General features: G+C 45.9%; 2 protein-coding genes across 3 annotated transcripts; both read left to right on the plus strand.

Moving 5' to 3' along the window:
• Positions 1-2,971: 2,971 nt before the first annotated feature.
• LOC108935399 (collagen alpha-1(XV) chain-like) lies at positions 2,972-61,839 on the plus strand. The gene is made up of 42 exons (XM_029254851.1): positions 2,972-3,326; positions 3,471-3,574; positions 28,050-28,597; positions 32,370-32,444; positions 33,499-33,591; positions 36,087-36,234; positions 37,270-37,316; positions 37,410-37,601; positions 38,856-38,946; positions 41,121-41,317; positions 41,735-41,812; positions 42,060-42,122; positions 42,758-42,895; positions 44,850-44,903; positions 45,137-45,172; positions 45,361-45,495; positions 45,581-45,640; positions 45,959-45,994; positions 46,091-46,132; positions 47,000-47,062; positions 47,264-47,299; positions 47,390-47,473; positions 47,866-47,931; positions 48,717-48,770; positions 49,278-49,367; positions 49,457-49,492; positions 49,886-49,939; positions 50,087-50,143; positions 51,791-51,850; positions 51,999-52,040; positions 52,876-52,903; positions 53,718-53,801; positions 53,906-53,931; positions 54,460-54,558; positions 55,156-55,300; positions 55,776-55,849; positions 56,299-56,427; positions 56,589-56,690; positions 57,309-57,371; positions 58,424-58,621; positions 59,199-59,314; positions 60,625-61,839. The coding sequence occupies exons 1-42, from the start codon at positions 3,316-3,318 to the stop codon at positions 60,839-60,841; spliced, it is 4,071 nt and encodes a 1,356-aa protein (XP_029110684.1). The 5' UTR covers positions 2,972-3,315; the 3' UTR covers positions 60,842-61,839.
• A 5,577-nt stretch (positions 61,840-67,416) lies between these two features.
• On the plus strand, positions 67,417-115,942 carry reck (reversion-inducing-cysteine-rich protein with kazal motifs). Of its 2 annotated transcripts, none has more exons than XM_029254630.1 (21): positions 67,417-67,628; positions 85,232-85,290; positions 87,708-87,782; positions 89,204-89,240; positions 89,765-89,850; positions 90,349-90,396; positions 91,588-91,621; positions 93,042-93,239; positions 93,521-93,785; positions 94,588-94,761; positions 98,190-98,402; positions 100,764-100,900; positions 101,232-101,375; positions 101,902-102,090; positions 103,314-103,436; positions 104,190-104,361; positions 106,232-106,427; positions 108,065-108,275; positions 111,016-111,089; positions 112,320-112,475; positions 114,684-115,942. In XM_029254630.1, exons 1-21 carry the CDS (start codon positions 67,559-67,561, stop codon positions 114,897-114,899), a joined length of 2,877 nt encoding a protein of 958 aa, XP_029110463.1. In that variant the 5' UTR covers positions 67,417-67,558; the 3' UTR covers positions 114,900-115,942. The 2 variants fall into 2 exon arrangements, with proteins under 2 accessions (XP_029110463.1, XP_018609631.2); XM_018754115.2 differs by having other exon boundaries at positions 101,235-101,375.
• Positions 115,943-119,244: the final 3,302 nt, after the last annotated feature.

Raw genomic sequence — 119,244 nt, forward strand, 5'->3', positions numbered from 1 at the left:
TTGGAAGTAAGAAATATTGGAACTGGCTTGTAATCCAGCTCCATCCACTTCAACCGATGAACATCGGTGCATCAAGTGGAAGGTGACAAACTAGGTTTACTTGAGAGTCACATGTCTGCAGCCATGTCTCTTTCTCTTAATGTAATGTACAAATTGTATTTTTGCTGAGATGTTTGTTGCTTTGGACAAAAGCATGTGCTAAATGAATAAATATAAATGTAATCTTTTTGTTCTAAGGGCAGAGCACTTACACAGCACCTGAAAGACTTTCCCTAGTTAGTTATATTGCCCTCTGAGGGATGTTCAGATGAACACGGTTTTTTACCACGGGGCTACTGTTGCTGGCCTGCAAGCTGCAGTAAGAATAATAATGTGTTGTAGATGTGATCTAGCAGCAAATGGGAACATTTGCTTGAGATATAAACACTGAAGAAAACTCTATAGTCTTAGTTTTCCCCGAGCTCCTCGGGTAACGAATTCATATATGGCCGCAAAATGAGAGACGGTGGTTTTTGAGCTATGCACAGTACCCAAGGCTCGTGATGTAGGCTATCGATGTCAGAAAACACTGACTGTACGAGATTTACAGTTCTGTTGTTAGTGAAGCGGGCCTCTGCATGTGACGTGTCACCGCAATAAATAAACGCTTTTCAGCATGGCGGTTTTCTGAATGATCGCTGATGCAGCATAATCAACTCTAACAACACCCTGAGGATAACTAACATTTTTATGACTGATAAACATGTCAGCATCAGCTATATCAACACTTCCTTTTCCTTGCAAACACTCTCGATGCTGAGGAAACAATGTCACCACAACAATGTCTTATTAGCCCCCTGGTCTGGGTCATTTTGTCAGGTCGGTCATACGGCACAGAAAAGCAAAAGCAGGTTTTGAATGCAGACCTCCCAGTGCTAGTGTCCTTTCCAGTAAAAGGACCGCAAACATAAAATGACCATAAATATGGTTGTAAAGCATAATCATAAACACAAAGTACTCTGAAACACTAAAACAGCACATAGAATTATAACCTATCTTTTTAAGGGCAGATTAACGGGCGAGAGAACCAGCAAATTGCGTAATTAGATTTTTTTTTTTTCCCACATCCTAAAATGTGTGAATTTTTAATGTTTTAAATATTTCTATAAATTAAATTGAAATAGTATTTTAAAAATACACACACACACATTTTCAGAGCCGCTTGTCCCATATGGGGTCACGGGGAACCAGAGCCTACCCGGTAACACAGGGCGGAAGGCCGGAGGGGGAGGGGACACACCCAGGACAGGACGCCAGTCCGTCGCAAGGCACCCCAAGCGGGACTCGAACCCCAGATCCACTGGACAGCAGGACTGTGGTCCAACCCACTGCGCCACCGCACCCCCCCATTATTTTAAAAATATTTTAAGATTTTACAAAAAATGTTACATAGGAAACGTTTGTTAACATTTAAGAATAAGAAACCATCTTTTTATTGGTCAGCAGCTGGGCATTTGAACTATGCCCCATGTTTAATTTTGCTTGACGGAAAAATATAACAGCTATATCAAGGTCAGCCATAAATAACAGGAAAAGGAACAATAGAGTACAATTTGAACCCATCTGATGCACTCATCTTTGAAGCTTTGTGAAAGAACTCCAATAAGATTTTCACCATGGAAATGAAAAAGAAAAAAAAAACATTTTATACAGACAAAAAAAATGTGGTAGGAATACACTACTGCCAACATTTCAAATCACAGCCAGCTTAAATTTTGGTCAGTTAAGTTTGCTTTTCCTTTCTTCTAAGCATGCATTTATGTGTGTCCAAAACGTGTTAGAGAAAATTGCAACTCACCCACGGTCTTTTAAGACCAGTCATCACGATGTATTACATATAAAATCTATTTTACGTACTATATGTGGAAGTACATTAAATTCACAACACCACCTCAGATACGCTTATGTCACACAACTGCGTGCCACTCAGATGGGGTACATTCAGAGCTTTGACCCTTCATGACCTTCTTGAAGACTTACCTGCCTGGGTCTCTACATCAGCCCTCTATTGTCATTACTGCTGTGGTGAAACTTGCTTCATCTACATTTAAATTTATTCACTTAGCAGATGCTTTTCTCCAAAGCAACTTACAATGGATATTATGTAGGGTTCTAAAATATAAGATCATTTACATATGACAACAAGTCATCCTGGCAAAGCAGAGCTTAAATAAAGTGATACATTTAGACCACCAAACATGAAACATCTGAACAATGTGTGTGGCTATCGGTACTGAGAACTTTGGAGTTATTGTAATTGTGAGGGGTAAGTATAGTGGTGTCCTGTAGCTGCTCATATAAAGTTCAAGGCTCCAGTTATGGCCCACAAGACCATCAATGAACCTACAGGATGCGGTCAATCGCTAAACCCCAACAAGACTGCTACGCTCCTCCACCTCCGACCGCTTAGTGATGCCAGACTCAAGAGGCCCGAAAGCAAACCTCACGGACTCTCGGGTTCAGGCTCCAGCGTAGTGCATCGATTTTCCTCTCTCACTCAGAATTGCTGAATCCCTCTCTAAATTAAAGAAACGTCTTAAAAGAAAGAAAGGTCTCATCTCTTTCAGACCCACTTCTCTCCTGATCTCCTACCTGCACCGTAACCCTTTTCCGCTTATATATAAAGTCTTTTCTTATAGGTATATTTGAAAAATGCACCCCATCACCTTATCATGCGGCTGCGTAACTACGCAGGGGAGGGATAAAGGTTTTTGGACTAAGTTACTGTCTGTATGTCAGTCAAAATGCACTTTAGTTTGGGTTTGGGGTCGCTTTCAAAAAAACGCATGTGCTAAACGAATAAATGTGGATGTAACAAGTGGAGACGTGAACCACTTTCCCAATGAAATACGATTATTGCAGATACTGTTGACGGACCCTCGCGTACCGCAGTGCTTCAAGCGATGACGTCACACGAGCTACAAGACGGTGCGAAGGTACAGTTACGTGCCGTGCGTTAATTACAGGGGGGCATTAGCGCGCGCTCGCCCGTCCGCTCGGCAGCCAGGCGCACTGGGAGGAGTGTGTGTGTGTGTGTGTGTGTGTGTCCTCCGCGCTGCAGAATGGGAAAGGGGGTCGGGTTTCACAGCGCGAAGGTTCACTCGGCGAGGTACTGAAGCTGTCTTTGTTTCACTGGGCCATTTGGAGGGGAAGGAGAAGGAGCGAGTCGGACGAAGTCAGTCGGACGGGGAAGCATTAAGCGCTTCAACTTCAAGCCGCGGCGGTGTGCGTTTCTGTAAGTTGCGGGTTTCCACGGACCACGCACTGCGTTCCGGGATGGAGTCTCGGTAAGTCACGCAACTTTTCCGCCTCGCTTAGACTAGTTTTTTTTTTTTTTTTGCTCTCCTCACTTGAACTTGCAGTGTTTTCACGTGGTTTTCCACAACTGACCCGCCGGCCCCCCTTGTTTGTTCTGTTTCTTAAACTTAAAGTTTAAGCCCCAAGCAGCTCATCATCCAGTGGCCTCTTCTTCTCGCCGTGTTTCTGGCGCTGAGCTCCTGCCGCCTCTCTGCGGTGCAGCTTCTGGAGGAAGAAGGTCAGTGAGTCCCGTCCTCATCATCATCATCATCATCATACCTGCTCACTTGGCACACGACTTGCGCGCACTTTGACTTTGGCTCCGTTTCCGTTTTAAATCACTTCGGCACACTTTCACTTTGCTTTGGTTCACTTTGCATCACGTTGACAAATTTTGGTTCATTTTGCACACATGATTGTTGGCAAAATTTGGGTCTTTTTGGCACCCAGTGAATCAGAGTGTGTGGCACACTTTGGCTCACTTTGAGTCACTTTGAGTACTTTTGGCACCCATGGGTCACTGGCTCACCTTTGGCATTGGGTCTCCATGGTACCGGGGAGGTAACCGATGGCTTTGGTTGCTGCGGTTACCTGCTCGGCGTGTGTGTGCAAAACTCTGCTTTGAACGGTTTAAATACCAAACGTCCTTTTAAAATAATACCTTTCGGTCAGAAATGTTGCGTGTGGAGCCTCTAAAAGTTCTACTGTAGGTACAGTTGTGTCACCTCAGCAGGTATGTGCTCTGCCTTTCAAAGTGTGAACGGCTGTGAGAAAAGACTTGAAACCGGTCAACTTTTAATAAAAAGAACCACATATGTACTTGCGTTTTATATGTGCAGCGTACCGCTTTCCCTCTCTCATATTGGCCAGCAGGTGGCGTAGTGGTTACTGCTGATGCCTTTCGCTGTGTAAAGTCCTGCTTCAGTTCCCTGCCCCTGCTCTAGTATCCTTCATAAATATATTTGCACTGCATTAATCGAATGCAGATATTCAGTTAAATATATTCTAGAACAATTGTGACGATGTTTATATAACATCTTAATTTATCTTTGACAAAGGCATCAGGATAAATCAAGGTAAATAATAATTGTCTGCTATTGTTTGATTGATTGATAAGATATGCATGTAAACCCCGCCCCCCCCCCCCCCCTTAAACCTAATCCAAATCAGTTTTATCCCCATTGATTTCCCAGTGTGTTTTACCAGAGGTGCAACAACTTGTTGCGTCCAAGAAATACTGGCAGCGGTACATAAAGGAGTTATACACAAACATTAGGGCAGCAGACCAGGTTTGCTTGGAGTCCATGCGTGAAAAACAATTATACAGTGCTTGAAACGTGCGGTCTGCACGATCACGTGATTGCATAACCAAGTATCCCTCTGTGGTTCTAAGGATGCATCCTTTCGAAGATCATTTCTCACTATATTAGGTCATGAATGCAAAGTAAGCATTTGTGACTCAGTGGCACTTGAAATAAATCTACAGTAGGATGATTCACCAACTTATAAAACAAGGAGAACAGTGTTTGCCAGCCAGTGCAAAAGGCAGAGAAGAAATTCCACTTCCAGACTCAGAAATATTGTGGAAAGTTAAAAAAACAAATGCAGTTGCTATAGAAACCACTGTTGCTGAGATGGAATATGAATAAGTTCTATATGTTGTCCAATTAGTTATAGCAGCAGATATAGTTTAACTTAGGGCAAATGCAAGCATAGTGGTTAGAGCTTCTGCTTTTGGACCCAAAGGTCAGTAGCTCTAATCACTATGCTACCAGCTGTCCCTCATTGTCTGCACATTGTAAGGTGCTTTGGAGAAAAGTGTACATGTAAATTCTGGTTTTAGTTATGAATAATAATATATTTATCAAGATATGTGTTCAAGTAGTAGTATTTTTCCTTGGTCAGTTTTGAGATTTTCAGAATGAAAGATTTAAAGCTTACATTACTGCTTTAAATTGACTAAATCAGTAAAAAGTCTAAGATGTTCTGCAGATTATTCAGTGTATTTAGCTACACCCTTCTGCCTCATCTGAATGGTTGTCCGCTGCAATTTGGAAAGCTACAAATTACCAGTGCTGACATTTCACTGGGGGGTGTCTGCGAGCACCGACCCCATCCCGAGAGGGAATTAAAGCGGGGGCAAAATGTTTTGGCAATATTTTAAAGTTAATAACTAGAACAGGACACTTTTCAACATGATATCTTTTACCTCTCACCACAGCACACCCCTGCCTTGTCCTCCTGCCTGAGCAGCATTACAACTGCAAAGTAATTACTTTGCCAGAAGGGTCTTTCTTTTCTTCAGTGGTATCATATCATTGTGCAGTGGAGGTAGAAAAGTAAGTTCAGCTCATGCTGGTTATAAACAAAGGGTGTTATATGTATGGGAGAGGTATTTCTCCAAATAAAGGATGCATTGGGAAAGGCATTAAAAGCAGTTGAATTTAAAATGGTAGAGACGTGCACTGATTCAGATTTCATGTAGCGTTTAGCTTGAAGGTGCTCTGCGTCGTGTGTGTCGTGTGTCACTCTGGGTTTGGAGGTTACCGTCTAAAGCAGAGAGCACCCTGCTAGTCCACATAGGTGTGAGATACCAACATGGTGAGGTTGCATGGCTGCCTTGCACCCAGGACCTCCGTTGACGAAGGACCGAGGTGGAAGCTCGGGACAGAAGCCGCACCTTGTTGCCGACGGGCCGCATCTTATGGGGTTCAGCAGCGGTCTCCTGGCGATTGAGCTCTTGCCATCTGGTACCTTGCCCTTTCCGACCCCTGTAAGTTCGTATGAGTCACCACAGCCAGTGTTTATCCAAGTTTTATGCATTTTCCACCCACACAGAGGCCTTTAGGCTTAACTGGGCTGTAGGTCTTAAGGGTTTCTCCAAGTTCTTGGTGATTGATGAGGCATGATTACAAACCTTAATGCTGTCTAAAAGGGCAAGAAATTTGGCTTGTATTAGGATTTTTGTTTCTTCCAACCTTCTCCGCTGCTTTCTGCTTGTAGTTGGTTTCCATTAGACCAACAGTTCTGTATTATTTCTCTCTCCAGCTTCTGTCTGGGTGAGCCAGTATCTAAACTGGAGAAGCTCCAGGCCAAATACAGCACCTCGGTGCAAACTGTTGACTTGTCTGTGTCTAAATCTCCGGCCACCCCATTCTCCCGAGCTGAAAACTTGGCATGAGGTTTTATGAAAATACGTTTTCATAGCATTTTTAACGTCGAAGTTCTGGAAGATATTAAGCAGAAGATACAGTACGTATCCGTTAAAAGAAGAGCTTAAGCGTCTCTGTGGTGTTCAAACACAATCTGTATGAATGAGGGCAGTTCTGCCTGACACCCGCTGTTCAGTGCCAGCGCCAAGGTCTGTATATGTGACGGATTCCGCGGTGGATGAGCTGAGCTCCATCCATTGTGTTCTGGGTGCCCGCTGGACTTCTCTCGCTTGGCAGGCCTTTTGGTGTCATGCGGGCCCGTGTAAACCAGACTGCTTTTCAGATGCTTGCTTTCATCGGGCCTTTTTAGTCCTGCCGTTGCCGTGTCTTCGATGGACCACGGCGGCGTCCTTGTCACCCAGCAGCCCTGCCATATATAATCGGCGAAAGTCCTGCGGTGTTGTAAAGACACAGTCCCCAGCACGCTGTAAATGGGGCTGGGCCTGGCATGTATTTACCTTTTCCTGGCCTCCAACAGCCCGGGCACATTTTTCTGTGGCCTTATTTACAATATCCATGTGAACCACGCGCCTGGGACGTACAGCGGTGGTGTTTGTACAAGGACGGGCAATTCCGGTAACGCCGAAGAACCGTAAAGTCGGGAGCACTTTTTAAAAAGAAATATAAATTGCTCGGATGTCTCCTCCAGAGCAGCCTCAGTAGAAGTGTCTGAACATAAACTAGGGTAACACAAGGCCTCCTAGCTCATGAAGAAATGTTGGCTAACATTCATATTTTTACAGGCAGCGTGCGGCGTGGGCGAGAGCCGCTCCAGTATTATGAAGCGAGGATGATAACAATAACAGGAAAACGGTTGAAATGGTTCCGTGGCGATTATGACTCCCACCAGCTGGTAAATGAACAAACTCGAGCATCTGGTAGCTTTTCCATTTATGACTCTTATCTGTAGAAGCCCTTTACCCAAAAATGGCTATCATTCTTGAACCGATTTAATTACGAATTGCTTGTACGTCTCCTGAAGCATAAACCTTCAAAGAGGAAGTGTACGGCTGGCTTGTTTTTCTGTCCTTTGATCTGGTTTTATTTTTCTAAGTTATTAAAGCCCTTTTATTTAATGCTCCAGTGATCTTTGCAAGCCCAGTTGTGACACTGAGTCATGAGGGGAAAATACTTGTTTGCGCCTTAGGGAAAAGGGTCCAGTATATTTATAAAAAAAAAAAAATAAAAAAAAAAGTAAAATGAACAATAAATAAGTTTAAAAAGGGAAATATTTTCACACCCCTTCTGGGTGTGACCTGGCAGCAGTGACTAACATCGGGAAGAGCGAAAACACACCGTGTCCATGACTGGAAACTGAGCATCACGGTGGAAACCAGTGGTGAAGGAGACAAGGTGATTGTATTATGAAGCCAGCAAATAATCTGCACAAGGATACGATGTATAAACACTTACAGAATAACTTAAATATGATGCTTTGCCTTTCCTTTGTGGGCGCCTCCTGAGGTTGCTTTACTGGGGGTAACAAATCACAGCACCGAACTACAACGGGGGCCTTAGTGGCAAACAAGCTCCTATGTACTGACAGAATTATGAAGCTTGTAAGGAGTCTGGAGAAACTAGGCTTTTGATCACCGACGTGTATCGGTGCCTCCTTGCATGTCCCCTGTTTGAAGAGCCCCTGGTCACATACCGAGGACCTTGGAGATGCTCCAGAAGCGACTGCCTTCCGAGTATGTGGACACGCCGCAGGGTGCTCCATCTGTGGGGTCGACGGGACCGAACTGTGGAATCCAGCCTCCCAGATGCGGGAGGATTGTTGCGCTGCCGGGCCTTGCTCTTGTCCCCCGTGGCCCGGTGCCAGAGTGCCTTTTCGTGACCTTGACGTCTTTCGCTCCGCTCAGAGGAAAAAGCTGCTTCGGACTCATCGCTCTAGCTGTGCGTGCGATGCGGATGTTGTCTTCCTCGTTGTTCCTTTAAAACTCGGAGAATATTTGCTCTCTCAGAAGTCCAGGTCTTCTGTTCAGTACATCTGCCTCTTGTTTCAGCTGGAGATAAAAACTGACAGTTCTTCAAAATACCTGATCTTCACTCATTTAGCTGATGCTTTTCTCCAAAGATATTTACAGTGATTTATCCACTTTTATCAAACTGGTCAATGTTTACTGGAGCAATTCAGGGTAAATACCTTGCTCAAGAGTATTACTGCAGGAGGTCCCGTTTGAACCTGGGGCCTCCGGGTCCAAAGGTAGTGGTTGTAAAGGCTACGCCGCCTGCTGTCGCTGAATTTCACTCAGGACCTCCGCCATCCCAGAGACCGTGCTGTTTTAATGTTCTGATTTGGTGATCTGCTCTCAATTAGGTTCGCATGTTCCCTGCATCCAGCCAGTCGGTAATTGGTCTGAGAATAGTGGGCTTACGCCCCCTCGCAGCTCTGCTGTCTGCTTACAGTATTTATTGCCCAGTGTGTGGCCCTACCTCATCTTTAATTGCTTGTTTAAACTGTTGTGACAGGATGTCCCAGCTGAGACGGTTGAGGACACACATTTCTTTCATTTCTCCACAGACATAGCGATTTGTTGCCATGGTTTGGAGAGAAAGGATCATTAATGCTGGCTTATTATGGAATGACTTCAGTCCTCAATTGCGCACTCTGAAAGGGTCTTTTTTTTAAAAAGGGAACATGTAAACCCACCAGCAGTTGAAAGTAAACATGTTCACTTTAGATATATTACTGTAGTGCAAATACATGTTTATTGCCTCCCAGCAACCATCCAGCCACTTCCGTCCAGTATTTACATTTATTCATTTAGCTGATACCTTTGCCCAAGGCAGCTTATTATACTTGCTATGTTTATTAAGCTACTTGCAGTGTTTTATTAATTCAAACAGCCGGGTAATTTTTACTCTTATCAATTTGTGGTAAGAACCTTTCTCAAGGGTACAACAGCAGGAGCAGGGATTAGTACTAGGCCCTTCAGTTAGAAGGCAAGTACTCTAACCATTACAGAACCTGATGCCATCAGTATAAATAAAGGGACTTGTAAACAGGGCTGCTCTGGTGTGTGCGGTATGTTGTCATATGCTGTCATCTCTTGCTAGGTCAAGAAATCAGCCTCACCTTCTTGATGAGGTTTCAGTGTGAGTCAGTGACTTGCAATTGAGTTGGACATTTAGGCCAACAGGCTGAGACCGAATTTGCGTTTTAAGGGTTTTCGGAGAGGGTGCGGTGGCTCAGCGGTCTCGGGCGGGTCCCGCTTTCTGGTGGGTCTGGGGTTCGAGTCCTGCTTGCGACGGACTGGTGTCCCATCTTGGGTGTGTCCCCTCCCCCTTCAGCCCTGCGTTGCTGGGTTAGGCTCTGATTCGTTGTGGCTTCGATCAATGGTGGGAGGTCCGTGGATCCTTTTTTGAGCTTCGATTAGCGCCAAGTTTTCTTCCGTGTATTCTGGGTTGAGATAATGGATATTTTTCTGCCACAGTACATGACGGACCTGTTTTAAAGAAAGAAAAAGGAAGAGAAACTTTTGAACATTTTGAACGCCCTCCCCCTTTTTGATTCCAGATGAGTTATGGAAATTAATGCTCATGTTCGGTTTTTTGGAAACAAAAATTAAGTTCAGATCCAAATGTTATATGACCTTAACTTAATTTTATGTTTTAAGTCAACAGCTGTAAATGATATAAAATCAGTAGAGTATACTGTGTTAGACACATTTTCATACAGACAATAATTCAGGGGTGGAATTAACGTGTGATCTACTTCTTTTTATTGACCGCACAATGAACCTTTTCAAGCTGTCTTCTTCTGTGCTTCTTTGTCCGTCACCTGTTGCAAATAGGTCTGCGCTTACCATGGGTACTGGAAGTATCTGTTCAGCACCCGTAGTATCAGCATCATTCTACTTCAGCCTTATGCATATTGCTGTAAATTGCACTGAATATTTTGTCTTCCACAAAGTGTGGGGGACGCTTGTTTTGCAATGCGCGGTCAAGTTTCTTCGTTAAAGTTGTGCCGTCCTGGAACTATAGAGGCACGGTGGAATTTTAGTTAGAAACCTCCGGGAACATAATGCAGTTTAATCCACGCACACTGATTATGTGCTTTTTACTGCAAGCATGAAATGACATCTTTAAATAGTTAAGTTGTTATAACAGTATTATAGGTCTGATTAAACGCAGTATAATGAGTGCTAATATGGCTGTGATTTACTGGCTATGAGTTTCCGGTACAGTAAAATTTGAGGTAGTCCCCAGATGTTAAAGTGGAATAGCAGCTGTTTGATTTTGCTTTGTCTGTGTAGTTCAGCTGCTCTGCTGCGTGTATCAGTTGTAAAGAAATGGCCCTGCTCTTTGGTGACGGCACCACTAATTTCACGAAGAAAAGTCAACAGCAGGGCTGAAAGTGCAGGAGCGTGCGTCCTAAACTTGTCAGCGCTTCCCTCCGAGACAACGGAAGCGTGTGATGGAGTGTGGACTTGAGGCTGCGCCCGTCTCGGGCCACGTCCCGTGGAATCTCCCAACGACCGTGGTTTCTTGCGGTACCCCCTGATGCGTGGAAGATACCCAGTCAGCATACAGAGCCGCTGAGTCAGACCTCGCTGCCACTGCGGTGTCAGTATATGTTTTTCTTATTGGAAACATGTGCAAGCAGGAGCTGTAGCCAATTTCAGTTATGCATCCAAACTCAGACAAACGCTTATAGTTTACCATTCATTTCTTTACTCTTGCCGGAAAATACTGTACGTTTATAGAGTAACGGCTGGGGTAAGCATTAATTTTTACAGTGGTTTAAGTATTGAGATGGATGTCCTGGAGGAACACACGTTTTGACAGTGTACACTGATGCTGGCAGCCAGCTCCTTATTGTGTCATTATATCTGAATTACATCTGGAAGCACCTGGAGATTAGAGCAGCTGAAACAATAGCCAGTTTCTTGTCTGGCTAAGATCCCTTGACACAAGGTGACATCCTGCTGTGCAAGGGTAATTTAATTCTAAAATCTTACATGGCTATCAAAATATATTGATTGTAGTGAGCAATTTGGTTGACTACAAACCTGATATGTCATATATCAGCTGTAAGGGTAGGGGGAGGACAGCATGGTGATGCAGCAGGTAGAGGAAGTGGGCTGTGTGACTGCATGTAGCTCCAGTCCCTCTTCAGTTTGTGTGGAGCTTGCATGTTTCATCTATGTTCATGTGGGTTTCCTCCAGGTACTCTGGTTTCCTCCCACAGTCAAAAGACGTGTGTTTGGTGAAATGGTAACCCTAATTTGCCTGTTGTGTGTGAGTGTGATTGCTCTGTGATATATTGGTGTTGCATACATTGTCTATGCTGCCTGACCTAGTGACCCATGCTTTAGTGATAGGCTTCACACCACCAGGACCGTGATATAAACAAATGAGATGGGGAGTAAGGGAGCTGTGAAGAGCTGAGCATTTTTCATAATTCTTCAAATTGGAAATCTATATGCACAAGAATCCAGAGAAAGAAAATAAAGAAAATATGCGTTTAACAAAGTAGGATCACTCACAGAATGAGCGGTATCTATGCAACAGTAGCAAGTGTTGACTATAGAAATAAATCTGGGAAAGCGGTCCAACTGGAGGTACCAAATAGCCAGTCACTGCTGTAAATTTGAAGTGACTAGCAAATTAAAACAGAAATATACCTGTGAAAAGCTGAGTAATAAGTGCATTATGGGCAAGGTCATAGAGTACAATAATTCTACCTTAAGTGACCTTGAATGGTTCTGCTTTAGTGTGTATTACTTCCTGACTTTGCCAATTATACTATACAGAGAGTCCTTGGAGTTTGTTCAAGAACCGCTGACTGGGATTTGGGAGAATAAATATTTGAAACCAGGGAGGTGGCACATCAAGAGAACTGGATGGGAAGGTTGGTGGGTGCTATGGCAACCAGCGGTACACTTCAGAGTGACTGCTGAAAGATGTGGTCTCACATCACTGCTCCTCGTTCAATGGCTAAAATGTATTGCACTCTCTATTATATTATGGTCCACCTCTTCTTGTCTGTTGTTTTATCCATAACTGGGACAGCTATACAAATAAAAATCTTTCCGTACTTGTTATAAATGGCTGGGAAAAAAAAATAGTCCGTTTTTGTGAGCTCCCTGTAAGAGAGAGCCATTGAGCGAGTTCGGACCCAATAAGGCAGTCGTTCGGAAAGCCAGCTGGCCCCAGCAGTCAGAGCAGAAGACTGATGATCTTCTGCTGTCCCCATATTTGTTGCTCCCTCAAACTTCTGTGGAACTGTTTGTTTGACCGTTACACTTTCTAACTACTGAGGAACTGACTGGGATCTGGAGATCATCTAAGGTTTATTGAAAGGGGGCTGTCATGGTATAGCTATTACACTAGTCTTTTAATTGATTTGATTATCATTTTCCAGGTCAACAGCAGCTAGGATTTCCTAATATCACATCATAGTCTTTGTTCAGTCAGGTTTTCACCTCCTTGCTTCGACTTGATTAACAGCAGTGCAGTGTGGGGTTTGGCATCCTCTTGCTTTTCCGTAGCATGATGCAATTCCCGTGCTTTCGCTGTAACTCTGATGTCACCCGAGTACCGCTGCCTTCGATCATCATCGAGTCCCCGGACGCATTTCCGCTTAGTCCTCCGAGGAGTTATCCGCGAGGGTCGGAACCAGCGAGACGGGGGTCCTCCTGCCACGTCGACTTTTCGAACGAGAGCTTTTTTTCTTTTGTAATCCGAGACCTCGAGAGGGAAGGTTAAGTGTTGGTGCGAGAGTCTCGGTGTCCCGTGAGATGCATAATGCAAAAGTCTGGTCTCATCCTGTTGCGCTCCCTGAAACTCTTCTAAGACCAGCGATGCTTTAGATATGTGGTGAGTTCACCCCATAAGGGCCCCACCAAGAATATGAGGATGTTAGAGATTCCTAGTTTCTTGGTGTGCTGTGCTGTCCTGTCGGTTCGGAAAGTGGCCGTGTGCAGCTGTCCAAGCCCTAAACTGAGTACAGGAATCTTCTCTTCACTTGGCTGCCAGCTAATGATACACTTTGCTGTTTAAAGCTATTGAAATGGAGGCCTATAAACTTAATGATAAAAGTAATAATGTTTTTCAAGCTTGCTGCTTTTGTTGGATAAGTGTTTTTTTTTTTTTTTTAAATACGCTTTTCTTTTCTAATTAATGCACCAAGTCAATGTGTTTCATGCTACATAACCTCCATACTACTGGTGGGCTGTTTTAAGGAAACTGTTTTTGTCCGGGGGGGCCTTTGAAATGGCTGTTTTTATATTCTTCACTGTTCCACCTCCTTCCTGCAGCGGGGGATTTCGGGTTCTTTTTTCTCAGAATAAGCTTGGAAGAGCCCCCACTTTTCCCACAAACACGTCCCAGGACAAAATGCACCACTCCCGCAGCCTACATCGAGATCGGCAAGGAACACAATGTGGAGAAGGGCCTCTGTGGTTCAAGCATGTCTTAGTCCTCATTAAATGAAGGTTACATGTTTGGAATCAGATATAGACCAGACACAGAATCCAGATGTGTGCAACACTTTGTTGCTTACGTTTGGGAATTTCAGTCAGGGTCAGCAATCTGGGCTGACGCATCAAGTAATCGAGCAGATTGCTACGGGCGGCACGGTGACACAGCGCCTCGGCGGTGTGAGAGAATGTGGGTTTAATCCCCGCTCAGTCTGTGTGGAGTTTGCATGTTCTTCCCATGTCTGTGTGGGTTTCCTCCGGGTGCTCCGGTTTCCTCCCACACTCCAAAGACATGCTGGTCAGGTTCCCCCATAGTGTGTGAGTGACAGAGAGATTGTGTGTTCCACTGGTGTATGGATGACTGACCCAGTGTAAGTAGTGTATCTAGCAGTGTAAATCACCGCGGTGAATAAGGTGTGTGGGCTGATAATGCTACATAGAGTTCATTGGAAGCTGCTTCGGAGAAAAGTGTCTGCTAAATAAATGAATGTAAATGCTACGTTCTGACAGCGGACATATCGGAATTTGTGTACAATTGCATATCTGTGTCCCAGGTACGGGTGTGTAAAAGCACACGTTTGTTCGATTGGTTTGAATTTATACAAAGAGCCTGTAAAGTTTTAACTGACTTTCTACTGGCAGAGGATGAGTTGGTTAATGAACCCACAAGAGAAGTTCAAAACTCCTCATCCAGCGTTCGTTAGAGGAAAGATTTCAGTGAGTAAAGTTTAGAACGGAACTTATCTTGTTTGTGGTCACCGAGTGACTTGTATCAGAGGAGATATTTATTCCTTCAAATTAACACGGTTCCTTAGTCTTATACAAAGCCCTTTTGATGGAGGAAACGCATATAATAGCCATCCTGACTGGAACAACGTTAAAAAGCACCAACGGGAAGACTGTCCACCATTAATTCTGGTGACACAGACCATGTGCCTCAGCTCCCCTTGAAGGAGAACCTTGAGCAGTTGAAGAAGCCAAGGTAATGAATGGTCTCATCACACATCATTTTGACATCAAGGTTTTTCTTTGAGAGCAACATAGAGAAGTAGCGGGGATTGCAGCAGTTTGGATGAAGCGGTTAGTGCTAACCCAGCTGTTCTGGGCTTTCTAGGATAAATCTTCCAGGATTATTTTGTGTGATTACACCCATCCTTCTGAGAGGATGCTGACTGATGCCAAGAATGAGGGTCTAGCCCACTGGAGCAGGCCAGGGGGACACCCAGGCGAAGGTCTCTCTGGGGTTCTGCAAATAACGCATTAAGCCAACAAGTCGCAAACAGTCCTTACGTACCACAGGCAAATGTTCGCACGTGTTCGGTGAACAAAAGACAGAACGCGAGCCTCTACATCAAGGGTAGAAAACATTTTTCCAAAAAGTGAATTATTTCATTTCAAATATCTTTGTGAAGATGATATGACACGGCGGAAGACGTTATAACCTGGTGATCATCACTGCATTCGTGCACGGACTGTTGCACGTAAGGTTCTCGAGTCAAGGCTCCCTCCCGCTATGGAAGATACAGAATAGGTGGACGGGAGGTTTCGCGCTTGTGCTCGAAAAAGACTTTAGAGGCAAAGGTTACATTTTGGAGCCAAACTGGCAAGGGAGACGCCAATTTGAGAGGCCGTGTCATTTCCGAAACACTTTGTTTCAAGGGTGACCCAGAGCTGGTCAAGCACAGAGCTATGTAATGAGAATGATTTGTCGTGTTCCCGTTAGCCCCGCGGTTTAAAATATACAGCTCCACTGTGGTATCGCTCTTCTAGTGCAGGAGGGTGATGAGCTAATGTTTGTAAGAATGCACAGTTTTATAGTTTTTCTGCTTAGGAAAATCGTAGAAATGCTTAGTTAAATCTGTTGACTGGCGGTCTCGTAAATGGTTACTGCCTTTTCTACTATTTTACTGTTCTGTTAGGTGTTACATTGTAGAGGTTTCCTTGAATATGCTATTTTTCAATACAGTATGATCGCAAGACAAGAAGTCTATTTTGTGCATTCATACATTTGCTGTGCGTTCCATTGTCCATGTTACTCTCTGTCTTTTATTTCAGGACTGATTTTGGCCTCGTTGAGAATATTTTGGAATTCCTTGTGATGTATTTTATACGACCTTAATCTATAGTCCCAGTCTGTTCGGAGGACAATGTGTGGTCTGTTCCCCCAGTATTTTTTAAGGACACAGCTCTCATATTACATAGTGGTACTCCTTTCAGGTCAAGCAAAAAAGGAATTTGAAGAGCAAAATGTGGACCTTACATCTCAGAGAAAGAAGTTATTATTCTACCTTTTGTATATGAAAAAATGGCATGGCCCTAGATTATACCAGTTGAATATTTGCCCCATCCGCAATGGACCCGTATTATGTTTGGACTCACATTTTGTTAAGTGCACTCAGTGTGTTCTGGCAACTGTCTGTATCAATGACACATCATGATGAAATTCTTAGTCATTCCAAGACTCCCAGGCATTAGGAACACAGTGGGAAATCCACACTAATGGTGGTACCTCTTTGCATCTTCCACATTCCCACAAGGCTGTGCAAGAACCATAATCATTGCTCCTTGACTACAGGTCAGTTGCAGGTAACACTTACACTGCTGGCTCTTTTGCACATCTGCTCAGTGTATCCATGTCCAGGAGGAAAATCATGATTGTCTCTGACCACTTTAAACCCAGTGTGGGCTCTGACATCATGCAAAACATGTCATCAGGAGGAAATTAAGTCAACAAGTGGAGCACTAGATGCTCTCCAGCTGCTTTACATAACGTTGTCTTTTTCGCATTCTTATAAACATGCAGTAATGGCTTCATTCTGTTAACCGTGGGAACTTGAAATTGGGCGTTTGAAGTTCTCTAAATTCATGCAGGAGCGTGGAATTCTCTTTCAGGCCTACACAGAAGGTTCACTATTTGAACTCACCTTCACAGCGCAGCAGAATGAGCCAGCACATGGAGCATGCAGGTGGAGATGTGAACTTGAGACTAATTGTTCTGTTGCCAGTGATGTAGACCAGATCCATCATTACACTGTCCTTCTAGGTCGTTAAGAGTGCATCAGTAGCACTCCAGCAGAAAGCCCATTATCACTAAATACATTTTCAGAACCGCTGGTCCCACATTTATTTAGCAGACACTTTTTTCCAAAGTGACTCCCAGCGAACTCTACATATTGCTATCAGCCCACATATCTTATTTACCAAGGTAACTTACGCTGCTAGATACACTGCTTACAGTGGGTCGCTCATCCATACATCAGTGAAACACACTCTGTCTGTGTCACTCACACACTGTGGGGGAACCCGAACAGCATCTCTTTGGAGTGTGGGAGGAAACTGGAGCACCCAGAGGGAACCCACACAGACACGGGGAGAACAAACTCCACGCAGACTGAACGGGGATCGAATCCATGTCTTCTCGCACCATCCAGGCACTGAGACAGCAGCGCTACTCGCTGTTCTTATAGTTTCTGCTCACTGTTAATAATCCACCGTAGAGCTTGGGTGTGTGAGACTGGCATCAGTTGTGGAAAACGACTGCCATTTTCACAGCAGGAGCCAGTGAATGTGACTCTCGCTGACTACACAATCGGTCAAACTGCAGTGATCCTGTTTGGTGCTGTGTGCCTTCTCCAAATGGCAAAGGGTTCACTGGCAGTAACTAAACGAGGTACTGCAGTGGAAGTACTCCTCACTCATGATGATCCTGTATGTTTTCAGCAGCAGGTGGCCCTTCTCAGCAGGACCTGACCTCAAGCCTGGTGATGTCCCTCATGTGCTGTAGTTGTTAACACCCATGGAAGTAGATGAATTATGCTCTATGAAGAAGTAATTTCCAAAGAGTAGATTACAATCGGGGAACAGCACAGTTTGTCAAGGAGTTTTTGAACCTAGGCCAGTCTTTGAGTTGAGTTTGTGAACTCCCTCTATGTTCACGTGAGCTTTCTTCTCGTATGCCGCTACCCCCCCACAATCCAAAAACTGGTGACTCAGGAATGACCGAGTTCAGCTCTGAATACCCAAGTGGCCACATTGGATTGATATCTTATCCCGGTTATCAGTTTTCATGTCCTCTGCTTCCTAGGTCTGGAAAGGCTTGTTGGCTTTATCAAACTCCTAAAGTTGTGTATACCACACACTTAAGTATGCATTGCGGCAAAAGAAGTACAGCTGAAAAATGACTGGCAAATATTTTTCAAACGATACCTAGATGGATGTTAGGTTTCAGAAATGTGTTGGACATTTCACAAGTAGCTCTGGCCTTGTTTCATATTTTGCTTTTCTTCCGTCTAGATAAGCCTGTTATTTACTTTCCCCAAATTTGCTGTAGGATGTGATGCACAGCTGTGCTAGTTTGTTTTATAAATTGCTGGACTGATATTTTGGCATTTGTCATTGTGGTAAGCCGCTTTTGATTACTCTGTCTGGTTACTGCTGAGCAGACCCCCATCGCAGTATTACAGTAATCTCACTGACTCAGGTGAAATATTGAGGTGGAGATGAAAATCTTGGTGGTGGGGGGATGGAAAAGTCTTTGGGAAAAGAGAAGAAAAGTGACCCTTTGGGCCACATGACGCCGATGTGGTAAAGCAGCAGAGGTTTATTAAAAACGTTGAGTCATATGTCAGCACTTCTTCATGATAACATGTAAAGGGCGCACGGCATCCTCAGCGTTGTTGTAGCCCCTCGTCGCTGTGTGTAGGATCTCGAGTACACAGCTGATCCACTGGAGCGGTACAGCTGGAACTGTGTAAACTGTCGGTGCGAGAGGACATGGGTTCAGTCCGTACTCAGTCCGTGTGGGTTTTCTGCGTATGCAAGTGTAAGTAGTGTATCTAGCAGTGTAAGTCACCTTGGTGAATAAGGTGTTGGGGCTGATGATGCTACACAGTATCCGTTGGAAGTTGCTTTGGAGAAAAATGTCTGCTAAATAAATGAGTTGAGTGTGTTTTGCAGTAATACAGTGCAGTATTAACTATATAAGATACAGCACAGTGGTTTATTTTTTAGGAAAGGACTATCATTCAAATATTTGCTTGGGGTAGCTGCTGTTCATATTACCAGACCTGGGTCAATACGGGGGTCCTCAAAAGCAGAGTTTGTCCATCCTCATTACCTTCTTTTAGATGTATTTAGCATCCTTCCACCGTTTGCGAGACTCTTTACTTCTTTCCCCACAGCCCTTCACTCTTTACCCGGTAGCTCATAACCCCATGGTGGTTGACCTCACCGATCACGGGGCATTCACTAAGCAGGCCTTATGTTCCCAAGCGCTAGGGGAGCCTGTGTTGGTGGCCTACTGTCGGGTCAGCCCTTTTCCCCTCAGGTGGTTCGGTGCTTGAATAAAACATTCCAGACATTTTTCCTTCCCCCCCCCATCCCCTTGTCAACGAGCTCGTATCAAATGACAGATTCTCAGTCAGAGCTGAGAATACAGTGAGTCCGTTGTATGGTAAATTTGACTCTAATTTAAATTTGGCTTCATCATGTTGGTATGTTTTGCTAATTATTGGCTAGTGCAGAGCATAATTCCTTGTGGGAATTTTGGCAGGTTATCCCTCAGCAGGATAAGTGGTTTTGAAAATGGACTAATGGATGGATGGTTGAGTATTTGCTGCGATGCTTCAGTATGATTCATGGTCACCATTCTGATTACTCTGTCATTATGTTCCAATACAAATTGCATAGCTCAAAAATTTTATACTCCTTTATTCATGCCGTCCAGCTTCATATATGAAACCTTTCCGATTAAACATCTCATCTAAGAGTCCGATAGTAATTATTTTTTTGGGAATTAAACTTTAATTCTTTCCTGCTGATAGTCTGTATAACAAAATGGCCAGGTGATGTGAAGAGTTAAAGTGATATGCATGGCATGTGTTTCTGTAGAGACAACGGCACAGTCCATTTATGTACAGCATTTGTTCCAGCAGTTTTCCTTTCTAATGTTATTGGAGTCCTTTTATGAAACAAAAAATGTATTTATTTTTCAACATTTTGATTTACAAGTCTTTCCCTCCAATAACGGCAATTATTTCTCAGGTGGCATTTTAGGATTCAAGTCCGATGTGGTCACAGTACACATACTGTACAAGGTAAAACGTTTCTGACTGGATGCATGTTCTGAAATGCTGCCCTCTGGAATATTTAAAAAGGAAAAGAAAAACATCTTATAGAGGATACATTGACTGCTGTTATAGAAAAGCAAACTCGGTGTAAAAGAGCTTAAAGTGTAAAATGGGATGACTGCCATATCTCAAGCTTGGGTCGGTGTTAGGCTCCATGTTGCTCCTTGCACTGAATATCTGAACAGAGTACTGGCAGGTGAGACCTTGTCTGAGGATAGGAGCGTTCACTGGCTTTAGCTGAGACTAAACCAGTTGTTTGTTTCTCGAAACCGGGGCTTTCCGCGTGGGCCGGTGTCCAACCGTTCGTTCGAGCTGTGTCTGGCACCGCCCCATTTAACTAAAGAACTCGGCCAACGAACCGAAGACGCTGCTTCATTAGCCGCATCGTGTGCTGTTGCACATGATTGGAACGAAGTCATGTGCCCCCGAGGTCGATGAATGAGAAATGATTATCTACATCATGACAGCACTGCTGGCATTCTGCAGAGCATGTTGAAAAATTTTCCTTAGCTGTTGAAAGTCTTTACTAGCTGTAACGATAAGAAGATGGGTTCTGCTGAACAAAGACCAGCGACTTCAAGGTTACACGGAACTGCATTGTAGCAGGAGCATTCTGAGTCTCGGTGCTTGATGCAGAAATTCATTTTAAACTATGTGGGGAAAACTCAGTTTATGAGAATACACATGATCAAATGTATGAATTTCTGAGATTTAGTATGTAAATTTGTAAAGACTACCATTTTGATTGTACCACTCTTCACAAGAAAGGCTGCTGCAACAAATGGTTGCTGCATACAAGGCAGTAAGAGCACAAATGCAGCTATAAGGGGAATGGAAAGGTGGTTCAGACATGTACTCATTAACATTTATTAATTTAGCCGATGCTCTTCTCTAAAGCAACTTGCAATGTTAAGGTTGCAATTATTTATCCGTTAATAAATCTGCGTAATTTTACCGGGGCAAATTAGGGTAAGTACTTTGCTCAAGGGTACTGCAGCCAGAGATGAGGATCGGATTTGCGACCTTTGGATCTAAAGCCAGTAGCTCTCGCCACTACACCACCAGCTGTCCCCAACTGTACTCAGAACAAAGTCAAAGGTTTGCTTCTGTATGCTGAGATTGACCTCTTTAATTAGGCTCTTGAATGAGGCAAAGCTGGAGAGCAAGTGAGCGAAAACAGAAGTAATGTTTTTTTGGTACCTGCATTACCAAGCTGCTCTTTTCCTGTCCAGTCTGACCAGCAGGAGATCCTCACTAATTGGCCATATAAATGGTTGGATTGGCGGAATGCCCGTGGCGCTCCCGCCTACCCCGGGGGCTCGGTGAACCGCCCTTTCCCTCCTCCTCTTCCTCTTTGTGCTGCAGAAGCAATTAACACATGTGACTCGCTCTGTTATACGGGGAGTAAAGCACTTATTGTACTTGAACACAATGTTTAAAAATCCATTTCCCCCGCACTGAAAAAGGAGACCTGGAAAAATGGCAGTTAAACATTCATTCGGTAAATGGGCCCAAAAGCCCAAAAAGGGAGAAAAAATGTACGCGCACGATGCAGCGATTTCACAGAAAGCCACGATTTCACAGAAAAGGCGTGATCTTAATTAAACCCTGGTGATGGAGCCTGGAAGCATGGCTGGCATACTGCTTCCTGAATGCCGCTCTGTGGAGTTTGGATCCGTTGTCTGGGGGTTGGGTGGGGAGCGGGGAGTTCTACAGAGCTGCCTTTTCCTCATTACTGAAGGCTTTCGCCTTCTGCTCCCCCAGGACAGTGGTATGAAACTCCTCTCTTCTCAGCTCAGAGGAGAGCAAATCCTTGGGACACAGCCGAACTGCAAAGGTGGGCCCTGGTGGGCTGTGATCCAGAACCCTCCCCGTCAGCTGACTTGATGATGTGCTGTTCTTTAGAGCCTGAATTCACAGGAGTTACAGGTTCACTGGAATCTCTCTCTCTCTCACACCTGCACAGTTCAGCTGGGAATAATGCACATGAACACAATACACACACTGCTTAGGCATGATTGGTCACTTTGAGGGGGGGAAAAAAAAAAAAAAAGAAGGCGTGGGGGGGGACTTATCGCACAGTTCATATTCTCTAAAGTGTAATTATTTGTCTGAACACAGAACCGAACCTGTCGTTTATGAAAGCGGAAGGCAGTGTGTGACATCCAGTGTGTAATCCCTTTCTTTTTATTCAAAGAATGATCAGGACTGCAGACGATACTACGGTCGACTTTGATTTAAACCGCTACAGGATATACGTAGTGTTTGGTTTGACACAAGAATGTTCATGGTGAGATAATGGATCTAAACCATCTGTTTCGTGTTGATTTGCCTTGATAATGTTCCTGTTCTGATGTCTAAGGTAAAGAATGGGCATGACAGGCCTTTAATTTTCTGAGAAGGGGTTACTCTGCGGTATTTGATCTACGCATCTACCACTTGCTGCCTTACAAAATCATGGGTATCACTTTGGTTCTTGCCAGTAAAACTTTTTCTCAGTGGGTTTTTAAGTTATTAAATACAACTAGAATATCACAGCTAACTTAGTGTAGCCTTCTAATACACACACATATTGACTGAAACCGCTTGTCCGAAGCGGGGTCGCGGCGAGCCAGAACCTAACCCGGCAACACAGGGCGCAAGGCTTGAAAGGGAGGGGACACACCCCGGACGGGACGCCAGTCCGCCGCATGGCACCCCAAGTGGGACTCAAGCCTCAGACCCACCGGAGAGCAGGACCCGGCCAAACCCGCTGCGCCACCACACACCCCCCCCCCCCAATATACAGTATCTAAATTTAAGTTCAACAGTTCGAGGGTGCGTGACCTCCGATAAAATCTGTCTTTCTAAAACCATAGGAAGTACAAGGAAAACGATTGAGGTTGACAGTGGTCACAGACTAAAGAGATGAGGTCTTGGTTTTGTGCACTTACTACCGCAATGGTTTCTTTGGCTCTCTTGTTAAGAGTTCTGTGTAAATTGTTGGAGGGTACAGTTTTATGGCAACCGCAGTGAGAGGAATGGCATAAATGTTACTTGCATCCATGCCTCCATCTATTATCGATAACTGCTCGTCCAGTGCAGGGTCACGATGGTCCAGTGCCTGTCGGCATAGGATAAAGTGCAAGGCAGGGTACACCATGGACAGTCTGTCAGCCCATCACAGGGCAGTCACGCACTCATCTGTTTACACATTCACACGCTACCGTCAATTTGGAGCACTCGGTTTACCTGAAACGCACATCTGTAAGTCATGTCCTATTGGCCTTGCTTGTTTGTGATGTCATTGCCTGCAAAAGTGGAATAGTAATTAAAAGTGGTTTCTTCTTTTAAAGCAACATTCTTTGTTTCACTGGATACATTGATAAATTGGAGTGGCATTTAATCTGTGGTTGGAGTCATATTTAGGAAAAGAGCCCTAATAAGTAAATCAGCGTTTCGTGTGTGATGTGTAATGGATGTGGAAGGCCAAACGAAAGAATAGCGCTCCGTCTCCAGTAACCTTCTTCCTGCTGACATTAGCAGGACTCATCAGTCTTTGCGGTTCCTTGTTCGTTTTGCTACGGTTACCAAGTTTTATGGGGAGCTCGTTAAAGCAATCAGGTCTGTTTTTTTCTTTTAGTTTGTAGAAATTTGTTGCTTAGATATCCGTCATTAACACAAACTGCACCCGTGTTTTAGTGCCGCTGCAGTAGAGGGAATCCGACCCCCCGATGGAACTGCAAAACAACGTTGCGCACCAGTACCTTTGACTGATTTGCTGTCCTTTGACAGCACACTGGGACATTTTCTTACAAGAGATGGACTTGTGATCAGGTGAATGTGGTTTCCTCCCTCTGTGTCAGACTGTCAGTGATCCTGCTAAGTACCGTCCAGGAAGGTGAGATGGGTGACGCTAGAACACAGGATAAAGGAAGAAACGCACATTCCCGTTGAGTTTCGAGAGCACAGTAAGCCCGGCAGTACTGATCTAAGTATTTTTAACCCCTTTTTTTTTTGCCCAATGCTTCTAAACCATATAGCAAGACAACATATGGCATCAAATCAAAGTGAATTCAATAAATATTCAGTATTTCTGCACTTTTCTTGCTGTCACTGTGATGTGATTCTACTGTGTAAAGAATGTGACTTGTATAATAATCTTAAATGTAACCGTTAGTGTAATTTAAGAAAATTTGACTGTTGCGAGGCATTATTTAGAACATAGAAGAGAATGAGTGAGGTGGGGTTAGTTGGAAATCGTTTTCATTACAATAAAGAAACAGATGTTGGGAAATGACTTCATGGGTTCTATGATTTGCCTTCACAGAGGATTCCAAGTAAGCCTGTGTTCTTTTGTATTTTACTGTTTACATCTTCCTTCATTTGTCCGTACCAAAGTTGATTTTGTTTTTGGGATTTGACCAACCTCGCCACACCCATAGACCGGTCTCCTGCGTTCATTCCGATGTCTCTGGGGAGCTCCCGGATCTTCCACCTGATCTTTAATACGCTGGATAACTGAGCATGTTTGCTTGGCACGTGCAGTCGTTACCATGTGTGCCGTTTATCGTAACGTAACCCTTGGGCTCCCTTCCCACGCAAATCAGATGTGACGGGTCTGCTAGAAACTCGTCTGCGTGAATGAATGGGAGCATTACTGGCCTGCTAACTCTGTGGAGGGGAGTCCACCTGGGTCTTGCCTCCCTGCTGTCAACAAACGGAGTTTAACCTTCCTGCCGGGCCGTTCTGCGCCCCTTCTTCACCACGGAACCACACAGTGTTAAGCATTGATGACCGCTCCATCGGATCTGCATTCTGGGCAGGTCTGTGTGCACTGGGGATTTTCCTGTAGGTTTTTGAAGAGGGAAGGAACAGAGTCCCCTTTGCACCGCGCTGCCATCTCAAACCACACATGTGAGTTCAGAAGACATGAGGTAGCGTTCCAATCTGGACCACGCAATTAAAGCAATGACTGAGCGCAGGCTGCTGGCGCAAAGCGAGGTTTAATTTCAAAGTAACAGGCCTGCCGCTGATGGTTCGTGGGGATTACCGGGCGGCGCGGCAGCGGCACAGCTGAGAAGAACCCCCTGATGCTCGGCCGGCTCGCTGCCAAACCTGTCTGTGGCTCAGTGATCAGAAGGCGCTCCGACTCATACGCATTAAACACCATTAGAGACTAAATTGGGTTTAATCTAAATCCCTCATATGCCTTGCTCAAAATGTCATCATCCCTCTTCGTTGGCGCTCATTGTTAGCAACAAGCGCACACCTACAGTTGCACTCGGTACAGCCGTGGCTTATTCTTTTTACTATTAATATTAGTATTATTATTATTTCTACATTGACTAAATCACAGTCTCTACCGCTGGCACGTAATGCATGTATGGACTGAACACCTGTACAAAATGAGTCGGTGTTAAAAGGAAGGGTACCCTTGGTTGTCATCTACTGGGCAACATGGTAAATTATGATTTAGATTTTTCCTCTGACATTATGTGGTATTAACATTCATATCTTTATTAAATGCGTGCAGTGTTCCCAGTACTAATGAGGTACTATAGTCGGCGATAAAGGAATATATTGATATCATCTTGAATGGGGGGAGGATTACAAAGGTCAACTTCTGATGGAAGTTCTTGCTTTGAATTTGATCTCAAAACCAGCCAGTGATGGACAGCACAGTGTCTTGTTATGCAATGACACTTGAAAGACACATTATACTGCATTCCAAGCAGCAATTCCAGGGGAAGGGGATTCGCTCGTAACGGAGTAATAAGCATCGCATCATGTGCTCCTGGGGGTGTATATGATGTGCATTTCTGTTTGGAGGTTTGAGGTGTGCAGCAGGTCTCCTGTTCCCCATGTTTTGTTGAGGGACAAGGTGCATGGTCTGCTTCTGGGAGTCCTGTAAACAAAGCCATATGCACAGAGGATGGTGGAGCCACATCAGCAAAGCGCTTTCATCTACATGGTTGACTTGATTTCACAGATTTCTTCTTCTCTTTCATGAGCCCCCCCTCCTTGCCCACACACACACACACACACACACTCCCTCCCTGAACACAAAATCTGAACCTGCTGTATGATCTGGCCACTTTTTGATGAGTCAGACAAAGTGATGTTTTTCTTGAGCACCTCTCGGGGATAGTGTGTCAGTGCCATGTCTGCAAACTACGTAATATTTTAACATACGGGCTGATGTTACCGTCTGGTCTGAATTGTTTTTAAGAATGATTTACAGTAGGAGAACAAAATTGCATCTTGCGAATATTTAAGAACATTGCATCGGAACAGTGTGATCACTGCTTTGCATCACATCTTTGAAACTTACAATCTTAAGCTTCCTACAGTTATTTACCCATTTATACAGCTGGTTAATTTGGAGAATTTTGAGATAAGTACCTTGGTCAAGGGTACTGCAGCAGATGGGATTTGAATTTGTGATCTTCAGATCTGAAGGCAATGGCACAATTCCTTTCACTATTGGAAATGAAACGCTTGAAGGTTACAAATATCTTCCAGTTTGTATTTTTGGTGGCTTTTCAAAACTTTGTGTTCTACACACAGAGACCGAAACCGCTTGTCCCAAGTGGGGTCGCGGCAAACCGGAGCCTAACCCAGCAACACAGCGCGCAAGGCTGACAGGGGAGGGGACACACCACATACAGATGGGATGCCAGCTCACCACAAGGCACCCCAAGCAGGACTCAAACCCCAGACCCGCCAGAGAGCAGGACCCGGCCAAACCCGCTGCACCGCCGCACCCCCCCTTGTGTGCTATAGTGTGTCTTTATTTGCTTCCAGCCTACAACCTGATCATGAATTGCTGAGCTTGATACTCAACCCAGTATCTGCTCAGCCTTGTGGAGAGTCCCAAGTGTGAAGGATAACTGATGGTCCCACATCGGTTTACTCTGTCCAGTCAGGAGGGCGGTTCGATGTAGAACTGAACCTGTGACACCTGGACCTGGAGAGAGACCTTCTGCAGAGTGCTGTGGTCCAGCTAGCTTCGCCACTCTCAGTTGCAGCAGCAGACTCGATGTCATTTGTTCGGTAGTCGAAGTTGATGGAAACCAGATGAGTGCAGGGTTATCCCCCGTACCCTCTGCTGAAGGGCCAATTGTTCTGTGGGTCGCCATTTAACAGAGAACACGTGGACGGCTGGATGGTTGAGGTAGCAGGTTAGGATGTGATGTTGGGGGTGGTTTGGAAACAGATGTTCAAAGCTTCCATTCCCTAATGACTGTTTTTTTTTTTTTTTTTTTTCCTTTTTCCTATGCAAACTTGATGAATCCCAGGCAGACGTCTCCCACTGAAAAAGGTCCTACTGAAATGGTCAGGAAAAGTTTGCAAAAAGGAGCTGATGGCTTGACAGTGGCAGCAAGGGTGGGGTACTCTGCCGCGGGGGAGATGGGAGGCATGGACTGCTTGTGGAGAACGTCGCTCCTCGCTGCTGCCGACTCATCTGAGCCTTTATTAAGACACAACGGACAATGGCACGTGTGTGTAAAAGCAGAACGGGCTCAGCTCCGTGCTTAGTGTGTCGGACAGTCACGCTGTGGCAGTTGTTCATGTGACTGGAGAGGGAAGAGACATGAAGAGCCCTTGTTCTAGATGACTACATCGGTGCTTTTATGTCTGAAGGAGCGTCTATGGTAGAAGAGCGATTAAGAGGAACACGACCACAGTCCAGTCTCCCTGCTTAGATAAACACCTCTTTGTGTAGGAAAGTCAGGCCACCTGCGGAAGCTCAGCTTTTGCCCCCACTAATCAGCAAAGACCTCTTCCAGGGCCAAGGGCACTCAGTGCGATTGACTTGGACTCCAATTTAAAGGCAAATTACTGAAATAAGTTTAAGACCGCTAATTTACTGTAGTTATTCTTCCACTGCTGCTTTGTGTGTTCAGGTGGCACGGGGCTCTTTCTCTGGCGGTGTTTTCTGAACTGTGCTTTTTGTGTTACAGAGCAGGTGTCCAAGGGTCAGCTCGATCTGACGGAGCTCATCGGCGTCCCTCTCCCTCCCTCCGTCTCCTTCACCACTGGCTACGAGGGCTTCCCGGCGTATAGCTTCGGCCCAGAGGCCAACGTCGGCCGGCTGACCCGTACGTTCGTGCCGGATCCTTTCTACCGGGACTTCGCCATCATTGCCACCGTGAAGCCAACCGCCGGCCGCGGCGGGGTGCTCTTCGCCATCACGGACGCCCTCCAGAAGGTCGTATACTTGGGCGTCGCGCTGAGCCCGGTGGAGGATCAAACCCAAAGGATCGTACTGTACTACAGTGAGCCGGGGTCCTCGCGCTCCCAGGAGGCGGCCTCGTTCAAGGTGCCCAACATGTCGGGGAAGTGGAACCGCTTTACGCTGACGATGCAGGACGAGGAGGTGCGGCTGTACATGGACTGCGAGGAGTACCACCGCGTGGCCCTCAACAGGAGCCCCGGGCAGCTTCGCTTCGAGGTCAGCTCGGGAATCTTTGTGGGCAACGCTGGGGGAACCGGCCTGGAGAGGTTTGTGGTAAGTTAGCGGCTTCTTCTGCGTGCGTCCGATTGCGGGTATGCGTTTGTTCGTTTTCTTCCTGCGCATGTTAATGAGCTGAGCACATATGCAGCAAAGTATGTTCACAAATCCGTCTGTTTTAAATATGTTTCCAAGCCGTATAGCTCGAAAAGAGTCCCCATACACCCAGCTTTCACTAGCATTCCTGTTTTGTTTCAGGATTGCATTTCTTCTTTTGTGATGTTCTGCTGTGGTTGGAACTAAAAGAGTCAGTTATTTTATTAATACTTCATAAACGGTGAAAGAGCTGAGCAAAAATATCCATAGTGGATTTTCTCGGAAACTCATCCCTTGTCTAGCAAACATGCTTCAGAATGTGGTCCCAGGGGTTTTTCATTAGAGGCATTTTGTGCTTCATGGGAAAGGAGAAGTGGAATGGCTTAGTGTTGATCTCAGTTTCTGATTCGGATTGGCGTGCTATAAATCACGCAGCATCGCTGCATGGCATCCCAGCTTAGAAGGTCAAATGAAGTCATGACAGAGGTCCCTCTCTCCAAAAGTGGCAGCAGTTGGGTGGTAGGTGTCACTACAGTATATGCGCATGGGCATGGGCTACATATTGGTTCCTCGTGTTGCAAATGGTGCTTTTGAATTTTCAAAGATACAAACGTTTTCAAATTTGTAGATGTATCTTAAACTCTGTTTTTTTTCTTCTTGTTTACTGCCTGAACTTTCTTTATTTACTAAACTTTTGGAGAGCAAACACAACCTGTGTTTACACAGCCAGCTAGTAAAACATCATGGCGCTGGAGATGTTAACAAAATGAATTGTAAACAGACTTCTGTTCCAACTGTGTTCAAAAGCTGAGTCGGTATTTTTAATATTTGTTTAGGGTTTCGACATTTCGATTATTTAAGAATTGCTCTTTGCCTTCTGTCTTACCGCATATTTTATAATGTTCACTTGAGTAAATGCGTTAAAGATTTTAGTAAGGCTTCACACTGTGACGGACTCTAGGGACTTAAGGACTCCATGCTCTCTTGAGAATGACAATGTGTTCAAATGCCTCTCTTTACAATGTAACTCAGTAAGTTTTATTTCACTGCAAACTTTGCTTTTGCATGCATGTTCCTCGTATAGCCCTTATTTCCACGTCCACAGGTCCCCGGTCAAACTCCGTGCGGCCCTAACGGCACCTGTCCTTAATATCTGCTGTTAGCCGGTTAAATTTTTCATCGAAGCGTTTCCCGATTCCCTTCGATTCCGCAAGCGCCCGACTCCGCGGCAGCCTCCGCCGTTCCCACCCCACGTCGTCGAGCCAAGCTCCGAGAGCTCTCAAGGGTTCGGGGAAAACCTCGCGAGCCTGTCCGCGTTCGTATTTCGGACCTCGTCACCGACGCGATTACGTCACGTTGTTCACTGAGCAGGTGTCCCCGTTCAAAGCGGCTTTCGCGGTTAAGAGTCAGAGATTCATACATCGGTATATGTTTTGAAGCAGCTCGTGTTCGGCTCCTTTCTCGGGGCTGCGGTTCCCTTCCTGGGATGTGTACGAGCAACATCGCCATGCTGCCGGAAACCGGACCGACTGCTCTTTATTGATCGCACGTGCACTTCTGCATGCGAGGAAGGTCTACGGCGTGAATATCGAGCCAAGGGTCCGAGAACGGACAGGCACGTAACGTAAAATATGACTCTCGGTGCGCGTTGTGGCACGCCATCGTCTGAGAATTGCTCCTAAAAAAGATCTTTTTGGCTGAGGCCCAGCTCTTGTGATTCTTACTTGGGCGCTGTTCGCTACCAGGAAACGCCAAACACGGAGAGTCTTGAATTTCAACCCCCGAGATTAATTTTTTCCAGATTAGACTGTAAAGTGTCGCACGTTTCACATGCAGCCTTTGGGTCTCAGCGGCGCTGCGAATGACGGATCCAAGAGGCAATAAAGCGCAGCTGTGGCGGGGTGCTGATGCTCCGCGAAGGCTGACGGTGGACCGTCGTGTAGCTGTGCTCCTCCTCTGTTGCCTAATGTCGTTCGAAAGGCTCATGGGTGCCGTCGGCGCTTCCACCCGGTGAAAAAGCTTCCGCTTCATTGTAATGTTGGCCAACGGAACTTGAGCAGAATTTCTTTGTACGGCGTTGCTCAGTCTCCTATAATGGGATTAATATACTGTACGCCTCTGGTTTTGTGTCACTTTAGGAAGCGATGAATAATTCCAGTACTGATGCGATGCCCATGAACATGCAGAGATTTGTCTCTGCACAGACTGGGATCTGTATCATTTCGTGTCACTCTGGTAGCGATTGTTTGCACGTTGCGGCCTCAGTGACCACTTTATAGAGGGCAGCACATCAAGAATCGTCCAGGACATGTTTGGCACTTTCACCTATAACATTTATCCATTTAGCAGGCGCTTTTCTTCAAAGCAGCATGCAACAAAAGTATATTTCGCAGGAAGCGAGGAGTTAAAGATACAGACATGCAATTCGTGAAGGCCGTTGGTCCGATACCACCGCGTTTACCGCTGTACAGCACACGGGTAGTTGCATATTGAATTGACAGGGAACACAGGTGATCATGACAGATGCGGCGCAAGTTTATTCTGCACTTTGGAGATCGGGGGCAAAGTGGTTCAGAAAGGGATTCATTTTGAGACCCTTCTTGATCATTCAAAGGGATTCAGCAGTTCTGAGGGAGGTCATGCACCTGTAAAAGAGTGTGTAGAAGTCACCCTTAATGGGCCTCAAGCGCAGTGGCTGCCTGGATCTTGTCATTGTCGATTGGGTTGGCGACAAAGTGCTTCCTCCTGGGTGTGTGCTGCGTGCCTGGTGTTTAGGGGAGGAATCGATGCTGTGTGGCTGGGCCACAGAGCAGACCTGGAGTCGATTAGCAGGCATCTGCTCGGAGGCTGTGTGGGGGTTTCTTACGGACAAACCCCGCTCTCCCCCACCCTATTCAAGGGAAGCCTTGATCCCTCTCCTGATCCTGCTAAGAAGTGGACACAGATACCCATATTGTGGGAGGTGTGCTGGGGCAGCCATAGCCACGTGGGTAACGAGGGCCTTGCCCCCTCCTCCCCTAGGAAGTGTGTAGAGCATGGGAAGCAACCCAACAGCAACCTGTCGGTACGCAGCTTTCAGAAGCACAACTGGGAAATAGGGTTTGCTGGCCGTTACCGAGGTGCTCCAGGCTGTTACAGTGATGTCATGATGCTCATTGCCCAGCTTTCCTTTTTTTGGCCTTTTCACATGACCCAGCATCTTTTTATTGACTTGTGTTCAGTTATTCCTCTGCAAAACACAAACGCACAGCCAGTGTTCTCCAGAAAATACTGCAAAGCTTGCGCTTCTCCAACAACGGCTTACAAGCCCCGCAGATGTCTTTGATTTGGTACGTGGCAATTTGTACCATGTCTCTCCCTTGGCTTTGCCTCAGTGGAGCTGTCTAAATAAAAACGGGTATTAACGTCATTTGCAGTCGACCTTATTTAGTGAGGCCCCGGCTTGCGGGGAGAGCATCGCTGCCACGGTGTGAAGCTGAACATCCGCTTTGGATGGAGGACGAAGGTTTGGACAGAGTCCCCAAACAAACTCGTCTCGACCTGATAAAACATTCAAAATTAACAGTCCGTACAGGAAACGTGATTGTGCTCCTTCAATCGTTTGCTTCGTGTCCAGATTGCAGACGCTCGGCCTGTCACGGGAGAGGAGTGGACCGTGGGCAGTGCCACGGCCAGGCGGAGCACGTTCCGCCAATGCGCCGACTCACGTCTCTCGCTGTCTCGCTCCACCCAGGGCTCCATCCAGCAGCTGGTGCTCCGCTCGGACCCCGGGGCAGCGGACGATCAGTGCGAGGACGACGACCCCTACGTGAGTGCTCCGGATTGCCCTTGACATCGCACTACAGCTAGGAAGACGGCAGCGTGGCAAGAGCTGCGCGCTCTGCTGGAGGATGCTATACGCGGTGATGTGTTAAACAGTCCCGCCCTCTAGGGGCAACCTGAGAACAGTACAGAGACCAGCCCAGCACTTTGGGCTCACTTCTGGTCTTGTGTAGCTCTACGCTTCTGTTTGATTAACACGTGGAAGACGCTGCTGCTTTGTTGCCGTAGGCTAAGTCAAGTCCGGTAACCGTCTCGCAAGGGCGGCATCGGGCAGCCAGCAGAGTGTGTGAGGCCTGTGTGCGAGATCGCTCGGTGATGCCATTACTCCGACTATGAAAGTGAACGGTGTTCCTCGGAATGCTCGTTAACTTTTGTCAGTCAGCATCAGTGTATGCTCCGCTCTGAAGTGATGGCTGTTGAGAAAAGCACCTCTCTACTGCATGACTTTAGATTATGTTACTGCTATTGAACGTCCAAGGGGGGTGCGGCGGCGCAGCAGGTTCGGCCAGGGCCCGCTCTCTGGCGGGTCTGGGGTTCGAGTCCCGCTTGGGGTGCCTCGCGACGGACTGGCGTCCCGTCCTGGGTGCGTCCCCTCCCCCTCCGGCCTCGCACCGTGTTGCTGGGTTAGGCTCCAGCTTGCCGCAACCCCGCTTGGGACAAGTGGTTTCAGACAAAGTGTGTGTGTGTGTGTGATTGAACATCTACCTCTTAATTTATGGCGGGAGAATATTGTTTTTTGGGGCTCGCACAATTTACTGCTGCAGCTCAGGACAGGAGATGCTGTATGGCAAGAAGCTGTATGAGACAGTTTACAGTGTTTGCAGTAGTCGTTTACAGTGTTGGCGATGGTTTACAATGTTAGTGATTAGTTTAGTGTTACTAGTGGCGGTTTACAGCGTTAGTGACGGTGGTTTAGAATGTTAGTAGGGGTGGTTCAGAATACTAATTAGAGACGGTGGTTTAGCAAGACCTCTGCAGTGGTTAAGTCGAGTCGCACAAAGAAAAGGTTTGTGCTGCAGACTCAATGTTTGTTTTCCTAGGCTTCCGGAGATTCGAGTGGCGATGACACGGCGGACTCCAGGGAGACGCTGGATGAAGTGAAGAAGCAAGTCGAGGAGAAGGAGTACACTTGGGTAAGCACGTCCTGCGAACGGAAAGCTGGAGAACGTTCCGGAAACTTTTCGTGGCATGGAAACTTTGGGGATTTACGAGGCCTTTTTTGGACCGTGAGCCCCGTATCCCAGGCGCAACCAAATCCAGGAGTCTTTCTAGGTCTTCTACCAGCTGGAACCGTGGAAGCGACGGGGTCTGCCTTTATTTTAGAGGTTCCTGATGTTTTTGGACATTGTTTGAAAGTATACATTTCCTGTACTGGAAAGCAGCTGCTGGACTACGCGCTCTCAAATCTTTATTTATGTCTCCAAACAGCATCACAAACGGGTCAACGGCCGTTAATTACCTCTGCTATTTGGCTCTCTTCACGGCCGAATATGATCCCGTTAAATTGGCCGTTCGCGTTCGGCCCTAACGCCCAGCTTACTTTGCCTGTAAAAGTGGCCCTCGCGCTTCCTGCCACCAGGGAGGGCGCATTCCGGCGGCGCTGACGTGGACCGTCTCGGCAGCCGCTCTAAATGCGCCGCCACGTCTCGGCTCGAGTCCCGCGGGGGTCCGAGCTGCTCCCCGCGGACTAACGGAGGAACTGGTGACCCCGGCTGAGAGCATTACTTCAGTGTACCATTCTTCCCCTCGCAGCCCGACTCCCCCCTCGCTGGAATAAATGAATCAGCAAAGTGACGCTTAGCTTCAGGGCGTTTTCCCTCAGATTGAAGGCTCGTGGCTGCCATCACGAACTCGGCAGCTCTTCGACCCGCACGTCCCTCCGCCTGCTGCTTTTTTGCTCCAGAAGCCTGGCTACACTGCATATTCCCTGAAATGGGGGAGAAAAAAAGGAGTTTATATTTGAACGAAAGAGCTGATGTGTTTTAAAGGTCTGCCTTGTATTTTACCCATTTAGCCGTCCTCCCCAGATTTTCCACGGGTCGTGTTTCGGCTCGTGATGCGAGCATCCCGGTTCGAAGATGCTGATTTAAGGTGCGAGGGAGTCTGAAGAAACTATATCTCTGCGGCACGAGTGTCCGAGAACTCCTTCATTTGGCCCGTCCTTTCGTCTGTGCTTTTCACATACGACATCTCACACTTTTTTTTTTTTTTTTTTTTTTTTTAAATTGCAGTGATTGATTTACTGCACGCAGCCCATGAAATGCTGTCATGCAGTCACGCTGAATATCTCCATGATGTTCTCAGTTCACTCAGGCTGTCAGGAACATAGTTTCTTCTGACGATGGTGTGTCGGTCCTGCGATGTTGCTGTTGAAGACGTGCACTTTGCCATTTTTGAGACAGACGAGCTGAGCGAAGCCTAATAAGCAGCCATGTGCCATCGTCAGTCATCTGGGCAGACCCCTATATGAAATTCGAGGAACTACGGATGTCTAATCAAAATCGGCAGGCAGCAGCATTGCAGTTAACGCCTGGAATTAGCAGCACGGTGGCACGGGAACTAGTGCTGATGTCCCACTGTGCTTGGGTGGTGGGAGAGGATGTGGGTTTGATCCCTGCTCAGTCTGTGTGTAGTATGTATCTTCTCCCTCTGTCTCTGTTGGTTTCCTCCGGGTGCTCCGGTTTCCTCCCACAGTCCCAAGACATGCTGCGCAGGTGGGTTGGTGACTCTCAACTCATCCATAGCGCATGTGAGCGACGGCAAGAAAGTGTGTTTCACGGGCGTATTCACGAGTGACTCGTTGCAAGTAGTGTATTTCTCAGTGTACCTCACCTTGATGAACAAGGTGTGTGGGCTGATAACGCTACATGGTGTTCATTGGAAGTCGCTTTGGAGAAACGTGTCTGCTAAATGAAGTGACGTAATTGCAAGTGGTGGTAGGGCCCTGCTGTACACTTAAATCCATGTAAATCTGCTTCATCAGGGTACAGGTAAGAGCATCAGTTAAATTCGTTTGGTTTAATGCAAGTTACACAGAGGTGCAGTAGTGAATTGCGTGCAAACAGGTGGGCCATCTTCCCAGGAGGTTGGTGTTGCGTTCACCCCCAGCAGGGGGCAGCATTGTAGGCGGTGGGAACTCTCAGCACGATGAACCCAGAAGTGCGATATTCCCAGAATGCTCAGGGACACACACATTTTGGCCCCGGCCCCCTTCTTTCTCTGGCAGCGCTGAGAGCCAGAACCCCCAAACCACAGCCAGACCAGACGAGCTCCCACGGGGCCTGCAGTCCATCCGTAAAGACCACCCTGTAGATCAGTCGCTTCCCCTGTCGCCCCCTGGAGGAAGCCGGTGGGAAAGCATCCCTTTAAATCTGCTTAAAAAATGCTCTTAATGTTGGGGTTAGTAGCATGAAACAGCTCACAGACTGTGTTTGTTTCCCAGCAAACTTCAGCAGGAACTGTATTTATACTGATATAAACATCAGCGGTGAGTAAACGAGGTCAAGCATCCAGCCACGTCCTGGCTGTAAACAAGTTTGCGGTTCTTCCCGGTGCTCGGCTTGTCCTTGCAGCCGGGACACGGTGGAGGGGGACGCTCCGTGAATCTGTTTTCTGATGGTTCTTTCAGCCCGATGACAGCACGGGCACACCGGTACAGGCCCCGCCCACGGTGTCCCCCAGCGACGACGACGAGGACTATTACGAGTATTCGGGACACGCGATGCCCACGAAGGAGCCGACTCCCAGCGAGGGGATCGTGCTGGCTGCTGAGAAAGGTGAAGTGCTTCCTGCGTGTATCCCGGATGCATATTTCAAACATAATTCACGGGTTCAATTCCCACCTCCAGCTGCAGTACCCTTGAGCAAGGTATTTACCCAAAAATTGCCCCAGTAAAATTACTCCGCTGCGTAAGTAGGTAAATTGTAAGTACCTTAATGTTGTAAGCCGCTTAGGGGGGAAAAAAAGTGTCAGCAAAGTGTATAATCCTGAATGATACATTTCCACTTATCTTTCATCCTCCTCCAGAGTCAGAGTCCTAAAAACAGGACATGTGAAAACAGCATAGTCTTGTTCTTATTTCATTTATGTCTTTGTCCAGTATGACTCAGTGTTCGAGTTTTACTTGAAAGGTAGCAGTCGTGTGATGGCAAGTTAGCAGTAATGCAAGAACAGCAGAAAAACAATCGATGATTTCAAAATGTGACAAAAATATAATGAATGATGAATGGTAAATATTAGGGGGCGCGGTGGTGCAGTGGGTTGGACCTGGTCCTGCTCTCCGGTGGGTCTGGGGTTCGAGTCCCCCTTGGGGTGCCTTGCGACGGACTGGCGTCCCGTCCTGGGTGTGTCCCCTCCCCCTCCGGCCTTGTGCCCTGTGTTGCCAGGTAGGCTCCGGTTCCCTGCAACCCTGTCTGGGACAAGCAGCTCTGAAAGTGTGCGTGTGTGTGTGCATGTGTGTGTGCATGTGTGTGTGCGTGCGTGTGGCGCGCGCTACTAATCTTTCAGAGGCCCACTAGGGGGAGACAAAAGACCATAGTTAATGTGCAGAGCCGCCTTGGAAGTTCGGAAAGAATCTGAAATTTTGTGCCTTGTAGCAGAAGTTAAATGCACTGCAGGTTTACATCGGTGTTCTCTCCCACGGGGCCCTTGTTGTACTGCCAGCCTTGTAACCGATACAGTAAATCTTTTGAATCCAGATATTTTGATAAATAGTGCCATAGCGGCCTCTCATGGCACGCGGTCTGGGATGTTACGTCCTTCCTTGTGATGTCCCGTACTGATCGGCGCTGTCGGGTGGGTGTCCCTGCAGGATCGAGTCTCGAGGTGGAGGCGGAGCAGAGTGGAAGATCAGGAATCGTAAGTGGGCTGGGGATCGGTGGGGAGGACGGGGGTCTGGACGCTGCCCTCGCGGCGTGGGCCGTAAATATCCCTTCTCTGGTCGCTCTCCAGGTGTTTCCTGGGCCGAAAGGAGAACGAGGGGAGCAGGGCCCGCCTGGCCCCCCTGGTCCACCGGGGCCCCCCGGACCTCTCGGACCCTCGGACGAAGGGAGTCCGCGGGAACCTCGGCCGGGTCCCAGGGGACCTCCGGGCCCCCAAGGCCCCCCGGGAGGTCCCGGAACCCCAGGGAAAAATGGACAGCCGGTTAGTTTCCTTCGCACCGATTCCTTCCTCATTTTACATACGTCTCATCTGTTAGGCTTTGACTTTCTGGCATGTGTGAGAATGCAGTTATATTAATACGGTAGGTGCTGGGAATGCGGGGATTGGCATTTTATTCCCCATAATTTAATGTGAGGTTTTATGTTTGCTTTACAATTGGAAAAACTTTCCAGTATCTGTGTGAGAAAAGCCAAAATGGTGACTAAAGCTCATTCGGTAAATAACATGTAGTGAGTTTTCACGTCGTTAAATCTGTTTAGCAACTGTAATATACAGTGTATTTGTCAGGGAAAACTGAATGCATTGAAGCTTTTGTAGAACATCCTCACTTTTCAGTTTTAAGAGCACACAATCGCGCGGTATGTTGCTCCGTTGGCGTCGCGGCTTTCAGCACGACGTCCGCTTGCGACTTCGGCGAGAAACAGCCGAAGCTGCTGACCTTCTCTCTTCCTCCTGCTTGTTTTCGATCGCATTCTTTGTGCGCTCTCACGCTGTCCTTCTGCCTTGTTGAAAACCTCATTCCGTTTTTGTTAGAATGTCAGCAATCAGATGGCAACAATAAGAGCGTTTTGCCGGGATTATCAACCCTCAGTTTTCTGCCTGAATAAACACAGAAAAATACCAAATATTGCGGTTTTACCCCGATGGCATACATAAATTTTAGCGAAAATGCACACAACGAGGCAAAGGAGCAGCACTGTGTTTTCAGATGTGAATTCGGGCAGCAGGTAGCGTAGCAGCGAGAGCCAACATCTTGCAGCATCTGGGTTCAAATCTTTTCTCCTTCTGTAGTACACTTATTCAAAGTACCGTGCTTGCCCTGAACTGATACAGTAGGAACATCAAGCTGCATAAATGGGTAAATCATTGCAAATAACCTTGGGAAAAGGTGCCAGCTAAGTAAAGGTTAATAATACAGTAGATGTCCACTGGCACGCTCCTCGCTCACAGATTCGAAGCGTGTATGTACTCAAGTATGAAGAGTTGTGTTGCCCTCTAATACCAATAGTATAAGCTGCAGTCCTCATTAAAAATGGTTTTTCGCTTTGGTTTCGTTTTTAAAAATACACGTGTTGTTTTTCTAAGCCTGCAACCATCCCCGAAACTCACTTGTGGGTTCGTTATAGACGTTCATTCTCTACACCTCCCCTGTTTTATCCACTTGTGGGCTTGTTATAAACTTATCCAATTACATGGTTGCTCTGATTTTTTTTTTCTTTTCTTTTCGTCTTTCAGGGTGTTCGCGGTAACGACGGAGACCCAGTAAGTATGTTTTCTACTACCGTCTACTTCATTAATCTATTTTCTAAACATCCTGTTACAGAATAAACCGTAGCTATGTTTATGTTCCCAGCCAGTAGATGTCACAAGAGGACAAGAGTGCGAGTCTGACTAAATTCAAGTCTTCCGCAGCCTTTACAGCTCATGTCTGGTGTTGATGACTGTTGGCGATCAGTGACGAGATGAGGAACGGTGCACGTCTTTATTGGATGAGTGGTCAATAAGTGGCGACGAATACGAGCGTGAAGACATTGTGTTGCTGTCAAGTCGTTTTAGATTTCGTATTGTGATTTTTTTTTTGTTTTAATTTTAATAGCACTCAAAATTAATGGATTAAAATAAAATGTATTACAAGGCATTTTTATGTATTCAAAATTTTTACAGAATTTTACCCTACATTTTTTAAGGGTTGTCTGTATTAAGATTTTATTGATCATGATAGTGATGTAGATTTACAGATGTGAGTGAAGAACTGACTTCTAGCCCCAGTTGTTTCTAAACTGAGGAGCCAGTGTATGTACACTTCCTAATTTTCCCCTTTAAATAAATGTTTTTTATAGCACTTTCCACATGATGGTTTCAATAGATGGATTACACCAGAACGTAAAGAGATACTTCCATACCTTTATCTTTTTCAGTATCTAACAGTAACAATATCACAGATGAACAAAAGCAATGTAGAGGAACCCCCTTCCAGAGGGTACATAAAATACGAGGAAGAAGAGGGTAAAGTAGAGATGATCTAAAGTCTTAAGTCTGATTTATGAGGGGAAAAAAATGGTGTGGCTCTAAGTCTCACAGCTGGAGCAGCTGATAGAATAGCGCCCAAAGGCATAGGTTCGAATCCTACCTCTCGCTGTAGTACCATTGAGCAAGGTACTTACTCTGAAGTGCTCCAGTTACCTAGGTCTGTAAATGTAAGTCACTTTGGAGAAAAGCATCAGCTAAATGAATAAATGTAAGTCAACTGAGGTGGCACAGCGAATAGTGCTGCTGTCTCACAGTGGCTGGGTGGTTCAAGAGGACATGGGTTTGATCCCCACTCAGTCTGTGTGGAGTTTGTATGTTCTCCCCGTGTCTGTGTATGTTTCCTCTGGGTGCTCTGGTTTCCTCCCACAGTCCAAATACATGCTGTTTAGATTCACCCATAGTGTGTGAGTGACAGAGACTGTGTGTTCCACTGATGTATGGATGAGTGACCCATTGTAAGCAGTGTATCTAGCAGTGTAAGTCACCTTGGTGAATAAGGTGTGTGGGCTGGTAACGCTACATAGAGTTCATTGGGAGTTGCTTTGGAGAAAAGTGTCTGCTAAATAAATGTAAGTGTGAACTGGTTGCCCAAATCTGTCTTGGATCTATGAGCTTTACAGAAGCATTTCCGGTTCAGGCTGCTTTAACTGCATTGAAAGGGATTAAAATCAACGAGTGCTTCGGTATGGCCTGGTGTCCCATTGCAGATTGGTGTTTCAAACAGAAGGAGAAACTTCCTGAGTCTTGTAGAGATGCGAAGATTCCACGCCAGTGTTGTTCAGGATGCCTTTCTGCCCTGTTCACATTATGTCCCTACTTTGTTCTTCTTGCTGGATATTTCCAGTCCCAGCCAGCCAAGACCATGCAGCATTTCACATATGTGCTGCAGGACTAAGCCCTGAACTGATAATGGAGAGCAAATTATGAGGAAATATTTCCTGAGAAGATGAAAATGTGCAGCGGTGCTCATTTCCTAAGTTCAGCAGCTGCGGCGCGGTCACCTGGCCGGCATGCTTCGGTCCGCGCTCTCTCAAACTTCCCCGAACTTCTGCGAGCGGCCTCGCCCCCCTCTCTAATCGATCAGCCTGAGGCGGTGACCTCGCAGCCGATACGCATCCCTCTCCTGATGTTGAAGCCAGCGAAGGGGAGACGAGGCCCTCAAGTCACTGCTGACTGTGCCATCTGTCAGGCTGCAGGAATTTCCACTCAATAGGCGTCCACCTGGCCTTGAACGCCATACCGTCAATCTGGGCTCCGGTCACACCCATTCATTAGCGTTTCCCTTCGGGGGTCGAAAAGGTTACACGTCTGTTACAGAGAGCAAGCCTTCATTCATGAGGTCTCTCTTGCGCGGCGATTACTGGTGTTCCTCGGTTTATTTTCAGCGTGCGGCGTTCTGAAAATAACTTTAATATAGAGTTGAGGGATCAGCAATCATTAGTGGAATGTCTGCTGTCAGCAGCTCTTGAGCGGTTCCAGAAAAGCGCTCGAGCCATCGAGTAACGAATTGGTTCAAATGTTACCCGTTTTTAATTTCGGACAGTACCGTGTCGCGGGACGATCTTCTCACAGACCGCACTGAGTGCTGCCTTCTATGCACACAGGGAGAGAGGGGACCTCCGGGGTTTCCAGGCCAAGCAGGACAACCTGGGACCAAGGGGGAGAAGGTAAGATATAAGCATTAATAGACCCCATTACCATCTGTCTGGAATCAGGATGGACGGTGTTCCCAGGCAACGTACAGGCTAATATAAATCCTTACCGGACATGTCTTTGGAAGCAAAGTCTCCGTTTCGTGTTCTGTGTTTTTGTTGGACTTTCGCTAATTACTAAGTTCACCATGTACAGATTGGGGAAATGTTGCGTATTAATCATCATCAGTCAAAAAAAATGTCCACGACGTGTTTTGTAGTTTTAGTTTACGTGCAATTTTGCAGATACTTTTGGCCTTAGCCTCATACATAAGAATAGGGTTATGGGGAAGATATGAGTATTTCTCTGGCCTGAAATGCAGCCGCCTCATCTCATGTAGATCACTGTGCAGTTTAACCCCAAACTCTACCCTTTCCTTTGACATCCTGCAGGGTGATCCGGGAGCGGGTCTCCCTGGACCTCCTGGACCGCCCGGACCCCCAAGCCCGCCCAGCCGTTTCAGGTTTCCGGTACGTATGGCTTATAATTAGTTTATAGCCATTGACCTTTTTCATTTGCCCAGTCAGACCCAAGATGTTATTGTAGCAGAACAGTGTGTTTTTGGGTTAATAAGCTGTACACACTAGAGGAATCGCACAGGCAGTGTTCTACTGGCGTACGAGCCTTGTTGGAAGCATCTGTTAGTAAAATGCCCCACTTTGGAAGAAGGCAGAGCCTGGAGTCACCTGGGTATCGTGTTGCTCTGGTGAATTGCAGGAACACGCGGAAGCGTACGCCTCCGGGTTCGGGGACTTTGACAGTGACACAGAAGTCATCAGAGTAAGTATTTGGGCATCCAACTTTGGATATGTTGTCTTTGGGGAAATCGCCTGTGTCAGAAACTACAATTTGTTCTTGATTTTTTTTTTTTTTCATTTTGGTTTTTATATAAGGGCGAACACAGACGTTTGACCAAAAATATTTCTTAACAGCAAATTCATGTATCGTCCTTAAACTGGCTTTGCCGTATCAATCTCCAGTACTTGTTCTATTAAGAGGTTTCTGCTGAGAGATAGGTATGGGTGTTTCTGGTCAAACATTCCTCAGTTTAGTCATTATAGTGCCATTTTTTGCAGTTGACTTTGCCAAATTATCCTATATTTAAAGTCTAAGCTAATTTGTCACATACACAGGAAAAAATATGTTTGTGTTGGCTTTTTTTGGAAAATGCTTGGGTATAAATATAGATATAATGAACTGCTAATTGGGCCAGTTAAACCAGTGAAAGGGTTTGAACAGAACCCAGGAGGCACATGGCCCACCATGAGCTGAGTGTGACACGTCTTCTGTAGGCTGTCGATGCCAAGCCATACGAGACCAAGCTGGAGCTCATCTTCTGGTTTTCACCGACATTAGAGATTTAACGCTTTTGCATCTAAGATGTGTCTCACAATGTCATTTGCGTCCATACGCAGGGTCCCCCCGGTCCTCCTGGCCCCCCCGGAAAACCTGGTCCTCCTGGTCCCAGCTCGCCTTCAGATCGTCTCCCTGGGCCACCTGGTCTTCCAGGGAAGGATGGACAGGATGGAAAGCCTGGAGAACCTGGTCTCCCGGTGAGTGGCCTTACTGTAGCTGTACTATAACAGGATAACTGTCTTCTGGCAGCAGGGCTCATATAAACATTGCACCGACCAATCAGCGCACCTAATAATCTCAGACTGTCGGGCCTTGCTTCTGGAATGCGTTTTCTTTTTTCTAACAAATTCTTAATTTTTTACAAGTTTATTTTTAAGATTACAGTATGTGCAATGATAATGTTATTTTAGCTACCTCCCCACAGTTTTATCAGTGTCAAAAGTAAAGGTGTTCCGTGCCGTATCCATAATTCATGCCGTAAACTTGTTTTCAGTTTTGCTACTTTCTTCATGTGTGTACAGAATATTGATAGTAAGTAAGATGTACACACTGTGAATGTTTGTTTCTTGCAGACCCAGTGGCAATGAAGGGAGGGAGCAGTTTATATGTAATAGACAAACTTCTTTGAGATATTCTATTGATATCGGGAGTTTAGCAAAATGCTAATATTTGCTCTTCATTATGGCATCAGTTTGAAGTGTTCCAGGGACCAGATGGTACGCCTGGCCTGGTGTTTGGGCACCGGGATCCTGCTTTGACTTCTATGATTATCAAGGTCCAGCCTTCTACCTCCACGTTTCTTTTTCATGCCACTCAAATCAAAATAGGCTCTCAGTGCTGGGTCTCCCACAACTGCTCATTTTTAACAACCTCACCTAGAGTGGGTTGGCTTCATGGCCGCATGCGTTTCTGAGCATTTCGGGGAAGTACACCCACATGGACAAATTATCGTGCTCCGGGCAGTCAAAGCCTTGAGGAGCCAGCTACAGCATTAAAGTGAGCAGCTCGCCGCCGCAATGCTAATGAAGTGTCTGCTCCGCGCCGGTAACTCCAGCGCCGGTGCGTGATTGTGACGGCTGTGCAGTTTGGAACAAGCTTTGCTCCGCAGGACTGTGTTTCCCCCCCCGTGAGGTTGGATGGTTTCATTAAGTAAAGCTATTGTTGCTTTCCGTGATGCCTCACGTGACCGGGTACCTCGGACAAGCTCCTTCTGTTGGATATACCATGGGCTCGGTTGGGAGGCAGCGGAGTGTAAACAGCAGCGTTGTGGGCGCCGATTTTGGTTTCGTGGCTGGCAGGTCCGCCGTTCTGCCGAGCCACATGAAAGCAGACTGTGTTTGTAAACACGCAGGCTCTTCCCACACCAGACTTGGCTCCGGTGTCCGCATCTCGCTGTGTGGTCTGACTCTTTGAGCACTGTGCTGCCCCCACTTCTCTCCCCAGTGGGTATTTGAGTATTCTTAATGAGGAGTTCATGCTGAAACTAAGAAGCAGGAACTTTGGGAACCTCCTCGTTTGCTTATTTGCATGGATGTATAAATGAGCTGCAAGTGAGAATGCCTTGATCCTTCCAACAACAGAGGGTCACTGGTTTTGTTTCAGAGCTCTAAATTTGTGAGCCCCATGGAAGCACGGTGTGTAGCACTGGTGCCTTACAACCTCTGGGCTGTGGGTTCGAATCCAGATCTGTCTGTGTGTTAGTGGGTCTTCGCCAGGTGCTCTGGTTTCCTCCAGAATTCTACAGACGTGTTTCAGGTGAACTGATGTCTCTAAATTTGCAATAGTGTCTGCATATGTGTGAATGAGTGTGTGTATGTGAGACTGCCCTGCTGTGGACTCACATCCCACCCAAGGTGTACCCTGCCTCGCTCCCTGTGCTTCCAGAACAGGCTCCTGCAGAGGACAAATGGTTATTCATAACATACGGGTGGGTCCCTATCGTTACTTGTTCAAGTTCCGGCTGCAGTGGTCCGGAGCCAATCCCGGAGGCGCTAACTGCATTTAGTTGTGATCCATGCTCTCCTCTACAAACTGGACATTGGATCACAGGACAACTCGGCACTTAGCGTGCAGCTGTGGACAGATGGCAGACGGCCTCCTCCGTACTGCACAGCTGAAGATGGGTTCTTAGAAGGTGTTTGTTTCTTCCAGGGTCGCCCTGGTCTCGATGGAGTCGCTGGACAACAGGGAGAGAAGGGCAAGAAGGTAACAATACCTTCTGGTACTTCTTCTGGTGACAGGTGACATGAGAGCTGAAACAGCCACAGATCTGTTTTATAAACCATTCAGTAATTAAATGAACCTAATTCCTTTTTGCAGTTGTCCTGAAGTTGCTCTTTTTGCTACCTTATATAGTTGGGCTGTCCTTTGTGATGTGTGGCGGTATCAGTTGATGTTTGGGAAATAAAATGAAGAATTTCTGACTTATTCCTTCACAGGGTGACCAAGGACTGAATGGACCTCCTGGACCTAAGGTACCTTTCACATTATTAACTCACACTTACACGGGGCAGTCTTCAATTGATTTTAGTGTCATTAGGTAACCCAGTAGAAGCAAAATCCATCGGAATCAGGGCCCCGACTCTTGATCAGTCTCTTTCAGCACAGCTTGTTGCACTGGATGACTGCTCTCCATGGTAATGAGTTCACCTTGTCCTCTTAGGGTGATTCAGGTGAACAAGGGTTACCTGGTCTTCCAGGACCCCTGGGGCCAGAGGGACCAAGGGGACCAGCAGGCCCTCAGGGACCCCCCGGGCCACCTGGACCCCCTGGGCAGGGCTTCAGTTTAGATTTGGAGGTGAGCCGTTCACCCCTTCATCACAGGTGGGCTGCCATCTGCCGTCGGTCCTGTGCTGAGTGGCTGCGGTGTGTTTGGTTTGCAGGATCTGGAGGCATCTGGAAGCCTGGGTGTTCTTGGAAGTCCAGGGCCCAGAGGACCACCGGTAAGGAAACGTAGGCATTGGTGAAAGATGTCTTTTCGTATTTTCTGAAGATCTCCATGGACCTAGAAGTCAAAGGTCTTCACCACAAAGAAGTGAACTATGTTCAGTTGGTGGTCATCCATATAGGCACACAAGATCAACCTTACTTTAAAATTTACAATATTCCTGTGAGAAGAAGAGCATGTTAGCGATATGGAAAGATCCCTAGGCTCTGGAGTCCTAGTTTCATTCAGAGAAGGGTCACTGATACCGTAGCAGCATTGAGAGCCAGCACTGGACCTGAGTCTCACTCTCCCTTCTTCATGTCTCCTCCAACAGGGACTGCCTGGCCTTCCTGGCCCTCCAGGACCCAAGGTAGGGTGAGCACCCCCTCAACCACGGAATCATGAGCACTCTGAGTACACGGTACTGATACAGGGGGGTGATACTCACTCGCGCATCTCCCCACAGGGCAAGGATGGAGCCGACGGGGCACCCGGGGCCTCTGTGAAGGTAGCACCGCCCCACACTCACGCGCACGCTCACACACCACACATATGCAACTGTTTCCCATTCGCTTTGCCTGGTGCAAGCAGAGCACTTCAAACAATGTGCTTTTCATTAGCTGTTATTTATGCCAAATTCCTCAAGACCACTCGCTCAACACAAACAATGCAGGTCGAAGTCGCTCTTATTCCTAACATGAGCTGGATGAGGTTACACACCACGCGACTACAGGTTTCACAGATACACACTGTGAGCATTAACCGTGAAAACTAGAGACAGATTTTGGTGCAGCTGTTGCCATGAACAAGTCATTTATGGTTTCAGTACACTCAGAGTTAGTGAAAAGTGTTAAACCCAGCCCCAAGTTACTTGAAGTAGTTTGCAAGGTATGCTTTTTCTAGGCACTTTCAAGATTAAATGTTTAAGTGCGGCATGATGGTCAAGCGAGAAGCACTGCTGCTTCACAGCTCCTGGGCTCTAGGTTTACACATGAACCTGATTCAGTCTGCGGACTTTGCACGTTCTTCCCATATTCTTTGGGTTTTCTCCAGCTGCTCTGGTTTTCTCCTACAGACCTATGCTTCAAGTGAATTGGTGGCTGTAAATTGCCCCTAGGATGCGTACCTGCTTGTGCGTGTGTGAGATTGCTGACTGGCATCCCATCCAAGGTGTTGCCTGCCTCAGACCCTGTGCTTTTGGGATAGACTATGAGTCACTAAGGCCCTGCACTGTGCAAGTGGTTATTGATGATGGATGGATGTTTTTTTTTGTTTCTGCCTCGTTGCCAGATGCTCCAGTGACCAGATGCCACATCCTGTGATTGTAGCTCCCTAATGTTCTCTTCTCTTAACTTTCACCCCTGTACCTTTCTAGGGAGAGCGTGGTGATCCAGGACCGAATGGCACTCAAGGCCTACCCGGACTGCCTGGCCCTATGGTTAGCGCTCTGGAACTCACCATAGTACACTGTACCATATGTGGGAGCTCTGTTCAAGCACTCCTTCAATGTGTTTTGGGTTCACATATGCAGATGGCACCTACATTAAGCTGCTGTTTTCCCGCCAGAAAAGTCATCTGTGGCATGTCCTTGCCTGCTGTTTTCTGCACTCAGATGTAATGTAATCCTCTTCCTCTACAGGGACAGAAAGGAGAGAGAGGCGATCCGGGACCAAAGGTAAGTCCCACAGCGATTCATTCGAGCTCTCGCTGCTGTACCTCACAGGCAGAATGAGCCTTTTCAGCGATGCTCCTTTCTCTTTCACAGGGAGACCGTGGCCTGGATGGGCAGACTGTCGTGGGACCCCCTGGCCCACCCGGACCCCCAGGACCTATTATTGACCTCCAGGATGTAAGAGGCCACCTCACATAAAATATATGCTAAAGTTCACTAATAACACTGTCCAGAAGAGGGAAATAGTTTCACACATTGTAGGTGTTATTGTGCGGTTACACTCATGTTGTCTTTTCATTGAAGTTGTTGGACTCTGTTTTCTCTCTTGATTATTTTGCTAACATTTGTGAACTGGAATTTTGGAGGAGGAATGAGAAACTAAGGTACTTTAGTTAACATCCCGCATCATACACCTCAGTTACCCCCCAGGGTACTGTGAGCACAGATATGCAGCTCCAGCTATGACACCCATCACTGGTGCACAGCTTGTGTACTCTGGTCAAGGAGAACAGGGTGGAGCTGAGATAGAGACACCATAGCACCATGACTGCCATGTTTGTCCTCCTCAGCTCCTTCTCAATGACACGGAGGGCCTCTTCAATTTCAGCCAGCTTGCCGCACTCCCAGGGCCTATGGTGAGTAGCGGTCAGGTGCCCTAACGGAGCTCCTCTGTACCCTGTTTTCCTCTGTACTCAGCATGTGCCCTTGCGTCTAGCGCACATGTAACACATCTTATCTGCACTGAAACATAGAAGCCGGTGCACGATATGGAAACCGAGAGTTATAGTAAAAATAGTGTAGAAAAAGGTGATGTATCATATTTCACACGAGGTTATAATAACGTTGTTAGATGTCTTGTACAACTTTTATCTGCAATATTTATTAGGCCTACAAAATTTTGGCTGTTCGGTGTTGTGATGTCATCCAACTCTAATTAAAAAATTTCTTTGAACATTTTGTAATTTAAAGACACAACATCCAATATTGCACGTTTTGTACTTGCGTGACGTGTGTGGAAACACATCAGACAATTTTAGACAACTGCAATAATTATATTTAAAAATAGAGAAAAGGCTTTTATGACCGTATAAGTGATACTGGCTGTAAAACTATAACGTTTCTCATATTTGTGTTCAAAAATGGTCTAGATGTGTTACTACGTATTTGTGTTCAGCATCTATGCCTTCTTCAGAAATGAAGTCACCACTCAGTGAATTATGATAGTATTCTAACTGCTTTACTTGCTGTGTTCAGCTTGTGCTCTTTGGCCGTGTTACTTAATCGCTCCCAGGCTACTAATGACCATAGTACACCACCTTAGACGTGTTACTTTAATAACTGCCAAAAGTGGGACCTTTTGCTCTATTTATTTGTTGTAATGTGACCGACATAGGATTATTTTCCTCTCCTCTGTGTTCAGGGACCAAAGGGACCAAAAGGGGACCTTGGGATTCCTGGGATGCCAGGACTTAAGGTGAGGGATGGAAGGGGTCCTGAATGTTCAGGGTGGGGCGAACACTTTCCAAGTACATGCATGAAGCACCAGGTGGCGCAGTGGTGACCTTGCACTTGAGAGACTCGGGTTCGAATCAAACTCTTACTGAAGTACCCTTGAGCAAGGTGCTTACCCTGATGCTCCAAGACAAAAATGACTCAGCTCTCTCAGTTGGGAAGCTATTATAAATGGCTTACTATAAAATCCTAACATTATAAGTTGGTCTGGAGAAAAGTGTCAGCTACATGGATAAAATGAATAACAAACGCTCAAGCAAATGTGGCTCGTTGCAATGTTTGGTTTATAATCAAAGGACAGTTGACACTGGAACTTGGAGAAGAGAGCGTCCAATAAAATGTCATATTAATCTTTTTCCCACTGGAGATACTCAGTGAATCCAGACAGGATGCATGAAACAACACAAAAACAGCACTGCGTGTTGCGGTGTACGATCCTGAGGTCTTGCGTCTGTTCCTGTGCGTGCAGGGCGAGAAGGGGGATCCCGGGGTCACCATCGCTGCGGACGGCTCGCCAATGACAGGGCTCGCAGGCCCACAGGGGCCCAAGGGAGTTAAGGTCACTGTCTCTTCTAGTTCCGCCGTCAAAGATCACATTGGTAGCAGGATCCATTTTTAACGTACTCATCACGTTTGTTGGTTCACCAGGGCGAACGTGGCCTTCCTGGGACACTTGGAATCATGGTTAGTTCTTCTTTTCAAACTCCAAAGAGCTAAAAATATTTTTGGCTATTACCTAATTGTTTGTTTGTTTGTTGTTTGCCTTTGCTTCGGTCGCTCCTCTTGTAGATGCTGTTTTCATGTGGATACATCTAAGCTGTCTGCACTGTGTCCTTTGTAGTCATAACCACTCATTATTGTAATTATTCAAATTCTATTCCTGTTTTTTTTTTTCCCCCCCTTTGGAGCACTTTGTCAGAACAAACACATGCATAAACACTGAAGTTTAGGCCAATGTTATGTGAAAAAGCTTTTCACCATATTTAGACCTCAGATACATTATTTTCTGCTGTGCACCTGTACTGAAACAGGCTGTAGCTGGGATTTGGTTCAAGGGGCATTTGTGCTGTTTTACAGGGCCCCATCGGACCACCTGGACCCAAAGGGGAATTTGGTTTCCCTGGCCGGCCCGTAAGTGCTGTCCCGCTGCCAGTGCGTGCCGGACGCGGTCGGGATGTTGTTTACGGTTTAAGGGGGAGTCTTTATTTCGGCAGCTGGTCTGTATTCTGTATATTATTGGGTCACCTCCACGTTGTTCCTGCTGTTTACTCTCCTTAGGGGCGACCTGGCGTGGTGGGCATGAAGGGAGAGAAAGGAGACTCGGTCGGCCTGCCGGTGAGTTTGCTGTAACTTGAACTGAGGTGTGGTGAATCTTCTCCCCCTGAATACACACTGTTGATGAGGTACCAGACGAATCGCTTTCATGGATTTTAAACAGATAAAATAGTACGCCAAAAAAGTATAAATAAATGTCAACATAGTACTTAAAGCTCAAAGGCAAAAGTATAACATTTAGGTGGGGTATGTAGAATTTCCAAAGAAGCTGATTTTATTTTGCAAAATTCATCACAGTGATGTTACAGGTTGAATTTTAGCTTTTCTACTGGGAACAGCTGAATCAACCATGTTGTGGTTGGAGCGTCACCATAGTAATAAAATACATTTCTCTGCTGATTCGGAGTGATCAAAAAATAACATTTTGGTTAACCACCAACCCCCACGGAGTTTGTCAGGTCTGACAAGGCTGGAGAGCATAATGGGTTACCTTCCGAAGTGTTTTCTCTTTGTAAGCACATGGTGCACATTAACACCGGAATAGAACAAAATCAAAGAACTTCATTCCCAGGCAATTGAAACAGTGGAAACATTATAGAGGGCCAAAATAAAACTGTTCATCCTCAGTGTTTGCTCTGCCCGTGCAAATTGCCAGAGGTTTCACACAAACTAAAGCTGAACTGGAGAAGACCAGCTCATTACATTTATTTACTTAGCAGACACTTTTCTCCAAAGCGACTGCCAACGGATACTATGTAGTATTATGAGCCCACACACCTTATTCACCAAGGTGACTTACACTGCTAGATACACTACTTCCAATGGGTCACTCATTCATACATCAGTGAAACACACTCTCTCTGTTACTCTCACACTATGGGGGAACCTGAACAGCATGTCTTTGGAGTGTGGGAGGAAACCAGAGCACCCGGAGGAAACCCATGCAGACACAGGGAGAACATGCGAACTCCACACAGACTGAGCAGGGATCAAACCCATGTTCTCGCGCACCACCCAGGTGCTGTGAGACAGCAGTGCTACTCGCTGTGCCGCCATCATTACATATCTGTTTTGTGATTTAACGATATCACCAAGGCTCAGAGTTTTCCCGAGCAGTCGGGCGAATGTTCCCACTGCCTCTTGGCTGAACACCTAAAAGAACTGTTAGTGTTGGTGCGTAACAAACCAGAATAGTGTGCAAATCAGATCCCTGGTTTGTTTGAACGGAATGATGAGTCTGACACCTGAAACTGTTTGCTCAGTTTCCCACAAAGCCACAGCCTGAGTATCATATTGCTACTGTACACCAGGATCTCGACCGGCCTTGGGTTAGGGTTATATAACGATACAAGTGATAGTTTGATTTTGTTTCATTTTTTTTTTTACAGTCTCAGTCAAAAGTGTAAGTGCATTTTTTTTTTTTTTTTTTTTTTTTTTAATTTTCACAAGTTTGACCAGGAAATAAGCGCACATGTCTTTCAAGCTCTTCTGTCGCAGTCCCTAGAGATGTGGGATACTTGTGGGTTGTTTTGCTTTTAAACATCTGTCCAGTTTGACCCATACAAATGCTGCCTGGGTTGCCCATCTGTACTCTCACTTTTGACATCTTCAGCTGGGTCCCTGAGGGGTTGATCAAGACCTTTATGCACTCCTTATCCATCTAAGTGGAAAGCACCCTTTTAACAATCTTTCTTTGCGGTTTCACAGGGACCCCCTGGACCCCCCGGACCACCTGGGCGCCCAGGACCCTTCAACTGCCCGAAGGGGGTAAGTCAATTCCTGCTGCAAAAGGATCTCAATTGAGTTTATATTTCACCTAACTGTGAACATCGGTGCTTCACATTGATGAGACACGTAAACACTGTTCTTAATGGTTTTTTTTCTTTTTTTTTTTTTTTTTTTTTTTTTTTTAAAGACTGTCTTCCCAGTGCCTCCCAGACCTCACTGCAAAACTCCGGTAAGTGGACAGGGACTCTTGGGTGGGTTTATACATGTCCAATTAGGTCTCCAAGACCTCGGAGGTCCACCATCCCTCAGTCCACTACAAAATAATAGGTGGTGGTCTCCTTCCGAAAGTGGCGGAGAAATATGCAGAGAACAAGGCAGAGATCCATCTTTCTGATGCTGCTTCTGCCTGAAGTTCCCCCGCTGACCCCAAGTGAGGACAGCAAAGGAAACCACTGAAGTCTGTGTACAGTAACTTTAGAATCTGTCTGCATCAAACAGAAAATTTCTGTGATTAAACTGTTGTCTGTATGACAGATGCTGCCTTTAGGTGTGTGAATCAGCAGCTATTTATGCCCCCTCGTTTGACTGACTTTGCACATCCCAGCTGATACAGATACAGAGACGAACGCTTCTGAGGTGGTCTCCTTTTGCAATGCTCTTATTTCAGTAGCCTGTTGAGCTATGGCCAGTGGAATAGTACTGCATGTAAAGCCCTGTAATACCTACTGGAATAACATTTTATAAATGTTTAAAAAAAGTCACTGAAGACTTGTGTTTTTTTTCTTCTTATTTGAGTGCACATCTCTCATCTTGACACACTGTCTTTTTCTGACTGAACTTTTTGTGGATAATTATATGAATATATTTCGCACAATGTGTACCGTAATCGGGTGTAATAAGGGGAGTAATGTGTATAACCCACACATTTCAGAACCGCTTGTCCCATACGGGGTCACGGGGTTATTGCTAATATACCTGACAAGTTGTTACACTACTCATTATATTTTAGATACAGCTTGTTGTCACTCGATCTTACCCAGTATGTGTGTTTTTGTTTTGTACAGGTTAATGGTGACGGAGATCCCACAGGAGGTGAGTTTGAAGCGTAATGAGCTGCAAAAAATGTTTTAAAGTTAGTCTGTAGATATAATAATAAATATTCTTATTATTATAGCAATTATGTAATGTATTTAAATGTAGTGGATTGGAAGAATTTGTTATGGGGTATAACATCTTGTCCTGTGTATCTTGAATGAATGAATGTATTATTATTATTATTATTATTATTATTATTTCAATGTATGATGTATTTGAATGTATCGGATAGGATGAATTTGTTATAAAATTATCATATTCTATGGACTGAATCTGTCATAAAGTAAAGAACAAACTCCAGACACGTTTAGAGTGGGTACAGCAGGAATTTATGTTGTGGTAAATAATTCACATTTCATCATATTTTATTTACGTATACGATTATAGTGTCCAAAACACAACTTGAGTTTGTGAAAACAACATTTTGGGAGGGAAGTATTAGACCAAATCCTTGGCCACACCCAGCCATCTATCATGTACAATCACATTAATGCCCTTTAACCTTCATGTTCCCTACACACTGTTTTCCGCAAACCCTCCACTTCTCTTTCGGCCAAAAGTGTTCCAGCGGGAGGGGTTTAACAACTTTGCTTGGCAGCAGGTGCGAGCCAAGATGGAAAGCACACCAAGCACTCGCCCAAAATGCCCAGTAACAGCCTAGCATTTCCATCTCGTGAACCTGAATTCTGTGAAAAGCAATATACTGTCATCTTGAGTGTGATAAACATCCTAGTTTTGAAACATTCAGTTGCCTCTTGCCTTTACTTCAGTCTTACGTGTCCTTCTCCATCCCGATCTGTCCTCCCTAAAGCTGGAGACGGATGTCAGAGAGATACTGTAGGAGCAAAAGGGGACAAGGGAGAGGCGGGATTCCCCGGAAGACCCGGAACGGCAGGTAACGCATTCAAACGCATCATAAACGATCTCATCATCTCCTGCGGCTTTTTAGGCAACATCCCATATTTCCGATTGTAAAAGCGCACGTGTTTCCCTTCGCAGCTTCCTGGCTTCCCAATGTCTCTGTGGTGAGTCATTTCTCCACATTTCTACTTCACGAGACACTGATATTCACAAGAGCGTAAAGTGGGTCGCCTCTCGTTTTTGCACAGGTTAAAGCTGTAAAATTGTGAGTGTTAAGTCCTCAGGAGTTTGTACGGTCCCTGCATGTTCAGAATGAACACTACTCAGAGTTGACCGAGCACCCGTAGTTGACTGAATCATTATGTCCACTGCTTCTTGTACTGTGTTGGTTGAGCCTGGAAGTAGGGCTAGGATTCAGGAACTGACAGTGTTTTAGGATCTCATGGGGGTTATGTACAGATGATGGTACTTGCTGTTGGTTGTTCTTACATGCATTTAAACGCTAAAGCAGGTTTTCATTATTATATTAGTCCTTCTGACCTCCATCTTGGTACTAAGTGAGACCAAGTCACTTGCAGTGTTGAGATTTATTAGTCAACAAGAGCTGCTGCCATCAGCACAGCTGCTCAGGATTTCAGCTCTGACCGAAACAGGTGCCTTGGGTCTCAATCTGCACTGTGCACTTCTCTCAGGGGGCCAAGGGAGACCAAGGTTTCAAGGGAGAGAAGGGAGAGAAGGGTGAGGTCGGACTGCCGGGACCGCCGGGGCTCCCCGGGAGGTCGGGCCTTGTGGTGAGTTGTTTCAATGAAGATAATGTGACACATGCACACACACATACACACCTATATAGCCGTCCACACTCGTACAGGAAGTCTTCACTTTCTCACAGTCATTATGTCCAAGCATGGTGGCAGTTCCCTTGAAAAATGTTATGTCTTTCTCTGTTGTTTGAGCCTGTTTCTAATAACCCATAAAACAACATGGGTTCTGGCCTTTGTTCATATCTACAAATAAGGCATTGTAGGTGTCTGGTTTCGACCTGGTATATTGTTATGTCTGGATGAGCTCAGCTAAAATGAAATGTTTGTTGGGGTAATGAAGATTTGGAAATGGGCCTTTTGGCAAGTCTTCATTCAGAGATTAATAAGATGAGGGTTCCAGCATTTCAGAGCAGAAGAAAGTGTTCTCAGATATGGCACCCATCCATATTTCACTTGCCCTCTCAACAGTAAGAGTAGTAATATTAGGTGATTAATAGCAACAAGCTGTCTCAAACCAAATACATTGGACTCGTATGTCTTGAGAACCTTCTGATCTGCAATATGTGATCTTCTTACATAGTGCGCTTAGGTGCATTGATGCAGCGCTGCATTTGTCTTTTGTTTCAGGGGCCCAAAGGTGAGTCTGTTATCGGACCCCGGGGCCATCCTGGACTTCCTGGTCAACCTGGGGCACCAGGGTATGGCAGGCCTGGACCTCAAGGGCCCCCTGGACCACCAGGGCCCCCAGGACCACCCCCACTTTTTGGTTCAGGTAGTAACTGTAGTGCACCTCTGAGCCTCTAACCCTTTAAAACATTTACATTTATTTCACTAACACTTTTCTCCAAAGCAACTTACAATGTTTAGTTACTTAAGACATACCCATTTATACAGCTTGGTAATTTTTACTGCAGAAGTTCAGAGCAGTTACCTTACTCAAGGGTATTAAGGCAGGAACCTGCAACTTCTTCATCCAGAGGCAGCACCTCGAACCACTGCACTGCCTGCTGCCACTATATTGCCCCAAAATATAAAACCTGAGCCATGTCTCAACTGAAGATATATCTTCTGAATTATGCTTGTGCTCCTCCTCATTAATAGCCCTTTACCTAGCATGCTATCTTATGTTTCTTTCCTGGTTCTTGTGAAGAGTCAGTAGGTAAGTGGTTGGTCATACGTTGGCTTCAGCAGCTTTTAAGTGACTTTACAAAGCAATTTCAGTTCATACTTCAACCTTGCCATTTCAGCTGCTGCGATCCCCGGGCCAGCCGGCCCACCGGGGCCACCGGGACTACCTGGATCACCTGGACATGGGAACCCGGTGAGTGGTCACCAGAAAGCAGACCAAAAGGATGTGTATCTTTGCCTTCAGTTTTCCAGCATGAACGCAGAAGACATTAATGCAGATTAGCAATACTATTATACATAACAGAGGATCTTGAACACACACACACACATACATTTTCAGAACCGCTTGTCCCATACGGGGTCACGGGGAACCGGAGCCTACCCGGCAACACAGGGCGTAAGGCCGGAGGGGGAGGGGACACACCCAGGACGGGACGCCAGTCCGTCGCAAGGCACCCCAAGCGGGACTCGAACCCCAGACCCACCGGAGAGCAGGACTGCGGTCCAACCCACTGCGCCACCGCACCCCTGGATCTTGAACAGTTAAATTTAAAAAAAAAAGGGTGCCGTGGTATACCGCTCAGTTTACAGTGTGTTTCTTAAAGTGCCGAACAACACGGCCCTCCATGCTTTTTACCACAGGTGACTACGTATAAAAGTGTGGACACCTTGTTCAAGCAAGCCCACCACGCAGCAGAAGGTACCATGGCCTATGTTTCTGAAAGAAGTGAGCTCTACATCCGAGTGCGAGAAGGCTGGAGGAAAGTCCAGGTAAAATGACCGAGGCTGCAGGAGTTGTTAGAGGTGTAGCGCCTCGTGTAGCGCTTTCAAATAGTGGGAAATTGGCTTGATCCTCATGTGGTGTCAGTATCCCCTTGCAGTGGGTGACTGCATGCTTCCTGTGCAAACATGTGCTGTGTGTCCCCCTACAGCTGGGAGAGCTGATCTCCATGCCTGCCGACAGCCCGTCGTCCTCCACTTCTACTGGGCCGGCGTTACCCGAGGAGCACAGAAGAACAAATCTGGTCAATCGGGTATGGCCTGCCACCTCTGATACTGCTCCCTCGTTGCACTCCTGTAAAATCAGCCCTAGTCTACTGTAGCTGCCGCTTCGGTGGAAACTACCACTGCGTTTGATAGGCGTGCCAGTTTGTTACCATGATAAATATGGAACAAACAGCTGGTATCTACCAGTGTTTGCTGTTTTTGTCCTAAAGCACACCGTGTCTTGTCATTTTGGGCCAATTAAAGTTAAAAGGGCCAACTAAGACAATTAAAACATAAAATGTACGTTGAAATGGACTCGGTTCCTGCAGTGATGTGTAGTAACCGTGAACAACGCTCCACCCGTCTCCTGCTCCACCTACTTTGCCACATGCAGTGGTGAAAAGTACAGCAGCATCATGCCGTCGGAAGGCACGGCGCTCATTATGACTCCTGCTTCGATTTAAAAATGGAAACACATCTACTTCAATGACAAGTCGTACTTCCTAGCAGTTGAATGCAGCTCATTAACACTTTGAACATTATCAGGAATGTGTCATTACGTTGTGAATGGTCTCTGCCTGGAGAACGCGGTTCCTTATATGTGAGGCTCGGTCTCTGACTCGTCTATGTGCGTCTGTGTCTGTGCGTGGTGGTTTCTGCGATAGGAGATGCAGGGTTACCTCCCTGGTTACAACATGATGGCGCACACGGTGAACACCGGCCCCGGGGTGAGTACAGTAAAACTGTCATCCGTTTAACTGCAGCCTTACCAGCGCTGATATGCAGAGATTCCGGGCTGGTTACCGCTGAGCCATAATGACATGTGAAAAGCATGTCATTTAATCTTTGTTATGTGTTGGCAAAAACTGGTTCAAAAACATTGGTGTGGCACTACTCCAACCCTGAAATGAGTCAAAATGTGATTTTGCTGCGGTCAAGTATTCCAGTTTTAGACTAAATTGCCCCCGTCTACATACTGTGTTTAGAGGAACAGCCTAGGTTTGTGTCGGTGGTTAGACCCATCTGTAGGCTGCTCTAACAGTCGTGACCATTCAAATGGGCGCATGGTTAAAGGATTTCCTTAAACGGCACTGCCTTTGAGGCCCCTCTGTAATAAACACAAGGGAAGCCCATCAAATTACTTTAGAAACAGCAGCAGAGAGGCACGGCTGATAAGCTCTTCCTGCAGCGTAGAAAAGCAAAAATTGAAAATGAAATACACGATATAAGTATTATTTATTGTGTATCGATTTAGTTATCACTTTTATCCAAAGTGCCTTGCAGTGTTGAGCCACTTAAGTGATTTACCCATTGATAAGGCAGGGTTTTCTTACTGTCTCAAGTGAGGATGAGTATCTTGAACAGCAGTATTACAGGTGGAGGTGGAATTCAAACCTGGATCCTTCAAGGCAAGAGCTCAACCACGTTGCCACCTGCTGCCCCATCTCTCTTCCTGCTCATTTAAAGCACACATTGTATTTTCTCTGAGATGTACGTCGCTTTGGAGAAAAGCGTCTGTTAAATTAATAAATATAAATGTAAAATTTAAAGTTAGTTTTTGAGTACGTAACATTTTCAAGCATTTAGATAAGATACTTTATTGTCACTGTATACAGTACAATTGTATACAAGTTAGGAAGGAATCTAAAGGTGGAAATTAGTATAAAGCAATAAATGTGAATCAAGAAAGGTAGTGAAAGAATTTAGCTTGTGGCTGAATGGGTTCACTGTGTGTGATGTAGTGCCATTTAATTCTGTCCCTGTGACCTGTGCCCCCCAGCTGCACCTGGTAGCCTTGAACGCCCCCTTTACAGGCGACATGCGCGGGATCCGCGGTTCCGACTTCCAGTGCTACCAGCAGGCCCGCGCCATGGGCCTCGTCGCCACGTACAGAGCCTTCCTGTCCTCGCACCTGCAGGACTTGTTCACCATCGTCAGGAAGGCCGACCGCTACAACATGCCCATCGTGAACCTGAAGGTGAAATGGTGCCAAAGCATTAATTCTCACTAGTAACACAAAAGGCGGTAAAAAGGGAAAGAAAATATCAAAGGAATTAGCCATAGAAATTAACAAATAAAGGATGATTCTGATGAAACCTCATTGTGGGGTGTTGAAATATTATTTAAGCTACTGGCCCCTTTTTAAGATCGAAGCATTTGCATGGGCACATGTTTTGTAATGCGGGGTGCGGTGGCGCAGTGGGTTTGACCTGTGCCTGCTCTCTGGTGGGTCTGGGGTTTGAGTCCCACTTGGGGTCCCTTGTGATGGACTGGCGTCCCGTCCTGGGTGTGTCCCCTCCCCCTCCGGCCTTATGCCCTGAGTTGCCGGATCAGGCTCTGGCTCGCTGCAACCCTGTAGGGGGCACATGGTTTCTGTGTGTGTTTGTGTTTGTGTTTGTGTTCGTGTTTGTCTTGTATAAGATAATCATTCCTCCAAACTCTCTTTGGACAAGTGTGTGTGTGTGTGTGTGTGTGTGTGTGGGGTACCTGGAAAAGCCAGTGCAGGTGAAGATGTAGTTTGTCGTGTCACACTGAACCCGTTTCTCAATCCACAGGGGGAGTTGCTTTTCGACAACTGGATGTCCATCTTCACTGGGAACGGGGGTGTGTTCCAGCCCGACATCCCCATCTACTCCTTTGATGGCCGGAACGTGATGACAGACCCATCCTGGTGAGAGAGAGAGTAGTTCTGAGAAGAGCCTTGTGGATTTTGTATATTTTGAGTATCAGAAATGTTTGTCATGTATCTCCATAAGCGCCCACGGTGTTCATGTACTCCAGAAATTCCGATATCCGCTCTTCGTGTTCCTTGGAATTAGAATCTCTGATTAAACATGTTGCTGAGAATCAAAATTTTCCATAAGCCTGTGGTTGTATCCCTCTGATTCAAAATGTCCCATAAACCTCTGTTCATATTCTAAAAAACTTAAGACGTTTACGGAAAAAACTTAAAAGCAGAACTTTGTAAACAGACAGCTATATTTGGAAGGGACGAGAAAAGCAGAGATATGTTCGAGGCTTGTATTGAATAACAAGTTAAGAGGGCAGGAACTTCTGACCACGATCCAGAATGCAAGAGCTGTGGTCACCGCTGGCCAAGTGCTGCACAGACAGCCACGGCTACCCCCGCCCTCTTTATAGTAATGTTTATGTCTATTCATATATCAGTGTGCTAAATATGGCAGCGACCGCGATATAGAATCTAATTGAACGAGACGTTTGTGGCGTAGGCGGGACTTTTTTGGCACAGCTGGGTTTGGAGAAGCCTGCTTTCTGGCCTGAGGCCTGTGGATGGGCTCAGAATGGATCCGGTGACAGTACAAAGACAGTCAGTGAAAACATCAACAAGGCTGGTGAATAGATCTAATAGGATGGGATTCCACAACATTTCATATTTTTAAGGGCATTGCTGTAAATCACTGCGTGCCTGTCGCGTTTTATAAAACAGCTTTTGTGTTTGGCCATTTTGCTTTTTTTACTGCGTTTTTTGGTAACGCAAATTTGATCTACTAGTTACTCTCATTTCCAGTGTCTCGGCATTTTACTATACTTTTATTATGATTTAGTCATTTATTATTTGATGCCTTTTTAAAAGTAGCTTAAAGTGTCACATTTCTACTCTAAGCCACTTAAATTTACTTATCCGTTTAGAGAGCTGGGTAAATTTTTACTGAAACAATAGAGGGTAGTGCCTTATTGTGGATCTCAAAACAGGATCTGAACTCAGCTCAAACCAGCTTATTACGAGTGGAAGGTGACGGCTCTAACGCTACACTTCATTCCACGTTGTATCGTACAGTTGTTACACTAAACGCTGCTTTAAACATCAGTCTTCTGAGTTCTGAGAGGTCAGTGTGGATGTTTGCAGGCTCAAGTCTCTTCTATGTAGCAGGTCATCCTCGGACTTTTCAGCTAATCCCATTTGCTTTCTGTCTGTGTTTGTGTGTGTGTGTATACGTTTGCGTGCGTGTTACGCTTCAGGCCCCAGAAGATGGTGTGGCACGGCTCCAGCATGCAGGGCATCCGCCTGACGTCGAGCTACTGCGAGGCTTGGCGTGCCGGCGACATGGCCGTCACGGGCCAGGCCTCGCTGCTGCACAGCGGCCGGCTGCTGGGCCAGCACACGCGCAGCTGCTCCAACCACTTCGTCGTGCTGTGCATCGAGAACAGCGTCACGCCGGACCCCCTGGGGAAATGAGCACCCGCTCCCCCTCCGTCCGTTCCGATTTCCCCTCACCCCCGGTCCCGCTCTGTGTATGTGTAACTTCTGAGGAGGTGTAAATACTGTACGTGTGTATTACTTTTGGCCCGCGTCACCCGTCCGGCCTTTTGTCCAGTTCACCGAGCGAGAGGGTGCCGAAGAAGAGATTCCTCGCCGCTCGAACCACGCACGGATCATCCGCTCCGGGAAGGGCCTCGAGCCACTTGTGCTCCTCGCTATGGCGGCGCTCCACTGCTGGCTGCTAGGTGGTCGTAGCCGGTGGCTCAAGTTTACATATGAGGATGGCGTCATTTAGTGACACAGATTTATACATCCACCATTTTTGGGTTGCCATTTTTCTTTAAAAAGCTGGTATCATCGGTCAGAATAAAGAAATCGTTCCTGTACGTACGCGGTCCCAAATTCATCAGGCAAAGCATTCCTTCTTTCCTTTCCAGGTGAAGTCATTTAGGTGCACTGCATAATTTAATTTGCTCTGTTTTTCATTACAAATTCTGGCTTTTTCTGTGAAGGTTTCTCATTTTTGTGTCTAGGAAGTGGTTTTTTCTCTCTCCGTATTTAAGTTAAATGCAATGTTTTATTTATACAGCACATAATCGAAATAAATCAAGTGATTTAGATGAATTATGTAATTTATAGTTGTTCAGTGACACCGTCTCTTGCCTCTTCCTTCAAATTTGTATTTTTGTACAGCATCTCTTCTGACTGATTTAGATTAACAAATTGCCAATGTTTTTTTTAAGGTTTAAAAAGATTTTATAATAGATACCTCGATTTTACGATTGTAAAATTAGTAGGGTGGTTCTTTAAATTCCCCTCCAAGTTTTTTTTTTTTTTTTTTGTGAAAATTGTTTCGTCGAACCACATCAACAGATCTTTCCAAAAAAACAAAGGAGAAACTGTGACAAAAAAATGCACAGGAAATATGTTTGTATACCTGAACTGGTGCTCAATAAATGAATATTTTTTACAAAGCTGGCTGTGTTGTTATGAAAGCAGTTGCTGTCAACTTCCCGTAAACTGTGGTGAAAACCGTTTCCGTTGCCGTGGAAACGGCTGCATGCTCTCTGGGCGTGTGATGGCTGGTCCACACTTGGTCGACCAGAGCTCACATGACAGATTTTTCGCTCCGTGCCAAGTCCATCTGGGTGCGAATGGTATCAAAATAAGAGAGCACAGCTGGTGAGGCAGGAATCTTGTACAACAGCACATGCTAAACCCCAGCTTTCCCGTAAGATACAGTAATAGAGAGAGTGTTTTCTTAAGCAGAAGGGAAAATAAGTTGGGCAAGACTATAATTAAGCTCTGAGGTCTGTGAAAAGAACGGAATGGCGCAACACGGACCATTTCACGTATGGCATTTTTTTTTTTTTTCTTCCATACTGTTTCTTTTGAATTCAGTGCCATATAGTGCTTCTTAATTCCCACCTGGAGAGATAAGCGATGCTTTGATGTGTGTGTGTGTGTGTGTGTGTGTGTGTGTGTGTGTGTGTGTGTGCTGGTTTGTTTACCGTGTAAAGAGTGGGATGAATGTGTTAGTGCACAAAGAGCATTGATTAGCTGGGATGGAGCGCCGCCTTGGCTGATGCTGAGATTGGTGGACGCAGATTCGCGGTGAGTGCGTGCGCAGCGCACTGTCCATTTTGCGCGGAGCGCTACGGTGTGCGACTGCGAACAAAGAGCCTCGTTAACTTTTGGTTTGGTCGCTTCTCGGACGCCCGTTTACATATCCGAAGAACGAAGGCATCCACCGACGATCAGATGGTTGCTGGCCGAGTGGAGGCAGGGAAAAATCGGGAGCGCCAGCGAGCGACCGGGAGGCTCGCTGAACTCCCACCGCAGTTCTTGGTCAACGGCGTCTAGGTGCCCGACTCCTTCCGCTAACTGTGTTGCTCCAGCCATGCGGTTTCCACACCAAATATTACCTGTCCCGCAAATTTTGCATTTCAAGCGAGCTACGTTACGTGGAATAAATTGCGGACGCCCAAACCTTTCCGGAGTGCCTGTGAATCAGGTTAGTGATGAGGGACGTTCCGTGTGGTCAGCCTTCCTCTTCCGGAATCCGGCCGCCCTGTTCCGATCCCCTCCCCAGTTTCCTGGCTCTCGGTGCCAGGCTCCATTTACGTTTTCCCGGTGGTGAGGGTCTAACCAAAGGCCCTAGTCTTGCGTACGTGGCCCACCAGCGCTCGCAGCAAGGTTGTGTTTCGGCACCGAACGGGGGTGCAGATGGCAGGTCGACAGAGCAGCGGACATCCCGCTTATGGATCGCAGTCAGTCTCGAACTATTGATCTGACTCTCTGAGTAGAGCCGATAGATTATCGTGACGCTTAACAGAGCTTAGAAGTGTTAGGTGGGGGTTGCAAACTATTAGCCCACGGCTACAGGGTCGAATCTGTCTGCGCGGAGTTGACAAGTTCCTTAGACGTTCAGAGAGGCCCTCTCCTTCGTCCCGAGGTCACGGAAGTGTGATGAGCTGATGACTCCAAATTGGCCTTGACTATGTATACGTGTGATAGTGTGCCACAGGACACAACCTTAGCAGCATTCTTCCTCGCACCTTGTATTCTCCACATTTGCCGTGCATCACTGCAACCCTGTTTTGGTGAGCGGTTTATCCAGATGAAGCGATGATGAAATAACGTGCATTACTCTGTATTTTCCCTTCCTGACAGCAGAGGGCTGACATGGGACTATGGATGTTACAAGCGACAAGCCTCTGGATCTTCACAGATGCACTTTTAGCTACTAATTCCACTGATCTCGTAATTACCCTACAAGCTTTTAAGCGGAATGCATCTGTACGAAAAAATAACTTTCGCTATGGGATATGTGACATGTTTCCGAAAGAAGCGCTCGAGGCCGGTGCCCTGCTGACCGCTGCTGTCCTCTTACACTGGTACGCTAACTTGGAAAGACTGGGTGATTGGAGGGCAGGAAAGGAGGACCGTTTGGACTCTCAAAAGCGTTCTGGGATTTATGGTTCCGCTTCAAGCAGTTCATTTCTTAAATTTATGGATCCTCCACGGGTCACAGATCAATGATCCAGCCACATTGTACATTGTGGGCTATTTCCCTTCCATTTCCTTTCCATACAGTTCCTCTTCCTCAGATGTTCCAAGATCCCATTACTTCAATCATCATCTCTAAGGAACCATTAGTGAGGGCTGTTTCTTTTTGCCTGAAATGCTTGACTGAATAAAATGGAGAACTCGACAAAGTAGAATCGCGCCGGGCTGCCGTTGGACGACTGCGGGTGTGGAGCCGAAATGCCAAGTTCATTCATCTTCCTGCGCAAGAGGCCTGGTGCCCTGAAGAGGATTGCCGTTACAGCAAAAGTCCACGTGTGATCAGAAAAACATGCAACCTGTAAGACGTGGGCCATCGATAAACTCCTGAGGGTCCACCATATTCATCTGACAAATTTGTTTCCATTCTTGCTGACACGCAAGGTAGCTCCTTTTCTTTGTCTTCCTGCTGAAATCGGGACCATAGTATTGCCAGCTTGATTAAATACAACATTATGTATCTGTTTGCCAGTTTTCTTACTATAATGGCATACCACGGTATTTTCTCTTTCTTCATTTAGCAGATGCTTTTCTCCAAAGCTGCTTCCAAGGAACACTATGTAGCGTTACCAGCCCACACCTTATTTACCAAGGTGACTTACACTGCTAGATATACTACCATACATCAGTGGAACTCACTATGGGTGACTTAGTCACCAATCCACCTAAACAGCATGTCTTTGGACTGTGGGAGGAAACCCACGCAGACACGGGGAGAACATGCAAACTCCACACAGACTAAGCAGGGATCGAACCCACGTCCTCTCGCACCACCCAAGCGCTGTGAGGAGTGACCCAGTGTAAGTAGTGTATCTAGCAGTGTAAGTCACCTTGGTGAATAAGGTGTGTGGGCTGATAACACTCCATAGTATCCACTGGAAGTCGCTTTGGAGAAAAGCATCTGCTAAATAAATAAATGTAAATATAAAAGTTAGACAGCAGTGCTTTTTGCTGTGCCTCTTTGCCGCGCCGGATATAAAAGTTATTATTACAGTGACGGCTTATTTGTGTCCATCAATCCATTATCAGTAACCACTTGTCCAATGCGGGGTTGCGGTGGTCCAAAGCCTATCACAGAAGCATAGGGCATGAGACAGGGAACATCCTGGACAGGACAACGGTCCATCAGAAGCTCTACAGTTTATGTTCCTTTATTTTTTCGTAATAATAGAAATGCAGTCCCTCTCGATTTGCACAGAATGATGACCAGGTTTGATCTGTGTCACACCCAGCTGGCTGGCTACATGGATGAGGTCTCTGCCAGAAAAAATAGAGGCTTTAAGAACAACTGTTGCCACACTTTTTGACAAGTGTTGAAATACTTGACGCTACATCTTGGACGGAAGTGTTAAGAACTGGGGTTTGCTGAATGTGTGAAGGACACATTATGTTGGAACACTAGTACAATCATGTTAAAACTCTCATTGTTTTTCCAGCATTTGATAACTTCTGTCAGCAGCTACATGTTCCATGTGACTGTATAGCGACATAGTTGAAGAATTGGCTGATGAGTCACGTAAACTCCGTGCAGTTTTCTGGGAGGCTCTCTCAGCTGAGTTACAGATATTTCGTTTTAAGCCATGAGTTTGTTTGTGTTAGTCTGACAGCCATAATAATTGTGTGAACTTCCTATAATAATAGAGTATTGACAGAGAAATGCACGACCAACAATACGCCACCATCGGCACCATAGATCTGGGCGACCTAGAACTCCTTTCAGTTTGAGCTCGCGGAGGACATCTGTTCTGAATTCTACGACTGTTATTGAATGGTTCTTCACATGGAGTCGTGCGAAAATTCCACATGGTTTCTCTGCCGACTTGCAGAGGTTATTATTCCGACTGAAGCTATGATGATTTTCAGAGCGGGAGTCTCGGGGGCCTCCGCTGGGCTCTCTCTGTCTCGGCATGGCCTTCGCATTTGTTTTCTGGGTACTTTCAATCAGATGTCTTATCAGACCGCTACGGAGGCGACCCCAGGGCAGTCACGTGACCCCGTGCGGAGGCCAAAGGTCATCTCGCCTTCCCACGAGCGCTCGGGCACCGCAGGATGCATTTTCATGAGTGCGGCTCACGCCAAGGGCTGCGCAGCACAAGAGGTTTCTTGTTTCCTCCTGCAGTTGCAGCGGTGAACTGACACAACGTTGAGGGACGAAGAAAGGAGAGGCTGCTGGAGGTAAGGTTCAGGTGGGACGGGGAGTTTCCAGGTTCACATCCCAGCCTGAGCATTTCTGATGTACCCTTGAGCACATCAGTCTCTCTTGACTCCATCAGGAATATCTATTTTCAGCTTTTCAAATCTTAAGCTTTATGTTATTTGTGGTCTCGAATCCAACTGATGAATCTTACCGGTGTCTGGTCAATACATTGGATATTTAAATATTTAAAATATAAAAAATCACACTGGGGAATATTTGCAATGAAGCTGAGCTGGTTGTGTGGCGATTGGAGCTGCTCTCTTTGGACCCAAAAGTAGCAGGTCTGAGTCTGGCCTCCAGCTATAATACCCTTGTGCAGGGTACTTACCCTAAAATTGCTCCAGTAAAAATTACCCAGCTGTGCAAATTAGGAAATAGTGGTAAGTAGCTTAACACTAACTTAGTTTCTTTGGAGAAAAGCATCAGCTAAATTAATAAATGGAAATGAATGGAGCAAACTGATTAATTCTGTTTTACAGAATGTGTCGTGACACTAATACTTGCTGTAAAACACTTAATTTACGGATACCTCGCTAATCCCGCATTTGATCTGGAAATTGAGAGTTGCAAAAATTGTGTTCATTAAACGTAAAGTTATATGACTATGATGACAATATATTTGTTAATCATAAAACCTGTTCTTTCTTGTTTTTTTTTTTTTTTTTTTTTTTTAAAGAAAATGCTGTACCGACACAATTTATGAGACGAAGCGCAAGATCGGGGGAAATCAGCGGCGCCGTCAGTACTGGACATGTTTTACTTAAATTATTGCCATGATCATGGGAAAACACAGTCGTGCTGCACGCCGTTTCCACACAAAAGACGCGCCTTTTACTCCATATGGGCGTCGAATAACGGGGGATTCCGTATATATTTCATTTACGGATTAGAGGATGTTATGATGGATTACAGTTATCTTTGGCAAAGAACACTTTTTCGCGTAAAAAACCGTCCCGTCTAGAGTTCAGATCGTTACTAATAATTTAAATTACTGTTCGTAGTAGCAGCGCTTTCTTTCTGCGCGTCACTCATCATCTTTGTTCCATCCGTGACATGTGCAGCCCCGCGACTGTGGACACCTGTCTGATTCAAAGTGACGGCACCAGTAGTACACCATCACCATCACCATCACCCCAGCCCCCTTCACCCCTCCCACCTCCCCCGTCCTCTCGTGCCACAGCCGGTCCAGCCCTCCGTTGACCGAGGCGTGGGCGGGGTGCTTCCAGGGAGTCCTCCTGCGGTCCCCCTCCTCCCTCTCCCCCCTCCTCGGCGCACATGCTCAGTGGAGGCGCTGCTGACCGCAGGCCGGTGCCCCGATCCGCTGCTCGGCCGTGAGCCGCTCGCAGACGCCGCGGTGCCGGAGAGCGCGCTCCTCATGGAGCTCCTTCCCTCAGCGTGTCCTTCACCATGCACTTGAGGAGCGCTCTAAGATGTCCGTGTGTTGGCAGATCATCTTCTTCCTCCTCGCCTTCAGCGCGCACGACTTTGTCCATGCTCAGGGTGAGAGTTGTGTTTTTCGGCATTTCCCTGCTGCTGTAGACGCTGCGAGTTTTGTCCCGCAACTTTTCCGTCACGCGGCGGACTTTTAAATGCTGTGGTACTACGAGTGTGCGTGCGTGCGTGCATGCGTGCGTGTGTGTGTTTCGCGAACTCCTGCTTTGCTTGTGAGGTTGCTGTGATTTTTCTTTTTCTTTTTTTTTTTTTTTTAACACTTTCCATCAATATGGTCCCCCAGGTCCCCGGTCGAGTTGGCATCTGGGTGCGCGTGACGGGTCGCTACTGCGAATCACAGTGTGATATACCTTCGTACTGTGTGTGGTACGCTGTCAACTTTTTTAAAAACTTCATACAATGAACGTCACTTTTTAACTTCTGCGTTTCCCTTGCTTGCTTTCGGAAGCGCGTGTATCTGCTGTGGGAGATGAGATCCCACGTACTGCCCGGCTGTCAATGTCAGTTTGCGATGAGCGGTCGCGTCTTCGCCCGGTCGTTTGCTGCTGTCACACTTCGCTTTTGACCGGGTTTGAAGTGTGTGTGTGTGTGTGTGTGTGTTCCGCCGCAATCATCTGTACTTTTGGACAGTACTGTTCAGTACTATGCACAAATCTGCACAAAATATCACTGATAAGTGGCGCAGTGATAAATCCAGAAGTGTAAAGGTGGGGAAAGTTACTGCAAGTACAAGACATCTAAGTTTCCGGTTACTCACTGTGTCCGTGTCGTGTGGGTCTTGGCCCTCATTTATATACAGAGTACAGTTAGGTATAAACACGCGATTTTTTCTCTCCACACCGTGCATTCATCGTAAAATGGTGAAGTATTTTAATTAAAGTGATTAAGTGGGGAAAAAAACATGGTAAAGGCTGGAAAGCCGATTCTATCCTTGACTTACTAAAGCGACTTGCACTACTAGTATTTGGGTAATTCATTTCACTGGATCACTTCGGTGTTGGCGCTGCGGCGGGAGCAGGGATTCGAACCAGCAACTTCCAGTGCGTGTCCTTAACTAAGAACTGCTCCCCGGGCACTTGTCACTCGGCACTTTGCTGTAGTTACATTAGATTTTATCAGAAGTAAAATTTTTGCCTCAGTTTTAAGAGTTGTTGTTACGGAGCGTGCAGTTATCGGACCCATCGCTCCTTCGTCGTCACTGGCGTTTCCCGCTACTTAAACGGAACGCATTTTAACTCTTAACAGAACTTCGCCAAACAGCGAGTTCTTACCTTTTCTTAACTCAAAAACAGTTGCCTTTGATTTTAAGTTATGTTTTTGAAGCAAATACTGCGGTGCTACGTATCTTTTAGAGCGCAGCGCAGCGGTGAGGAGCCCCCTGTCACAGTCAGTGTGTTAAGTTCTGGTACCGCTGGGCACCGTGCTAAAACAGTGCACTTAAAACACTCGAAAATATATTTTTCATAAAAACAATACTTTGTCTTTCGATTTAAATGTTCGGGAAACGATCGGTGATACGTGGAAAGTAAGCAAGTGGCACTTGACCCACATTAAGAACGTTTAACATCGTTTCCAATGGGAGAAAGAGCCCCGCTATACGTCCTGTTCCTACTCGGTCCGTATAACGGGGGCCTGCCGTAAAAATAAAGAAAACATAGTAAAACTGTAGACAAATTGTTAAACTGTCAGTCTCCTTCACACTGCCTTACTGTTATTTCTCCGTTTGAGAGCTTTTAACAGAAAGTTACCCGGTGTGGTTTTGATGCCGGGTCTCCGTGCAGTTTCTTTCCTGCGGACTTGCTGTGGACTTGCTCTATGTTTGCTCTGTGTCGGTTGTAAAGTGGGGGCTAGGCACCTTCTGCACACAACACACTACATCTGCAACCAATTTCACTTCTTTCAGGCTGATTTCAAGAGAAGTTGAGATAAATACGGTTAGGGCAGGCATGGCCATGGCGGGCTGGAGTTCCACGTTTTTACTAATACGGCATGCGTGTTGTACACGGCCGGACGTGCCCTCCTTTCCATCTCCTATCTTGTACTCCTTGTTTTGTTTAAGGGCTCTATAATAAAAGCATCCAAGTAAGTTTAAGAATTTCTCAGTATCATTCATGTGTTAAAACAGTTTTGCCTGAAGTGTCTGAACGGTTAAAAAAAAAAAAAAGGGTAGTTGAGTTGTAACCTTTTCCCGTTAAATAATACCAGCATCTGAATATATTAAGTATGCTGCCAGAAAACAGATCTGAACTCCAGTGATGTGGAGTTGTGGAATGAGTACACAGCCCTTTCAAAGCTTTTGCATACTGCTGTTTTTATAGATCATGTAGAATTGTGTTTGATGTCATATGTTTTGGCTGAAACTTCAACACAGCAATTTAAAATATTCTTGGACATCAAGCTGAAGTTGCAGTGTTTTCAACGCTGACTAAACATACTTGACAGTGGAACTCATGTCCAGCCTTGCATTCCTGTTCTATATAATTTCCATGTACATTGAATGAAATGTTACTTAAAACCCTGGTATCAGTTGCGGAACCAAATAATAGTTTGTAATAAAAGGTTTTTAAGATTGTTACCCATTGAAAATGATGCGACTAGCGGTTACATAGCCCACTTACATGACATCAGCTAATTCATTATGTATTTGTGCAATTTGCAAGAAAATGAGAAGTAGCTGAAATGCCAAATTTGGAGTAAGTCATGTCATTCTTCAAAAGGCCTTGAGATGTTAATTTGTATAATTTGAGGCCAGACTTTTACCAGCAACCCCCTCCGAATGGGGATTAAGAGCAGCAGTTATGTAACGGAGGAGGACATTGTTTCTGTTTGATCTTATGCCAAAAAAGATTTGAACTGATTCCCCCAACACTCCCAACTCTCTCTACCTGGACATGTGCTGTGCATTACAAAAGTGTTGTATATTTCTCTCCATACAGCAGATTTACTGTTTTGGGTATAGGTCTGTTTTGTATTTTGTGTTGCGAGTCCTTTGACCTGTTTATAATGGGACATCTACACGAACACTAAAACACTCATATACAATATGTGACATTGTGTGTTTACACAGCTTCTAAAAGTGTTCACCATGAAGTGCTGATCTAATATAACAGCTTTGAAATTAAAAATGTGCCAGATGTGGGTGGCCATTTAATGTGACTGAAGTATCGCAGCTGTCAGAAGGTGAGATAGAGTGTGATAGCGGGGGAACAGATGTTATGGCTGAAGGGTCAGTGGGCAGGGCTGGCAGTCGGTGATAGCGTGTTCGTACATCTGTTGGTTGTTTGGGCTGAGATGGCGGTTAGTACTTTTCTACTCGGAACACTTTTTTTTTGGAGCCCAGATGTGAGCCGAACACAGAGAAAGCCAGAGCAAAGGCAAAGATCCTTTCCAAATGCTTGACATAGTTCAGTGCAATTAATATTGCAACACTTTTATCCAATATTTACATACATTTATTCATTTAGCAGATGCTTTTCTCCAAAGCGATGTACAGTACATCTCATAGAAAATACTATGTGTGCATTACATTAGCAGAAAGAAAGACATAGATGCAGACACGTGATTCTTAAGTGCAGTTAGTTTCTTTCCACCATATGAACCAATGTTCATCACATGAGTAGCTGCATAAAACTTTATCCAAATATTTGCGATTCCTGATCACCTTCCTAGTAATTTTTTTTATGGAGATACATATAAACATTTATGTTACATTACACGAGTAACTGCATAAAGGTTTATCCAGGCATGATCTTGAAGTTATGGTGCATGAACATTTACACCTTATATGAACGAAGTGAGTCTGGAAGAGTTAAGTTTTAAGATGCTTTTTAAATGTGAACAGAGATTCAGCAGTTCTGAGTGAGAGGGGGAGGTCGTTCCACCACAATGGAGCCGGAACCAAAAACCATTGTGCTTTATCTTTTGTGCGTGGGACCACCAATCAGACAAGTGTGGAGAGCGCAGCAGTCTGGTTGGGGTATAGTGGATGATCAAGTCTTGTAAATAACTGGGTTCAGTTCTATTGATGTATTTTTAGGCCAAAACCAGGGTCTTAAATTTGATCCGGGCAGCTATAGAAAGCCAATGCAGAGAAACGAGTGGAGGAGATGCATGGGAATGCTTTGGCAAATCAGACACAACTCGTCCAGCAGCATTCTGTATCAGCTGTAGAGGTTTGATTCCAGTAGCAGGAAGGCCAGGCAGGAGAGAATTGCAATAGTTCAGACGGGATGTTACCATGGCCTGGACAAGTAGTTGCGCAGAGTCTGTTGTGAGGTAAGGACGGATCCTGTGGATGTTATGCAGGATGTATCTGCAGGTCCGGGTTGTGGCTTCGATATGCTGAGAGAAAGATTGACTTGAGTCAATCATCACTCTCAGACTCTTAGCTGAGGAGGTAGGCAAAATGAGTGACTTGTCCAGTTTATTTGAGAGATCATGACAGGAACACAGGCCAGCTGGGAGGTGTAGGATTCTCTTTTTTGGAGAGGTTGAGCTGTAGGTGGTGATCAGACATCCATGCAGAGATGTCCGACAGGCAGTCAGTGACGCGCGTGAAATGTCTGACGCTCCACGTGGAAATGAAAGGAAGAGCTGGGTATCATAAGCATAGCAGTGGTAGTTGAATCCATGGGAGGCAATGACAGGACCGAGGGAGGATGTGTCGATTGAGAAGAGCAGAGGACCCAGTACCAAGCCGTGCGGGACACCAGATGAGAGGGGCAGAGGAGAAGAACGGGAGCTCTGCCAGACCACTTGATAGGATCTGTCAGATAGGTACGCTAAAAGATAAATCAGCAAAAGATTTATTTTTAATGTGAAGAGTTGGCATTTAATAGGGGTCATTTTAGCAGCGCATCAGTGAGACCACCTAAGGTCCTATGTATACTTCATTACCGAAAAGAAGTGAAGTGTTTTAGACAGGGTTGTCATAGGACGAATCCCCTATTTATTTTCATTGATTGGTGGATAATATGTATAAGAATTTTATAGGCATTTTTTTTTTTTAAATAGATGGACATTTGTAAATAGTGGAAAACACAGAAGACCACAATAACATCATTAATACCATAGGTGAAGTGACTATGTAAAACAGAGGTATTAAATACATGGCATCTTTGGCTTCAACAAATATAAACTATATAAATAAAACAGATTGATGTGGTATAACAATGTACATTTTTAGTAGGGAGACCACCTCAGCCAATTCTAATTACTATTTTCGTTAGCAATGGTGTGTTTTAGACCCTTGTGTTTAAATAATTGGGTTCTCAAGCTGCATTTTCATTTGTTTTAAAGAGTATGCAGTGGGCCATTGAATGGCAACAAAAGGGGTTTTAATTGTGTCATGGATTTCCTTCTTTTGTGCAATAAAGTTGCTGTTGAGCAAAGTACTGACCCCGAGTTACTTAAGTAAAAATTTCCGAATTGCAGTACCCCAAAATGAATGGGTAAATCGTAAATCACTTTGGAGAAAAGTGTGAGCTAATTAAATAACTGTAAATATCGAGATGTTAAACACCGTAAAATACATAGTGGTATTCTTTGGCCTTGATCTTGGCTGTAGCTCATGACTATGCTGGGGTGAAGTCAAACCTCTGTTCATTCCCACTGGTTTCAAACCTTTACCTGCATTGTGCATACAGGGACTGTAAACCTATATGACCACCAGCTGCTAACAATAAGTGATGCGCTTGATTTTAAATTCATTAAAGGAAGTGTAATTCAGGGGGGTGCGGTGGCGCAGTGGGTTGGACCACAGTCCTGCTCTCCGGTGGGTCTGGGGTTCGAGTCCCTGCTTGGGGTGCCTTGCGACGGACTGGCGTCCCGTCCTGGGTGTGTCCCCTCCCCCTCCGGCCTTACGCCCTGTGTTACCGGGTTGGCTCCGGTTCCCCGCGACCCCGTATGGGACAAGCGGTTCTGAGAGAGAGTGTGTGTGTGTGTAAGTGTAAGTGATGTAGGGATGAAGTTTTAAACATAATATCATCCTTCAGTTGGATGACAAGGTGGGGAAAACAGATGGCTATACATTCATGGTACCCATGTCTTATCAAAAATTCCTTGGCCCGTTAGAATTTCAAATCTTACCGTTCCCTAAAGAACATATTCTTTGCATGGGCTCACCAGGATTTAAATTGGTAGGTGGCTGAGGAAACCCCCAAGCACAGTAGCTCTTCTGAAACATATTGACCTATTCTGATTTTGATCACTTAAGGTCAGATTCAGTTAACCTTGGCTTCAACCACAGGAAGTGAACTCTGACCTGGAGGCATTCATTCTCCACCAGAGGCAATGCATTGTTGCTGAGCAGTTGATTTAAATCAGTAGAACTTTGAGGCAAAGATGGGAGAGTACCTCAGATTTTACTAAAAACGTTTTTATTTTTCGGAAAGGGTGCGTTTCGCCGAGAAGCCTTCATCAGCGCTCTTTTGCACATCCATAACCTTAATTCTTTATTTCACTTAATGTTAAGTACATCTTTTGTTCTTCGTGAATGAGTAGAGAAATCTCATATGTAGCTATACTGAAGTACTGGAAAGTCCTGTTGTGTTAGCTGCAGTTGTCATGATAGTTGCTGTCCTTGCTTGGATTTTGTCAATTTAACAGTCAACTTAAACAAGATTAAGAAGGTTCAAACACTTTTTTTGGTGAAAAACATTTTTTCTCTGTAGCTTTCTTTATCCATTAAAATTACATTTATTAATTTAGCTGACACTTTTCTCCAAAGCAACTTAGTGTTAAGCTACCTACAGTTGTTTACCCATTTATACAGCTGAGTAATTTTTAGTTGAGCAGTTTAGGATAAGTACCTGCTCAGGAATAGGAGGGAAGGCTTGAACCTGCAACCTATGAGCCTAAAGGCAGCAGCTCCAACTTCTGTGCTACCTGCAGATAAAGAAGAAATATTTCACCTATTTCAATTTCAGTTATGCTTGTGTTTATGGAGGGAAAGGGGAAATGAGGTCTCAACATCCTCTAGGTACAGTACATGCTATATGGAATTCTGTCCCTGCGAGATATGTGGCTGCTCTTGTAAACACAGCCTTCTGAAAAGCCAAGACTTCCAAAATTGTGCTATATTGTCCATTATTCTAGAGGAAAGCAGAAGACAATCAGAGAAAGAAATCCAGACTTACGATCAAATGTGTCCTTGGTGAAAACTGAGCGTTTAATTCTGCCACCCAGGAGCTGTCAGACATGAGGCAGAGGGCCATGACCTCAATAAGCAGTACATGTACAAACAGTGATTTGATACTTGTTTGGCAGATTTTTCAGAGTCTCTGCTTAGATAGCTGTTTGTTCCTATAACAGTGTTGCAGACTTATTTTAATAGCTCTGAATTGCCTAGTGAGTTTGTATGACAGATTCCTAACACTGACCCCAGTCTAAAAAAGCAGAGTTTCACTGAGGGTTTAAAGGAAAACTTGGCCATATATCATGGTTGACCACGTGGCCGATTATATAAATGAGTGATCAGATCTTGCTCAGATCAACTGGTCACCAAAGGGAACTTCATCAAATAAATGAATAAAGGGAGAGGAACATAAGAACTTAACAAAAGATGCAGGAGGAGTTAATCAAAGACTTCATGCAGCCACAGGATGAGTGTATGACAGGCTCAGATATTTCATATGCTTTGCATGTCTACATGTTCCCTGCATGATAAGGTCCAGAAATTTTCAAGCAGCTTCTTCAGTGCTGTTGTTGAAAGATTTCTTACATAAAAGATACAGAGATTTTGATAATTAGACTATCCTATGTATCAAGTCATTGGTTCGGATAGGAATTAGGCAGTTCCAGATGTGTGATGTCTGGAGAATGAGAAATAAGCTAATTGATTGTGTATGTCTGTCTTGACCCATCCATGCCATATGTTGAGGCTAATATGGGGCTTGCATCTGGCTCACATGTCTCTCTGACGAATTAAGACCTCCGTTTTTTTGGGGGCAGGGCATGAGTCTAAATGAAAGCCTTGTTGTGGGAGAGACCCTGTTCCATCTAGCCAAGGGTCAGTTGTGTGTGACTGATTGAGCTGTCCCTCCTCCATGTGGACATCACAGGGGCGCAGGTCGAGCATTTGGCCTTCATGGAGATATTCCCATATAGAGCCACAGAAGCCTAAGAAGGATGTCCTTGAGCTCATCTCCCCCATTGGATAGCAGCTTTTTCACTTGCTTGTTCCATTGTGTGCCCGTATTTTTAAATGGTACTCCGTATTGTAAACACACAGACAGTAATAGAGTAATTGCTTCATACTCTGTCTAGTTAAGAGCCGTCGGGATGCAATGTGAGCTTGTGTGACCGGTCGCACGCTGCGTGAAAGTACATGTTGGAAGCGTACTGAATCCCTTCCCTTTGCAATGACCTCTGTCAGTTTTTGCCAGTTAATATAATTTGTTTGGCTTGCAGCAATATCCCGTGCCCTGCTCACCCTGGAAAACAGTAGTGGTTGGGACTGAACGGTCCACTGCACCTCCAATTGTGTAATTGAAATGGCAGCTTGTTAAGAGGCCGGCTGTGGCCACTAAGAGGCTGTGGCTTGCTCTCCCATTGGCAAGGCGAGAGCGTGGCATTGTGACTGCCAGCGTTCTCTCCGAGGAATAGGGGGAGCTTCAGAAAGGACAGCCTACGCATCCTGTAGAGCCCCTACAAACTAACAGGGCCCCTACACATCCAGCATGGCCCTGCTTCTATTGTCCCCTTCGTCTTCGGTGGCTGTGGGGCGGGGGTAGGGGGAGTGGAGGGGGGTAAGGGGCCCCGGCTGGCCGTTGCCTCACACGGAAACCATTTGCTGATTTTCTGAGATGGAATGTGGCTAAGAGCACTATGGGGGGGGGGGGGGGGGACAGAAGTGGAATAGAACAGTAACAAGTTTCTTTTTTTTTTTTGCTGCCCCTCCTTTTCCCTTTCTCCCCTTGACTGGAAACCCCGAACGGACGCGTTGAACAAACGGTGTGTCGGGTCCACATGTTGACAGCCAGCCGCTGGGTCGTGAGCACTGAAATCTGGAGCTCCTTCCATCAGCCACCAGGTGGCGCTGCAGGGATCCTTCGGAGCGCCGTCTACCTTCCGTGTGTCTGGTTTCCATTCGCGTCTGATGAGCGCTCTCGGTCAAGGGCTGCTCTTTCATGTTGCTTTAATTCCCAGCAGGGGCTCAGATGCTGGATGTTGTAAGCACACTTTTATTGACTTCTCACACGTGAAACTGCTTTCTTCAGGTCTTTTTCCTGCATGTAATTTTTTGCCCGAGGAACAGTCGAGAGGGATCGTTCTGAAGGGCGTTGGTTGAGGCGGTAGGATATTACTGAGGGTCCTTGCTGGGATAAGGGGCTGTTTTGATGCTTTTGGAGGAAAGTACACATTAGCAGTTTCCATATACTTCCAGGTCATGTTGTTGAGGATCGCAGTGTATCCAGAGCCCGAGGGAGACGTGGCAGCGCTGAATCGTGAGCCTCGCTCCAGCTCTGGGTGTGGAGATCAAGAGGAGCTGAGTCGCTAGTCCCGTCATTTTATCGCTCGTGTGACTATGATGATGAGTCAGTCGTATGATGGATTCCTTTTAGCTGCTGGAGGACCTCTCAGTCATAGACTAAAGGAAAGTATTTGCGGAACTGCAACTGTGGTATTCTGAGAAAATGTTTTTTTCCCTCATTTTAACCTTACCAATTTTACCAGGTAAGTACTTCAAAATACCCTTTTAAGAGAAGATCCTTTTTAAATTCATACACTGTTACCCATTCATTCATCACTGATGAATAAACTGCTTGCCCTAATGTTGCGCTGTGCGACAGTTATCCCTCAGTCTCACAATTTAAAAGTTTTCTGTAGGCTAGTTTAGAATCTGCTGAAAGGAAGGAGAATTTCCACATCTGTGTTCTCTAGAGGAATATGAAAAGGGCTAATAGCCTAGACAAAAAATAACCACTTTGAGGATATCTTTTGAAAAATTAGCAGAGGTTTAATAGGAAATCTCCACTGATGGTTTTGAAAATATTGTACTATATTATCTAAACCTGCTAATGGGATGGGAAGGCAGTTTTATGATATACCTCTTATGAGAATGGCAGAAGGAGTCTAAAAATTCTGAAGTATTAATCAAATTCATGTAAAAAAAAAAGTCTGTTTATACTTAATCCAATATCTATAGGTATAGCTTTCCTTTAATAATTTACTATTAATAAATTATAATATTTTGATATTACAATATGAATTTATTCATTTCATATTAATTTAATATAATTATTAGAATAATTTAATATTAAAACAGTAATAATAATAATGAAAATATAATTCCTGAAATACTGTTGGCAGCATTTCACATGATCAACCACCAGATTCTGCTCTCCACTCTTGAACAGCTTAGCATCAAAGGAAGAGCATTGAAATGGTTTGAGTCTTACCTTCCAGTTAGAACTTACCAATTGGTCTGGTGTGGGACACCCTGCCTATCTTAACTGTGTTCCACAGGGCCCAGTGCTGGGCCCCCTACTCTTCTCCATCCACACTTCTTCCCTTGGCTCTGTCATCGCCTCCCACGGATTCTCTCACTACTGCTACTCCTCTTGGAGCTACAGAGGTTTCTCCACACATTGCCGCCTGCCTCTCGGACCCTTCTGCTTGGATTTCTGATCAACATCTACAACCGAACCTCTCCAAAGCAGAGGGCATTCACCTCCCAACTGGTCTTTGCTTTTGTTGAGAACTCTATCAATCTGTACAACCTGCTTCATTGGCTAGGCGCCTTGGAGTAATGATCAGCTTGAGTCTGTCCTCCTCTCAACATATCAAAACCACATGTTGGTCCTGCAGATACATCCGCAGGATCTGCCCTTACCTCACAACAGACACTACACAACTTCTGGTGCAGGCCATGGTGACATCAACCTGAACTACTTCAGCTCTGTCCTGCTCCTCCTCTGAACTCTGCCATCAAACCCCCGCAGTTGATACAGAATGCTGCTTCATGAGTTGTTTGACCTACCAGAGCATTCCTCCCACAGTCCAAGCATCTGTGTTTCAGGTGAGTTGGTGACTCTAAATTGTCTTGAGTGTTTGTGTTAGTCTGTTGCTTACCTGTGCTGTACAAATGGGTAAATGAGTTTACTGTAGTCTATCTAACCTTTTAAATTAGCTTTTATAAAAGTGTCAGCTAAGAACTAATTAAAAATCATTGTACCTTGCTTTAAGGAAAAGGATCTGCTAAATGAGTAAATGCAAATGCTTTCCGACACTTAACTGCCAGAAAAAAAAGATACTTGGTCGTTATTAATGCAAAGAAGAGCATTGAGACAGCAAAGAGTCATTAAAGGAAATTCCTTGTAAACTTGAATGCTGATCCCTGGAATGGTTTCATCTCATGGGATGACTGCAGTTCTAAACTATGAAATACCACTTACGATACATAAGTACATTGCAGCCATTATTGCTTATTCATTTAGATGAGTTTTCTTCTCAGTGACTTACAAGGTTAGGTTTGCATAGTAAGATGCAATGATTTACCAATTAATACAGCTGGGTATTTTTTTTTTTTTTCATTGGAGCATTTCAGGATAAGTACTTTGTTTGAGGTTATTACCGTAGGAGCAGGGTTTCAAATGCAACAACTCTAACCACTATGCCACCTACAGCTCCCTGTTACAAAGACAGCTGCTTGGGAGAATTACATTAAGTTCAATAGTGTTTCCTAATATGTTTGTAACCATCAAAGGCATGAAAACTTGACAGATACTGAAAGCATAAAAAAAATATTAGAAATTCAACTCAGAATAGTTATAAAGATATACAGGGAGGCAACTTAGGCTCTTGATCATTGGGGGGACATGCCCACATCCCTCCTCTCGTTACACCTATACTAGCATCATTGTGTCAGTTAGAAACCAATACATGTTTTCGTTCCAGTGTGATTTTTAAAGTTATGCAGGACAGCCAGCTTGGTTTGCAAGAAACCAAATAATTGGTGTGCAGCTTTCAAATGCATCAGTCAAAAAAACTGAATTATTTAATTTGGGAAGGAGAACAGCATTGGAAATGAAGACAGCATATGTCAGACAAGGGAAAGCTACACAGCTCATGACAGGGGTGGAGAGAAACTTAACTGGATAGCTCACTAATGTCACACAACAAATGCTTGAGAAATGACCACAGAATTGAGAGAACACCTCCCTGAACCAGTGGGACTGCAGTTTGGAAGCCAGCTGGATCGTTGGGAACATTTAAAAATGCAGATCCTGCAGTCAGAAGTGCAAAACTGGACCCTAGAGAGGTTGAGAAAAGAAATATGGACTTATTAGCATTTTACCTTTTTTCCTCTGTCCATCACAAAAGTTTATCTTGGAAAGAGTCAAAGGATGTTGTCAATCAACCTTGTCAGTTCCCCACCAATATACATGAAGGTTCATCTGTGATGTATGGGCATCCACCCCTTTGGGAGTACTTAGTCAAAGCTCCTTCTTCACGGTCTTGTAACGTCCAAGGGATATGAAACCAATCAAAGTGATCAGCTGCATTCAAAAGCAGTGCAAGTTTGTGTCTCGATGGCCTGTGTCACAGGTGATTTCAGTCTGGAAGTCACTGAAGCGGACACAGGAACACCAGCTGAAATTGTCCCATAACATTCTCTGCTCTTTGTGTTGCTATGCAAGAAATTATTTGACATAAACCGGCAATTTCAGGCTCACCAATTGTGTGTTACTCAGCTAAATAGCATGTGGCATTTACTTTTCTTACCTTTTTCCACACATTGTGCATTCCGTATTATATACGAGATTCATCGAATTCTTTATGATGCAAGAAAATGTAAGAATATTAGTATAATATACTTTGGCTGAATTGCGATCAGCCGCTAAATTGTTACTTTAGGAGTTTAATGCCTGCAGTGTTGGCTTTTATGTGCTTATTCCCCTGAGGGGATGATTTAAGTGTTATTCTTGTGAAAAAACTCTAGGAGGTTCATAAAGATCTGAAGCATGTTTCCAGCATGGAATATGAATCCATGATGAACTGTGGCGGACCACCATTTTTGACGTTTTAACTATAACAGGCAATTTTGTTCTCTGTTTGGAAAATTTTATTTTTTTTTTTTCGGTCAAATTAGGGCCACCTGATGGCATTAAATTGGTCTTCTTGAATCAAAAGCACAACCGTGTATCGTTTCCACTTGAGCTGCAGTGTTTTACAGCCGCTTTGGTAAGGCTCCCAGTAAAATTGTAGTAGCCGAAACAATGTGCAAAGCTACTGTCTCACCCTACTGTGTGTCTTATACATAGGTTAATATCTCCAGGTCCTGAAGTGTTTTTGAGGTGGTTCATGCGCGCGCACGCACACACACACACACACACACACACACACACACACACACCCATGCATGCACGCACAGATGGCACGTAGCGAAGCGCACACACATACACGCACCCACATGTGCACACATGGGGCACATACAGAGCCGCTTTTGCGCGCGCACACACGCATACAGAACCTGGCCAAGGAGAGCAAGGCTACAAACCTCATCTCTTCGCAAGAAGAGTGTGCTCTGGTTCGTCCCACTGCCAGAACCGCTCTCAGCTCTGGGTTCTCATCTGACCGCAGACTGAAAGCAGAACGCAGCCAGGCTCTTCATGCCTGGCCTAATGGCTTCGACCAGACGCACTTGGATACATTAGGCAGAAAAAAAACCAGCACTTAGTGCTCGAAATGTTTCATCTTGACATAAGGAGCAATGTTTGTTGTTATTCTTCAGTGCAGTGCCCGATATGCAGGGGCCACATTTACAGAAACAGATAGAATCAAGTTGATGAAAGCATCCCATTTGGAACAGATGCAAATGGAAGAGGATGGTGTCTGGTCACAGATGAAAGAAAGTCTGAGAGGGACCAAATTCTGATAATGATGACATTTTCTTGCTGAGTATAAACAGATGAGAATATATTTCTTCTAAGAATTATCTTGCTTTGCGATTATTCTAAGTGTCATGCCTCACCTCTAAAGTCCACAATAAAAATGCGGAGCCTCAGCAGAGGTGTGAATCTTTGGTGTGAAAGCATTTCTGAGTGCTGCGCATCTCTTGGAGCGATTTGGCTCGTTTTTTTAGCAGTTTGGCTCCAAAACCTGCGATTTGATTCATTAACTATATTTTTGGCTATTTGTGTAAATACCAGTAGCTGAAAACATTTGGTCAGCAACCCTGGTGTTCGCCTTCTGCCGAGCACACGGGTTTTCATTCCAGCTGAGCTTTTATTTACTCAGCCTTGATGCTGATTTCACTCCAATGTATTGCGCTGCGTGTGGATTGAAGCAGTCTCAACGTTTATTCGGCACACAACAAAAACAAAACTGTTGCCATTTGAAACAGCAGTCTCTTACTAAATGTCTCAGATAATTTTCAAATGATTGATTATTTTCAAACTCTTTGCATTATGAAGTGATTCATGGCTTTTAGATTTTATTCAAAAGAAAACTTTTTTTTTTTTTTTTTTTTTGCATTGCCAGTTCTTACTTGCATTCCCTTTTGGCAATTCCTTGTCCTAGTCAGGGTCATGGCAGGCCAGTGGGGGTACACACTGGCGGGGACACCAGTCCATTGCAGGGTAGCCACACACAACAGGCAACTTAGTGTCACCAGTTCATCTGAACCAAGTGTGATTGGACTATGAGAAGAAATGCACGCAGATACGGGGAGAACATGCGAACTCCGCACATAAACTGAGCCAGATTTGAAACCTACACTCCACCAGCCCAGGTGGCAGCACTACCTGCTGCACCAGCATGCTACTCATCACACACATTTCTGTTCCATGCACCCCTACGGTTCATTGTCTCTGCTATAAATCTGGGATGTTGTCATCTATGTAATTTCCTTGGCGTAAGAGATAATAAAATGTGCAACCATAGGTGTGGATAAAGTAATTGTCCCTTAACATTAATCAATCTAATTAAAGGGATAATTAGAGCAAGCTGTTAGAATAGTCAGGCCTCATTTGGGTCAGCCTTGTCAAGTATAATTCTCAGCTACTTAAACCCTTACCAACAAATGTCAAGTTGAAAGATTAAATTCATATAAACTGACTATCGAAGGAAATTTGTGTGCAAATCATTAAGGAGCTCAAAAAGAACCGCAGAACAACATGTAAGGAATTGTAGGCCACTCTTTTCTCAGCTCAAATCTGTGTTCTTGAGTCCAGAATAACAGTAAGACACTGAATAAGATACAGGATAGAGCAGCAAATGCAAGTCACTGCTCCATAAAAACAACATGAAAGCTCATCTGCAGCTTGCCAAAACCCACCTGGATGCCTCTCAATATTTCTGGAAGAATATCCTGTGGAATGCTACATTAAAAGTTGTATTTTCTGAACAAAAAGGGCTCCGTTAGGTCTGGCGGAAAACCCACTGCAACCTTTCGGGGAAAGACCCTTTACCAGCAGTCACCAAGGTGGTGGCAGTGTGATGGTCTGGGTTACCCTTGCTGCCAGAGTAACTGAGCACCTTGCAGTCACTGATGGAACTGTCAGAGAAAATGAATGCTTAAGCAGATGTTGCCTTTTGTCTGATGTAATCATGTTGTGCATGATATGGGACTGCTATTATTTTGCCAGGGGTACTGTCCCTTGGAACCCTCTGATCTTCACATTTATTAATTCTCCAAAGCAACTTACAATGTTAAGATACCTACAGTTATTTAACCCTTTTGTGCAGCTATTTTTTTTTTTTTGGACTGGAGCAATTTGCAGTAAGTACCTTGCTGAAGGACACTACAGCCAAAGGTGAGATTTGAACCTTTGAGTCCAAAGGTAGCAATGCTAACCACTACTGTCCTGCATCACTCATAGCTCTGTGTTACCTGCAAGGTGTCTTCTACAAACTGTTGTAACACTCGCCCTATGTACTCTCTAAGCACTCATCACTGGAACCGTGTTTCAGTAGTTTACTATTTACTAGTCATTTCCACACCCTTATAGTGTAAGAAATATATATATATCGATAAGATGCATTGCCAGGGGAGCTTCTGTTTGGAAATGTCTCCCAGCATGTTATTTGTGCGGATACTTGGAAGGAGTTAAGGCCTTGATGTTTCAGATTGTATCTATTCAAACCAAATTCCACAATAGCACCACAAATTCCTCTTTGTATTGCAATTCTTAATTAAAAAGTCAGGCCATCAGTCTGTGAGCTGAAGTTCAATGGCAGCTGAATCATGTAGTAAGACATTGATGGCAAACATGTAATCAAGTCAACAGCAGTATGTCTCATTGACTCACTTTCATGTTCTATGGGCAGTCGAGAGTGACCGATTTACTTGAAGTAAACGTCTTTGGACTGTGGGAGGAGACCAGAGCACCAAGAAGAAACCTTAAGACAAATGCTAGTATCAATTCATTAGTGAGCAATGAATCCGTTTGTTTCTTAATCCGTTAAATGGCAAGTGCCGAACAAAACTGCACAATCATCTGTGGCTTCCTTGTGACAACAGTGCCCAAAACTGTAATTTAGATTCCCAAAATAGTCTTAATAAAGATAATTTGACATTCTACAGAGCTTCTTTGCTGAACATCATGCATGGTTGAGGTAATGTTGCGGCTAAGGGCTGGGCACTGAGCAAGTGCTGTACTGTCAGTGAAGAAATACAGTACGTTAAATGTTTGGGAGGAAAGTCAGAAGTTCTGTGACTTCCTGCTGTCCCTTCATCCCCATGATGTATAGCTCTGCCAAGCTGTTAAAGTTCATGTCTGGTTTGTGCGTTTAATGTGGATCTCATGCATACTGTTCTAAATTCCAGTAGACGTTTCTGAGAAATGGCACAGCTTCTCTACTGGCTTCCATCTATATTTTCAGCGTAGTGACACCAGAACGAAAAGGCAGCAAAGCTGTGGAGCTGGAATAGTATGGGGGTGTTTGCTTGCTAACAGATCTCAGACATTCACTTCTGTTTTCTCTGCTCCCCCGGTCCGGCATGATCCATCACTCAGGAGACTGAAGATTCATGCAGAAGATCATGGTGGTGTGGTGGTAGTAGTAGTGGTTAAGGGTGATGTAGCTCATGGATTTGCTACCCAAAGGTTGCAAGTGACAATCCCAGGAATCATGTGTTCTATAAACAAGATGCATATCCAGATCTTCTTCAGAACACCAAATCATGTGTGACCAAAGTCTGAAACAAAAACAAATGATGCAAGCCCGCAGAAGCAGCGCGGGCCTTTTTGGGTGACGGTGTGAAAGTGGACTTGGCGCGTGAACACATGTTGGGAATGGAATCTGTCTGGGAAATGTCCGGCCTCCTCACGCTCACCACCAGGCAGCGCGTCTGCCCCGGTACCATCAGTGTTCCCTCCTGAGGTCGCCTTGAGGTTGCGACCTATGTTACAGTTCCTTTACGCCCCAGCTACGCTTTGGACTCAGTGGCGTCAAATTCATGCTTCGTTCAGAGTTCCAGAGAATTTAAATGAAGCAAAATGTTGATTTTTTTTGCAGCGCAAGCATTTCTGTAATTTAAGGCTGTTGTGTGCCATCGTGTGTGTGTTTAATGAAGGCAAACAACTCTCCTGCGCAATTATTGCTCTTGCTGAGGAACGAACCCTCCCTAAGAGGAGTAGCTGCCGGTTTCTGTCAAGAATGAGACCGTGCTAAGAGCTTTTCTCTCTCTCTCTCTCGTTGAACAGATTCCTCATGCTGTCACCATGCTGCAGAGTTCTCGCCATGTAGGGAAGCCTGCAATCAGGTAAGATGCAGCCGACCACAGATGAATTTACACTGAGATCTGCGTTCTCCCTCAGCCGGCGGAACGAAACACCTTATTACAGGTTTTTCAAAACAACCCAATTTGCATAATTTCTGCCATGCCTGCATCGTTGCTGTCACAGTTCCGTCTGACATTATTTCCCCTCCTCTCCACGATATAATTTACGAATGAAAGGTTTTGAACAATATTTACTGTTTTTTATGCACAGTTCAATCACAATTTTCTTATATTTTCAAGAAATATTATAAAGGATTATAACTGGATTGTGCCCACAGAGTCACGTTCAAGCTGAAGCCAGTATAAAAGGAGAAGTTATCCGAGATGGAAGCACTTCACTTTTTTTTTTTTGCCTATTTGGATGTTTTGTGATTATGACAAGAGCGTCATTTAATGCAAATGGTGCATCTGGTGTAAGATAGGCCTGTCCCCCCCGCCTTCTCTTGCTCTTTCTCGCTCTCTGTTTCTCTGTCTTTTGCTCTCTCTGTTAATCCACCAGAAAACATCCACAGATGCCTCTCCATCTGTCTGCTCTTTTCACGCAGACCATGAGAAACAAACGTGAAAGGCAGTTTCTGGGAAAGTGTCACCCTTGGCACCCCCCCACCCCCCAGGGCCGTGGCGTTTGAGTACACTGGAGATGGGAACGCACCCCTTAAGGGCTCTCTCGTCCCTCTCACGGTGCACGTCAGAAGTCCAGAGAAGGGTATACGAATACCGCTCAGCCCGTTAGTGTCTCCAGAGGCTCGAGCACTCGCTGTAAAGGAAGGGGACTAGATGTGCCGTGGGGTTGTGTGCAGTCGCTCTTTCTAGTCCTCCTTCCAAATGGGCTGTTTCGTCCAAGCAGACGGCCCTTTCTTTGATGAGATGAGGTCTGCTCCCCTGAATGGAAAAGCCTATTCATCTCTGCTTTGGCACTACACACTTACTCTCTTTTCTATACCAAACCTATGATAAATGGCCAGGACTGGTCATTAGTTTTCATTGCCAAGCTTTTTTTTTTCCCCCCCAAAAATATCTTTGATTGACTTCCAAGAACTGGCTTTTAAGGAAGATCTTTTACATTGTGTCGGAGCCCATACGCGCGGCATTCTTCTCAATTCATAGCAGTGCCTTAAAAGGCTGTGCTTCGGAGCGCACCGAAAGGAGGAGACCCGCGTGTATGTGGTATACCGCTCTAAGGTGATGATTATTTACCACCTGTTGGACAGATGTGCCACTTATTGTGCTTTTTAGTGTTTTGCCTGCCCTGTGTTGGCGTGGCTTTGGTGGAAGTGAGTCATCATTCCAGTATTTGTTGGATGTGACCTGACAAGACCGGTACACGAATTTGCTGAACAGCACTCTAAACACAATACGGCTACAGTATCTGTCAAAAGCGAGTACGCTTGCTGGATATTTCACCCTCTCCACGAGGCATCCGGACAACGGGCTTGATCACGGAATGGGCCAACGTGTCTTCCCATCTCTTCTGCAGCGGTTTCCTGGGACAGTTGTGGGCTGCTTTACTTTCCCACTTCTGCACAGTGTGTTCCGCGCAAGTATTACCAAGGTTGTTGCCCATGGTACCGTATGTTCTCATAACACAAGGGCTGTTGACTTCTTTTGTGTGTATTGTATTTGCCAACAATCACCATGAGTTCCTTCAGCCTCCATGGTTCACCATGTCAAATGATGATCATTTCAAGCTTTGAAAAGGTATTTCTTTGGAAATCTGCCACAAGGCTGTTCTGCAGCTGTTCAGCAGGACCTTGATGGAGATCCACAGTGTTGTATAATATGAATAGAAATATAACAGGATAGCGAGAGAACATGTAGAAAGCATTAATTATAAAGGTGATCCTGTAAGTATAAGTCCTATTTAGGAAGGGTCACTCCCCAGGTGCTGTCAATTTCCATACTGCCACGTGCATCATAACCACACAAGTATTTTTTGGGGGTCTAAGGGGGGGTCTCATCCTGTGCAGATCAACACGCCAGTGGTCGCTACTCGTCTGGGAGTGTTAAACTGTACAAACTGTTTGCTTTTCTTATTTGTTTTATGATGCCATGAGTCAAGTACTGGCATAGTGTAAATACCATCTTTCAGTCAGTTGGAAGACTGTTTAGACCCAGAGTCCTACTCTGGTCTTCTCTAGAGTGAAGATGCGGGGCCTTTACAGCTGAAATTCCCCACATTGTGAGTCTCCGCACTGTTTGGCTTCTGTTGGAAAAAAAAAGACGGCTCTGCGCACTTTGTTCATTTTAAAACGCCTGGTCATAGTCAGTGTCACACAGACAGAGAAAGAATGTTATGCCATAAGATAGTACTGTACTCATCTGTATGCGGGGGATTTAAACAGAAGCCATTTTTGAGCGCCTCCTCGGTAACGGAGAATTTGTTTTGTCTTTATTTGTAGCTCCCGACCATAAAAAGCGAATCCCGACTGAAGCACCTCCTTCAGCGATTACCTAGTTACTGCCCGGAGTCCATGGTAAGCAGCAATCACACACTGTATGCACTGATGTTTGGCGTTGTGCGATGCATTCGTTACAAATAACAGCTATAATCTTTAAAGGAAATATTTAATTTGCTTCCAGTTGTACAAAATATGTTTTACATGTGGTATGAGTGCAGTTATTCAATGGTGTTTAATTGCTTGGCTGAAGCGTTTAGCAATAATTACCGTTTTATTCATATAGGTGCATTTGGAAAATGATCAGATATAATGATATACTTGAGGCATCTACAGTGGAGGAGGGCCTTGAACCTACAGTCTTCCTGTTACACACCCATGTTTTTAACCATTGTGCTGTGACACGTGGACTCTTAAATTGATTTGCCACTAATTAGAAACCTATCGCCATGTGATCTTTTTAATTTAAAATGGTAACCTTCAATTAGGTGCAGCCTGTAATTAGCAAGCAAATCAATGGTTGTATTTTATCCGGCCCATATCCCGCTGATTTAATTTGGTGAAACAGATTTTGAATTAAAATGTTTCAGCAAAATTCGATAGTCTTTGAGACCGTAAATCTTTCCTTTCTCACAGTGTGGGAGCTCTGCAGCTCGGTAATGTGGAGTGTAACTTCTCAAAAGTAATGAGCATCTTGTCACAAGGTTTTTGGAGTGTGATGCCAAGTCGTTGTGCCTTGCTGGATTTTAGAGCCTCTCCAATAACACCTACACTTTATGTAAATCTCCACTATTTTGTCTGGACGTGCAGGTGATGATGAGAGCCTTTGACTGCTGCTCCTCTCTTCTAGTGCCAGATAGCATGAGAGGCTCCATGCGAAATGAATCTCGAACCATTTCCGCTCCATGTTGTTAATTATAAGGTCCATTATGCAAATTGTATACATTTTGGTTATATGGCATTTAATTTGTTTCTCTGTTAACTTCATCCGTTTCTTGTGCTGACCCACCTTGGGATATTCATTTAAGGAGTTTGCGATACGTGCGCCGTGAGATTTAGAGGGTTTCATCTAGATGGTGTATGAATGTTTTATGTTAGCAGTCAGTGTAGCATTGAGTTGAGCACTGCCTTCACAACACAGTGTTTACCGCACCATGAAATGTCCATCTCCGTAGCGCTCAGTGAACTGGAGCACAACTGAATTGCTGCAACCAGTCTTATCAGACCACAGTTTGATCCCTGTTTTCTGGACTGGAAATTCATTACCCTATTACATTCTTTGTCTCACTAAAGTCCTTCTCTTAAGGCTGCCTTAATGGAGTAAATATAGTTTGAGATCCTGAGCAAAGAGTGACAAAAAGGACCTTTCTGCTACTGATATCCTGATGCAATCCCAGTCACAAAAAATTTCAAACGAATGAGCTGATCCACAGGAATGTACTACGTATGTGCATGCAAAAGTTGAACGTGGTTTGAAACGATATTTTAACTCTTTATAGAGTGAACTTTGGATCTGCATCAATTCCACATTACCAGGTAAGACAATTATCCATACCCAGATCTAACTTGCTGTCTTAATTATGGCGATCAATACGTAACATGAATTATTTAAAGATCTATTAAATATATTTTTGTTGTTGTTCAGTGTTTTGTAATCTGTTCAGCTGAAAGAAATCAGGATATGATTCTTTAAACTCTTCAGTGATGTTTCAATAAAACTCAGATTTCTTCTGGGTGTGTGTCTGGTGTGGTTTATTTGCGGACTGCATTGTTGGCATTGGGTTTCCACCTGTCTCTGCCCATTTTTAAGAGAAAAATAAAGGAGTCAGATGCTGAAATAAGTATCAGATGTAAGACTTTCCTAGTGTAGCAATAACCTCACACTAACCTCCATTCTTGTGCGAAGCCCACATAGCTGTCAAGTCTTTGCCAAAGTGATTTCTGGGACACAAAACAAATGCACTTCACTCACACGAACAGGAATGTGCTGAGCTGGCCCTGTCCAGCCATGGGATGGTACGCTGGACTGTTGGGGTTGAAACACTCTTGATTGCTCACAGGGGCGTCCAGGAAGTCGGATAGTTGGGTGGGCCTTGGGTGTTGCGAATTGGCCATCTCTGTGGACTGCCGGCGCGAATGCAAGCTGGTAAGATGTCGGGTTGTTCGACGCCACCAAGCCACCAGAAGACTTACATGCCTGTCTTATATATGAGCTAACTATGATTGTCATCTGTATGCTTTCTCCACCATCACAAGGGCTGTTTGCATTTCAAAAGCTGACAGATGCATGGCATATAGTATGGTAAATCCAGCTGTTTTTGATATATCTGGGGGCTGGGTATAAATGGTAACTGTTACACTGTGGGTGTGGACGTGCCACTCCCAATCCCACCTATCCCCCCTTAGATGCAACTCTTTCAAAGAACATTGGGTCCTTTCTATATCTGCAACTCTAGAGTTGTTCTTTCATATATACCATGTTTTTTTTAGTTTTTATTTTTTATTTTTTAATCAGGTTGGACATTAGGATGCAATATGCCAGGCCTTAACTCAGTATTTCCTTTAAATGGTGCTCTGACTGGGAGCTGTTGCTGTTTTTAACGTGCACATGTGTGAACAGACCCATTTTGTTCTCAACCTGCAGGCATCATCCAAAAATGACATCACGAAAGTATGCAAAAAAGACTCCGAGGTAAACCTTTCCGGCAACTTCTGAAGTGTAGTGTGAAAGCGGCAGGCGCTGTTTAACAGGGCAAGGTTTCTTGTAGTGTGAAATTGGTTGTGACAGGTAGACACTGGATCCAGTACAGACGCTAAGAGCCTGACCTAGTTTCCCTCCTAATGAGAAGTGACCTGAGAGAGTGCCGCCGTAAGATTCTCGGTTTTCAGTTTGTCGTGATGACTCACTCTGTTAGCAGCAAAGTCACTCTTTCCAGCATGGTAAAGTTCTTATTTCACTTTGGTTTTACTTCAAAAGCTCCGAATATATGTGTTTTGGCCCCAAACTGCATGTCTCTTAAATGTGGCTTTACATACACATGCATACATATATAAACTAAATGTGTATACATATATATGAATGTGTTATTGCCCTTAGATGGACTGGTCTTCCATTGAATTATATTGATAATTTCCATCTATTTTGAAGAGTGAGATGGAAAAAAGTCATATGAAGAGACCCAGGCAAATGTTTTTTTTTTACAATTTGATTCTCATTGTCTAATATGCATTCTTTATGGACAGTCATGGATGCAACCAGGCAAACTCTTCTTTCTGAAGTGATGGAAGGAGGCAAATAGGTTTCGTTTCAAGGTCGCTTTCGGGACAGGGAACTGTTCCTTGAGCGTTTTAAGCTTTGAAATTAGCATCAGAAGAAAATGGTTAAGATTCCCACCATATTGGTTTATTTCTTGCATAACTCTAAGCAAAGGCTCTCCGGGTCACGGAAAAATTGAGTGTTCACCCTGTAGACAGGCTTACTGATGTGGTATCGTGCAACAAAGCGAAAATCCAACACAAACATCTAGAGTTCTCTCCATGAATTACACAGAGGCTCTGTTTCAGTCTAACCACCACACCATTGTCCCAAACTTTCACAAACAAAATTAGCTGCTCCCTAAATATACCTCCTAAATAATATACCCCTTTCCATTTCTGTCTGAGATGTCAGGCAAGAACAGAGGAAAAAAATCTCAGCATCGGTGGTCAGATAGTTTTATGATATCTGATCTCGGTTAAATCCGAATAACCTTAAATTGCACGCTTTCGGAACATCTGAAAATCTCGTACAGTGCCGTAACTCCGTGTTCCACACTTGCTGCTACAGTGCTGAATGTTGACAGGTAAAATGTATATTAACGATGTTATTTTCGCTGATTCCCAGAAACCTCTGTACAGCTGCATCTCCAAAAATGAGAGTAAGTTGATTTTATTGTACTCTGTAAATATGAGCTGTGTTTCACATGGCAGGGTTGATGTGTTCAATGCTGATGGTCTTTCTCATGATTTGATTGAATGAAACTGATTATTGCTGAGGTGTGTTTTCTTTTTCCTGTTGCTGAGAATTTTCAATGGGTAATAACAGCAATGATGCAGATTTAAGCGTTGGGGGGGTAAATGTAGAAAGCAATGGAGGAGAGGAAAACAATTCCTTGGGTGGCAAATGAGGTGAAAACGCTTTTTTGCCTCCAAGTCTTGCTGCCCCTCTCTTCCGTACATGCTAACATAAAGCAAAGAAAAACAGTGCCGTACGAACAGATTTTGGAAGAGTCATGCGGTCATCTGGATGTCCTGGTCGGGTCAGGATGACATCTTCTCCGGGTCAGGCAGTGCAGATGGTGAGATGTTGCAGGTCACCAGCTGGCAAAGTCAAAAGGAAGAAGAGGAGAAGCGTTCACTAGCCACGATCACGGTTACGCTGCAGCATGGACAGTGGTACCAGCTCAGGGAAATACTGGGTTTAAATCCGAGGTTTTAACAGCACTGTCTAAAGGGGAGAGCCTGGCATCGGTCGTTTTGCGCTTCGAGGGCCCCGTAACTGCAAGGTGGTTTATTTACTGTAGGAATGACCGGAGAGCCTGCATTCTGTATTTGAAAAGCACATTCTGGTTTGTACATATTTTCAAGTAAATAGTTGTCCAGTTTAAGTGAATACGGGCTAATTAAATTTGGAGCTAACTTATTCAGACCATTGAGAGTAAGCAAGGATATTTTAAAATGTCTCCTAAACCTTATTGTCAGTGAACAAGTTCACGTGTTGTTGGAACAGGAGAGTAAATTAATTTCCGTAAACGGAGACGCTGACGATGGGGCACTGTTTCAGTACCTAATGGAAATCAGCTAAATACTGAAATGTGTGTACTGAACTTTTCTTTCACATCCATAAGAATTACGGATTTTGCTACTAAGTGTATTAGAGACATAGGGGGAGCACGGTGGCGCAGTGGGCTTGGTCGGGTCCTGCTCTCCGGTGGGCCTGGGGTTCAAGTCCCACTTGGGGTGCCTTGCGATGGACTGGCATCCTTTCGGGGGTGTGTCCCCTCCCCCTCCAGCCCTGCACCCTATGCTGCCGGGTTAGGCTCCGGCTCGCCGCGACTCCGCTTGGGACAAATGGTTTCAGACTGTGTGTGTGTATAATAGACATATTTAAAATGCATTCCCAAACAACATTTTCCTCTTTCGTCTTATTCTCCTTTGCGTGTGTGTGTGTGTGCGCGTGTTTGTGTGTTACACAGATTCTGGTAAGCGTTGACTTTTGTTTCGGTGTACGCTTGCACTTGTGGCTGTGTTTCTTTTTCTATTGTTTTTTAAAATCATGTTCCTGTCCCGTCCCCCCAGTGGGCTCTGGGTGCTGCAGCTATGCAGGGAGGCACACTAACTGCAGGGAGTACTGCCAGGCCATCTTCCGCACGGACTCATCCCCCAGCGTCTCCCAGATCAAAACCCTCAAGGAGTACTGCCAGAGCATCAGCCCCCAGCTGATAAGCTGTGTAGGAAACTACACCAAGTCCTACCCCATCAAGAGCCCCGTTGACAGTAAGTAGGGACTTGCTGATCTGTCATCATCTCGCGCCACTGCACAGCTGCCAAGGCTGTAGTCCACATGTTAGCATGGTGAACTGACACTAACTCATCCTTGACTTGACCTGTGCCGCAGTGTTACTCCAGCACTTTAAGTGTTACGCTATTTCCCGAGGGATCCAGCATCCATTACGCCGCCTTACGCTTCTGTCCGACATCCTCTTCGCCGTAGTCTGGCGCGATGGCTCTAGCGCTTCTTCTGAAGGCCTGACCCCATCCGTCCCACCTGTCCTCAGGTCTGTTCTGCTGTGACCGGGCGGAGGACGCCCACTGTCAGAGCGCCTGCCGACGCATCCTGCGCACGCTGACCACGGAGCAGGAGATCATTGACGCTCTGATCTCGGAATGCGACCGCCAGCCGCTGCCCCAGGACCCGCTGTGGCAGTGCTTCCTGGGGAGCGCGCATTCGCCCCGTATCAGTGACCCCGACCCCCCCTCCACCGGCAGGACAGACTGCGCCAAGCTGCATTGCTGCTCCAAAGCCAATACCTCACTGTGTCGGTCAGCGGGTTCTCTGTGTCTTTGAATCGAAATCGGAATGAGTTTTATTGGCCAGTGTGCTGACACACAAGGAATTTGCTGTGGTTTTGGGGTTGCCACATTTGCTAAAACCGAAAAATAAATAGTAATCTTGGCAAAAAAAATAAATAATAAAGAAAATGTTTTTTTTTTTGAGAAATCTGAATATCTGCCACCCTATATATAATAGGAACATCATATGATGCATTGCTGCCCCATGTCTTTGAAATGTTGTAACTTGACTTCAGCACAGGGTAACATTTTCTATGGAATGAATGCAGTAAATAGTGTGTGTGTGTGTGTGTGTGTATTTTTTTCCCCTTAATTAGCTTTAGTCTTCAAAATATGTTTAGTTTAAGTCTGTTTTCGGGCATGAAGGTGTACATTTGTGGTCTGTGCATACATGTATAATGTTCACGTGTTCTCATTTAAATCATCATTTAGAAATCACAAAAAATATGCTTTTGTCTTTAAATTAAAATTTATAAGCTCTTGTTTCATTGATGGTCACTACATTAATAAAGGTGCAGATAGGAGTTTTAAGGGGGGTGTTTGATCAATTCTTGCCTTGGGGTGCCAAAAACCCTGACGCCGGCCCTGTCATTGGCTGCATTGTACGTACGGTCGATTTTCTTAGAAGAGGCATTTATCATGAAACAAATAAGCACAGAGCTTTGTACAGCTAGACGTTCACAGTTTCAATCTGAGTGCAGTCGAAATCCAGCAGAAGATGTAGGATCCACCTCCTTACGTCCAGCGTGCTGACAAGTGCTTCTTCTTGCAGGGAGATGTGTCAGGAGATCAGCACCAACTGGGGGAGCCAAACCTGGCAAGAGTTTGATCAGCTGTGCGAGTACAATCCCGTGGAGGCTGACCTGGTCACCTGTCTGGCGGATGTCCGCGAGCCCTGTCAACTGGGCTGCAAGGACCTCACCTACTGCACCAACTTCAACAACAGGTGAGTCAACAGGCAGAGTTGTACATGAGTTTCTTCCTTAACCATGACCGCAGGAGACTGACTCTGTCGCTCTCCTAGCTGAAGGACAAATACGAACGCTCAGTGGTTATGTATGACAACAGGACGTAAAAGCAAAGAGCCCTGCCTCGTTCTGTGTGGCGAACGAGTGATGAGAAATACTTGTTACGTTATTTTCTTTATATGTGGGGCAATTACTCTTTTCATCCACGAAGCGATGGGTACCGTAAATAACCATATCATTTCCTTGCAGCAAAGTGCATTTAGAGCTTTAAAGCTTTTAGCTCCTCCATAGTTCCTGCAAAAAATTGTTAACAATATAATGTGAAGTAATACACATATTTTAAAATATACGTGCTAGAGGAAGAGCCCAGACTAATGGAGGCCTGTAAGGCTAGATATACAGCTCTATTATTTAGGCTGTACTAATAAACAAATTACCCCATGTTGTAACTCTGAAAGCATGTGTGCACAGTCTGGATGCTTATTAAACATGTTTTGACATAATTACTACAGTAATCAAAAGTATTTTGGATCGGGGTCATATGTCGAGTTGCGGTAAACTGAGTTCTGATTGGCCAGGCCCTCCAGAGACATGTGAGACAGCAGCGCTGGACAACAGTTTCCATTAAGTCCATGTACGACCTATTATTGAGCAGAGCTTACAGTCTTACAGTGTCTGAGGGTTTCTTTGTTGACCAGTGGATCATTCTGCAGGTCATCACGTTGCCTTCAGGGATGAGTGTCAAACTTTGCAGTACTCTCCATTTCAGTTTACACTCAGATGAGTGATGAAGATGAGTGGTGTCTCTCCCAAAGACTTGGAAGTGCTTGTGGAGTACTTTCCAGGGTGGTACCTGGCAAAGCCATGTCCTCCTGGGATGAACTGTGGCAGCTGTGGACCCTGTGAGAGTTGGGATTGGCGTTGGCTACAGGACTGTATAGAACTGCTTTATTTACTAGTTGAGGGGAGGGCAGGACGACCTGTGAGGTCCACTTGAAGTCAGGCAGCTTGACACACTTTAATGCCATTCAAGGCCTGAGCCCGTATGGGAACTGATCAAAGTGAGGAGGGGAAAATAACACACTATAGCGCACTATAGGGAGACTCTGTGTGGTTAAGGAAAGAGGGAGAGGTTGGGTGTGGGCAGCCCGTGGAGAGAATGTTAACCAAACCTTAGGGGGGTGCTCAGCTGGAGATCCTTCCCCAGGATTCCATCAAAGTTAGTGTGTTTTTCTGACCCTGCAGTCCACGTGCTGGATCCCAACGCCGTGACGGGCTTTACGGTTCAAGAGCGTCGCTTGAATAAACGATGCACTTCAGATCTTCACTTGCTGGAGTCCTGAAGTTGCTAGTGATGTATGACTGACCATTTCACAGTGCAGGTTATGGGTGTGCTTTTCATATGGGTTCAAGGTCACAGGAAAGACATAGATGGAGTGGAAATGTTACAGGCCCCCAGCTTGCTGCTTTCTAAGAAACGTACATGTCCTTGAGTTAAACTCCTGCCTACATCCATTTGTCATCATTCTCTCTATAGTCTCACTTTCTTTTCCTCAGGCTTCTCTTCCTTGATCTGTTCATGTGGACTTTATGTGGCTGTTGTTTATACATTAGCTTAATTAACATTAAAATAAATTACCCCAATTACCATGGCCGCGTTCGAAGTTCCGCTTTGATCAACGACACGTCTGGTTCCTGAAAGCCTGCTCTTAGAGAGGTTGGACACAGTTCGAAGACTCGTGCATTATTTTCATTGGAAGACCTCTTTGAACCCCTGTTTATATGACGGCACTGCCGTTCCCACTGTGGGATGTAGAGTTCAGACAAACAAACGCTGGCTCCGACTGCCTTTGAAGAGCTCTTGGGGAAGATGGTCCTAGCGGCAGGCCACGGAGCGTTCAAAGCCATTTCGCCTCGTGCTGAGGCGGAACCCAAATGCATTGTCGACGCTTGGGATCGCGTTCTTCCAGAGGGTGGACACCCCCAGTGAACTGTGTACCTATGCTAGCAGCAACAACAGCATGGAGTCGTGACACCCTTTGCCCTCCACGCTGCACAAATAAACTCCCCTCCCTGGCGCGTTTGTTGACGCAAGAGCCTCAGCAAGGCGTTCTTCGCGTTCCGCCCCGTCTTGGGACACTTTGGCACAGATCCAATGTCTGAGGTCTGCCGTACGTCCCCCGAGGACTGGCTTTTGGTTCTCCGCTGGGAAATTCCCAGTAGCATTCCGGGAATACCTACAGACAGCAAGTGTCCAGGACTCATGGGTAACTCAACCGTAGATTCAGATTCATACCAATTATTCCATTTGTGAAAGTAAGTGGAAGTAGGTAGCTGGAGATACAGCTGTCGCCTTGCAGGGAAGCCTCGGTTGGAATCCCTGCTCCTGCTCTAATTCCCTTGGGCCAAGTATTTACCCTAAATTTATCGAGTAAAAAAGGTTAATGTCTTGTACATTCGGTGGGTGACAACAGGAATTTCATGGTTTCAGAACCATTGCTTAATTTGTTAGAAAGACGCAATGGTCCTTTCAGTCTTTCCAGCTGTATGGTAACTCATCTCAAGTATTATTTTGTAAGTTTACTGTTCATTGGTTGGAGATTGTGCAGATTGCTCAGTCTGAGATCAGGGCAAAATACTATGCTGTCTTACCACCGCTGAGAATGGTGTTACCGTGCCACCTCGAGCAAATGAGGACATGAGAATGAGCAGACTGAAGAACCTTAGATGGGTCCTAAAATGACGCTCTGGTCTCTGTGGCCAGCAGAATGACCTCCTAGGGCAGGAGTGCGGCGGTGCTCTGTACGGCAGCCAGCCGCTGGGGACCAGCATCTGACCATATCACCCTTAGACTGGAAATACCCATGCACCTTCCAGTCAATCACTGGGCGTGTTCTGCATGTGCATGAAAGTTCCTTTCTGTCCAGGGTCACTATGGAAAGTCCAGCAACTTCTCCAACTCTACTCTGGGGAGTCTCTTAGGCTCAGTCGTTCATTAGCGGAAGCTGCAAACTTGGGATGCGTTCGTGAGGGCTGCACGATGCAGAAGAGATCCACCGCGATAAGTGCCCACAGAATGACACATCACTTTCCATTGTTCATAAAAATACATTTTTCCTGCATTTTCTTGCAGTATTATGACTTCTTTTCCAAATGCTGGTAAGAGCAAGTCATTTTTTGTTGTTGATTACTTTTGAACATTTCTGTTAGTTTTCTGTATTGAAAGAATATTTTGTCTAGGTCACTTCGTTGTAGTATGTTTTTCTGGAAGGAGAAGGCGAAAAAATAGAAGTGTGAGATGATTTTTTTCAATCAGTACTCTGTGTGTGTCTCTAAGATTTCAGTCTTGGCTCCCTGCAGCCTTTCTCCTCCCGTACCGTTTGTTCCTGTGTATCCGGCTCCACAGGCCCACGGAGCTGTTCCGCAGCTGCAACACGCAGTCCGACCAGGGGGCGATGAACGACATCAAGCTGTGGTCCAACGGCACCATCCGCATGCCTTTCATGAACATCCCCGTGCTGGACATCCGAAAGTGCCGGCCGGAGATGTGGAAGGCTGTGGCCTGCGCCCTGCAGATCAAGCCCTGCTACAGCAAATCCCGCGGCAGCATCATTTGCAGGTGCGTGTCCGACACCCCCGGAGCCCCAGGCACCCTGGATCCCATTTGCTTCCGCCCCAGCCGGGCCTGTTTTCAGAAGCGCGTTCTGATTAGTACCTCTGGTCTGCGGATGTTTGCATCTTTCTTTCCACTGGCCTTTTAATGTCATCCAGATAAACAGGGTGTGCGGAGAGCGCAATTCTGGAGGAGGCCTATTAAATCTTTAAGTAGTTTTTCTAGCATGGTATGGATAATTAATTCTCTTAATCTGCGCATGGGGAGTTGCAGGATTCTGATGAAAGACCTCAAGCACAAGTCTACTTTATTGTGGGTTTCAGGAAGTGAGCATATTTTAAATACAGGAGAATAATTGTTGCTAGCCTGCCACAGCAACCACCGTACTCCTGCTTTACACAGAATACTTCAGAATAGTTTGACTGTGCTGGTGAAACAGCAAATGGTAACTGGGAACAAATGGTGGGAAATCCATAAATATACACAACCTTTAAATGATGGGATCTGCTTTAACAAAAAATTCCTACAATGGCATGTGAAAGTATATACACACACACACACACATTTTCAGAGCCGCTTGTCCCATATGGGGTCGCGGGGAACCGGAGCCTACCCGGTAACACAGGGCGTAAGGCCGGAGGGGGAGGGGACACACCCAGGAAGGGACGCCAGTCTGTCGCAAGGCACCCCAAGCGGGACTCGAACCCCAGACCCACCGGAGAGCAGGACCAGGTCCAACCCACTGCACCACCACGCCCCCACTGAAAGTATATACAACAGGCTTTTATCATTCAGTACTATGGAAATAAGCTGTTTTCGACAAAGGGTGGATGAATGAAAATATAAACAAGCTACAAATATATATATTTACTCATTTAGCTGACTCTTAATTCCAAAGCAACTTACAGTGTTAGTCTACTTACAATTATGTACACATTTATGCAGCTGGGTAATTTTACCGGTGAAATTTTAGGATAGGGACCTTGCTCAGAGGTGCTAAAGCCGGAGGTGGGGACTGAACTTTGACCTTACCTTTGAGTCCAAAGGCAGCAGCTTCAACCACTATGCTACTAGCTGTCCCCTATAATCTAAATATATACTGTGTGTGTGTGTGTATATATATACACATAATTTAGTTTTTTGTATTACTATTATTGTCACGTCCACACCCACAACTGAACCGACAGCACCTGACTGTGGTCCAGCACCTGACTAACTTCTCATCCTTTAAAAGACCCTCCTCTGCTCCCATACCTTAGCGGAATCTCGTCAGAGACAACCGCCCTCCTTCGTGACATCCAGTGCACGCTCAACACTTGTTCTTCGTTCTCGTCTTCTGGTTTTCGTCCCTTCGCTTTGTTTCCCGACCACGTCCACGGATCTTCGTTGAAACGCCGACCGACCCTCCTTTCGCTTCGTCCATGGATCCTCGCTCAGACGCCGACCGCCAGTTGACCGACCATTCGCCCGTCTCTGACTCCGAGAACTTGCCTTATCCCCTGAATCCAGACGAACGACTCCGTACTCGGGTCCTGCCGTCCCCGTTCTCTCGGCCCCGCGTGACAATTATCAGAGCATAAAAATACCTTTTATTTGATACTTTAGTAAGGTGACATACTTTTAATCCGTGAACCATAAGAATTTTTTACCCTAACAGGGCTCTCATGGAAAGAATTAACCCTGTTATGTGGGGAAAAGGTGCACAGTCCAGCATTCCAAGTATGTAAGATTATTTTAAGCCTGTCATAATTCCTCTGGCAAAAGTTGTTTTCGCACTCGGTTAAGTTCTACTTTGCTCAGGTGTTGTTCCTGTGCAACCTCCTTGTTTACCGATTGCCCTTTTGACATCATACACTGTGCTCCCGTTAAGGTGATTAGAAAGGATGTTTTACCAGTTCCATTTGCAGTACTGTTCCTGGAGCCCCAGATGCACTCAGCCAATACGCACACATCTAATTCCATTTACTGGGCCCGCCTTTCTGGTGGACGGTGAAAAATGCTGGTCAGGAAATTAAACGGGACCCCGAAATGTTAAATGAATTTACACAGACATCTGAGAATTCCTTACGTGAGCCGGCAGCCGCCGAAGCAAAAACAGCAAAAGGACTTCAAACGCGGGTCGCATTTTTCAGTTTCACCGTGTTTACATTGCAGATGGTAGGAGCCATTGTGTAATGACTGGAGACAGCGAGCAATTTTTCCCATTAGAGCAGCAAACTGGCTCAAGAGCACATGTTCAGCTCCGAAAGCAAAATATGGTAAACCGAAGGTGCCTCGCAGCGGATCGGGATGCCTGGTCCTCTCTGACCGCTCTGAGTTCTGACCTTTGGGTTCTCGGCGTGAAGCGGCCTCTACCCATCTCTGCAGGTCAGACTGCGTGGACATCCTGACCCAGTGCGGCGACCGGCGCCGTTTCCAAGAAGGGCAGACTCCAGAGCGCATCTGCGACCTGCTCTCCCCTACCGATGACCCTGAGCGCTGCATCCCGCTGGAGAGATACCTCAGTGAGTGAGCGCGGACGGGCGTTTGCGGGATGGGCCGTCTATAAAGGAGCGGGGCTGTTTTAGACTCCTACAGAGATCAAACACAAACTGGCCATTCAAACTGCCTGCTTATACTTCCCAAAATAGAACCAGTAGTTAGCCAGTGGACTTCAGCTTTATTTAAACATGTGTACGGGTGCGTGCGTGCACGCGTATATATGTATAGAATGAATCCTCAGATATTCGCATCCGTAACTTATCGAGTGACCAACAGACTGCTATTAATACAGCGAAAGGTGCCGGGTTTACCAAGTATACTGATATACTGATCTTGAGTGCGTGTCCCTGTCAGCAGGACCCAGTTTGCTGGGAGGAGTCATGGAGGAGGTGATCCACCCTTGTAACCCAAACCCTTGCCTGAGCAACCAGCTGTGTGAGGTCAACAGGAAGGGCTGTCAGCCGGGCCAGGATTGCCTGCCGTACCTCTGTGTGCCAGGTGCCCCTTTTTCTCCATCCTAGGATGGGTGTTTATGTTTAAAGCAACGGGTGGCGCAGTGGTTAGACATGTTACCTTTTAGCTCGAGGTCACGATTTTGAATCCCACTTCCTGCTGTGGTACCCTTAAGCAAAGCGCTTACCCTAAGTTGATGTGGTGAAAATGACCCAGCTGTGTAAATGGGTAAATCATTGTAAGCAGCTTAACCCAAATAAGTTGCTTTGGAGAACAGTGTCAGCGAAGTACATAAATGTGAACTTCCAAAGGGATTATTGTTGTATTAAAGCTGGACTGGAAAAGCTGGCAGAAATGAACAGATTCTTACCAAAATAACAGTAAATTAAGACCGCTTTGTTAAACAAGAGATTTATTTGATATCCGTGGCATTCCGTAGCGTTGCGCGCGTCAAGCGCGCGCGCTGCTGCTGTGCCACATATGGTCAGTGTGATGGCGTGTCACGTACGTGTGCGGATCCATAACTCCGCATCCGTGAGGCTGAGAACACGGACGCACCGTGTCGCCGCAGGCTGCAAGCTGTGCGAGGCCTCGGAGTTCCTGGTGCACACGGAGGCGAGGATCCAGGTGCCGACGCGCGGCGGCCAGCCGGGCTGCCACGAGCTGTGCGTCTGCGGCCAGAGCGGCCGACTGGAGAGCTGTTCCGAGATGCCCTGCGTGGACACCTCCAAGACCTGCACCGTCGGAGCCCAAAGAAGAAGTGGGCTCTCTTTCCTCTCATTCAACTACCGAAGCAACACCTTGCCCTTTTAACACTGTGGTGTGCAAGAACGAGTACTTCCACTCATCTTTAGACGCAGTCGTATGGGCAGATGGAGCTTGGCATTCGTTCGGTTTTCAGCTTAGGATCACATCTCATACCATTTGATGAATAGCTTTCGCTTCCTGGGCAGCAGCAGACAAACAGGTCCTGGGGCCCTTGGCAGTCCCAGGCATGGCTCTTACCGGTTACTGCTTATCCATCCATCCATCCATCCATCCATCCAAAGTGCTTACCCAATGCAGGGTCACAGAAGTTGAGAACCTAACTCTCCTCCTAGAAGGTGCCTTTTTAGAAAAGCATTGTAAGAGTCATGTGATGCACTTTTGTCAACAATGTTACGTAAATTGTCAGTGATAAAATTAAACCGATGTCAGGCTAAACTAGTGTAGCTGAGCTGAATTTGGCAATTGCTGCTTTTAAGAAGGGTGCCGTGAGGCAGCGACAGAGAGCAGATAATGCACACACGTATGCAGGCACACGCCATCATTTATACCAATTTTGCACGAAAAACACTAAATTTAAAAAGGAAAAATAAAGCGACCGCATGCTGGCATTTCCTTCCTGCGGTGCCTTTGTGGTGCACCCACACTGGCGTTGAAGTGACTTGAAAGGAGCACGCTGCGAGGGCGCCCCGCTCAGCTTGGTTAGGCCTGCTGTGTGTGTGTGTGTGTGTGTGTGTGTGTTTGTGTGTGCACATGCATGTGTGCTTTCTAGGGTAGGAGGGATCCAGCTATGAATACTACATCCTTCCATCTTTGATTGTGTGTAACTCCGCCACCTAGTGGTCACACCTTATTGCGACTGTAGTTACAATTTCTTGGCACAAGTTTAATGTCTTGCCTTTGTGTGTGCGTGGGATGATGGATGTATAAATATGTATAGCTCCAGAGTTGGTGCAGTGGGTTGGACCGGGTCCTGCTCTCCAGTGGGTATGGGGTTCGAGTCCCGCTTGGGGTGCCTTGTGATGGACTGGCGTCCCGTCCTGGGTTTGTCCCCTCCCCCTCCGGCCTTATGCCCTGTGCTGCTGGGTTAGGCTCCGGCTCCCCGCGACCCCGTATGGGACAAGCGGTTCAGACAATGTGTGTGTGAGCTCCAGAGTTGAGATACTGATTCAGGGTGCCGGGATTGTGTCTTCTCTGGGCTTGTGCCTGCTCCACCAGACCATGGGACCTCCTTCATGATGGGCTGCCAGTTGTGTTCCTGCTTCTCCGGAGATGTGTTGTGTTCCAAACGTCAGTGCCTTACTGCTGACAGCTTGGAGGAGGAGCATCGGCGCTTCACAGGTGGGCCAGTGTTTGGGGGCTGCAGCTGCTACGCAGTGCTGTCTTCGTGACCTTTTTGCAGCCTTATGTATGAGAATTGCTGTCAGGTCTGCCCTTTGACCTTTAACCCTATCTGCTTCCTCCCCAATCAATCACTGTACTGCAAGCAGTGCTGTGCTACTCCTGCTTTCCACGCCTAGATAGATACTGAGCCTATAGAAGATATGGGGCAGCAGGTGATACAATAGTTAGAACTGCCACCTTCAACTAGAAAAACCCAGGTTTGAATCCCACCTCCTGCCGTATTTCCCCTGAAGAAGGTACTTCCTGCGAATTCCTTCAGTAAAAATTGCCATGTTGTGTGAATTATGGAATCATTGCTTTGGTGAAGTTTAATGGGGGGTGCAGTGGTGCAGGGGGTTGGACCGGGTCCTCCTCTCTGGGGGGTCTGGGGTTCGAGTCCCGCTTGGGGTGCCTTGCGGCTGACTGGCGTCCCGTCCTGGGTGTGTCCCCTCCCCCTCCGGCCTTACGCCCTGTGTTGCCGGGTAGGCTCTGGTTCCCTGCAACCCCGTATGGAACAAGTGGTTCAGACAGTGTGTGTGTGTGTGCGTGTGTGCGTGTGTGCGCGCGTGCGCGCATGCTTTGGCAAAATTATCATCTTAAGGAATGAACGTAATGCAATGCCTTGCAGATCTCCTGGGGGGTGTCCCTTTGCACTTGCACTTGTGCGTGTCGCTCGCTGATGTTTTCCCTCCTGTGCTCTGACCCCTGCAGGGCTGCCCTGTGGCTGCGCCGACCAGTTCGTGCCCGTGTGTGCGCAGAATGGGCGCACCTACCCGAGCGCGTGCGTCGCCCGCTGCATGGGCCTCCACGACAACCAGTTTGGGTTCGGCTCCTGCCGGGATCGCGACCCCTGCTCCCGCAATCCTTGTCCGAAGGGTCAGAGGTGAGGGTCACATCCCTTTGATTTTATTTCAGCCATTTCTTTGTGCAGATGCTCTCCAAAGAGCCTAAATCCACACGACACCCGCAGCTTTCTTTTTCTACAGGTTAAAAAGGGGGGCGACTACTGTGGGCATCTTGCTATCTGAACCCACACTGGGTCCAGTCCCCCTTCCCCAAGCACGTGCTGCTCCGTGGCTTAACTTCCTTTAAATTTCCTCTTGTCTTGATGACAGTGTCACACGAGTTCCTTAACAGAAAGCCTCCGCCCCAGTGTCATGTGGAGCCACATATGGCACTTCTCGCAGTGAAGATGAAAAGGACACAGGGTCCACACTTTCGAGAGTTTGCCCGGATATCTGTGCTGCGGAGCAGCTGGATGCACAGATGCGCATGTGAACAGGTCACCCACGTGTGACCCTGCTTGATACGAAATCCACCGTACAGCTGAACCCTGGAGCCTTTCCCAGCCAGTCCGTTATTATCCCGTCCCAATGAATCGTCACTGGTCCGGTTGCTGTTAATGGTGCCCCCGACGCCGATCGGAATGGCGTTATGCTTGAGTTAGACTTCATACTTTTCACACATGCCTTGAATCACTTCCAAAGACTTTTATAGAGCTCTCTAATATTTGCTGCTTATAGGTCCTTGAAAGTGTGCTTTTATAAACTGCCTGACAAGATATTTTTTTATTGAACCTACCCTTTTAAAATAATCAGGTCTGATTTTCATTTTCTTTAGTCCAGTGCAACCTTGTCTTGCTAAGTTGAAAGTGTTAATTTGTTTTTCCATAGTCAAGAAGTGGCAAGCATTGATTCATTTTTGCGTTGAGTGGCCCCCCATTGAAAACAGTTCAGTGGCGAGTATTGAAAGGAAAATTTTCCAGTTTGTTTGTTTGATTTAAATTAGATTTTCATCACTTATTTTGTAAACTTTTTGTTGGTCACGCAGTGAAAGCAGCCTATTAACACACACACAGCCAAAAGATAGCAGTAAGACGCACTCAAACAGAATAGGATTGTAGCACCGACTTATTTCAACTGGCTTCCCCAGTGTTTACAACTTGTGCGTGCTGGTGATCAATAGCAAGATGACAAACATGCTTGCATATATATTTATAGGATGAAATTGGGACACACTCGGTATTCACTCATTTTAAATTAGTTTTAATGTAGCTTGAAATTAAAAATGTTAAAATTAAGTCTTTTTTTTTTTCCTTTTTTAAGTATTTATTATGGCAATATCCAAGATTTTTACAGAACCTAAATCATGGATAGATTGATGACATTTTTATTAACTCTAAGTGACTTTGGACTTACAAGCAAATCAAGTTGCAGACACTTGATGTGCAGGTTGTGTTTGTAACCTGAGGCATCAGCCGACGTTGCTTTTTCATATGCGATATGTCAGTGGAAAGGGGGACCTGTTTTTGTTTTCCACAAATCTTTACATCTTTTCATGTAGTTGATGCTTTTCTCCAAAGCAACTCACAATGTTAGTCTTCCTACAATTATGTGCCTATTTATACAGCTCGGTAATTTTTTTACCGCAGCAATTTAGAGTAAGTACCTTGCTCAAAGGTACAACAGCCAGAGACGAGATTCGAACCTGCGACCTTCGGATCCGAAGGCAGCGGCTCTAACCACTACGCTACCAGCTAGCAAAAGACTCTTCAGACAGTGGAAGACACCAGATAGTGTAACTTCACCAGACGGCGTTATTACTTGCTTTTGAAGAGAGCTGCTTTGTCTCGGTATAGGCAATGCATGCTGGGATGTGTTTGCGGAAATGCAGATACAACCGTTTTAGTTCAAACAGCATATTACTGCTGTGAGCGGTGCAGTTAAGAGCAGCACATGCTGCCTGTCTTCCAGATGCGTGCCCAACCGGAGAGTGTGTCTCACGAGCTTCGCAGAATACCCCTGCAAGCAGTACGACTGCTTGAGCAACTCCTTCACCTGCGACAAATCTCAGCTGGACCCTGTGTGTGACACAGCTGGCGTGGAGCACGCCAACCTCTGTCTGCTCTACCAGAGAGGGAAGACGCCAGCCTACATGGGGCACTGCCAGGTAGGGTTCGCTCCCCACCCACCTTCCCTCGCTGCTCTCCGCTGGGGGGCGGGGGGGCACTGCCAGGGTGATACAGTGGTTTTAGTTGCAGCTTTACTGGCATCATCTAGTAGGAGTTGGCAGGAGATGTTCTGATGAAATGTCCAAACCCTGAAACCACTCTGCCAGCACTTCTGATCTCTGATCTTTTTTCTTCTGCCATCCGTACCTGAGCAGACCTGGTCAATGTTGGTAGCGTATTGATCAAAGTGGGTGTGGTAGGTGAATTGGTTTCTTCCGCATGTGCCCTGTGACAAATGAGGTCGCTCTTCGAAAGCAGGGCTCATGATCTGACTCGTGTCCGGTTGTTCTGGCATGTGCATGCGCGCAGGAGTATGACAGTCTGCAGCAGCACGAATGCAGAAGTATCACAATTTGTATGCAGTGTGTAAGTAGTTCTTCCGCTAGCAGAAGCTTCGCGGCGTTGACGCAGCTGAATATTTGAACTGGAACGTTGGAGTTCGATACCCTGCACAATGGTACAGTACCAGGCCCTGCTTGAATGGGGCTTGAATGAGCAAAGGGTGTGTCCTTAACCACGGCGCTACATGCTGCCCAGGGTCATCGGCCCACCGTGACACAGTGTCTGTTCTGCTGCCCAGAGTTTTCTTTTTTTTTTTTTAAGAAAAAAAAAACCCCTCCTCTGCCCCGACACGATCTCACTTCACTCCCTCCTTTCTCAGTCGACCCTCTCTTTGGCCCCCCGGGCTTCCAGATGTCTTCCGCTCTGTCCTCTGCTCTGTCCTCAGCTCCGCCTGCTTGGTCTCTGTGCTCTCGCTCCCGTGGCCTTGTCAGTGCCCGCAGTGGTGAGGAGTGGAAAAGACCTTAACAGGTACCCGCTGGGTTCTTCAATCACGAGCCTTTACTGCGTCTTCCGCTGTCCAAAGAGCCTTTTGCGTAACCATCTGCTGCCATCTGCGCGGCTCTTTCCGGCTGCGGATACACCGCTCCCTGACCTGTAGGGGAAAGTCGGATTAGTGGGAAACGGGGAACCTCTGCCATTCTCGGCCCCTGACTCTCGGTCTCAGCATATCCGCGGCGAGTTTTGTAATGGATCTGTGTTTTTTTTTTTTTTTTTTAATTATTTTTTTTAAACATTTCTCCAGGGCACTCACAGTGCACAGCACTCGGGTGAAGTGTGCGTGCTCAGGGTAGCTGTCGAGTGTTTTGTGGATCCAGTATCTCTGAAGTATCACTTCCCACCACTGGCTTAACTTTGCTTGATGGCGCTACGCTCCATTTGTTCCGGGAGATGGCTGAATGGGAAGTGGCTGTCTTCGGTGCCCCACTTACGGCCGACTGCTCATTAAAAGCTACTTCTGCTGTAGCGTCATGTTACCGAAATGAATGAGAATGCAATCAGCTTGTTTGCCTCGATTTTGGGGGAGGAAATTGATTTGCCTCCTTTAAATAAAACAGCAGTTCTTAGAAAGCCAAGAATGAAAGCTGACATGGGAGGAGTGGAGCGCATGGAAGAGGAGCAGCGGTGTTGGCTGACCACTACCTCTGGTGTGTGTGTGTGTGTGTGTGTGTGTGTGTGTGTGTGTGTGTGTGTGTGTGTGTGTGTGCGCGTGCGGGCACGCGCTCGCACCCAACAGGAGGCCTGCGGCACCCCCTGGCCAGTGTGTGGACAGAATGGGGAAACCTACAACACGGTGTGCGAAGCCTACTCGGACCGCGTTGCCGTCGACTACCACGGACGCTGCCAGGCGGTGGGGGCCGTGTCCGAGTACACCCCCGACTCCGGGTGCAACGCCGTCCACTGCCCGCCGCTCCCTTCCAAGGACTGCAACCCGATCACTCCCCCCGGTGAGTGGCCTAACCCCTCTGTTGCCCTAAACATATCCGTACGGCTCATCTCCGACAACGAAGATGCGGCGGCGACCAAATGTCGAAAGAGGATTAAGTGGTTAAAATGACTGATGATTATTTATTGGAAACCTCAGGACATAAATCACAAAACCAAGCGGAATAAGATACTAGAATATCTCAATATTGATTGCAGGTAGAGGGGGTGCGGTGGCGCAGTGGGTTGGACCACAGTCCTGCTCTCCGGTGGGTCTGGGGTTCGAGTCCCGCTTGGGGTGCCTTGCGACGGACTGGCGTCCCGTCCTGGGTGTGTCTCCTCCCCCTCCAGCCCTACGCCCTGAGTTGCCGGGTTAGGCTCCGGTTCCCCGTGACCCCGTATGGGACAAGCGGTTCTGAAAATGTGTGTGTGTGTGTGTGTGTGTGATTGCAGGTAGTTAGCTTAGATGCGCTCCGAGCAATTTTCAGGGTTCATCTGTTTTTTTTTTTTTTTTTGACTGATTTTGGGTTTAGGTTTCCAGGAGATGAGGTTACACATAATCACAGCCATAGGATTAATCTCCGCTTTTTGTCCAGTGCTTCACATAATCACTTTGTCAGTAAGGAAATGCAAGTCATTCGGTGCAACGTGCTTTAGGTGATACCGTGTTTAAAACAAGCACAAATGAATATTTCCGTGCCAACGTTGTAAAGCTGCTGTTTTGATCATCGTAAAACTGACTTCGTCTGTTCTCTTCCTAGCAGATTTCCTATTCATATTCAGGTCCTGATTCCACACATTTGAATTGGAAATGAACGGTTAGACCGATGCCCTCATTGTGACCACACAATGAAAATCTATTTCAGAAAACTGCTGAATGACCTGTGCTTAATGCTGTTAAATGTATCTGCTCCAGTAAGCATATTTGCATGTTGCCTAGTCGTGCAGTGAAAGCCAAGTTGGTGATTCAGAGGTGTTTTTTTTTCCCCCTAGTAATTAATTTTGTTCTAAGCCTGTGCGGTTCAGCACTTTGCTCTAAGGTACAGTACTGGTCACTGGGCCCTTTTTTTTTGCCAGGACTTGAGCTGGAACCTTTTTGATGGGTTACATTTATTTGTTTGGCTAATGCAGATTGTCTTCCAAGTGACTTAGAATGTGAAGTTTCTGTACTGTGCTGTTCGCTGTGATTTACCCATTCATGTAGCTGGGTACTTTTACAGTATCAATTTAGGGTAAGTACTCTGCTCAAGGGTATTACAGCAGGAGCGGGGGTTTGAGCTTGGGTAATTTGAGTAATGGCTATAAGCTCTAAGGACTGCGCCACCTGCTGCCTATTATTTAACTACGGCACCAGCGATTCTTGTCTGATCAGAATCAGAACGAGGTTTTACTTGCCAGGCGTGCTGATACACGCAAGGATTTTGCTTTGGTGCTTTCAGTATTACGGACAATAGACAAGACAGACAGCTGACACACGTACAGAATAAATATATAGCATATTTACAGAGTAACGGGAATAAATACAAAAAAGTAAATTATAAGGTGATGGGATATATTGTAGAGGGGTGCGGTGGCGCGGTGGGTTGGACCACAGTCCTGCTCTCCCGTGGGTCTGGGGTTCGAGTCCCGCTTGGGGTGCCTTGCGGCGGACTGGCGTCCCGTCCTGGGTGTGTCCCCTCCCCCTCCGGCCTTACGCCCTGTGTTGCCGGGTAGGCTCCGGTTCCCTGTGACCCCGTATGGGACAAGCGGTTCTGAAAATGTGTGTGTGTGTGTGTGTGTGTGTGGGAGGGATATATTGTACTGATAGGAGACCTATAGGGGAGTGTAGCTGTTCATGAGGGTGATGCCCGAGGGGAAAAAAAAACTGTTCTTGTGTCTTGTTCTCCTGGCATTTACATCAGAGTTCCTTAACCTTTTGTAGGCGGCAGAGCCCTTTAAGAAGAATTTGATCAAAGCTAAGGAGCCCTGTTCAAAAACCACCCACAAGTAAACTGAGGAAGTATAACCACAGTTTTACTATCAATAGCCATTATTTCCATAGATGGTGAAAGCATGGCAATTATTGTTTTTAACATTAGTTAGAGTGGTGTTTTCAAAGCAAGCCTGTGCGTCACGGTCCCCTCCGACCGTCCGCAGACCGCCAACGGGTACATTGACCCGGGGCAAAGAATCCTGGCTTTACGTTATTTTACCATGGATTGCCCTATAAGTGACCGAAATGTTGAGTGGGGATTACTGTGTGACAGGTGCGTTTAACCGGGGATGCAGAGTGACGGATGTGTTTTAGCGGTGCCTGCTGTGTGATGGAAGCGTTTAGGAAAGATTACTGCGAGGGATGTGTTCATCAGGGTTTTTATGTGACAGACGTGTTTAAGAGGGATTGGTGTGTGACGGATGTGTTTAACAGCCATTGCTGTTTGATGGCTTTTTAATTGGGATTATTGTGTGACAGATGTACTTAATAAGTGTTATTGTGTGGCAAATGTATTTAGTTGTGGCTTCTGTGTGATATACATATTAAAGAGAGGTTGCAGTGTAACAGGCTTCTTGCACACTGCTTATTGTGCGATGGACACGTTTAACAGGGTGAGTATCGCTGCGCGGAAGATGTTTAACGCACTGTGGTTATGAAAGATATGGTTGTTTTTTTTTTTTGTTTTTTTTTCCCGAGATTGCGGCGTAATGGGTCTGTGTAAAAGCGCCCGTGGAGGGTGTGTTTGGCAGCGGTTGCTGTGTCAAAGGGATTACTCCGTGTGTTTGTAGGTGCCTGCTGTCCCCTGTGTGCAGGAATGCTTCGGATACTCTGGAACGCTGGACAGATGAATATTTTTGCAAAGGTAGGTGAAATTCTATGCTGTTTCGGTCAATAATACAATTTGTCTCTTGCCTGGGTTAAATCTGCAATTACATCTGCAAAGGCAAATTAGCTCTTTAGGCATTTTCACCCATAAATTTCAAGTAAAAGGTAAGCCAATGTCGATAATATAAGCCAGAAAATTTAAACACCGTGGTCTTTCCTTTCATAATGCCCAGTTTTATGTTTTTTTTCTCAGAGCTCGGTTGTGTGCTTTTATTATATTCTTTTATTACCTTTGAGGAACTAAATCAAAATGCAGTGACACCCATCACCAGCAGAGGACACAGTGGCTCCTATATTCTCCATGAAATGCAGGATGATGGCTTTCTGTGAACAATAGTCATAATAATTTTATTATTCTTTATTTGCCTACCTCAACTCCCAGTGTTTATACACCAGGCAGCTTTACAATTATTCACCCATTTACACAGTAGGGTATTTTTAACCATGAACCTTCATATCAGAGAACATCAGCCCTAACCACTGCACCACTTGGCGTTGACCGTCTGTAAGAACAGTGCTCATTTTCAGTTTTTCTGACACTTCTGTCTGCGGTGGAGCGAATGATACCTGTGTTTACCTGCCAAGCTGGTAGATGTCAGTAAAAGGCACCCAAAGAGAACGGGAGTGTGGCACCACCTGATCCAACTCCCTTCCGCGGTGTTTACAGCTTCGGTCGGGGACCAAAAACAAGATTACAAATAGTCCACGTGTTTGTGGGGTGAATCGGTCAGCAGGGAGGGGACACACCCAGGACAGGATACCAGTTCATCACAATTCACCCCAAGCAGGACTTGAACCCCAGACCCACCAGAGAGCAGGCACAGGCCAAACCCACTGCACCACGGCACCTCCCCACTTAAAAAGTATTGCAAAGTAATTTTTGTTTATTATAGGTATAGCTGAGATTTTAGCAGAACCTAAAGCACAAATAAATCGGGAGATTTCTGATAGAAATTTCTGTTAATTGTGATTTTGTAATAAGTGATTTTTACTAGTTGTAAAAATTGTAGCTGAAAACAAGTCCGGTTATGAACACATTTCTATTTCTCAGATACTGCAGCAGCACCACTCTTTGTACCAGAACCAGCAAGCATCACGCTGAAAGCAAATAACCTGAACCTCTGTGCCGCCAGCTGCCCTCCTCGAGTGCGGCTGCGCTGCGCTGCTCTGCACTGTTACCGTTACCGTTACCGTTACTCTCCTGCAGCTGAACCACAACCTGCCCGTGACGATCCATGACATCCTGCGGATCCTGAGACTACATGTCTCCGTGCCACAATGTGACGTCTTCGGCTACCTGAGCATCGACTCGGAGATCGTTGTCCTCGTCGTGCCCGTTGACCAGCAGCCCACCCCACTGCAGGTAAAGTGTTTGCGCGGCGCCTGGACCGGGAGCGAGTGCAGCAGGTACCACACTACTCTTGCTGATTTACCCATGGCGCAGAGGAGGACTGTACACACAGAGCAGTTTACACTGGTGTACGAGGGCTATGACACTAACACGCAGCAGACACGTACAGACTGATAAAGATAATAGTACGGTTCATCCTCGCGTGACCAGACTGATGGGGTCGGGTCCAGGGTTCACTTATGCGGTCTTTCCAAAATCTCTCTCCGTGAGTCAATAACGTCAGTCGATGATTCCAGTAATAATTCTTTTCCGCGTTTTTTTTTTTTTTTTTTCCTTAATATTTTTTATGTTTTGTGGTAACAGTTGTGTGCATTTTAAATCACTTGAAATACATCCGTGGTTTCTTTTTTAAATTTTTGCACGTAATTTTTTAAAGAAGACGACATAGCATTTACAGCCCTTCTTTGCGAAGTCTGCATTTATAATAAAATACTTTTTAGGTTATTGATGAAAGTCTTAACCGGTTAAGTCGCTTCACATATTGAAATGAAGTGATTTTCGGGTGTTCCGCTTTGCCTGTTTCTTCCTTTTTGCCTTTTCAGATTCTGGAAAACCATATTAATAATACTGCAATACCCTCATCTGCGCTGTCATTCCACTACGTGGTCGCCCGAGGTCCAGTCATCTGCAGGCCTTCACCCAAAGTGACCTACAGTTTAAAGCTCACACTTTTTATGTCACCAATTATAGAGTGAATAATTTCCAGATGAAACAATAACCTCGGTTTTCCTCCCGAAGTGTGAAAGTGCAGCTTTGCCTATTAACCCCGACAAGAGCTGCCACGTCACTGGTGCTCACTTTGGCAGCATTCCCAGCAGCCCGTGGATTCATTGTCCCGCGTTGTTAATGGCACCGCACCTTTCCTGTACACCTTCAGCGCTAGGCTGCTGCTGCTGCTGCTGCTGTTGCTGCTGCGTCCTGGTTCTTCACGACAACGGAGAAGCATCCTGCTCCGATCCGTGTATCACTTCTGCTGGTGTGTGAAGTGGGAGCTTGTCCACACGGGTTATTTTTGTCCCCGTTGCCAAGGCAGACGTTGCTGAAGGTTAACGCGGTGCCCGCCAGTGCAGCGACCCAGTCGTGGGCGCCGCTGTTTAAAGTTTATATGTGTCCGCCGATGCGCTCTGCTCCTCAGGCATGTTGGCACCTCGCTCTGAAGCGCACCCCTGACCCCACGCAGCCAATTAGACGGGCACAAATGAGGCTCTGTTTTGAAGCCTCTCTTTACACAAGTCCAGAGAGTACTTCATATAATTGGTTTCAAGGTGGACTCGGCAACAGCGGCGACCCGCAGGCGCTACTTGAGCTTCTTCGAGCAGCTGTACCTGCTGGGTCTCGTTCATTTGACCATCACTTTGTGCTGAGAGGTGTCTAGGTTCGAGGACGCCTGTGGGGTGAGTCACTGGCCGGCCCGAGAGATGGTGGATGGCGCTGTGTCGGGAGGCTCCCCCAGAGGTGGAAGGTGCTAGCCCGCCTCGCACTGTATCCCGGAGTCACACCGATAGGGTCAGCCTCCACCTGTAAAAGCATGAAGGACTGAAGCTCTTAGAAAGGGAATGTGAAAAGCATACACATGGGTGCTTCTTCTGCTTCCTCCTCATGAAGCTCAAATGCAGCTTCATCTCAATACCACCCATGCACTTGTTGAAGGACTAGAATGCCCCACGAGAAATTCCTGGTATAACACCGAGTCCTCAAGTCACCTGCCCCAGCCTTCTTTCACATGCAGCTGAAAACAGGGGATGAATTCTTTCTTGAATTTTACAGGTCCATCACGAAAAGATCAATCGTTGTCCAGTTTTCAGCATTCAGCTAATTTTGCGATGCGATTAATTTTTGTCTCCGCGCTCAGATTGCTGGACTCATCTGACCGTGTGATGCTCTGATGGTGTACCACCATTTTTTCGTTACATCCCCAAGAACCCGCTCTGCTCCGATACGCGTCCTGGGGCCGACAGCTTTCTCTGTGCGCTGGGTTCGATCTGGGATAGGCATAGTGGTCGCGCTGCAGTATTCAAAAGTGACAAACGGCAGTACATATTCAAACCGCAATCTAAATTATAAAGTTCTGCATGAATTCAGAAAGAGCACCTTCTCTGCTTAAGCCACTTGGCAACCACACATATGTTTCATTTTTTTTTTTTTTTTCCCATGCCCCAGATTGAGGCCTGTAGTAAGGAGGCAGAGAAGATCGACTCCCTGATCAACTACGGCAGCCCCACGCTCATGTCCCACGTCCCCGCCTCTGCCTTCCTCGCCTCTGAAGTCAACGTCTCCACCCTCAGCTCATCGGGGCTTCCTGCCAGGGGCGCTGTGTCTCACCACCTGGTCCTCGGCCTCCTCCTCACGGTGATCCTCACACTCGGGACTGCCTAGCTGCTCCCACCTGCTGAGGTCGTCAGCGAAATCCTAACCCTGATCGATGAGTCTGATCAGTCTTTGATCTGCTCGCGTCATCGAGACGAGAAGCACTCCCTTCATTGCCATGACAATCAAGATCATACCTCCTTGGATAAACCATTTTTTAAAATGTGCATGGAGAAAAGAGTGGTTAAAATGTGTCATCTCACGTCGCATCAAAGCGACTTAAACTGAACATTCTGGATTCAGTTACAACACTTAAAAAAAATTTTCAACAACGATATTGTAGCACTTTGTCAATGAGACAGACCAGATAGCCGAACCTCTCTGCGGAGAGGTTGTACTGTCATGTTAGGTTCCAACACACATTCAGGTTTTATATTGTACATAAAGATGGCAAGAGTGGGTAAGATTAAACTGGAAAGCCTACGAACAGCATAAAATAAGCTGAAATTCAAAAAAGGGATTCGTTTTCCACTCTGTAGGTGATATTGAACCATTGTTGCTGTTACTAAAATGAAGAATTATAGCCATTTTAATTAAAATGACAATCTGTGCTTATCCATATTGTATGTGGGTAATGATGAAAATATACAATATGCCTCAAGTAAACTATATACAGAATATGTATGTAATGTAATGCAATAATTTTATAATGTTGATAAGAATCTGAAATGTTTTATTTTAAGAAAGCAGAAGGAGCTGGGTATTACAGTGCCATTCTAAATGTTATTACTCGTGCATGATGACCATTAAGTGTTTTATTTCCAAATGTAGCCTCTGAGTGTGTGTGCCTTCTTACTCGATATGAAGTGTTTCCCATGTTTCAGTATTACTGTGCTAAGGCTGCTTTGTAGCATTAAACCACCACTGAGGGGGTTGTTTATTTGTCTTATTTTTTATTTTTGGTTTAAAAACTTGTCTTTATTTTCTGTTCCATATATAATATGTAAATGTGATTGCATCGCCAGTGTGCAGATTATATCGAAATGTGAGCACTTAAGCGTCACTTTATGTCAGCGTGTTGCATCATTGCCTCTCGGCCAAATTCCGATGTGTTAATTCGCCATTGAAATGCATATTTTAATAAGTATAATATCCAACTCTGTCAAACAGACAGCATTGTCGTGTCCTTGTTGTATGCAGTGAGCACGTGCGTTGATTTTATCGCCCTGCTAGACGGAGTCACAGGCGTCGGGCTCATTCGTAGACCGCTCCGTTTTGTCTTCGCGTTTCGTTCCAGGCCACTGCCGGTACACACAACGCCCAGCTCGCCTGACTCCTGTGAGAAATTATTCAGCCGTTAATCCTCTTTATGTTAATGACTCACATAAGAGACGTGACGTGTAAGACACTGTCTAAAATTCAACTGAAGGCTATGGAAGGCGCTGTGCAATAGTAGGCGAAAGAAGGCAATCCCGGCCCTGTGACGCCTCTTACACTATGCCACATCACGAGCACAAGGGGGCAGTAAAGCAGACGGGTACCCTCTGTTTAGCTCGAGCCGTGTGATCCGCAGCGTAGCTTCCCAGCTGCCCACCCCAGGGCAGCGATTGGGGCCCTGTCAGTTGTCTGATGAAATCTTGCCTGTTCTCTTTGGATCCACAGTAGATTTAGGGGCTCGGTTTCATATGTGCCCTGTCCCTTTTGTGCTGAGTGATTATGCCACAAGCTGTACTTTACCCCAGGAGGGTGTGCAGATTCACCTGATGAGTAGGAAGGCGTTAACCAGCTGCCGATGCCCTCCTCACAGGGGCAGCATGCCCTGTGATTTACCTTGAGGTCCAACGTGGCCTCCGTAGATACATGGATAGATAATCACATTTAGACTGGCGAGGACACATTGTAGAGCCTGACTGCAGACGTGACTTCAGGTGTTGCACCCTGGAGCGGCACAACTGGAGCAGCCGGCTGCTCAAGGCTCTCCTCTGTCCAGCCAGGGTGGTGTATACAGGGTGAGAGTCATTGTCTATGTTGGCTAGGAGTTTGTTCAGGTTCCTTCTCTGTAGATCTGCTTGCAAATGTCCAGCCTAATTTCCATGACCGAGTCAACCTTCTTGACCGGTTTCACACATCACCTGCAGAAATGCCACTGGCCCACCATAAAACTGCATGGAAGTCAACAGACTGGCAGAACATCTGTGACAGTGGAAGTGAAGGAAGAGTAACCCTTAACAAACAATTATTAGAAGGGCCATGTGCATCGAAGTGAGATTTAGAGGAGATGGGCCGCTTCACCTTTCACAGAACTGGAAATTCTACCCAGGGGACAGATTTACAGAGTCATGCCCTGTTAATCTTTAAAAGTGCAAGTGGATGTGTAAGTCCAGTAGGCAGGTGTTGAGAGCAACAAAGATTGCATCAGCTCTTAATTTTATTTTGCATTGAAAAGGTAACAGACCATAAAATCAATGTGGTTATTTGTCTTTTGCAGCAGATGCTACTTATTTAGAATTTATCTTTCTGTCCATTCATTATCAATTACTGCTTGTTCAGCATAGGGTGTGGAGCCTGTCTATGAAGCCTAGGACACAAGGCAGGGTACGCCATGGATGGGATGCCAGTCATGCACACTCATTCCCTAATGCACAGACGCACGTGCGTATACGCACACTACAGGCAGTTTAACCCCTCCAGTCCATACGAAACTCGTGTCTTTGGACTGTGAAGGGGGAATTGGAGCATCTGGAGAAAACCACTATGAACATGAAGAAAGGATATGCAGACCGAGCCAAATTCGACCCCATGTTCAGACCCACAGCCCAAGAGCTATGAGGCACCAGCACTACCTGCCGTTCCCCTCCACCTCTCCTATGCCTCCCCGAGTTTATGACACGGACGGGATTTCAGAAGAAAGGCTGGTATGGCTGAGACTCTTCCGATTTGTGTCGATCTCGGTGAGTAACAGTACTCAGTGGGATTGCAGATACTGAAGCCGCAGTGTCCACGGAGGCTGCGTTCTCGTCAGGTGTTTATGGGGTTTCACCAGCTGTCCGGTAAGGTAGACAGAACATCCACAACAGAGCCATCTGTGCCCCCTGTGTCCACTATGATTAGCGAGCGGTGGCTTTCTGATGTGCCCCGGATCGCTGTTCACACCTGTCAGTTGCCCTGGTGTCGTTTGGCTCAAGGCCGCTCCACACACCTGCCTCCTCCCGCAACACCATCCGACATCACCTTGATTTCCCCCTGTGCCGCCTCTTCGCATCCCAGGTTGAGCGACCGCTCGCATCCCCGGTCCCATTTGTTTTCCGTTAAACTCCCATTTTTTCCATCAGACCCGCAACACAAACACACTGACCTAAATAACTGGCCTCAATGACAAAAAGTTGCACACCCAGATTAATTAATGTGGATACTCAATTAAACATCTATAGAAGCGGGTGGAAAGCAGCCCTTGGAGAACACATGAACATCTATCTGGATGAGGATCGTAGCGCGAGAAGGTAATGGATACGTGTCGGCAGCGACTCGTGATTTCACATCTCCCATCTTTCCTCTCAAAGAGCATTACGATGAGGCTGGAAGGTGAGGTGCAAGTTTCCTTGCGGCATCTGCTGAGGAATGAAGTAAAACCACAGAAAGTATCCTTTTCAAAGTGGACCCAGGGTGGCATGGTGGGCACAGTGGGTAGTGCTGGTGCCTCAGAGCTCCTGCTCTGCGTGTTCGTACTTGGGATCGAAACCAGCTTAGTATGTGTGGAGTTTGTGTGGGTTTCCTCCAAAGTTAACTGGTAACTCTACTGCGTGCGTGCGTGTGATTTTCCTAGAATAGATTAGTGTCCTGGGGGTGCGGTGGCACAGCGGGTTTGGCCAGGTCCTGCTCTCCGGTGGGTCTGGGGTTTGAGTCCTGCTTGGGGTGCCTTGTGACAGATGCGTCCTGTCCTGGGTGCGTCCCCTCCCCCTCCAACCTTGCACCCCATGTTGCTGGGTTAGACTCTGGTTCACCGTGGCTTGGCTTGGGACAAGCGGCTTCAGACAACGTGTGAGATTAGTGTCCTATCCAGGGTGTACCCAGCCTCATAGCCCTGTATAGGGGTTAGAGCTACTAACTTTGGCCCCAAAGGTCACAGGTTTGAATCCCAGCCGTAGTACCCCTGAGTAGGGTACTTACCTAAAATTATCTAGCTATAAATGGGTAAATAATTGCAAGTAACTTAACATTATAAGTTGCTTTGGAGAAAAGCATCAGCTAAATGAATAAATGTAAGTGCTTCTGGGATAAGATCCAGATCACCATGAGTTGGACAAGTGGTTATCAATATTGAATGAATGAATGAATGAATGAATAAATCACTGGACTCAAAATAAGACCTCCCGAGCGAGTGAAAACCACGTTAAATCATTAACGCTATGCTATC

Source organism: Scleropages formosus, chromosome 9 (genome assembly GCF_900964775.1).
Source record: "Scleropages formosus chromosome 9, fSclFor1.1, whole genome shotgun sequence".
Classification (NCBI taxonomy): Eukaryota; Metazoa; Chordata; class Actinopteri; order Osteoglossiformes; family Osteoglossidae; genus Scleropages; species Scleropages formosus.

Coding starts and splice junctions, on each gene's coding strand:
- reck (XM_029254630.1), top strand. CDS start 67,559: ATGTCCGTGTGTTGGCAGATCATCTTCTTCCTCCTCGCCTTCAGCGCG. Junction 104,362..106,231: donor CCTTGTCCGAAGGGTCAGAG/GTGAGGGTCACA, acceptor CCTGTCTTCCAG/ATGCGTGCCCAACCGGAGAG. Junction 111,090..112,319: donor AGATGAATATTTTTGCAAAG/GTAGGTGAAATT, acceptor ACTCTCCTGCAG/CTGAACCACAACCTGCCCGT.
- LOC108935399 (XM_029254851.1), top strand. Junction 37,317..37,409: donor AGAGTGGAAGATCAGGAATC/GTAAGTGGGCTG, acceptor GTCGCTCTCCAG/GTGTTTCCTGGGCCGAAAGG. Junction 45,496..45,580: donor GCTTCAGTTTAGATTTGGAG/GTGAGCCGTTCA, acceptor TTTGGTTTGCAG/GATCTGGAGGCATCTGGAAG.